The 144,179-nt window shown below is 34.6% G+C and overlaps 3 protein-coding genes across 17 annotated transcripts; 2 read left to right on the forward strand and 1 right to left on the reverse strand.

Moving 5' to 3' along the window:
* The first annotated feature begins 27,214 nt into the window (after positions 1–27,214).
* LOC126808748 (uncharacterized) lies at positions 27,215–51,913 on the forward strand. 6 transcript variants are annotated; one of them, XM_050533682.2, is made up of 10 exons: positions 27,215–27,350; positions 42,601–42,841; positions 43,192–43,269; positions 43,827–44,009; positions 44,272–44,672; positions 46,634–46,708; positions 46,974–47,015; positions 47,841–48,117; positions 48,603–48,677; positions 50,001–51,913. In XM_050533682.2, the coding sequence occupies exons 2-10, from the start codon at positions 42,613–42,615 to the stop codon at positions 50,150–50,152; spliced, it is 1,512 nt and encodes a 503-aa protein (XP_050389639.1). In that variant the 5' UTR covers positions 27,215–27,350; positions 42,601–42,612; the 3' UTR covers positions 50,153–51,913. The 6 variants fall into 6 exon arrangements, with proteins under 6 accessions (XP_050389639.1, XP_050389638.1, XP_050389641.1 ...); XM_050533681.2 differs by lacking the exon at positions 27,215–27,350 and adding an exon at positions 32,462–32,610; XM_050533684.2 differs by lacking the exon at positions 27,215–27,350 and adding an exon at positions 35,179–35,269.
* Positions 51,914–57,161: 5,248 nt separating this feature from the next.
* Positions 57,162–105,740, reverse strand: LOC126808750 (endophilin-B1). 9 transcript variants are annotated; one of them, XR_007674741.2, is made up of 12 exons: positions 105,588–105,740; positions 103,042–103,183; positions 98,489–98,617; positions 76,551–76,684; positions 75,620–75,712; positions 73,756–73,788; positions 70,702–70,719; positions 69,151–69,240; positions 68,503–68,603; positions 67,697–67,730; positions 65,153–65,210; positions 60,687–60,704 (listed from the first exon to the last, which is right to left on the reverse strand). XR_007674741.2 is itself a non-coding variant. In XM_050533686.1 (11 exons), the coding sequence occupies exons 1-11, from the start codon at positions 105,654–105,656 to the stop codon at positions 60,597–60,599; spliced, it is 1,128 nt and encodes a 375-aa protein (XP_050389643.1). In that variant the 5' UTR covers positions 105,657–105,740; the 3' UTR covers positions 57,162–60,596. The 9 variants fall into 9 exon arrangements, 8 of the variants coding, with proteins under 8 accessions (XP_050389643.1, XP_050389648.1, XP_050389645.1 ...); XM_050533686.1 differs by lacking the exons at positions 65,153–65,210; positions 67,697–67,730 and adding an exon at positions 64,086–64,296 and having other exon boundaries at positions 57,162–60,704; XM_050533691.1 differs by lacking the exon at positions 67,697–67,730 and having other exon boundaries at positions 57,162–60,704.
* A 186-nt stretch (positions 105,741–105,926) lies between these two features.
* Positions 105,927–118,976, forward strand: LOC126825266 (uncharacterized). 2 transcript variants are annotated; one of them, XM_050554854.2, is made up of 12 exons: positions 105,927–106,555; positions 106,702–106,858; positions 109,014–109,232; positions 110,320–110,425; positions 111,633–111,665; positions 112,593–112,690; positions 112,955–113,020; positions 113,920–114,239; positions 114,803–114,952; positions 115,694–115,812; positions 116,192–116,393; positions 117,548–118,976. In XM_050554854.2, the coding sequence occupies exons 1-12, from the start codon at positions 106,387–106,389 to the stop codon at positions 118,576–118,578; spliced, it is 2,670 nt and encodes an 889-aa protein (XP_050410811.1). In that variant the 5' UTR covers positions 105,927–106,386; the 3' UTR covers positions 118,579–118,976. The 2 variants fall into 2 exon arrangements, with proteins under 2 accessions (XP_050410811.1, XP_050410819.1); XM_050554862.2 differs by lacking the exon at positions 111,633–111,665 and having other exon boundaries at positions 117,548–118,975.
* Positions 118,977–144,179: the final 25,203 nt, after the last annotated feature.

Here is a 144,179-nt window from a genome sequence, read left to right on the forward strand (position 1 = left end):
TTCGTCGAATTCCACCTGCCAACTTGTACACGGGATTTTGATTTTACAGGAATATAATTTATATTTCTATCACGCCAATAATAGCAATCAACATCATATTCTACAAGATACTTCAACACATACTGATTGATCCACAAACATATTGATAGAAATATCAAAATAATTGCACATATTCGTATGGAGTCTATACACAATGTGCATGGTTGTTGTAACGCGTTCAACGATGAACGCAGACTATCTATGCGACTGAAAATGCAGAAGCAGAAGCTACTGGGACAAAGATAATATGTCGTCAATCCGGTATTTTAAATGGGGTCATTGAGAATAAAAGTTCTAATAAGGCACTCTACTGAGAAAAATATCAAAATATAGGTCAAAATATTTTAATTGAAAATTAATTGTCTCAATGGCCTATTACACGGGTGTTCGACTTCTTCATTAAATATTCAAATATTGGCAATTTTACCAGTGTTTCAAGTATCCCCACCTTCTTCAAATACGTTCAATTGTTTACACATGGTCTATAAAAATTAAAATTGTTTAATATTATAGATCATGCTTCACGTTGTGTTTACACAATAACTTTTTGTAGCATGTTTCTATTTTGCTTCATTCCTTACAAAATATTTACGAAGGTATAGGATATGAATTATTAATTATCTACCATAAATGACAAATGACATAGGGGAATATCATAGCATTTAAAGTACGAATATAAAATCATAAAAGAATGTAGAATGGTATATGTTTAATTAAATTCTAGTCGTTTCATTTACTCTTTTTAAACAACCCAAAATCTCACATTACATACATTTCCAGTAAACTGTAAGATATGGGTCAATTGCAAAATTACAACCCAAACCTATTTTGTGATCTTCTCAAATTAGAAGTGGTATATGTTCTAGGTATAATAGACATGTCTTGCATCGTTCACGAAACACATTAACTTGGGTGTCAGAAGCGCAAGCTACTGGCCAAAAGAACGGTCGTCAGTCCAGTGGATTAAATAAAATAAAAAAAACAACAAAATACATGAACTTATGAGACGTGTTCGAAAACAATTACGCACACCCTATCGTTTGCACGACATGTATTTGATCCGTGATATATACGTTCGGGTACATTAAATTATAAACTGTTTTTTGTTTTAATTTCTCTGGGAGATTATTAAATGTTGGGAATAGTTGCCTTGAATCGATGCGGTTTTGATTAAACATTCGAATAAAAATATAGCAAATTGTCACCCACTCGTTAAATGCCAAAAATGACACTAAATGTCATGACACAATTGCAATATTGGAAAACGAAAAACGGGAAGGCTAATTGGTTAAATTGATTATCAATACATGTAAATAATTGTGTTTTCTAAAAAACGATTTTTTGAACCCACCTTATTTATTTTACATTATGCATAGGTTTGCAAGCAAACCATTTAAGTATAGATCTCCATAAGTTATTTGCATATCCCCTTGAAATTGTCAATTCCAACTGTCGACATATTTTGTTTTGTGTGGGTAACAAAATTGTCAGACAATGAAAGGATATTTGATGATGGCCATTCACCAAACAAGAGATGTTTTCTCGCTGACATTTAGAATGTGTAACAATTTCATCCGATACACGTTTCAAACGGTATCCATATTGATTATAGATACCACAACTGATAAAATTCCCACCGCCAGAGCTAAAATGATAGACACTATTCTCAATGATTTAAATTACATTTTAAAATACAGCAGAGTGGTTTGGATGGATGTCATTCGATTGAATAGATCAACGTCCAAATTCTGAACACTCTTTGTCAATATTAACAGGTCCCAGATTTTTATAAGAAGATAATGAAAATTTTGATTTAAAAAAAAAGGAAAACGTAGAGTTTGGTCCGGTTAAACTTGGTGGTAATATACCGCTACTTTCTGTGTTCATTTCTAGTAAAAGTTCTTTCTGTACTTTTTTCTCTACAGGCGTGTTTTCTGTGTGTGCCTATATTTTTGTTTGAAGGTGATGGATGGGTACATGGCGAACTATATGTTGTGTTTGCAACTACCGTTTTATTCGTTTTACAAACATTTTCTTGCTCACTAATCAACCATTTAATAAGCACTATCTATTTCCTTTTACATTTTACACGTTTCTAATAAGGAAGTAACTAGATTTTGGTGACAGAAACTACGCACTGGTTGCTCTCATTTCTTCTGATTTTAAGAAAATCTGCGCGCCAATTTTGATGGTTGCCGTCAAGAGGTTACTAGAATGATTTTAAAATAAACTATTAGACGTCAAATAGCCGGCAGTGTTGTTTTGTTTAACTCATTTCAGCTCACCTGTGGCAGATGTCTTAACTTATTCGGTTAATGTGTTATAGTACTGGCTTAAATGTATTAGTAAGTGCAGGACAACGGCACCACACATAAAACACATTTATCACCAAATAATACATTCTACAGTAGATATCGCTTGTGTGATATATTTCATAATCTACTGCGATATCTCCTTAGGAACTACTTTTTTTATTTTCAAAGAACAGTTCATTTCTTATTAAAAATAATTTTTTTTTAAATTAAAAATAAACTATTGTTATTCAATTGATCTTGATGGGAACACTGGGTCAATATAAAGGACTTTGCAATGGTTGAATTGCTGTCAAAAAATGATGTATCACTACGCCGTAATGTTCAGTAAAAGTGAAATCTACAGTAAAGAATTATATTTATCTATTTGTGCATGTAAGAAGGGATTGGGTGATAAATAAAATCTCCTACTCATCTTTTTTGATATCATAAAAGACTGGTAGAGATTCTCTATATACAGACTTTGCAAGCAATAAACAACATTATAATATATCAGACCAAGCGAGTGGATTCAGGCGCCAGCAGCAAGCGTCCACTGCGTTGTATAGTCCCGGTCTTGGAATGGTACAAGCTTTACTCAACATGAAAACAAATGCATAATAAGGGGACACTAATTAGAAACTAATAAACAAGAACACGATGAATTTCAAAATCAAGTTACTGGATCTAAAGGCAAACGGCATTTTCACAACTTGAGCTGCTTGGCATCATTCGTGTTGTATCCATGATACCGTTGTTTTCTATCAGTAATTGCATATTTAGTATAACTATTTCTTTGCCTCCTTTAGAAACACCAATTCTTCTGCTCATTCATCTCACATAGCCAACTAATTTGGTATTAAAATGGATCTCTTCAACAGAGAAGTTAAGCGTGAGGGTATACCGAAATAAATTGAAAAATAAGTATGATTAATAGTAAAAAGTTAAATGTATTATCTTCAGAACACATCGTGTCAATCCTAATTATGAAAACAAAGTAGGACACGTCGATATTGCCGCTGTAATCGTAAACTAAATCTTGTAAATGGTGATCAGATCAGAATTATTTTGAACTATTGTTTTATAATTGGTCGGAGGTGCGTGTGGGGGTTTGTTTGATGTCTGTGGCGCTGAGACACGTACTGTGCCTAATCGTTTCCATGGGAAGATAAAATAAACCTTGAAAATTTCCCTCGGGACTTACTTACTTACTTAGTTGTATTTTACGTCCGCTTCCACCGAGGTGACATTTTCGTATTGGCTTTAGGCGACTCTCACAACACGAAAGTCGCCGATACACCAGTGACGTAAACAGGACAGGGACAGTCACCATACGAGTAAACGTGCCACGTAGTGTAGTGCAGTAACCGGTACTTCTTTCAGAAACAGCCATAGGGACAGTAAAAGACTTTCTATTATGTACAAGATGCATCTAGTCATTAAGCATCTCTGATGGATTCTTCAGACTGACACTGTTTATTAGGATATGGCAATCTATTGTGCTAAAATTATGGTGTCACGAAGTTCTTTGGTGTCACGTATATAAATAACACAGTGCACAATTACATCGGTAACTATGTAAAGCCGCTGGTCGTCATTTGCAAAGGCGCGGTCTTGTTTATAATGTCTGACACGTTGGGAAACTTTCAATTAAGGGTAGCTTTGTAAGTATTTTTGAACGGATGTTACTTTTCGAGATTCAACTTTCACAATCTGATGGAAGCAACACAGTTGCCTCTGCCGTCACAAATAGCATCATACACGTGGGAGGGGTTCACTGTCAAATTTGACACTTCAAGGAAGGGTTGATGAAAACTGCCACGTGCTGGTTTATCCTATCCATGTTTGCTTTCCTATCGGTTCTTGCATAAGATTTACTGTTTAACGTATCTTTGCTTTAGTGTGTTACGTTTAATTTGCAATGAGACGTCTTCAACATGATGAACGTCTACGTGCTATTGGCATGCTTCAAATGGGTTCTACACAGCGAGCAGTAGCCAACATGCTTAATGTGCAACAGTCTGTGATCAGCAGACTGGAACCGGTACCAACAAACACACAATGTTGATGATAGACCTCGTTCAGGTCGCCTTAGAGCCACTACACAAGCCCAGGATCGATACATTCGTACACAGGTCCTGCGAAATCATGTACAAACAGGTTACAGGAATTCGAGTTACACACCAAACGATTAGAAATCGGCTACATGCAGTCCACTTGCATGCGCAACGACCGCGTTTTGTGCCGCCATTAACTCGCCATCACATGGCAAACAGGCGGCAATGGTGTAGGCAGCGTAGAAATTGGGGTAACCGTCGATGGGCGCGTGTAATGTTCTCAGATGAGTCCAGATTTACTCTGGATTTCACCGACAGGGGTGCTCGCATTTGGAGGCGTGTAAATGAGCGTCATGCTGACGTTAAGGTCAGACAGCATGACAGATTCGGGCGTGGGGCCGTTATGGTGTGGGGAGGAATCTCCATGACTGGCAGAATCGACTTGCATATTGTTCAAGGAAGGATCACTGGTGTATACTACCGTGACCACATCCTGGCACCGATAGTTCTGCCTATGCTCGACGTGCAGGTCGACGTTTCATCTTTCAAGATGATAATGCCCGTGCCCACTGCGCTCGTGTCGTGAATGACTACCTCCAGCGTCACCATATTGTCAATATGCCTTGGTCAGCCATGAGTCCTGACTTTTCCCCTATAGACCATGTCTGGGACATGATCGGGAGACGTGTTCGTCGACGTCAACCGACAACACTGCAAGAATTGGCCGTGGCACTGCAAGAGGAGTGGGTCAGATTGCTGAAATTCTGAGGATTGATGGAGCAATTACTCATTATTAAGACAAAAATCAAAAACGTCCATTTTCACTTTTGACAGTGTATCTGTTCTCTTAGCGAGTGAAATGGGGCCGTGAATTGAGGCACAGCGTACTGTTCAATATGAGTGAATTTACGCGACGGCTTTGTGTACTAAACGTTAAAAAAACACACAAGTTCGCGTTTATAATATCCTAATAAACAGCCCACTTGATCAGATTTTTGGCCAAAGGACGACGCGTAAACACAACACGGCAGTAAACTTCTGCCAAATCTGTATGCTTACTATAGAGCCCAGTGAGCATGTTAACCAACTATGTCACTTCCGGTTTTAATAAAGACAGTTCCATACAGATCAGATTATAAGTTTTGCTGTTTGAGGGTTCTCAAGTTTCTACAAATTGAAACAAGGGTCTCAACTCTGGAAGTAATCTACAGAAATTGTTGAAATTTGACAGGCTTTTTCGTTTCACAAATTTAAATGATGCATATAAATTTCATACATATCGGATGATAACTTTCATCAATCGAGCATTAACAAGGTTGAACAAAGTCAAACAAGGGCATTAACTCCAGAAGTAATAAACGGAAATTGCTGAAATTCAATAGGATTCTTCTCTTTACTAATTTAAATGACGCACGTAAATTTCATACAGATCAGCATATAACTTTTGATGTTAGAGCATTCACAAAGTTCAATAAAGTGAAACAAGGGCCATAACTCTAGACGTAATACACAGAAATTGCTGAAATTCAATAAGCTTCTTCGTTTCACTTATTTAAATAATGCATATAAATTTCAGAAAGATCGGATGATAACTTTTGGCGTTAGAGCGTTCACAAGGATCAATAAAGTGAAATAAGGGCCATAACTCTAGACATAATACACAGAAATTGCTGAAATTCAATAGGCTTTTCGTTTCACACATTTAAAAAATGCATATAAATTTCAGAAAGATAGGATGATAACTTTTGGGGTTCGAGTGTTCACAAGGTTAAACAAAGTGAAACAAGGGCCATAACTCTAGAAGTAATGAACGAAATCTGCTGAAATTCAATAGGCTTCTTCGTTTCCCTAATTTAAATATTGCATATAAATTTCACAAAGATCGGATGTTAACGTTTGGCATTAGATTGTTCACAAGGTTCAACAAAGTGAAACAGGGGCCATAACTATAGACGTTAAAAACAGAAATTATTGAAATTAAATAGGCTTCTTCATCTCACTAATGTAAACAACATATATCAATTTTAAAACAATTGGATGATAAATTTTGGCGTTAGAGCGTTCACAAGGAATTGTGGACGACGGACGGACGGGCGAGGGCGACGGCAATATACGTCCACATTTCTATGTGGGCGTATAAAAATTAATTTCTCGCTTACAAAAACTATTTTGCTTGTGCTGCAGAATGGATTATTTTTATCAATATATATTTAAGATTTATGGAAACCTTGTTGAAATCGTTGGTCTTCCCTTTTAACTGTCTCCTGTTCGGCTCCACAACCCACGGTCTAGATGTAAACAATAATATTTCCAATCAAGTCCATAAGTTTATTGATATGTCAAACATATTTTAACCTCGATCAATTAGTATTTTATTTTCAGTATTATGTTTAACTTTGCGCATAACTTTGCGTATCGATGTTAGCGTATGTTTGATTGTAACCTATAATATACACTGTGCATTTTCATTAATTTTATTATATCGCGATTGGACTTGATGTGGTTAAATTATTTCCAGAGTTTACAACGTTAAATTGATTTTATATGCATGGTTTGCAATTAAATTGATGAATATGAGCCCCCTGTCCTTTTCCTTTTATGTTAGCGACTTTGAATATCGACTTTTGATCGTGAGTATATAGATTCGTATATAACACAACCATTGGAATAAGCCTTCTAACGGAATTCTCTTTATCTCATAGATGCTACTAATTTGCATATTGATGTAAAACCATCGAAAGTGTACGATAACCATAATTAACAACTATGTTAACAACAAACACACAAAAAACGGTCATGGAGATAAATCGCCCTAGATAGATATATACCTAGTGTCATAATGTGAGAACCAATTGTTTTCTTTTAAATTTTACGGAATGGATATGGTTTGACATATGTAATTTAGTGGTATCATATTTGATATACAGATTTCCTTTAAGGTCACGCCAGGTGGATTGCACAGACACATAAGTTATGGATTGATCGATATGAATAACTTGTCTACGATATCACCATTGGCGGAAGTGGACGTAAAACTCCAAGAACAAACGAACGAACGATATGAATCACGTTTTGGCCAAAACATATACCACTTCGTCTTTGATAGTGCTTATACTGTTGTATTTTTCAGGTGCTTAAGAGCTGGGTCAATAATCGGGAGATCCCGGTTATGACCCCGGTGTTGACCGAAACAGTTCCTCGGAATTTTCCGCAATTGCTCCCTTTTCTCTGTTCCAGGACTGGGGGCCTGGGAAGGACCGGCATCTGGTGGGCAGGAGGTCTTGTGTACACATTGGTGTGCAAGTAAAAGGAACCTTGAACGTTAGAATTGGAAATAAAGAGTAGGACGCTATCCGGGCCGCAAAATTTTCCTCACAATACACTGCATCTCGAACGCTCATCTTCATTAGCCAGGTGGCTCAGAAACGTAGGACGCTACCCCACTAATAATTTCTTAAATATATTGTGTGCTATACTATTAGATTTCTATCACAACAACAGTATTCCGGTAATATGCGTTTGTGTTTTGTTGACGGTTATTCAGTTCATTAAAACCGTATAGCCGGTAGGTATCTTTCGTTAGTAAATACCCAAACCATACTCGTATTCTTAGAAGTTAGTTCAACTTAAAGACCTGCGTAGATGTTAGTATTCCCTGTGGCTAAATCTAACAACACGAGTTCATAAACAATTTTTCCTTTGTTTTAGGTTGTTGAACCAAATGGTTATATCCTGGCTTTTTTTTGTTATTCAACACACTTTTCTCAACCAATCAAAGAATCAGTCATCAAATAAAGGTTTTTGCTTCGAATTTGTTGTCATGCCAAATGAGATGATCTGAAAATTCTTGTAAATTGGAAGAAAATAAATCAAAGCACGAAATTTTATGTTGGGTAAATGATAATAATTGAGGAATATTGGTTTTTTAGTATTGCTTGATTTCTAATTAGGTATTCCATAAGACTGACTGTAAACTGTATAGAATCTGGGAAAACGATGATTTCTTTTTATAAACTACTTTTTCTATCTTGAATATTTATGAATCTAGATTACAGGGATATCATGAAATTTGTTACGAGTGCATTGATGATATTTCTTTTGATGAAAAATCGAACTTTTGACTTGATTTCTATGCTCAACGAGTTTACCTTTTTTAAGGAGCGTGTAAAATCGTTTTCTTGATATCAGAGTGTAAGCAAACATTTTTGTATCCACAAGCCATAGTTCATAATATCAAGAAAGAGTTCACAAGAGAATTAATCAAACATGTAGATTTACCAATATCACAAACGTGCATTGAACAAATTGAATAAATACACCATAATCGCCTAAAGAAAATCTGCAAATGCAAAGAGATCGAGAAAGACAAGCATCAATACAATAAAACTTGGCATGCATTAAGCCGGGTATCCTTACCTTTTGTACAGTTTAACCTCTTTACATGCGTAATATCTCTAACCGACGTCTGAGGCATGTTAATATTGCCAAGAATCAAAACCTAGGTTATCTTTCTTGATTCATAAAGAAATTTATGGATCTGGAATTGCCGGATTTGATATCAGGGACGTCTGGTTTGCTTTATTGGTGACTATTGCACGAAGGTAAGAATAAATGCGTTCCGGGCTTGTAGCTTCCCCCCCCCCACCCCCTGTAAAAATATTGTAGACCATAAAAACAATAGATACACATTGTCCGTCAATTTTACAGCACCCCTGAGAATACTTCCCGCCCCCGCCCCCACTCGTTGCGCTTAGCTAGTTACGTCCCTGGCTGTGATGAAAGCCAAAAAGTTACTTATTTTACCATGCTTAGACAGAAAATCTAATGTCCTTTCAAACAATTTTCCAGAAATTGGTTTGATTGGTAGATTTATCTGGAGTCAATTAGGCAAAGGCGAACCGGAGAAAACAACCAAAAAGATGAAATTATTGTTCGGACATGTTAATTACATGTAATAGACTTTAAGGAACTCCAGACAAAATAATTATGTCTAGTCGCGTGATTTCTAGTTTGATGCAATTACCACATAGTGTAGCAGCCATAGTAAATTATCTAGGAATGCCCTAGGTTGAATTTATATTGACCCAAAAGATTTAAAAAAAAGTTTCATGTTTTACTCTTTCATTGTAATATAATACTACTTTTATACCGTACCTATCTATAATAATAATATTTGCTTCTGACACAAAAAATGCAAACATGTCTTCCGGTCCCGTGGTTTGCATCTGATGCCGGTAAGAATGTTCAACTAGAAAAGAAATGAACTGGTATTTAACAGCCTACTGTTGTGCGCCATACAGTCTGCTATGAGGGGGATTTCCTCTGGACAGTGGCACTAGAGTCCACTTTTATATTGAATTCCAGTGGTCAAGGGTTCTTTAACGTGCACGCCATCCCAATGAAATAATCAAATTATCGAAAAATCATCCATGACAGTGTGCTACTGAATTCCAACTATCTAAGGTTCTTTAACGTGCACGTCATCACAATGAAACTAGCCAAATTATCGAAACCATCCATGAAAGACATGATATATTTGTAAATGACCTTTTTATATTATAAAATCTCTGGGATTTAAAACCTGCAACTACAAAAAACGGCCAGAACTCATTGGTAACAACGTCACAGAACGGTTACCCATTACTCAGAGTTTTCTTTTTAAAGCCAAGAATACAAGAATCGATAATTGTTGGAAACAAATTAAAGCTACTGCCTTTTCTAGTAATTTATTTTCGTACAATGATCAAATAAACACAGCTTAACGTAATAACTTCATTTAGGTCGCTTACGTTAAACAGTTTAGTAAAAGGCAAAGTTGGATGGCCGTTGGTTGTGATTCAATTAACAGATTGGTGGTATTTCCCAGATAATTTCTAGTTGAACATGGGAACCAATAAAGACCAGTCAGGCCATAATACAAATAAAAAGAACATTTTACCTTTCCGCACCAACCGGGTTAAAGAAGATGGGCAGCGGCGCTACGACATACGCATATTTCGAATTCCAACTTTCAAGGGCTCCTTGACAGGCACGCCAATATGTACGCAGGACCTCGTGTTTTCGTACCATCCGGACGACTAGAAGCTTGTCATTACCAGGCCCTCCTGCACCATTGACAAGACGAAACGACGTCCGAAAATCTTGAAAAACTTTCTCAACCAATATTGGGGGTCGAACCCGATACCCCACCGAGTCATCGTAGCTCCGAGGTCATAATGCAAATACAATGAGATTTATCAGCTAAATGTACTCAGCTAGTGGTGTCTTTTACTTTCATAAACATTTGTCAGTCAAATGACCCCCTATATAATGTACATCAAAGTGGCATGTTCGTTCTAGCAAGTGTGAACATGCCTGTTCTCGTTACTACTATAAACTTTTGTCATCTAAATAGTAGGTATTCTAAAAAAGAATTGATTCCGTGCTATGCTCACAGCAGTCCAGACTTGGTGTTTAGAATTTAAAATAATTAGAGAAAAGGCAACAAAGGGTTTGGCTTGATTCATGTATCGCGACATACAAGTTGCACCACATATTATTTTAAACTACCCATGGATTTGAACTTTAACCCAACATATGCGTTTAGTGGTTCGCTAGAGCTCGACAGGAAGTAATCGATAACATAATGTCTTTAAATTGCCCAAGAGGAGTTGGCACATAGAAACAATTTGTTTTCCTATTCGGTCTGTCTGGGAATGTTATTACGTAAAACTAAAGCCAAAGAGAATTGAAATCACAGACAGCAGTCCGGGTATGAAACTGAAAGGTACCAGTGTGGATATGGCATGTCACTACATACAAAATTGGCTAATTTGCAGACGCAGATTGCCTTTCTGCGCTACATATTTAAAACACATATTATGCCAAATAAACTAGATATTAGATTTTGGCGTGGATATAGTGGAATAGAAGGAGGGATCTAATTTTTCCTTATTCAAGCCCAATTGCAATGTAATCTTTTAAGAACACTAAATACACAATTAATACGGTTGATAAATTTCAACACCCATTAAAACTGCGAGCAACAAAACACAGACACAAGTCAATCCAGGGCCGTTATATATACAGGACACGATCCGCCAACGAACGGAGATTTATATACTCTTCAAAAAAAAGTAGGGGATATTGAAATGCAAATACCCATGCAGGTTGCGATATGATAAATATTCATGGACATTTGACATGCTTTGAGAGTATGTTCACAGATGAAGAACTTATCGCCCCAACAGAACCACTGAGCTGCACATGCGACACGCAATAGCGCCATACACGTGTAAGGGGTTCATTGTCAAATTTGACAATTCAAGGAAGGGTTGATGAAAACTGCCGCGTGCTGGTTTATCTATCCATGTTTGCATAAGATGTACTGTGCTTTAGTGTGTTACGTTTAATTTGTTCGGGAGACGTGCTCGTCGACGACAACGTCAACCAAAAACAGTGCAAGAATTGGCCGTGGCACTGCAAGATTAGGAGCATGCCACGACCAGTTGCTGAATATCTGAGGATTGGTGGAGCAATTACTCATTATTAAGACAAATATAAAAAAAACCATTTTCACTTTTGACGGTGTATCTCTTTGCGAGTGAAATGGGGCGGTCAGATAAGCCGCACTAATTACCGAAAAAACAAACTAGGCCACACATAAAAATTAGGTGGTCATGGGTCAAGCTGTGCCACGCATTCACCGTAATACTACAAACGTTGGCTTCATTCCACATTTGCACATATTGAAGAGCTACTTTCAGTTTGGGTAAAGGCCTGTACGTTGTGCCTTTAGTGATGACTTTACTTTCAACTACGAGGGATCATTACTTAGGCGAGTAGATTACTACTGGTTTCATTTGAAACTTTAACTCTTGTAATCCCCGAGTGAAAGTGTCAGATATTAGCCATAAGATTTAACGGGATTAAGTCCATGTGACACCTGGCGAAGTATGCTCTCGAACAGGTCTGTGGATAAACTCACCGCCTGCTATTTAGGAACCATTTAGAGCCATGAAAGTGTAAAAACATATGGCCAGTTACATAGACTTTTAAAGTTACCCTACTCACCCTGTACGCAATATTCCGGCGAATTGATCAACATTCAAAATCAGCTTTGGTCTTAGTGCACTGGATTATATGCAATCAGCTTACACCTCATTTTTTTTATTTTCTAATTTTGCCTAGAAGCGATGACAATCGACAATCATTGGTGGATTTGGACACACAAACCATCAATGGTGTACTGGGCCTCAGACCATCTGTGGTGGACTATTGTAGCACTATGCGTGCTATTAGTCGCTGGTTAGATGTGGAAAGACAACAGCAAAACTCCCCAATTCCAACGTGTGACGCGTACTCTCTTCTGCTACATTTTTACTAGCTTTGTGGTCGTCTAGTATTTGTAATTTTCTTCTTTTGGCTAAGATTCGCGTTGTATATATTCTTCGTACCATCTCAGTTGTTAAGGCGTTTATCTACCAGGAATAACAATGCACCAGTTCGCTTCTACATGTTATATCAAGTTGGTAAGATTTGGAAAGACAACAGCAAAACTCCCCAATTCCAACGTGTGACGCGTACTCTCTTCTGCTACATTTTTACTAGCTTTGTGGTCGTCTAGTATTTGTAATTTCCTTCTTTTGGCTAAGATTCGCGTTGTATATATTCTTCGTGCCATCTCAGTAGGTAAGGCGTTTATCTACCAGGAATAACAATGCACCAGTTCGCTTCTACATGTTATATCAAGCTGGACACATATGGTTACAATGTTAAAATTAGCATGTCTCAATGGGGTCTCATCCATCCAGCTGTTGTCTCTTGAACCTCGGCGGTCTCTCCCGAAATGAGCGGCTGTCTAACACTAAGGAATCTTCATGATGTCTAAAATCTATATTTGTGTGAGTTAGTTGTATTTTACGTCCGCTTCCACCGAGGTGATATCGTTGAGTTAGTTGTATTTTACGTCCGCTTCCACCGAGGTGATATCGCAGACAATGACGTGTTATGTGTACAAGGTGCATTAATTTACAATGTGATTAATGAGAAATAATAGGATAATTAGGTTGTCATATATATATGTACATAGGACAATAAACAACAGTAGGATAACATGTGCAAAGGACGAAACAGGTGCCAGTAGACGTTCACAAGCATGCGATTTGACGGAACAGACATGGACAAAGACGGACATTTTCACAGATATAGACATATTATGTACATATATATATATATATTTTGGGTCGTTTGGGTTGGTCTGGTCGTTCTGTCCGGTAGAATGGCAGGGCGGTGCAACTCTACCTTGGGGCTTTGTTGGTGAGTATGAGTCCTGGTCCATTATTCCTTCCATTTGGGTATGTTGTCCGGTATGGTGGCGTTGTTACATCTTTATTTCTGTTATTCATTCCTTTTATTGTTGGTTCTCTGAAGGAAGAATCCAGCACCTGAAAAAGAAAGCTAGAGAAAAGAGAGTATCTGATCTTACTGTGGTTTTATGGTTATCTTTGTCTAGTAAGGCTTCGTGGGGGGGGGGGGGAATCATTATAAACTAAAAATAAAAAATAGTAAGTGAGAATAAAAGAAAATAGAATGTTAACTGAATTGCAGATAAATAATAAGAATAATAAATTACTCATGAATTATATTAATGGTAATAATGAGAATAATAAATTACTCATGAATTATACTATTCAAAAAAAGTAGGGGATATTTGATTTTTAAGTGTTATTAAAGTCACCTTATGAAACTGACGAAGAAACAAATGACAAAATGAAATGAAGTTCACATTCATCGATTTATTCCAAATGATCGTTAGACTAAGTAAGGCACAGACTGACCATTATAAAGGTAAAATGATACCCGGGGTCAAACAGCAAAGTTACCACAGCATCACAACCAAGTCAGTAACGGGTAAATCCTCCTCTGTTTGCCAAACAAGCATTGATCCGACGTGGCATACTCCTAATGAGACGTCTAAGGTCATTTTGGTCCAGATTGTCCCATTCCTGTTGCAACGCAGCAGCAAGTTCTTGGACATTGGCAGGACGTTGTTGACGTTGACGTAACCTCTGTCCAAGCATGTCCCAGACATGCTCGATGGGGGAGAGGTCGGGACTCAGTGCTGGCCAAACTAATGTGGTGATGTTCTGTTGTTGGAGGTAACCTGTAACGACCCTGGCCCTGTGACATCTTGCGTTGTCATCCTGGAAGATGAAACGGCGGCCATGACGTCGTGCGAACGGCACAACATGGACTGGTACGGATAAATCGATCCTGGGCTTGAGTTGTCGCTCTTGGTCGACCTGAGCGTGGTCTGTCCTGTACAGATTGTGTATCACAGTATCTGGACCATAGCCTGCTTATGACAGACTGAGAAACATTCATCGTCCGCGCCACAACCGCCTGTGTTGTGCCGATCTGTAGCATGCCAAGGGCACGTAACCTTTCATTTTGGGTAAGCCGACGCATATCAAAATTTGTTTTCTGGTCACTAAAACAATTAAACTGATGTTTCCATCCTGGAATTCAATGCCACAATGACTGTAACATTCAAAGTCAGAGTCGTGCAAATCTTGGGTTGGACCCCCATGATGATCCCAAGCATCACCTGCATTCCATGCGGTAGCTATTGGTGCGTTTGGGCGTCACATGTAACTGGAAATGTTTCTTCTGTTAGGTTCTATAGTGACTTTTTTCGTAGTCATTTGCATATTTTAGTATTATGCCCCCAAAATCAAATATCCCCTACTTTTTTTGAATAGTATATATTAATGGTAGATTAATGGTTCTATTATAAATGTAGGGAGGTTTACGCTTCCTTCTAGAGGACATTTTTGCGCTCCACCCTACTGTTAATTAATTGGTTTTATTAGTTGATTTATTAATTTTATCGGAGTTATATTAGTTGTGTAAGGCGGTTTACGCTTCCTTCTAGAGGACATTTTTTGCGCTCCATCCTACTGTTAATTGGTTGGTTTTATTAGTTGATTTATTAATTATATCGGAGTTATATCGCAATCTATAGGGTCTATATCACTCTTATAACATAGACACTGTCCTTGAGACAGCTCTGTCAATTAGTTAATTGGACAAATATTACGTAATTAATTATGATGATTGGTTACTAAGCCAAAAGATGCAATATGAATTTCCAACGCAAGTGATAAACATGATATTCTGGGTTCAACTAAAATCATCTCTGTTTTGGTTTTATAATAGAGGATAGAGGGCCTGGCAAGGGAAAACGTATAGTCGTTCGAATTGGACAAAAACCGACCTTCCTCTTTTGTTACTTTCAAACGTGGCATATCGACGGTCGATTGAATGCTGAAAACCAAACAATAAAAGATTAAAAGCCACCAAAAATTGCTTATAACCAGCATTGGGATGTTTTATAGATAGTTCATAACGAAAATACCGTGCTGAATGGTATGCCCCTGAATGATTATAAGTGGCCTAGCCTGACCCATGATCCACCTATAGTGTTCACTATTTCTATACGTGGCCTAGAGTTGGCCGCAATTTGTATGCGTGGCCTAGCCTGGCCCATGACTCACCTAACAATTTTTATGTGTTTCCTGGAGTTTTTTCGGTAAGTAGTGTTGTTTGTTCGGTATTTAGTATTTTTCGGGATTTATCGGATTTTTTATCGATTTTTCTCTGTATATAGTACAGTTGCTTCTTATACAGTCCATTTACCTGTATGGCAACCAATAGAACCTTTCTATCAGTTAATATGTAATTTGCTGATAGTGCGATAAGGCCAAGGGTGATGCGATTGTGACTGAACAATATAGAAGAAAAGCTAAAACGTCTTAATTTCATTTCAAAGTACATAATTTTATATGAAATTGTTATAAATCTGATGTCTACAAACGAAATCAACCTTTCAGATGAATGGTCTGAAAGATATGATTATTAAAGTTATCATCTGGTTAGGGCGTGATGCTTGAGGGTCACCAGACAAATAACTGGGATGGAACTAGAAGAAACATTGCTGGCTTTATGGAGTGTACAGCTTTGTGCTGAGTTGTTATATCACTAACAAATCATTAGATGCTTTTACGGGGATCTTCACACTAGCAATCTTTACAAATCAATACCACCCGAAAGCTAAACCTTATTCATTTCATCTGGTATATTATTTGTGTTTCTTTGGTTCACCTTTGCCATTTTCAAATGAAAAAGAAATTAAATTCCACGGTAACATTTTTACCCTTGCCATTGCTACCACTGGTGGCGCATCAGTAATTAAAGATGCATCCTTTTAATGATAAGTGAATTATTTCACTTACATATCTTTTTCTTAAGCTGAAATATCACGTTCCTTGTAAACAGAAAAAATATTTTTTCGGGCTTCAAATATTATTATCTAAATATTTACGATAACAAAATAAAAAGGAAAATCGAGGCTTCGTTTGGTATCGTAGAAATGGCAATCTAGACTACGATATTCTTGTGAAAACTTAAAGCATTTATAACTTCGCTCAAATATAACTTAAGTTTTCAGTATATTCATTGTTCACTATCTATTTTCGAACTATTATAGCGAGATATTGTAATTGAGAACAGACAGTAATTTATCTAAATTTCGCATAATGTATCTTTAATAGATAGGTACATAATTTTAATGATGGACCTCGGATGAATAGATGAATACAGCTTTAAAGTACACGAGAGAGAGAGAAGAGAGAGAGAGATGGGGTTTAACGTCCACTCGACACAAACTAGGTCATTTCGAGACTAACACATGATTCAATTTTATTTCAGCAATTCGCATGCGCGTAGGTGACTTTAGCAGTGAGGGGTTGGACAGGCGACCCTACTCCTTGTCACGTACAACCGGGGAATCGAAACCACGCCAGTTGACTCAATGACAGAGCTTATGATACAACGCGCACGTGCTAACCATTCGGCCATCAGAACTGGTATATACTCTTCAAAAAAAGTAGGGCATATTCACAAACAATACAAAACTGCTGAAATGCACTGCTGTTTTTATTAGAGGTAACCAGTGTAAGTTAATAGCAGGCGAATTGCCTACACATAAACAGTTCATATGGGCGGCTTATTTGACGGCCCTATTTCACTCGCAAAGAGATACACTGTCAAAAGTGAAAATGGACGTTTTTGATTTTTGTCTTAATAATGAGTAATTGTTCCACCAATCCTCAGACATTCAGCAGTTCGTCGTGGCATGCTCCTAATCAACCGTCCAATCACGATTTGGGACATTCTGACCTACTCCTCTCGCAGTCCCATGGCCAATTCTTGCAGTGTTGTCGGTTGACATTGACGTCGACCAACACGTCTCCCGATCAAATTAAACGTAACACACTAAAGAAAAGATACGCTCTACAGTAAATCTTATGCAAGAACCGATAGGAAAGCAAACATGGATAGGATGAACCAGTAAGCGTCAGTTTTCATCAACCCTTCCTTGAAGTGTCAAATTTGACAATGAAACCCTCCCACGTGTATGGCGCTATTGCGTGTCGCCCATGCAGCTCAGTGGTTCTGTTGGGGCGATACGTTCTTCATCTGTGAACATACTCTCAAAGCATGTCAAGTGTCCATGACTATTCATCATATCACAACCTGCATAGGTATTTACATCCGCATATCCCCTTTAAACATTATCAGAAACAAGGGTTAATTGTGATTTCCTACAAACAACAAACACTGTTTTCATTTTCACTTTTGTAATAATCTATTTGTGTACAATTTATATATTAATGAAAAGTTAATGAGGAAAGTTCGCAACATAACGTCTGCATATTATGTTATGTCAAATGAGGATGCTGATCAGACCGGTATGACGTCAAACCGAAATTGTTGCATAAGTTTGTTGATGCTATTAGGAATAACAACGAAACATGTCTATAGTTTCGCCGATGGTTATATTAGGGGGTATTTCTCAATTTAATTTTGATTACGTTCGTCGCGCTGCGTGGCGTGTCCTTAAAGAGCACATAAGATGAGAAAATTAAATTAGATGTACTTACAGCCAGTGGTTACAATATGCATTTTACGGCAAGTTAACATCAATCTGATTAAAATTAATTTAGTTATCTTCACTCAAAGTCGCAAATATAGACCTTCCGTAAAAACGAAAACATTAATCCCCCCAGACGCCAGCGACGTCACAGTGACCAAATACACATTAGGAATGTTTATTCCTTAATTATATATATACAGCCGGCGTTTGTATTTATTAACGCCCGACTGACTCTTTGATCCCCTGACTAAATAAAACAATTGACTGCGTAATAATTTGTTTCAATTTAGAATTTGTTTTATAATATCATAAAAAATACAGCCGTTGTAGCCATATCCCTGTGTCATTTTAATCAGAATAAGCCGACAGTAAGCCAACAATAATTGGCTTCCAATTAAAACAACAAGATTGGTGTGAAATTGCTATCGACAGCGTTGCGAAGATCTATGAAACTACTAGAAATAATTAAATGTGGGCTTTTAAGAGGTAAAATGATTTTAAGTAATGATCATGTAAATTTAGAGCATCGACATTTTGACAAAATGAGAAGATGACCCGCCCTCTCTTCTCACGACAGCGATTTTAAAACTGTGTTTTAAAGTGACTTTTTGATAGTTCCTCTACCATCATGTGCAGTCCAAACGATTCAAGATACATTTTCGTCAGAAAAGTGTTGTGATTCTAATTTCCCCGAGTAAAAGAGTTGTGTTCGTGCAAAATGTATCATAAAACTCAAACATGATTGAAACGCGATTTGTAAATGACGATACGTTATCAGAGTAGCCAAATGTATCTCGTTTTCCAGTTGTCATCGTACGACGCCCTTCGTTCTCCATATGGATTTGACTTCATTACTCTGAAATAGACCGTAAAACTGAAATACGAAAAAATATCTCAATATACGTTAGAATTAACAGTACAAATAAATTTAACCTAATTAAAGATACATTATGTAAAATTTAGATAAAGCGCTACCATTCTTGTTATAATACATGTAGTTCGAAAATAGATGATGTAAAATGAATAGTTTGAAAATTTCATTCCAATTACTCTATTGCAAGCGAAGATATTAGCCTTTGAAGGTTTGACAAGACCTGTGCAATAATTGCAACCACCGTACTGGTTGTTCGAAGCTATGTCTTGCTCCTCCATTTTTAAATTAAATTAAAATATAGTTAAACCGTTCTAATCTATTTAATATCGGAGAAATCCCGTGCCATCGAGGGTTTATTATGGCCTGGATCAGTTAATTAATCTCTAATTAATAATTTAGAAAACATTTCAGGCCTAAAGAAAGACCTGCAATAGACAGATTTAGCTCTTGCATAATGTATGTTTAATTTTGTTGGTAACCATCTAAATCAGATTGAGAAGGTGCATCTAACTATCTCTGTGTATTAATAATACCATGGCAAATGTAGTGTCGTTAATATCTGTCATTAATCAGTTCGACTAAGGTTGCACAGACATGGTGCCAAACATTAATTTACACCTCGATGTTAGGCGTGAGTACTTGTGGGGTTTTGAACGCTGATTATGTAATTATTCCGACCAGATCAAAGACATCACTCTAGGTGTAAGCGGGCGTAATACCCCACGAACGAACGAAAAAAGTTACCGGGGAACCTTTCTACAAACATTTCTCCAAACCACAACTAATCGCTGAATGGTATAGAAACATTAAGATTTATTTATCAGTTGTTTATAATAATTATTTACCCAGTAATCAATTAGCTTTGTTCATCGATGTTTTTGTAATAAAGTTACCTAGTTTTATTTGTTGATTGGTGTTTAGACAACATTTAATTTACTTGATATGAAATCTAAATATACATTATTCGATGGATAAACGTTTGTGACAAGATTAGGTTATAATGTCTAACATCGTTTAACCTCTTGATAAAAACAGATATTTTACAATTACATTGACAGTTTAATCACTCACCAAACGGCATCAGGAACTCCCCGTATGATCAGGCGTATTTGATATTCATGTCCATGAATCCTATGCAATTTTCGCGCCAAAATTCAGCCTTAGTTACTAAGCCTGTATTATGCATGGAACCGTACATGGTAATACGATTGCCAGCGTTGATTGACTTGTTATGCATAGTCATCGGGAAATATTCGCTGTGAATTTCAAATGGAGTTACGATAAAAGTTGTTCTTTGTGTATATAAATGGTTATTATTATTGATATATAGCTAATAATGAATATGACAGGTGAATGGAGCCATTTGTATTTCTCTAATTATAGTATTACAGGGTTATCCAAATTACCGGTAAATGCGCTATTTAAACAAAGGTAGTTTAATGGATCTACGGCATGATACGTCATTTTAAAATTCACTCTAAAGTATTCCTATCACAAATGTCTAATCTATAACAATGCAAGACGATAATTCGGAGATTATGATTGGACCAGACATATGTTAATTGGAACGTCAATAAACACTTGTCAACTGTTGGTGTGTATAGACAGTGATATATTGTATAAATAATGTATATAGCAATGTGTAGTCCCTGTGACGTCACTAGCCAATCAACCGAATTGATGTGAACTTGCCGTAATGTGTATATATTAACCACTGGCTATAAGTACATCAAATCTAGTTTTATCATCTTAGGTGGTTATTAACAAATTTCGTTTTTAATTCCCTTGACGCATAAAGACGTCTATGCAGGATATTTCTAATAGAACATTTACGTTTAGGAATGTATTAACCACATTTTATAAGTGCCCTTTAGTTGTCATCTCAATTTTAGGGAAGTAAAAAAGCGCGCATTATCGACTGTCTTAAAGTACCTTTTTAGAAATCCATTGAAAGGTAAAATGATGTGGACAAGTTAATAGATAGCACGCTATTCTTATAAACTCCTTCAGCTTTTTCTAGTAACAGTATTTAAATTTGCTAGACCAGGGAGCTAACTATTACTGGTAATAATGTCAAAGGTCATCTCCAGAAAAGATGGTAAACTGAGTAAAGAAAAAACTATTATTGCATCTAAATTTGGTCTTGATGTCGTTAACAGCGCCACCATTCATTGCCTGTCGGTGTCATTACCGCCAATAGACCAACAGTAAAAAGAAAGCCGAGAACGGTAATAGTCTTTTATAATGGCATCGTCGTCTGAAAGAGAACGTGGTTCTATGACCATTAAAAGATGTCATCTTTTCCCCATTTCCAAGAAACATTTAGAACGACTGTTTATTAAGAAAATATCACATCTCCAAGAGGCGTTACAATGAAGCTTTTAAGAAATCTAGTTCAATGATTGCTATTTGATATTATAGAAGAGGAAACTCAACTGGTTGACATTTAGTGGAAACGTTAGCAAAAACTCAAGACACCAACAATAAGAACGCACATCATGATTAATTTGTAATGTAATTTTAACCCATTTCGACCAGCCCCGAAGACACCACTGTCATGCTTACAATTTAGGGGTTCTTACTTCGCTCGAGATTTACATTTATTGGAAACTTTAGTAGAAACTCAAGACATCAACAATAATAAGAAGGTACAAGAGTCTTCACAACATAATTACGTTTTAATGTAATTTTAACTTATTTTGCCCAGCAGCTCCGAAGACCGCGATGTCATGCTCATTATTTCAATGTTCTTTCTCGTTAGAGAATTTAACTTTAGACACCAACAACAATAAGAAGGTACAAGAGTTTTCCCATCATGATTAAGTTTTAATATAATTTCAACCCATTTCAAAGACCTATATGTCATGCTTACAATTTCGGTGTGCTTACCTCGCTCTAGAATTCACATTTTAGTGTATAAATGTTTCATGTTACATAAACTGCCCTGGTACCCAATTACTGGTGTGTAAACAATATTACATGAATAATATAGCCTAGTCGTATATTTAACCTTACTGTCCATTGTACTATTTCACCCACGGATCTGCAAATATCTTAATATTCAATTAAACTGCATTACCAATCATTCTTTCTTTCATTTTTTCCTGTGCGTCCTTTAACGTAAACTTATGTAAACTATTTCATATTTCTGAAGCGTTTAGTTGAATAATCTAAATATTACATAAATAATATAGCCTAGTCGTATATTTAACCTTACTGGCCATTGTGGGGATCACGTGGCTAGCCTGGAGGTCGGGTGTTCGATCCCTGCATTGGCCGAGAAAGTTCATTCCGATTTTCCGGCGTGGTTTCCTCTTGTCAGTGATGCAGGACGGAGGGCCTGACAAGGACAGCTGTCTAGTCTTTCGGATGAGACGAAAAAACGAGGTTCCGTGTATACATTGGAATGCACGTAAAAGATCCCTTGGCAGTTGGAATTCGATATAAGAGTAGGCGATAGTGCCGCTACCCGGGCAAAATTTCCCTCATAGCACACTGTATGGCGTATGCCCGTCATCATTAGCCCAGTATAGGACGTTAAACCCCATTTCATTTCATTTCATTTACTGGCCATTGTACCATTTCACCCGCGGACCTGCGAATATCGTAATATTCAGTTAAACTGCATTACCAATCATTCTTTCTATCATTTTGTCCTGTGCGTCCTTTAACGTAAACTTATGTAAACTATTTCATATTTCTGAAGCATTTAGTTTAATAATCTAAAGCGATGGGGCGCGCATAATGGTCATGAGGATGACATCCTTGACTGGAATCTCTACTGAAAAAATGGTATGCCCGTAAGCGAATTGAAGAATAATATAAAGATACACACGTATTACTATGTTTGCATGGAAACGACACATGACCACGTGTGTTATCTATAATAGATTTTTTCATATCTATGTATTGGCCCTGTTCCGGATTGAAAAATTGAAACTACTACTAGTAATGCAGTGTCTGTGGCACGATTGGTCAGTTTTTTTTCTAAATATACGGACATGAGGTTGACCCCCATCACAAGATATATACCATTTTACAAGATACAATTGTCAATAATTTTTATCTGATAAAACAATAGATTAAATACAGAAATGGTCAATATCAGTACTAAGATAATTTAGCTGTCTAAATTCGCATTCATTTAAAGATACATTATGGGAGATGAGATAACGAGTTGGCAGTTCTCACAATAATAGTTAAAAACTACATAATGTAAAGGCAACTTGCTGAAAATTTCAGTCAAATTGATCCACTATGAGCCGAGAACCAAGCGGATGATAGTTCCGCTTAGCCTCGATCATCATTACTGAAGTCGATAAGACAAAACTAATAGTCTTGATTATCCATTTAATCGTTAATCACGAAGGATAGTTTTGCAGCAAATCGGACTGCAATCCAACAAATATCGCAGGCAATCCTTGACATCGAGAGCTGATTATGGTCTGGATAAGTTAATGTCTAATTAATAGTTTTTATAACATTTCAGACCTGCAATAGGCCGATTTTGCTCTTGCATAATGCATGTTTAACTCAACGCGTTTTTTTTTATCATTTCGTCATGTTTAATTACTGCTGTATAATGTCTTCTGGCTTATGTTTTGCTTTGTTCATTGCAAACGGCGCTCGATACGATTATGTTCATAGAGTACAAGACGTCGTGTACTGATTTTAGAACATTCATTGTGTCTTAAATATTCAATATTAGGATCCACTATTTCACAATATCAATACTGATTGAAATGGGCCAATATTAAATCATCATAATTCGTGTGTTTCATTTCGAATATTATGGATAATATTGAGTTGGATAATATGTCGATAAACCAGTCTGATCCTGGAGCTTTCACTCATTTTCCAATAAGGGTGCAAAATATAATCATTTATCGATTGACTTAAACGATATATTATATAATAAAAGTTATGTCATTTTTGTTGTAACATATATTATTCCCGTGTCATTTACACGGCTTTCTTAAAAGATTTTATATGAATATAGGTCTGGTAGATGTCTACGAAAGACTGTTACTCGATTAATTCCCATGACATCGCATTTATTCTATTAGACTATCTGCTTTATTTACACTTCGCCCATTTTGGTTCTGTTCATTATCACGTAACCCTTTAGAACCGTAAAGACTAACAGATGCGCAGAGGTGGGAATTACTGGTCAGATGTGAGCTAAATTATACATTTGACTGACTTTGTATTACTGACAAAAGGCATGCCTCGATTTCTATCTCAAGCCGTTAGTTAGGAAAATGGTCTTTTTGTCACTGGTCATTGAATCGACAGGTCATTGGGTGACTTACTGCGAGATGTTGATCATAAAGCCCCAAACCTTACCTGTTGATCATAAAGCCCCAAACCTTACCTGTGTTTACATTAACCCGACCAACTGTATTTCTTTGAGCCAAATTCGTAGGTAGACCCTAAACATTTTTTTCTCATTTTCCCAGGTCCTGTAAATTGGCCTTCCATGAACAGTTTTCTTCAGACAAAGTCAAGCACTGAAATTCCGGTTTTACAACAAGATTTTCCGACCTATCGAAATTATTTGGAGGGTCACGTACCCGTATGGCCTTACCATATTATTGATTTTCTGTTCTTATCCGGGATTTAGTGATATTAAAAAAAACTTAGACAAAAAGCTATTTTAATTTCACATGTATATAAGGTTTGTTTCTATACATTACATACATATGGGTGCACCATAAACTTGCCAGTGCTTACATCTACTGGATTTTAGCAATTTTCACAACATTTTACTAAATGGCTGGATAACACAAGTCGACAAGACAGTATTGGTGGGGGGGGGCAGAGAGATTGGGTGGAACGTTGGGAAAAAAAGATAATTTGTTTTCAAAATGAATAAAATTCATCTTCGCACCGACTGAAAAATATAATGACAAAAATCCGAGGAGAAAAATTATCTATGAGCTGGGTGTGGGGATCGTGATTAAAACTAGTTTCGGTTTCTCGTCATGCCTCGAATTCTTTAACGCGATAGGGGCCCAATGAAACCAGTTGGCCGGAGGACCCAGAGCTATTAGTCCGCCCTTGAACAGTATACAAAATAGAGTTTAGGTTAGCAACCAAGAGCAATAAGCCACTATACAAATTCATCATATTGGATAATGTCGCTAGAATCTTGACGATATAACCTAACTCTGATTGAATGTAACAGGTGGAATATTAACAAACGAAGATGGAAGTCGGGGTTACGAGACATCAAGAAATACACACTACAATCAATGCAATGCATTTTCGGAATCTTTGTCAATTACTTGTTCCTGGTTGATCTTAAATGTTGTCATTGAAGGAGAACATTCCTCTGAAAGTTTTTATTTACGTTCTAGAGGACGTCCACGGTTAAATACACCACTGAACAAATGGTGGGTACGAGCAATTATTGTTTTGTACAAATGTCAGCGACGCCAATAGAAGGGATGCAACTCGTTTATCATAAAATGGAGTCAGACAAGTATTTCTTTACATTGCACTTTATGTTCCATCATTACCTTATTCCAGTAGATTTTAATTTAGATCTCTGCCAAACGTATAAAATACTCATTTAATCTGATGTGACGTCCACGGTTAAATCCACCACTGAACGATCGGTGGGTACGACCAATTATTGTTTTGTACAATGTCAGCAACGCCAATAGAAGGGATGCATCTCGTTTATCATAAAATAGAGTCAGACAGGTATTTATTACATGACACTTTATGTTCCATCAATACCTTATTCCAGTAGATTTTAATTTAGATCTGTCAAACGTACCAAATACTTATTTAATTGGATGCAGTTCTTTTTTTCTTTTCTTTTTTTTTAGTTTGGATTAATGGTCGAGTGCGAGACATTAAACTAGCTAAAGCGCTAATATTTGAGACCTAGAAATTGACACAAATGCGTCGCAACGCATTTAATAATGTAATATGAATGTATATAAGCTGATTTACATACAGTCGTTTCCGTCTTTACTCTAAGCTCAAATCAGTTATGTTCGGAGAAATACGCCATAAGTCCTAATCGAATTGCAATCTCTAGCGTGTGGTTATTCTAGTCTACACCGATAGTATTTATTGCGCATGCTCTTTAGATAAGACTATGACGTTACATGACCTGCGGAATATGTCTAGCATCGTTCTTTGAGTCCCTTGTTACAAATGGCGCTGAAACGCATTATGGTTCACGATTCGTCTAACAATGGTAAAATGTTATTTTGTCTGAAATTTGAAATAACGGTACGCCAACATTAAAGGATGACGTCACATCTGTATTTTAAATATAATTAACTGTCCTATATATGCGTGGACGAACGGGATTTATTTTTGTGGGTATTCGTCATTTTTATAGTGGACTGTCATTTTGGTGTGTTTAAGAAATCCATGAACCATTTCAGCAATAATAGAAATGAATATGTTAAAATGGGGAAGGGAAACCCCAGAAACATCAAGGCAATATGACTGTTATTTATTTCCCTTCATTGCACGTACGACACAAGCAACCGATTGAAATTATGTAGAGGAAATAACTTATTTCATATTCACTTCTTTTCGTTGAGACAAATCCTAAAGCATATCTGGTGAATCCAAATCATTGAGTCACAATCCCCCCGCTCCCTTTTCATCATTTCGGCAACCGAAAGACACCTGTTTTTTTCTTACGCCAAAGATTTATGCTATAGATTGATTTGTCCGTTCATATCCACCCAAACACGCGATGTCTACCATTTTCCCCACTTTAACATTATTATGTTAATTAATTAGGCTACACGCCTTACGATGTTTTGTTCAATAAAATACTATTAAGTCTACCATCTTTCCCACTTTAACATTTTATGTTAATTAATTAGGGTACACGCACTTTAAATTACTTTATAACGATGTTTTGTTGAATAAAATACGATTAAGTATGTTTCGTCACGGAGAATGTGATCACGGTGATCCAGTTCAAGTACTTGAAGGTACAACAAGTGTGAGAAAACATAACATCAAAAAAGTAAGAACAATTAAATAACAGCAGTCGACAAGTTCCTGTTTTCATTACACTTCAAGCGCGTAAACAACATACAAAATCGTGTCGTGGGTAGCGTATGTAAGATAAGGTGAGTTTTCTTTACAAAATATGTTTGCCAATGCCGTACAAATATTTCCTTGTCAGTTACCGTTCATGTCTTCCTCCCAGGTCATTTAATGATTTTTTTTTTTTAAAAAGTGACCAAAAGTGATAGAAAATTGCAGAAACAGAGCAGATTTTTAAACTCATAAAATTAGGTAATTCTTAAAACGCTGTGCAACCAATTGTAATAATTTTGTATCCTATTTGACATAGAGTATTTGGCATTCTTGATACAATAATTTGGTATTCGAGATAGTAGAATATATGTAGGACTACTCATATTTCGATATTCTATGATATAGCACAGTTGTAATATTTTGCTATTCCCAGAGGCGGATTCAATGGGGGTGCGCCCCCCCCCCCCCCCCTAATTTTCGACAGTGCCCTTTTTTACTGCTGAAAGTGCCTTTTCTCAGACTCAAATATGTCCGTTCCCAACCCGTTGTAGGGATCCCAAATGACTCAAACCATTGACTCAAACACACCAGTCTGGGAAATAGCTCTTGGAATGGCTACAGATGCAAGGAAATGACGGATAATTTTCTTGGGGACCCCCCCCCCCCCACAGCGGCGTGCCCCGTCTCCGCGGTCAATGCCTTCATTTTGCAGCGCCCCCCCCCCTTTTCAAAATTCCTAGATCCGCCCCTGATTCCTGGTAGCGCGTCATTTGATATGTCATTTGATATTATAGCTCGACTACATATAGTCTTTCAATAATCTGTTATTTATTCATTTAATTAACCTTTTGTATTATTCTTGAGTTTCTATTAATCCTTCATTATTAATAGACGTTAAACTAGTAATCTAATGACAGGCATTTGACACATCCGGGTTTGATTACAATCTTATTGTTTTATTCTATTGTAATGTCTTTTATGTTTTGTAACGTTGTTAATTCCTAAATATCATTTTATTATAAATACCGATTTGTACATTCATAAAGCATTCTAGGTTTCATCTCGTTTCCAGGACAGTTACTCTGCTTATGGTATGGGCTGTTCTCCGTATATGACGTTTAATGTTTTCCTGTGATAAATAGTTTCAAGGATAAGTCTTTTAGTTATTACCGAAAACTGTCACTTCTACAATATTTTGGTTGCCGAAGTGGCACTTTTTCGGTGTGGTTACCCCATGATCAGAAACTGAAGTCAGAAACTGAAGTCAGTGCTACTAGCCTTACATTGAATAAATATTGCATTGTCAACATTGAGAATAATTGTTTCACTAAATCAAATTTTGATGAAATGATGGATTTTAGGTCAAGATAAACCTAAAATCAATGTTCTGCCCCCCCCCCCCCCACAAAAAGGAATAAAAACAAATACGCAAATTCACTCATTTGACTGATGTAGATTAGTAGTTGATTGTAGATTAATTATTGTAGATTAATTTTAATAATTTACAACAATATAAAATCATCTTGACAACATTGGATCAATGTTTTAGATTCAATCACACATGGAGCCCAAGATGAAAAGGAGAAATAATATAAATATGACATTGTTTCACTATAGAAACTTGATGATTGAAATGATAACATAAATATGACATTGTTTCACTATAGAAGCCTTATTATTGTCATTAATAACATTGAATCCATGTAGATATTTTGTCAAGTGTTTACTGGGTCACTACTAGCAATGAGAAACAAGACTGGAGTGTTCAAAGGAACTCATGAGACCCCCTGGTTATTCATCCAGCGCCAGTCTAACCAAGCCGCCATAGAAAGAGTATGCACGTCACCCGTCACTACATAGCTATTTCGTGAAATCATACCTACCGAATAACCTTAAATTGGCAATGATTACGTGTCCTGATTTCAATGTTTCCGGCGATGTGATACCCGGCAAACAAAGTCATTCTGTGTAGTGTATTGTCTCTCTTTACCAATTATCAAACCATAAAATCATATCTGGTTAATCCAAATCATTTCTTTCCCTTTCGGGATCGGAAATTGGCGCTATTGGGCGGAAGAAGGACACCGGATTTTCATATGCCATAAACCTATGCTATAAATTCATTTCTCAATTAAAATCGATAAACCATGTGAAATCTACCAACAGAAAAGCATTCTATGGAGTGTGTTTTCTCCCTTTAGTTGGTAGCATAAACTTGATATTATTGATTACTCAGTATGTTTACTAGTAACCAAGTTTATTGGATACTCGTGGTCAGAATTTATGGTTTTGTCAGGTTTAATAGTTAGTACGTTAATCAATCGCGAGATATATCACATAGTAGAGATACACAAATAGATTAATCAATAATATAAAGTTACTAATACATGAATTGCCACTAACTTCTCTTATACATTTTATAACATGTCTACTGTCAAGTGTACACCACAATTGGTCAGTTGCTGATAGTCCGGAAATAAAATTACTATGGTAAAGTATTGGATGTTATTATCACAATTGTGCACTTTTACATTAGTATATTTTTTTTTGTTTTTTGTATTTTGACATCTCGACCCTGATTTGACATATTTCTGTTCATTCAATTTCTTTGCGTCTTTCATATTCTGACAATTTGGTTATTGCAAGATAAGAGGAAACAACTTTTTTTTTTCGATGCTCAAAGGGAAGCATATAAACACCTGACAAAAGGGAGTTGAGAAGTAAAAAATGTACTTATTCCTTTTTGTCAGAGTTTTATATATTACATGCCACTTCATTTTTTCAATTTCTACTTTTCTTCATATTGGTTATTGATTATTTAGTGCATTTCTGCTTTCGAATTCGATTTCAGTATTTCCAAAAGGTGTAAAACTTTTATAAATAATTAAAAGCAGATTAAGTAATACATGGTGATATGAAAGGCGTTTTCTTCGGTAGATAAAGACAGATTTGCCTTTTTGTTCATTTCTCAAAATGTTGATTTAGTGACGCGCTTCCTTTTGTCTGATCATGGCAGTTCTGTATAGAATTGATATAATATTGTGGGTTTTTTTTAAATTATTAACACCTGTGAGTAAATATAATTTATATTTTTGGTTGATAAACCTGAATAGGGTGTTGAATATTGTAGCAATTTTTTATGTGATTCCCATCAACAATGTTTTGCAGTTTGGATAGAAGGTTAAAATTTAAAATAACATTTAGGTAACTGTAATTAGTAATTTTTGCCGACATTTTAAAGGAGCTAAACTTCTCCGATTTAAGTTTTAAAAAATAATAAAGTATTACACATTGTTCTTATGTGGTATTTCAAGTTTATGATAAAAAAAAATTGTTTTGAATATGTCCAAATAAAGTATTAATTTGGATTGAGTGCATCTGATTGTGATTAGTGATGTAGAAAGCTCTGTATGATTAGATTTTTGTTTGGAAAAATTAAAACGGAATGATGATTGTTTAGTTAATTCAAGAATTAATTAAATAGTTTACATCTGAAAACTATAGCTTTATCGATAGAGGTAAACTTTTTAATGAAGATAGATGGTTATCTCATAAAACGACAAATCAAAGACATCTATTCGTTATACTACTGGCTTTATGTCTCTAGTTTTCCTCGAAAATTGGAACACCGAGGGTCATTTCGAAAGAGGTCAAATAAAGTATTTGCATTTTCCTGTGTTGATCTCAATCTAGGATACACGTACGAAAGTGGGAATCCTTTCGTCTGACTATCCTTTTGATCATGTTGATATTCCATTGACAACTTATATAATCACGCATTCCAATAATTTTCCTTTTGGAATCGACCTGACTTGTAATACATGCCTACGGAAATTATCACTTGATAATAGATGCAACTCATTTGTGAGTCAAATAGAATTACATAATGGATTTAAGACACAATGTTAATCACCTTACATCTACTTTATTAAATTAAAAGCGATTTATTTAAAATGCACAGTCACGACTTCACTGAAACCAAAAAATTGTAAACAAAGAAGCCACACGATTGGGAAGAATTATTGCGACGTGACTTGGATTCTAAGCCAGAGCCTTGGATTAAAGTAGCTATGTCTCTAACTCAATATCACCCAAAGTTTTCGACATTGAAAACACGAATTATTTGTCAATTTAAATCAACAATGATGTTTTGATCTTACAGGGAAAAGACAATATTTAAGACAAATACACAATTTATTCGTGTACCATAATGCGTCTCAGCGCCATTTGTAACAAGGGACTCGAAGAAGGAGGCTAGACATATTCCACAAGTCATGTCAAACGGTGACGCCATATTCTTATCTGGAGAGCATGCGCAATAAATACTATCAGTGTAGTCTGGAATAACAGACGCTAGAGATTGCCATTCCATTGAGACTTCTGGCGTATTTCACCGAACATTTACTGATTAGAAATTACAGTAAAACAGAAACGATTAAATGTAAATCAGTTTACATTCATATTACATTATTATGTTGCGACCTATTTGTGTCAATTTCTAGGTCCGACATATTAGTTGTATAAATAAAGATGCATTCTATTTTAACCGTAATTAGCAAATTGAAAAGTTATATTAATTTATTTTGTGAACCACAAACCTTAATTTTAGATTATGTCAGAACCGGGCACACCCATCCTTGCAAATTCAATGCTTTGCAACCTCGGTAGAAATCATACATAATCTGTTCAGCGGCTGGATGTAATAATCTTTCGATATTGAAGTCAAGACTAGTAGGTCTTGTTTAAATATAAACCTTTCGATGAGACGTAAATTAAGCATACGTAATATTTGCGCCATCAGCAAATCGCAAGTGAGAAGGTATAATAAGGGAGTTGGGGTATCTACATGTATATAGTGATACTTTCTATTAAATAAATACCGAGTCAAAGAGCAATACACATTTTACTTATCTACATAAGTAAGGATCGAGAAGTGTTCTTGAGATAGTAATTAGAATGACAGAAATGAGTTATCGCCCATATAATTGGCAGATTGTAATATCTTTTGGGATCAATTTGCTATTTGCTAAGTCTACATTATATTGTTAGCCTACCAGTTTACATTTACCATTAATTACTGAATATTGGGCCTATAATGTCCCAACACATCTGTTGTTAAAAGATAGAAGTCAAATATTTTACACTTGTTACATTTTATCGACCATTTTGATATTCTATTCATGACTCATGAACAACACAAATAAAATAGTTAAAACTTGAATACATTTGTATTAACATGGAATAGCTGAAAACATCATTGATCTATATACATGTAGATGGGTGGTGTACTGCATCATAGATGACATTGTTTTTACATCATAAGTGACATTATCCTTTTCAGCTGTAGAGGTAAGTTCTCTGTGTTGACAATACATTTTCAAATTCTGAAATAATTGAATTGTGGGGCAGATCGATAATACATAGAAACACGTCCTATATAACTGCTGAACTGAAATTAAGTCATATATTTCATTATAATTTCAAACATATAATGCGATATTACAGTAATAGAAAAAGCAGCCCAACTGGGGTACAAAACATTAAACGATTCAAAAAGATAATCAAGCATCAAGCACTTACTCGTAGCTGCGCACACAGATGGGCCTCTGAGTAAGGCAGGTTCGGGTTCGGGGGTCATTAAAAAAGTTGATGTTCTTGCGTGGTCGTTTTTGATGAATTGGTAACATTGCGCTTAAACTAGAAACATAAAATGTACCCTGTCAATTATTTCTTAACATACTATCTGATTGATTGTTTGTAGTCGCAGGAGGTTTGGTACGCAGGCTATCTATATACTCTAGGCAACATTTACAGTCAGGTTTAAAAAATAAATATGCAAATAACGTGTTTATAATAGTTTTATATTTTCTTGTGCAAGTTATGTGACTGTTCTATTACGTACGGTAACTACTCTGTTTCATGTTACAGATTTATGTTCATATTAAACCGATACTAATAACAAAACAAAATCTAGTCGAGCGGTCATGGGTGTTAAAATTAACACTTTAATCATAATCAAAAGTCAACGTGACATTGCAATGTCAAAGCCATGTTAAATCAATATCCCCAATTATAAATCTCGTGGTTATATATATGACTGCCTTAAATACATCATGACAATATTAAGCATATAAAATGAATTATAAGTATGGATCCACACCTAGATAATAAATCGAAATTATGATTGTCACGATTTTATATTAGTTAGATTATCAAAACAACTGTTTGTACATAAGGTTAGTATATATAAATACTTTATATAAATTAATAATAATAGCTTGGCCTGCTAATAAGAAACTATCACATTTTTGGACTGAAAATGCATGATTTATGAATATTTACATCTGAATATTGCTAGCAGTAAGTTATATATTTCTTTCAAACTTACCATTTCAATTTCATTTGTTTTATAAATTCAATTTTTTAAAGTAATCAATTATTTATTATTTAACGAAGTGATTTAGATCAATCTACTTTCGATAACCTATACTGCATGAAGATCTGACCAGTTGTAGTGAGGGTCGTGTTTTGGGTTTATGCGAGCGGCTTTTGACCCAATGACGTCAGGCATTTGATTAACCAATCAGTGTTGATGTTTCTAGCTGGATACTCATGGTTCCGTGCATCGCAAACCAAGAACTCGCTGCAACAGACTGTTTCATTGGCTAATCCATCACAGCAGCCAGAACATGAGTTATTTAACAACTCTTCCAGATCCTAGTGTAGTAAAGACAAGTAAAACGAAATTTTGAACACCAGTTTGAAGTTGATCAATGATGAATATTTATACCTAAATTATTTATGTACCTTTATAAAATGTTATAACTTAACATGATTAATAATTATTTTATTTAAACCAATATTTTTATTCTCTTGCCAAAGACATCCTTCTGGTAAACTCATCTTAATGGTTTTGTTTCGGTTTACCCTTTCCATTGGCATGCTTGGCTTAACACATTAATAAAAACGGCCAGTATATACTTATTTTTATATAATTTTTCATTTGTTATATTTATCTCATTCTACATTTTGCGATAAAAAGAAATAAAATAAAAACATTCCCTAGAGAGTTTTAATTTAAATAAACTACACTGACACCAGTACAGAACCATGTATTATCCCAATGGCAAATGCTGTTCTGAAGACTTTGGTAGATGTATTTCTGTAATAAAAACTGGATATTTGTGGTGATATGTTGAGACTCTATAAGGTCCTTGTAGTCTAAGTTAATTAAACCCACATCCACATATTCTGAATAAAGAAATGAAGGGATTTAATATAATACAATATGTATAGAATCTCGATTGTCACGTCATAACTATAAAGCTATGATCGCAAGAAACTGAGTAGCAACGAAACTCGTTCTCGTTCAAGAACTGTTTGCGATGATTCGATAACATTGATTCAAAACGTTACGGCATACCTATCGGCAGGATTGAGGTCATCCGCGGAACTTATACATCTGTAATCGGTCCACAGGTAAGCACTGTAAGAATTCAATTTCATATTGAACGATTTTAAATATCTTACGTAAAATATAGTAAAATTTTAAAGTTTGCTTCGAGTCATGATCATAGATCAATTTATGAAAGTATGAAACACATATGAACGTTGTAAAAGGCAAAACACATAAAACAATTCGTTATTATCTTATGCTCCTTTTCTAAGCTACTCGTGGTAAATACGTAAATTCACCAGTCTCGTCACATTCATAAAACCAGGTGATACATTTTTTCCGAAAATAGTTATTATGTCAAATTAACATCACGTTGTTGAAACAATACGTGATAAAGAAGTCACAATAAATCATTTAATATATAACTGTCCACTCACGGTCACTTAACCTTTAACTGTATGATTGTTATATACTTGACCCACAGATCATATCAATAGAAACCGCTGGGGTTGTGGTCATTTATTCAAAGACCCGATAACATTATAATAGGATTTATTTGCTGATTTTGAAGATATTTACATATAAACATAGGACAAATATTTCCAGTAAAAGGTAACGTATGCTTATATGATATGTATTTTAAAGGCTGTTATGTGTGTTTCTATTTCTGGTTTAGTTTATGTTTATAGGTTAGGGGTGGGGTGGGTGTTTTTGTTTTGTTTTTGGTTCTTTTTTTGGCATTATTTCCACCAAATGTTGGTAAAAACATTACATAATTCTGAGGTTGTATATAAGATGTTTATATTATGTTATCTCGTATGGTCAAGGATTAGAATTGTTTATAAATACGCTTTAGAAGTTTAGAATTGAAAATACTTTGAAACAAAGCGATGAAATTACAGATATCCATAAGATACAAATATAACTTTTTTTGTGCCTCATAATAAGTTGCATAAAAGTGCTGAAAGCGGAGGTAGGGAGTGTTTAATGTCTTTGTTGAAAGACCACAAGGAATTCCTATGAGTATACTAAATCTATACACAATGCTTGCCCTCCCACCATCATGCGACAAACCACCATCCCTCTCTCTCTCTCTCTCTCTCTCTCTCTCTCTCTCGGTGTGGGCTTTTGTAAAACAACGTATGTTATCAACTTAGTAAGACGTGGAATTGATATATTTATGCCGGATCAACTGTTATATATCCGTATCTTAAGGAATATACTTATATATAATTTGGGCGTGTTCTGTAATTTAATGACTTTGTTTTAGGAATTATTTAATTAGCAAATTGTTATCTATATTACGATAAGTTTCGTGTTGTCTAGCATGATAATACAGGATGAGAAATTCCACACGTACATTTAGTATGTTAACATTCAGATATTTTTCTGTATATATATATAGCTGACAGATTCGGGTAAAATTCATTCATCAAAATGAACAATATTACATCTAAAACAGAACCTTGCCGAACCCCTACTTCAAAAAGAAAGCCAATAACGTCAAATTTTACTACCGTTTCCAGAACGTCTAATTCTCCGCGGATTTGGGATTGTGTATTAATAATTTGATTTATCGGGTTCTGTTTACTAAGTCTTTATTCAAGTAGTAAATGGTTTTATCCATTTATATATCCTTTTTCCAAAGGCGCCATTTACAGCTTTCATCTCTATTCAATGAGGTGAAATGAAGAAGCACCACAATGTATATATTTTGTATAAAGGTTTCATTACATTTAATACTTTTAATTGCTTGACACATCTTCACAGAATTTGACCGGTAAAGCTTTAAAATTCAATATACATACATATCTTCCCCGATATTATTTTATTTAATTTAGTTTCGGCCTTAATCATGTAATAGTTTTCTTACAAAACCATCGAGTGTTTGAAACAACATTGCAATAACTTGTAATAATATGTGAAAATTATATTATAAAGCAATGGAAGAGATAGTGCTTTATAATTTCTACAATTTGATATATTATTACACCATTTTTATTCCATTTAGTGTGGGCAAATAAATAGGGTATTCTTCTGAACCAATTCCAACTGCCAAAAATCCTTCTTCTTGAACGTTAACGTGTACACGGGATCTCGGGTTTTCGTTCACGTGAACGTACTTTATTCGTAATTTACTGTGTACCGCAGTATTTAATATATTATTACTGCATTTTATTGTACATTGTATGAAGTCGTCATGGGATGTTTTGATGCAATACATAAAATATGCCCCAACTAATATATAGTGTGCCTGGTGCATTGTACATAATATTTTAAAATATATATAATCAACCGAATTCTATTGTATTAGGTATCGTGTTCCATTTAGGCCTCTTTACGCGTCGACTTTGAAAAGGTAGTGCAAGGGTCAGCATAGCATCTATCTCATATACGGATGTGTGTTTGTTGTTTGTGATTTATACAATTGTATGCTGCTCCCTGTGGGCGGTTTTATGCAATGACATTTATCTTACCTTATCTTATTATGTTAGACCGTGTTTGACAGAGAAAACACGTATCTTTTTCTTTTCAGTCAAATATGAAATAAAAATGAAATGCAATGGGGTTTAACGTCCAACTTTTCTGTACCGACTGGGCTAATGAAAAAGGGCATATGCCATGTATGATGCAGTGTGCTATGGGGAAAATTTAGTCTGGACGGCGACGCTAGGGTCTACTCTTATATCGAATTCCAACTGCCAAGGGATCTTTTACGTGCACGCTAATGTGTACACGGGACATGGGTTTTCATTTCATCCGAACGACTAAACGTTGCCCTATGCAGACCCGTCCTACACCACTGACGAGGGTGAACCAACCGGAAAATAAAGATCCCGGGTCCGCCAGGTTAACGAGTCAACATCTTACTCGCTGAGTCATAGCGACTTCATGAAACTCAAACCCAGGTCCTACAAAATACATTAATGTAAATGTATCAACTTAACTTCAAGGTGACAAATTATACCCGATACTACGTGAAACGTCTTGAATGTTAAGAATGCCGGATTTCAATACTATCTATTTATAACGACCGAAAGTTATATGTTTATACTGTATTAAACACCACAAGAACGAAGAAATGTGGGTATCAGAAATTGTTGATTTTTCTTCTTAATTCACAGTAAAATGTCCATAATGCAAGTAAAACATAAGTTCTTTCAAATAGGTTTTACGTATGAAATTATTCGCGGGAAAATAAGGTCCTGCGTGTACCCCCTATCCCCTTTATTGAATGCACGGTAGCCATATATGCACATAAAGCAGAAAGAGTTTGCACACAATGGACCTGGTTGTAACAAGCAGAAGAGAAATATATATACAAATTAAGTCGTCACAATATAAACCAGTTTATAAACATATATTTAGACAAGAAGGGCAAGGCGGACTTTTATTCTCATTAAAGGACACGATGACAATGTATACAGGTTGTGTCGTGTATTTGTACCGTTCCCAATATAACAAGTTCAAATTGTTATTCACATTCAGTTAACCATATTATACGAGTTTAGCTTCAATGCACCATTCATGACGAGTATATACTGTTAGAATGGTCTATATATCGATCTTCTCTCGGCTTAAATATTAAGTCGATGAGATAGTTTCAACGCCACATGTGACACAAAATCTAAACAAATGTGGAAGTTGGTATTTTGAGTGTCTCGTTAAATCGGTCTTCAAAGATAATTGCGTGGATTATGGGAGTAAATTAGGCCAGATGACCTCTGACATGACATGCCGTTTTGCATCGTATGATATACAAAACAGGTTAATGTTTTATATGTGAACTTGTGTCGCTGGCTTTGGGGTTTTATAGAGAGGGACGTATATCTGTTAAAGTGGACCTAAAGGCCTGGACACGATGGTTGAAATTGGAATGCCGATGTTAGCTCTGGATCAGACATGGAGTCAAAGAAGAGCTTTCCATTCTCGGATACATACCCCGGTAAGTGTAATGTAATTGTACTGAATCGACCGCTTTGTGTATGTGTCAAAGTGGCGTGGATACGCCTTCGGCTGATGCTGATGACCTATATATGTGTATATAACAGGTTCATTATATCGCTGATGTTATCTATATAATAATATACGTATATGTATCTATATGCGGCTTTTGTTCTAGTGTATTTACATATCGATAAGGAATAGAAATACATATCGCTTGGTCTATTATTTATTCAGCAACATGCAAATCCTATAATTAATAAAGAAGATAAACAAAAGATTGTATGAATTATACACATTAGATTTCCGAGACTGCAACAAAATGACCCCTTACTGAAAGTACAACGGGTGGGTGGAAGAATCAACGGGAACAATGGAGACAAGCTTGAATCTCAGTGATACAGTTTTGGATGAAAAAGGAATAGATACCTGAAATAATGCAATCAATGGAAAGTCGGGGGGGGGGGGGTTATTATGCTCATAGGTTATGCAAATGTGACATTCATTCATACGTAGCGGTAGTAAAGAATACCCCCAAATTGTTTATGAATACCATTAATATGAATTCGTAGTTCGCTGAACGTATTGTCAAAAAAAAATAATGCAAGCAATGCCCATTTCGTCCACTGGATTCATTTAAAGGAAGTTTTATATTTGATTATTCGATAGTTGTACGTGAAACTAATTGACCCTAGTCTAGATCAAACATTGACACTTGCATTGGTCTAAATATATGTATTCATAAATTTGTATATTAAAATGCATTAACTATGTATGTTCAATATTGACTGGGTACGACAGAATCAAATATAGGATATAAGCGCTATATAAATAGATCAATAAAGAATTGTGATAGTAATTCAATTAAGTTACCTCATACATGGCTTTAATACAATCACAATAGTGTGTGTTTACTATATAATATTATATATCATTCATAATTACATTCTACGTTTAATAATTATATGTTATCAATATACTTAATCAAACAAGAAATATCTTAATCATAATGGGTATCGTTCATCTAATGTCATATGTTATAGTCTGATGACACAACAGATAATTCTAATGCAACTAAAAACTTCTGGGTTTTCTCAAAATCTGATTATGATCGGATACAATTATATTTTCTGGGCAGGTTCATTTGTTGTTCTTTGCAAGTTTAGGATTTTTCACCTTTGATAGAACTACGAAAATTAAGAACAGTATCGTTTTTCAGAAAGGCTCTTGGGAAAGCTAGTAAACATGATTTTGCCTATAAATAACTCCACCCCATCCCTATCGCCACTCCTGACTAGAATTAAGGCACTAACCAATAGTGTAAGAAAAGCAAGGTCTCATCAACGCTTATGGTTACCTGTACATGTCGATGTTTTGTCTGGCAGTGTCACATCGGCCTTGCTAATATGGATACGCTGGTTATTAGTAACTATATTCTAGCTTAAATGGTATGGTTCAGTGACAGTGTGTGGTCCCCCAGGCTAAACGACTAACACCTGTGAAGTAAGGTTTAAAGTCACCTTTACGGACTAATGGTATTTATTTAAAAAGATTTAGTAAAATAAATTTCACACTTTATTTTATTAGATACCATGGCGAGTTACACATAAACCATCTACTAATTGATGTTATTGTTAGAAAAAAAACACACTATAGCCGTGACATTTTTTGTGGGATGACGATCTGTCATCGGTCAAAATGGCATGTCCTGAGAGAAAGTCAAGGATGAGTTATATCGAAAGTGTGTTCTTTTCTCGAAAGAGAAGCTAACATTGAAACGACAATTATTAACAAACCAACTCCCACTTAATATTTAGAAACATAATTTTAATCTATTTTAAGTAAGGTTATTGAACACATTTATATGAAAAGTTAATGTTATTGTGCTAAAAGAGATCACTGATGGAAACAATACATCAATTTCGTGCTGTTTAAGACAGTGTATATTTGGATGCTCACGATACATTATCATTTCTATAGTCATAAATGACTATAAAGACCATTAAAATATGTTTGTTGTTAGATAAAAACTGGAGTCATGATAGATATAAAAACGGTACTGAAATACATTTTTGTCCTTTTTTTCGTTATTAGAGCAGAAAGTAAGCTCTACTGCGCACTATATCTATATACATCTAGATGACTTTAACAAATACCTCAACCATAGAAATATTTTATTAAAATTAGCGGCAGTAAAGTGTTGACGTGTATTTTATATTCCATAAAAAGGTAGGCTATGTAGTTAATTTCTGTTAAAAACTATAAGCGAAAACTAATGCTGTCATCTTCTTCTAGTTAATTTTTACAAAACGAACATTTAGAAATATCGGTTTGTAAAATGCAAAGCTGTATATAAATCATTGGAGTTTAATCATTAATAATTGCTCCATCAAAATTATATGGTTTGTATCCTGTGTATGGTATGTTTGTATCTGAGGACAGATATAATCTAATTTCAGTAAAAGGTTGAGATATTTAAATTTATGATATAGTTTAATACTGTAAGTGGGGGTTTCCTTGTCAAATGTATTGCGCGCGTTTGTTTCCTGCTTATGCCAGTATATGAAGTTGGGCTAAATCATTTCTATTTTAAGTATTGTCAAAAAATACTTTGTGAAAAATGTAGCACAATATTTAGAAATTTGTCAATGTCATCTAATGTGTTTGGGGTTTATTTTTAAAATGATGCAGGCCTACTTGTGTAATAAGAACAAGTTAGGAATGACACAAAAAATTATCAGGGCCCTTTGTGCGTGGTGTTTCTGACTAATTTCCTATTGTCACGTGCTTGTGAAAGATAATGACAATTTAGAAATTAGGAAGATTGGCGCTGGAAAGGTTGAATTAAATAATTCAATATGAATTTTATAAAGACTCGAATTAGTCAGCAGGTAAGAAAGCTTTAGTGTTAGCCACGATTTTATAGTCATGTTGACTCGTGGTTGTACTAGTAATAGTGAAAGGCATATTAAGAGTATAGGCCTAATAGATGGTTGCATTTTCATAATAGTTGATTGTTAAGCTACGAACATTCATTATTCTTTTAAGTTTGGGTAATATAATTTATATATAATGTTACATTCCAGTACACATAAATTAAATATAAAGTTTTTAATGACTCATTAACCAAGTAAGAAAATAATATAATTTGTTGTACTTTCAATTAGTACATACAGTACTAGTGCATCGTGTTTGTTTTTTAAAAAAAGGATTTATTCCATAGCGTTATATTTATTTTTAATTCAACCATTGTCGCATTATTATTTTTTTTCACAAACCTTATGGATGTCTTCCCTTGTATTTAGGCTATGAATTGCCCCATAAACCGATTAGATCTAAATCAATTTCTTCCTTATATTACCATTGAGATTTCATTTAAACACTCAAGTCATGACGAATCCTAGAATTATAAAATGTGTGGTAAATACAGGGGCGGATCCAGGAAGTTTTGCAGAAGGGGGGTTTGCCAGGTTCTTGTTAAGGAAATTTGACAGTTGACAATGCATGGTGCCATCTTCGTCTCCAAATTACGTAGACATACATACACACTGAGCTTTTTAAAGAGAGAAATCCAACACCCCGTTTGAAGTCAATTTTTATTATGAATTAATAGATCACATTGTGATTCAAATTCATTGATGCAAAGCATTATTTGTGATATACCGTTTCGAGCTTATCGTGTTGCGATTGTCTTCCTTCTTGGTCTTTTTCGTCAAAGCATACCCGAGCTAGTACAACACCGTAAACGCTTACTACCAGCCCTCGGACATGCTATAAAACCCAGAAGAATCCAAACTAGAACAGGATCCTCATTTGAGAATAAAGATATTTAAGCTATTACACGTCTAATGTAGATATAAAAAGATTTTTATTAAAGTAAGTTTTATCCTTGTATAACCACACACACTGTAGTACAAAATATTGAAAGTGGTTACTTCCGAAAATGTGACAATGCCAGGAAGAGATTTATCTAAATTATCATATCACATGTATTTCAGAAACCAACGGGCATGGACAGGAAGTTTGTAGATGAAGTCATAGCTGCGCATAATGCATATCGTTCTTGCCATCAGGCGGGACCGTTATCTCAGTCACGAGAGTTATCACTAACTGCACAGAAATGGGCGGATCAATTAGCGTCAACCAATTCCTTCCAACATAGCAACAGTAGTCATAGAGGACAACCGCTTGGTGAAAACATTGCCATGAAATGGTCTTCCAGGCCTGATGCCTATACCGGTAAATATAATGTTTAAAGGATATGTAACCTCAAACTATTATTACATATTATCCACTAGGCCCACAATAAAGTAAACTAGTTAATTATTACAGATCGTAAATCACAAAACCTGACGTTGCAACTACTATATTTCGTCAGCGTTCATCCATTCATCATCTTGTACGTGTATAATATAATGGCTGTTACTCTGAAATTTGTAGATTGCCAAAAACTTTTTGTTTGAAGAATCGCGATGGTTTTGGTAATAAATCTTTTTATTTGTGGTAGTTTGGATATGATTTCCAATCGATGGTTCTATATTTTTTAGTGTTTATTACACTTCATATTTTCTCAAATATTCATCTTCTAGGCCAGGAAGTAACAGATCAATGGTATGGAGAAGTAAAGATGTATACATTTGGCGGCGAACCAAGAACACTTAATGCAGGTAAAAATACCACTATAAAGATGTTTTGTCCATTGGACCACCGGTTTAAATGTTTATGTTGCTATATTCGTCATTTGGTACATGTGGTTATATTGCGTGGGTAGTGCTTGTTCATATTTGTTGGATGGGGTAATCATAGAGGGTCAAATTTAGACATTTGCTATAACCACTTCAACAACATTTTGTAGGTATATGAGCCTTTAGGATGGGGTAATCATAGAGGGTCAAATTTAGACATTTTCTATAACCACTTCAACAACATTTTGTAGGTATATGAGCCTTTAGGTACCCATGCAAGTGTAGAGTTTTTGCACATAATTATTATATTGATAACCTGACCCAACCAACCGATGGGCGAGTAAGTCCACTTGGACTCGTGTTCATCGAACACCCAATTATAATATATTTTAGAGACCTACCAGTTTTAGTTGAACCAGAAATCTTTAGAAATATACGTTTGAACGCTGATTGATTATTCCTAACCATGTAAAACTGTTCGACTGAGAATTGCAAAATGAACAAAAACATGGAAACATTTTGGACTAATTCAATTTCAGGCCATTTTACTCAGGTGGTGTGGAAAGGTAGTAAAGAGATAGGTGTTGGTAAAGCTCAGACTAGAGATGGTAAAATTATAGTGGTAGCTAATTATTTACCAGCTGGTAATATGATTGGAGAATATGCGTACAATGTGCTGCCACCAAAAGATGGCAAGATAACTTTACCACAACCAACAAGAGGTAAAAGCTTAAAATCATGTATATAAAAGTATTGATTGTTGCATCTGCTTGATATTTACGTAAATTTCTCCAAAATCAGGTACATGTATTTTGATATTTTGGTAGCTAAGAATACGGATAGAAAGCAGACTCGGTAGTATCTTAAACTGTATAAGGATATAATATGTAGATCTTTACAATGAATCCGCTCTTAGATCGGAATAGTAACAAAATATGTATGATCTAATTCTAATCAGATTATGGGGTGTATTGTTTCTTCTAGAAAAACTACATACAAAATTTGGTGGAGATGATTTTTCCTCAGTCAGTAGATTTAACAATAACACCGAATTCCCAAAAAGTGAAAAATACGGGAGTTCGAATAATTCTACCTCAACGACGCATTCCTTCGATGACTTTAATGATATGAAGAGAAGTTTGTTTGGTGGAAGCGGTTATCCCACAGAAAGTATTTCTACCCGAGGCTATCAATCCAGTGGAGAGAGTCGCAGTACCAGGACCTTTACTGTAACCGAGGGACATGGTGCCAACAAAGTTACCAAAATCATTGAAGAAGAGACCATTACCAAACCAGATGGCAGCAGAATTACCAACAGAAAAGAGACTGTAAAAAATGATAATGATGGTAACCAGCAAGGTTTCGGAAGTTTTGGCAATGAACCGGTACGTTGGATAAAATTTATGTTGCAAATCGTTGCCTTTAACTGGCTTGAACCGGCAAATCACGTCAGTGGGCGACTCGTTTGAACATTAATGTAAATTATTGTGGAAAATTCCGCCCAAGATTTCATTTCTGTTCCCTTGGTTCATGATATGAACAAAAGACAAACAAGGATCAAATCAGTATATTATCAAGTATTTTCATAGACTTGGGGAGAGTTAATAAGTCGCAAGTAATTAGTAGAAAGTGTGTGTCGTGTGTACAAACAAGTATTAACGTACAATGGACCATGATCGAAGTATGACGTCATCGCAGCCCTCTTGAAATTATGATAAACGTCATATCCAAAATCGAAGTCCGTCAATCGATGCAAAATTTTCCTAAAAACAAGTTTTATGTCGATCGTACATGAATTGGCCGAGTCTAAGGTTTTTTTTCTTTTCAAATAGCGTTGCCCCCAAAGAACAAGAAGATGAGTAGTAGTTAGGGCCCAGTTCCTGATCCAAAAAGTAGGCTACATATGCGGAAACAAACCACTATCCATGAAATCATGGGGGTTTATGTACCTGTGTCGTGATTGCATTGTCAACTATGTTCGAGGTAGTGACTTCTTGACCTTCATGATGAAATTTGAAATAAACTCTTTACAGAAGCTTGGTCCATAATAAGATTAGTGTGCACACCCACAATTTTAACCAAGCATTTGCTTTCAAAATCATCTATACAATCAATAGAAGTAAAATAAATGGACATGGTAAGACAACTCTGATTTATTAAGTCTCTCGCCATGTTAAATGCGATTAGAAGTCATGTTTGAATGAGCACCATGGTCAATTTAAGGTATTATATCAACCATAATGATTTCTCACACTATTCATAAAGGAGTTTTTGTATGTACTTGAACTTACTTATATCTTAATGTCTTACTGGATTATTTACAGACCAGAAAGCCCATTTTTATTTTATTTTTTAAAACCATCTTTTAGGATACTAATCTAAATGCAGTCAGTTTTACACTTTTTGGCACATTTACTTTGCAACCATTTCTTAAAGAAACAATCTTTGACATCTTATCTTAAATCAATATACATATTGTTATTTGTTTCATTGGGAAATGCCACAATTAATGCTTCATAGAGCAATATACAACACAATCACGATCTGTGTCCTACAGTACAACTTCTACTTAAAGATACACTATGCAAGAGCTAAATCTGCTATTGCAGGTCTTTCTTTAGGCCTGAAATGTTATCTAAACTATTAATTAGACATCACTTAACCTATCCAGACCATAATCAACTCTCGATGTCATCGGATACTCGAGATTTTAACTAGATTAAAACGGTTCGCCATTTAAAAATTTAATTTAAAAATAGGAAAGCGAGGTTAAGTTCCGATTATACCAGTGCCTTGGTTACCATTGTGCACACATCTTGGCATAACTATAAATAATGATACCTTGGCCGAGAATGAAGTAATTTGAATGAAATTTTCAAAATTTTCTTTTTTTATCATCTATTTTTGAATTATTATAGCAAGAATGACCAACTCTTTATTAAACTCTTAACTAATGTATCTTTAATGTTCAGTTTCCATGAGCAGCAGCCTTTCGGCGATTATACATATATATATCTACAACACGCATTTTACTGTACGCGATATGGTATATCTATATATTCTAAAGAGGACGGTTCATTTTTTTAAAATTGATCGCCGGATTTATTTTCCTATCTGGATTATGTTTGTTTGTGTTTCTCTTTTATTGGGAGAGCGCTTTGTCATCGCATATGATCATATAGATATATAGAAACTGACATTATAATCGCATCTATCATATGAAATATTTATGTTCCTCTTCATGAGTATGAATAACCAATTATTGTTAATGATTCTAATTTAAATAGATACACATTCAGCTCCATATCTATCTTACAGCAATAACTTATTGTAAATTGTTTTGCAGTTTGGTGACAGTGGTTCCCATAGATTTGGTGGGATGTTTGCAAGGAGTGAAACTAGTCGACCTGAACCATCCAGAGTAAATTAGCAACTGATTTTTATTTATGTTAAGCTACAACAAATTCCTCTAAATTAGATTTTAGATTCGAGATTTCATATTAAACATACATTATGTGAGAGCTAAATCTTAATTAGACATTTATTAACAAAACAAGACATCGGATACTCGGGATTTTAACTAGATTAGAACGGTTCGCCATTTAAAAATAGCAAGAATGGTCAGCTCCTTTGTCTGCCCTATTTTTAAATCCTATATTCATGTATGATAATTTTGTGTTTTATAGTTTGATACTAGAGGAAGATTTAACAGAAATGCTTCAGATAAGGTTAATATTAATAGTGTTTTTCTATATGGAATCCTTTGGAACCCTGAATCCGTAGGACCCACTTCTCTACTTATCGCGAATCGTCAAACAGTCAGACCAAAACATTCTTTTTCGTTCGTTCATTTCAAACAGCCTCCAAATATGGATATGGAAAGGAAACCTTGATATGGCGGGGGAAAGAATCTCCGTTTCTGCACAGTTCAGCATGGGACAGTCTAAATATATAATTCTTTACGTCTTGTGTTTGTCTCCCAAGCGACTTAATGAATCTTGTTAATATTAGACATGCCTCACTACACTCGAATAAATCAATAGATTAAATCCCAAAACAAAATAATATAATTAAGGTTATTAATATGTATCTACAATGTATATGAACACGGTTACCGTTTGTTTATTATAATAGTTAATCACCCGTCCCTTAGTTACTTCAACATAAGATATGACTGTTGATTTCTAAGCCAGCACTTTTAAAGGTTTAGAGAGGACGTTCATCGGAAGTCTGACACTGTCTTGCTCCCGGAAACGTATTGGAATATAAATATCCATGTAAGTGTAAGTGATGCTACTTTCCGTCACAGTGGTGTTAAAAGCTCTTGAAATGTGACACCATTGGAAATACATGTAAATCAGTTTAGATTTTGCTGGCTTTCAAGCAGATTATTCCTGACTTCATATCATAATTTATTTTCTACTTTTGTCATTTTTTCCCATACTTTCTGTTTTCATCATTCGTGTTTTTGTTATAAATATGTCTGTGTCTTGACTAGCTAGTAATTCAATACAACATAAATCTCATCTTTTGCATTTAAAATTACTTTTTAGCCTTCCACCACTACGGATTCTTTTTCTGGATCACGTCAAAACCCACAAACCATGACTGAATTTATAGATGGATGTGTCAAAGTTCACAATAGATTAAGGGCAAAGCACGGTGTACCGGAATTAAAACATAGCCCGGAATTGAGTGATTATGCGCAGAAATGGGCCGAACAACTTGCGACTACAGACAGCTTCCAGCACAGTCAGTGCAATTTAAAAGGCCAACGTTTGGGAGAGAATATCGCATGTAAATGGTCTTCAGGCGGAGGGGATTATACTAGTAAGTAAGCTTAGAACCTATTTTACAGTTTTATAGTCATACTAAATATAATTTCGCCCAGTGATCTAATACCCCTTCTAAATAAGTATTGCTCTTTACTTTTGAAATCCAAATAGTTATACCCTTACTCATACGAGTTATTTGAGATAACCGAAACCAATAATCAGAGACGTTTGCACTTTGCGGCACTTAGTATGGGTGTGTGTGTTGGGGAATTGCAGAAATAACGCCAACTTGAATACGGCTTTTTGTGCCAATCTCAAGTACCGTGTTTTTGATATGCGCAGTTGGCATTAATCTTATTTGGCTTTCAAAACTGAAGATCAATATTCAACAGTGTTAAATTACTTTAGATCTGATTGATATAACATACCTACAAGCTAATGAGTTCGAAATTATGTTTCCAACAATAGAAAAATCATTTCTTGGACTCGGACAGCAGTTGTAGACTTAATAAAATGTTTTCCCCGCTATTTTAATTACAGGTGAAGAAGCTGTTGAACAATGGTATAGTGAAATAAGTAAACATGATTATAGTTCACAGAGGTCATTAGGAACAGGTTAGTTGCATAATCAACATCGAGAAAAAAACTGGTTTACTTAACTTTCCATTTAATATTTATTGTTTGGCTGTGTGGATCAAGGCTACATATATTGAACCACCTAGTCCAATATACGCCACACATTATTCAAATTGGACCGTTTTGAAACTTCCTCTTTTGTTATTTAAAAACAAGGAATCATATTTGCTCGGTCTCATATTTGTTAAAAGTGGTTACCTTGATTATTTGACATGCATATTTCTTGGTTAACGTAAGTATGGATGGAAATAGAGAGGTTATAAGTTAGCTGGCCCAATATACCTGCCTGAAATATATACGTACCTATTCAGATAGTATTGCAGGAATTCTAAAGTGAGAGTAAAAGAATAGAGATTTACTCGCTCAGCATAAAGAATAGCTTACGTTGGAGATGGGTGTGTGCACGTGCAAGCAATTTGTAGGCAACGGGTGCGGGATTGCCACGGTTTTAGACCGGGTGAGGGTGGGTGGTGGGGCTGCCATTTTGTAAAATCACATGATTAACTTGATAACGTTGAGAGAATACTCTACGAAACGTCGCCTTAAATACACTAGTAGCTGTTTTCCATAAGTATGTGTTTTGTTGTTACTCTATCCAGTTACTAAATGCCATTTAAAGAACATGATAAAAAAAAGTGGTCCACGAGCGATTGATTGCTGTCGCATACACATAAATTGGTGGACGAGCAATTCTTTACCGCAAAATATCAAACTTGTGTTAGCGTATTTCATCGAACTTAATTGTTTATAAACTACGATAAAAAAACAAATAAAAATTGAATTCAAATAACTTTACATGTACATTGTATGTTCACTCATATTACATTGACATATACTTTTAGGTCCATTTTTTTTCTTCGGGAATCACGTGGCTTAGTGGGTAAGACGCTGGCTCGCTAGCCTGGAGGTCGGGTGTTTGATCCTTGCATTGGCCGTGGTTTCCCCTTGTCAGTGATGCAGGTCGGAGGGCCTGACAAGGACAGCTGTCTAGTCGTTCGAATGGAAGGAAAAACCGAGGTCCCGTGTACACATTGGGGTGCACATAAAAGATCCCTTGGCAGTTGGAATTCGATATAAGAGTAGGCCGTAGCGCCGCTGTCCGAGCAAAATTTCCCTCATAGCACACTGTATGGCATATGCCCGTCTTCATTAGCCCAGTTTAGGAGCAGAACAGTAGGACGTTAAACCCCATTTCATTTCATTTCATTTAGGTCCATTTTCGTCAATTGTAAGGTTTCATATAATAGACGCCCTTTAAATACGTTACATTTTTTATTTTTGATTGACGTAATTTTATTTCAGGCCATTTTACACAAGTGGTATGGAAGGATAGTAAAGAATTGGGAATAGGAAAAGCCAGAGCAGCCGGAGGAAAAATTGTGGTAGTAGCCAGTTACAAACCGGCTGGCAACGTAATCGGCAATTATAAAGAGAATGTTTTTCCCCCAAAATAACTACGCACAAAAACTTGCCTAAGATTTTACAAATTTAACCTATTATAATTATGCTATATTGAAGTGTCATCAAAACCATGTATAGATTTTGTAAGATTACACTAAAACAAGTTCATGTTTGGGAAAATGAATGCGATTTAAATCCGCTCCATTTCATCACGTCTTTTTGACTTTATTTGAAACCAGTAAGTTTATGATATTCATTTGCTAATAAAGCAAATTTGGAATAGTTTAATTGTGGTCTAAAAGCTAACTTGGTCTTTAAAAATTTAAAAACGAACTTAATCACTTCCATTACATCATAGAATATAAATCATGTTGGCCCAATAAGTAAGATTCGCCGAACTAATTATAAGCAATGTCAAGGTGGGGGTTAGATAGCAAATAATAAGGTGGTCAACTAGGCTAACTTCATATATATGTATCTCCCTCCGTACGTTGTTGATGCAAGGTTGTTCGGCGTGGATACTGATTACATAAATACACCAACAGAACATTTCGTTAATATATCTTTTTAAATTAAGTACATATCTATCGTCCGCTAACGTCTTATAAGGTATTATCTTTAATACGGGTATAGGTTTATATTTTACTCGGTGCTATGTAAAACATCATTCTTTAAACTATTTTATAATTAATAACGACATTGTAGTTATCTATTATAGATCATTTCTAGAAATTACGACTGTTATTTCCCACAATTTGTTTTTATTAATAACAGCTGTTAATATATATTGTAAAACACCATTTCCCACAAATTGTTATTATTAATAACGACTGTTAATATCTATTATAAAACACCATTCCACCAAAACTATTATTATTAATAACGATTGTTAATATTTATTGTAAAACATCATTCCATCAAAATTGTTTTATTATTAACGACTGCTACTATTAATTGTAAAACATTATTCCCTCAAAATAGTTATTGTTAATAACGACTGCTAATATTAATTATATAACATAATTCCGCACAATTGTTATTATTAATAACGACTATTAATATCTATTATAAAACATAATTCTCCCAAGCAAAATTATTATTAATAATGACTGTTAATAATTATACTAAAACGTCATTTCTCAAGATTGTTATTATTATTAATGGCTGCTAATATCTATTATGAAACATCATTCCACCAAAAATTGTTATTATTAATAACGACTTTTATTATAAAACATCATTCCCAAAAATATTGTTAATGTTAATAACTATGGCTAATATTTATTATAAGACATTATTCACCCTGTACAACGTACAACATTTAAACATCTATTATAAAACAACATCCCAAATATACTGTTATATAAATACTGTTATAATTGTGTACTCCGAATTATAATCAATAGCAAATGTTATAAGCCATCATTCCCTAAAATATTAACCACAAACATCTATTATAAAACAATTCGAAACTAGTGTTAATGTTATAATTATTTTCTTAGAATTATAATTAATAATGACTGTTATAAGCATTATCATTCCCCTAAATATTTGTGTAATAATTCATAACGACTTGCTACTATAAACAAAACATTTTGTGTAATAATTCAAAATGACTTTATAAAACTGATATTGTGTAACTTGAAGGCATATTATTATAATTATCTCGATACGAAAAAGAAGTAAGCATAATTTACTCGAAAATTCATTCTTTTCTAACCTTTATATACATTCCATTGTTGTTATTATTTATACTATTAATAATATATACGTATACTGTTGTTAATGATGCATAATAAATCAATTATTTACTACACTTTTGTTGAATTGTGATATTATTATAAGGATCGCTAATTAAACTTGTAAAAGTGTTACCGCCTCATTCCCTATTATGCATGGTTAATGTTAGCCTCGGACAATGAGCTCCAGAAAAATTGGATATTTAACATGCCCACTTTTGGAGAATTAATTTAAGATTTGTAAACAAAATGAATAATTTACGAACACATCGGAATCTCAAGATGCACTCGAAAGATTATGTGTTCAATTAGGAGATAAACACTTCCTGTTACGTATTTAGAGGGGGTTTATTGTCCATTTAACCATGCTTGAATCATTAGAACACGAGACGCGATAGCGTCGAGTTGTTCTAATGGATAATTCAAGCATGGTTAAATGGACAATAAACACCCGATAAATACGTAACAGGAATGTGTTTATCGATATTGTAGCACAAATATTTGGAGATTTTCTTCGGAACTATTTAGAAAACATTTTTACACCCATTTTAAAAAGTCGTTATTTGGTCACGCGCTTGCGTTCATTTTTCAAAATATTTTCAATAGACGGTCTCTTGCTTCTGCAAATCTAAAATTTTTGAGTCTCGAGTTGCTGGTAAATGAATTATGAAAGAAAATGTTATTCGGATATCGAAAACAACAAAATATTTTTAACGTTTGAAGATCTTTTAAAGAACGAGAAATTAGTATTTTTTATTGCGGTATTTCGAGACTAAAAGAGGAGTAACTCTTGGCAACAAAAATGACTTCGCTTCGGGAGTTTCATGTAAGTTTCCAGCATTTATTATTTTATTTTGCAGACTGTTATCACAATGTTGTAGCTAGTTCCTCTTTACACAATTGCAGTTCATACTTACACCCTCTAAAATACCGTATAAACCATGACAATGATGTCTAGTCTAAGATGCCAGTGGTTGCTATCATAGATAATACGGTATTATCTATGTTGCTATGAAGCTGTTCTGACGTGTTGTCAACAAATGACAATTTTGGCATAAATGATAATGATTAGGCCTATATTTCAGCTGCTGTATTCGACTCCCTCATTGTATTTTCAAGCGATTCCTTGTGACTAATGACTTATTATTAGGTAGATCATGCTAGTCAGATTTTGAAAGCAGGATTTTTTAAAAAAAAAATCCACCAGATTAATAAAAATTGGTGAGTGAAGCTAGCCTACCAAAAAAGAAAACATAGGCTACTGACACTGTCACTGCCTAGTTACGAATATATTTGGATACCTGAAAACGGTTTTAATTAATTTATGACTGATTTTCTACTGTTTTATGTATTTCAGAAATGTGATTTCATAAAAGATGATGTTTGAAACTGGTGTGATAGTCATGTGTGCAGAATTCCTTGAAGATATTTGCCAATAAAGATTTGAGTTGAGGAAGATCATTGGCACAAAAATGAAAAAAAGTACACTGTTATATTTATACGCAGTAATTCGCCTTGAAAATTTAGAGGGGGTTTATTGTCCATTCGACCACACTTTTCAACCAATCAGAATCGAGGAAATTTCTAATTTGTGCTACAATAGTGTTTGACTGCGAGGCGTGTTGATTTTCTTCTAAATTATGGTAACTACTGGTTCTTTATTGGCCCCCGCCTTTCGAAGAAATGAAATGGGGTTTAACGTCCTACTGTTCTGCTCCGAACTGGGCTAATGAAGACGGGCATACACCATACCAATCTGTTTCACAGATATCTTCTAATATCTCTGTAACAGATGACTGTTTCGACACGTGACGTCACATCACGCGGCGTCAATCATTGGCTCAATAGCTCGTGCATTGTTTACATAAGACGTTACTGATTCGGGCTAAATGGTGAATTTTACTTATTTTAATACCCATTTACACTAAATAGGAAATGATTTCAACCTACAAACAATTCAAACGTCTTTATTTATTTTTCCAATAAATGAAAAAAAAAATGTTTTAGAATTTAATTTGACGGAAGAAAAAAATTAATATTTGGGACTCATTAAGTCGCATCGATGTCATCCTTAACAGTGATTGTAGCAGCCTAGCGAAAATTCACTGCTGATCAGTGTGACACCAGTGTGCTATGAGGGAAATTTGCCCGGTCAGCGGCACTACGGCCTACTCTTGTATCGAATTCCAACTGTCAAGGGATTTTTTACGTGTACGCAAAATGTGTAGATGGAACCTTGGATTTTCGTCCCATCCGAACGACAAGACAACTGTCCTTGCCAGGTCATCCGTCCTGCATCACTGGCAAGGGGGAACGACGCCAGAAAATCTGGATGAACTTTCTCGGCCAATGCAGGTACCGAACACCCGACCTCCAGGCTAGCGAGCCAGCGTCTTACCCACTTAGCCACTGTCACACTTTCTGGGCACATTAACTCTGGTTCTAATTGAGCTAAAATGTTCAAACTTAGTGTAGGTATTAACTAGGAGAATGCCTTGAGTTCGATTCTAACTGAATGAGAATGGCTAAACTATGCGTATAGTTTCAATACATCAGTACCTTAACAAAGTTCAATAGATGGATCCATGAGTGCAGAATGCATAAATACCTTTACTAAGTCCTATGATGAGCAGTTTGATTGGTAGCGACTTTGGAGCTCAACAACTTTGATTCTAATTGAGCGAGAATGGCGAAACCTAGCGTATATATATATTATATCAATACCATGACTGAGTTCAATAATGCGCATTTCCTATAGTTTCATTACATCAATACCTTGACTAAGTTCAATAATGAACATTTTGACTCGATGTATAACTTTGCTTCTAATCTAAGTCAGAGTGATGAAACGGGAACTATTAAAATGCATCTATTCGTCTACCACCCTTCGGACCATATTTCTGCTTCAATTATGAGCATTTTCTGCGCGCATTAAGCACTGATAAGAAAAATGATCGATATTTTATATTTAAAAGATAAATATACAATTAGAAAATGTGTGTCATCTAATTACTTTTTCAATTTGGCGGGGGACTTCAGCCTCACTGTTGGCTTGTTTTTACAAATACTTTGTAACGGGAGATAATACTTCAAAATGGAAACATCATAATAATCATTCCTGTCGAGTCAAGTCAATAGGTGGTCAAATACCAAGAGACAAGAGAGATTTTATGTTTATATACTTACCATAATCTTTTTATAAGTAAGAAACACACACAAAAAAATTTAAAAAAAACATTTATGGTTTTATGTTGTGTAGCAATAGGTTAATTTTGATCTTTAATTTAAGAGTCTGTGTTCAAAACATTTCTTGGCCTAGCATATAACATTTTTATACGCCCACATTTTCATGTGGACTTATTATGCCGTCGCCCCTGTTTGTCCGTCCGTCCGGCATATATCGGACGATAACTTCATGGATTATGGCCCCTGATTGTGGACACTCAAGAGGTCACAATATCGGATCATAACTTCCGGAAATATAGCCCTTGATTGTACGAAGAATCGCGTTTTTAGCTTGTGGTCCCTTTATCCGATTTAATAAAAAAAACGTTTGAATATATCACCGTTATACCGCAATGATGCTTGAGTTTGAATTTCGTGAAAATCGGACCAAAACCGCCGGACAAAAATTGCCAGCCCTTGTACGGAAATAGTGTATATATCGTATATCAAGGTTGTGGTCCCTCTAGAGGCCACAATTTTGATCCGATTTTGAAGAAACTTGAAATATAAGTTTATAACCCAAAGATCTTGGTTCCTGTTGTTATTCGCGCATATCAGTTGCCACCCCTCTCACGCAAATAGTGTAAATATAAGTTAAATGAAGGTTGTGGACCCTCTAATAGTCACAATGTTGATCCGATTTTGATGAAACTTTAAATATATCTTTATAACCCAAGAATATTGGTTCCTGGCGGTATTCGTGCATATCGGATCGTAACTTCCTAAATTATGGCCCTTGATTTTACGAAAAATCGCTTTTTGTTTAGCTTGTTCTCTATCCATCTCTTGCAAAATGTGGGCGTATCCTGGTTTATAACATTCAGATGATCTTAAAGGTTATGACTACAAGGAGCTCAGTATTGTCACAATCACCTTATAAACACATTGAAGTGGGTTGATTTTTTCTTGGCTTAGTGTGTTAGTAAAAATGAAACTGACTGATCCACAGGCCCCCTAGTACGACTGACGCAGCCATGAGCCGAGCACTTTAAGTGCAAGCTTTCCAGCGGGATGCTAGAAGATTTTTCAGAAAACACTTACAAAAAGGGAAAACTGACTACTACGCATAGTATTTTATTATATTTGTTAAGAATTTTGCAAGAACTACAAGTACTGTGAATCTGTGACAAATTCTGAAAGTGATCATTACATCATTTACATGGACCTATATCTTCCACGATATACATAAATTAGCAAAGATATGACTATGTCATATTGTCATTAAGCGTCCACGTTTTATCAAGTTTGACCACCGAAGGGGATTTTGTCATGGTTGACCATGTCCATCAGTTAACGCTCAACCCAGTCCCCCCCCCCACCATATTTACGCCCCTTCCCCCGGTCAAAGGATTCTATAGGAATTGATATCATTATAATGGACGATTTCCTGAATTCATGTTTACTTCCCGATCTCTCTGCCTCAAATCCTGAATATTCAACAAAACCTGGGACAAAATGTAAAACCTATCACACAAATGGGGGGGGGGGGGGGGTGAAAGAGAGAATTGCTAGAAAAAGAGAAATCTGATTTCTGATATTGTTCTTCAATGTGACCAAAAACTCCATTATTTTAGAAAAAAAAATCCCAACAATATGGTGCTTAGTAGAATGTTCACAAGAGGGGCACTTAAGACCTGTGATGACAAAAATGAAATAAACAATCTTTAATATTCAAAGCAGTTATTTTACCCCGGATTCTAACTTGTCAGGGTTAGTGATGTCAAACAATGTAAACACTGATGTGGGGTATAATTTAAACGAACCCTTGACAGCAGGGATACTTCTGGGTAAAATCATTCTTCCTGAGATTGCACACACATGAGAGAAATGGGGGTATGGCATCCATTCAAAACAAACTAGGTTATTTTGGGACTAACATGATTTAATTTTTATTTTAATAAATCTTTTGCACGTTGGGGTCCTTAGCAGTGGGAGGAATTTGGAGGACCCAGAAAAGACCCACGAGAATGGACAGGGAATCCAAACCATGTTACTTGACTCAATGACGGACCTTTCGATCTAAAGTGCATGTATTAATCATTTGGCCACTTGACCACCCCCTCTGAAATATGTTTCTAAACAAAATAACAACAACAGGTTTTTAGATGTAGATGTTTCAATTATCTTATATTCTTAATAATTTTAATACACTAATAACAATATTATATAGCAGGGCATTAAAATGAATATATACACATGCTAAGTATATCTTTAAAATTATAATATGGAAAGTTAAAGTCTGATCCTTGGTAGGTTAGGAATATTTGGACTAGCAACAAATGTTACAGCACATTTATTTAATCATTTAACTACTTGTAACACAGATAGTGCTGAACACTAAGTTTGGAAGTGAAAAAGCCTTTTTGCCTTTTGTGTGGACATTCAGAAAAATAAAATTATGTAATGTGTAACTTCCTATAATAGCCAAGTCTGGAATTTATCTTTTTAATTTAGATTAATTAATTGCATGTATCAAGGCTCTGGTTTTGGTCCATATTTGTTGATCTTGACTGAATAAATTGACTTGTTAGAGAATCTACCTGTAAGTCAATATGCATGTCATAGAATTAGATATATTTAATCCAAAATCACTACAGTTAAATTTAGATGTCTAAAATTGTCATTCTTCAAAAAAAAACCCCAAAAAACTGAAATAAACAAATCACCAGAAAAATTGACCAGCTGGCAAAAGCCAGAAATGAAAGCCTCCTTTGGATTAAGTATATACATGTTAAAATATTTAATCATTAACATGTAACACTAACACTTCAATTTCTTCAGACATCTTTTTAAATTGAACTAACTCCAAAAAAAAAAAGTGAGAGCCTGTATGTGTTGGTAAAAGGACCTTTTACATTTCTACTAATATATATTGTAATGAAACACACTCCAATTCAGACAAAGTTATATAGAATGGTACCCTAAATTTAAACCATATAATATAATTATTATTAACACTAACATAAACCACAGAAAGCTAATCTATTTATTTTCATAATAATAACTGCAAGGAACCAAGCATTTTTACAAGTATTATGTATTTCTTTTATTTGAATATTCATAATAGATTTTGAAATTTAACAATTGAACATATCTGTCATTTACTACAAAAGAGGTTTCACGGTCTATTTATTGATCACATAATCAAAGTACAAGTAACCATTTAAAGCAACATTTAATAAAATAGATCACAAAAAGATAGAGCACTTGTAAGCACAAACAGTTTGTATGTTCATCCAAAAAAAAAACCACAAATAATAATAAAAAAAAACCTTGGCCAAACAATAACAACAACAAAAAATTTATAATAGTTTAATGATGTACAAGAATTAATATTTTTAATTACATGTTTCTCCATATCTCTAATTATTCTACATGTTAATTTACAACCTTTATCTTTTTCGTTGATTATTAGCATTTCTAGTCAATCAATCTGTCTATGTACATTTCCATTCTGAAATCATTAAATAATCATCATTCTATGTAACTTCCTTACTTCAAATGAGTCGTGGTTACGATTTATATAAGTACTGTCTAGAAAACATACATCTTAGATTTTTTGAGTACATAATCCAAATATGTGAAATGCAAGAAGTGTTAAAAATTCACTTGGACAATCATAATACTTCTACGACCAATTGAAGCTCTCAGATCATTACCAAATGAATATATAATTGGCTAAAGACGTGCATTTAAAAGCTACTGGCTCAAAAAGACATAAATTCAATTGGACAATCTTAATACTTCAACCAATTAAAACACTCTGATCATAACTAAATGAATAACAATTGGCTTATAAGAGATGTATTTAATATGTAAATCTTGTAAGTCAATCTTATATTGTTGACATATTGATGATGTTTGTTGGGAAGTAATAATATGACAATTGTACGATAATTAAAGATACTCATGATATTTGTTGGGAATTAACAACTGTGCGATGGTCAAAGATATACACTTTGTAGGTAACTTTTTTTTTGTGAAACTAATTTACAATTTATGTGCATTGTAATCCTGAACATATTTCTTCAAGCCAAAAAGATGTAGTTTTTAACTGTCAAGACTCCCTATTTATGGCAATACTAATGTTCTAATGTTAATGGTTACAGGATAGTGACTCAAGTAAGCAAAATCATTCATAATGTACATCATAATGTTCTAAAGATAAAAATTTGGAAATCTGTCACAGAAACATCAATCATTCACAAGAAATAAGAAATATTCATAGAATAATAACATTTTTAAGAATGACATTACACAGTATCTGTAATCCATACATATTTATATAAATATATGTAAGATTTTATTTTACATAAATACATACATAATGTCTCTTTATTAAAGAATTATTTATAAAATATTAAAATATTAAGCCACACCAAAATAGAAATAACGTTTGAGAAAATACAAACATTATATACCTTATACTGAAATGATCTGACCATGTCACCATAGACAACATTATTTGTGCATTTTTAGATGAATAAGAACACATAAGAGTTTTGCATTAAACAACTTTTTCTAAAAGTAAGTGGAGGCTCCAGGACCTTAATCACCCACCATTTGAACAATCCTTCTAATAAGATGTTTAGGACAGGGGTGTCAAACTCATTTTGATTCAGGGGCCAGAGATATATAAATATTTTAAAAACAAAGCCAAATGTCTTTGAACTTTACTGAATTCTAAAAACAAAGACAGTTAATTTTTTAGTCTGGTTTCCAATTGCCAAGCTATAATATTGAACACCACAATCGCTTGTATTACATACATCTTAGATATCTATGACATACAGTACAGAAGTCAGATTTTTACTGAAACCGGAAAACAATAATAAATGATTTCCACCACTAGTTTCTAAGAATTATCGACACGTCAGTTTGTTGAAATTTGTTCCACGGGCCACATTTAAACCCTTGTTGGGCCGGATCTGTCCCGTGGGCCGCATGTTTGACACCTCTGTTCTAACACCTTCATAACCCATCATTTGAACAAGCCTTCTAATAAGCGGTTAATCACCCATTATTTGAACACGCCTTCTAACAAGCAGTTAATCACCCATTATTTGAACAAGCGGTTAATCACCCATTATTTGAACAAGCCTTCTAACAAGCGGTTAAGCACCCATCATTTGAACAAGCCTTTTTAGAGTTTCTAATTAATCACCCATCACTTTGACAATCCTCCTAATAATTGTAATTTCCTTGAATAAATCTACAATAATCAATCATTTTCAAAATACTGTTATAAGGCAAATAATTACCCTTTCCTCTTTGCCCCTTTAAATGTTCCAATGTCCTAGTAGTTGTATAAAACATTTTTATTTATCAACAAATTCATTCCCTCTATATCACTCCAAGAAAAACTTCCATGTCAGAACATAAGCTTGATGGGCAAAAAAATCATTCTTGTTGTTTTTCCAAAAACTGTCAAACAAAATTCTATTCAGGTTTAGCCTAACAATAATATTCTTTTAAAACATATACATATAAACAAAACAGATAATATTTAATCAAACTTTCAAAAAAAAAAAACCTATTCCAAAATCTCTAAATATGTTAAAGGAACTACACCATGTGTATTTTTCTTTTCAGCCATTAACCAATCTGGATCCAAACCCGCCACAGAATATACCATTATTAACTGAAATAAAACAAAAAAATTATATGCTTTGGATATTAATTCACTACATCAGGTGGTGAAAAATGGATAATTTGATGTAGATGTTTACTAGGTTCAGGCTCAACAATTAATGCATGATTGAAAAGTTTGACCAGTAATTGATGGAAAAGAATCTGTCTTATCTCCAATACCCTTTGCCTGTTAATAACTCATTTCAAGACCCTCCAATCCACAAATGGAAGATAGGTTACCATGAAACTAAACATAAACCCACAGCAACTAAGTCAACTGACCAGTCCAAAAAGGTTATGTCACATTTCGAATTTTCATGTAAAGAAAAAGCAATATCTTTATAATGTACAATTTCATTGTTACGTTCACAATATTTATATGACATAATCAAGGACAATAACAAGTGGTATACAAATGATTCTTTCAGTCATTTGAAAGATGCATATAAATTTCACACAGATCATATGATAACTTTTGTTGTTAGAGCATTTTTAATACTCTACAAGGTGAAACAAGGGCCATAACTAATGTCTTACTAATGTCAACAATGGAGCATTCACAAGATTCTACAAAGTGAAACAAAATTCTTAACTATCTTACTTATGTGAAACATCATAAATTTTTAAAAATATCAGAAAACAAATGTCTGCTAGGTTGATACAAGAAATTGTGAACGACGGATGTATAGATGGCCAGAAGGGGATGACAGCAATATAGTATACAACTACATTTGGGGGTATAAAAATGAACCCATTTGTTTTATTTTCTAGTGAACTGGTAACTATTGAAATCAAACAACTTCTCAATGAAGGCATTCTCCTAAGCCTCTTCTATTCAAGATCTTGAAAGGAGCAAATCAAACCAGCTAATAATGTGTACTGTCCAGTGTCTATAGATATTTGAGGCAAATGCATGTCATAGTTGAAATCTATCAAAATCCTGTTTATTTTATTACAAATTATCACGCTTTCAAATTTAGACAAAATTTATATGGTTCATTTTTGGACATTTGTAATACAATTTTAAGTTGAAGTTCAAGTCATGAAAGCATTTATATACAGAATTAATTAAAAAAACTTAAAAGTAGAACACAGAGAAATAATAATTAATGTAATGTACTAAAAATAATGAAATTTAACAACACTATATTAGATAATTACAGATACACACATGTATACAACATCTGTAAGTTTATAAAAATAAAACAACCCAAAACAACAATAAGTGAAAAAAAAGTTGGAATATAGTTCCAATAATTAGTCCAAGGGGACAGAATATAGTTTTTTTTTTAGTACTTTCACCATTTCGAAGTTTTTCATGCATATTAATGAAATAAATACAAATGAAACTAAACATTTTTTTTTATAATGCCTGGGACTACACCAATTTGATTAAATTCAGTTGATTTTCAATTACTATTTTTCTTTCATTACTTAATTGTTTAATATTAACTATTTTGCCAGACTTTAATGAAAGTTTTAGTGTGTCGCTAGGATAATAATTTATTTAAATAAATAAATGTCTAATCAATAGTTTATATAACATTTCAAGCCTAAAGAAAGACCTGCAATAGGCAGATTTAGCTCTTGTATAATGTATGTTTAATAGATTGTCAATTCAATATTATTATTATACAATCATAGGAATTATTCTTATAAAAATTTGAAATAGTATCATTTTTCCCTGGAAAACTAAGTCTACATAATGGAAGTGAGCAGTTGTCGTGATTGCCCCTTTGACACTTTCAAAAACTCAACGCTTTTGTTTCAACAAGAAATTGCTAAATTATTTGTCAATTTCTTAACTGACACTGGTGAATTACAGGATTAATCTTTAACTTGGTAGGACTGTTTATATTCTAAGGCTTTACATATGACTTTAAACATAAAGCAATTATCTCTTTAAGTATTCTCCCAAACAACAAGTGCTTTATACAAAGATAAAAATAGCAGCATCTATATACTAAAAGGTTTGTTGGTTATATATGTCTTTAAATAGTGCACATATAGAAGACAAAAGATCAGATGATAACTTACCACTGATCAAGTATAAATGTCACATGATCATTTTTGTAAGAATCATTTTCACTGTGCCAGAAATTAGGTGATAACTAATTTTATAAAAGCTAATTGTGAATAACAAATGGTTTTCCTAATAGATATGCATGTGCATGTGGGTATTTAAAATTGTCCATATATAAATAAATCTACTCAATTACCAGAATGTACAGAAAAAAATAGAAGCTGTTTGGATTAATACCCCAAAGTACAGCACTCGAAAATATGACAGACAAATAAACAAATTTGTTAAATTCTAGATTCATCTAGACATTTAGCGAAGAAAGAGCTCAAAATAAACTGTGCTTAAGTTAAAAAAGATAGATTAAGTTATGGAACCCGATTACTGTCTAATAAAAATAATAAAAAGCTCAATCAGCACTAAACTAAAACAAATCACTTGAAGCATTCATGTATCTTAAACAAACTTAACTTAAACAGATGAGAGCGTATGTTTATCTTAGGTAAAATTCTCAAGTTAAAGATACATTATCCAAGAGCTAAATCTGCTTATTGCAGGCCTTTATTTTGGCCTTAAATGTTATATAAATTATCAATTAGACATTTATTAACTTGCCAAGACCATAATCAACTGTCAATGCCATCAGATGCTCAAGATTTTCAACGAATTGAAACACGATTGATAGTTAATGATTTAAGTAAAAATTTGATATCAAGCCTTTGTTTACTATCGTAACAATGGTAGCAATGACAATTGAGACTCAGCTATTTTCCAAACAGTCCTAACATCGCTTAGAGTGAAGTAATTTGTCGGAAATTTTCAAGGTATTCCCTTTTCATTATCTAGTTTTTAAGTATTAGAGTGAGAACTGTCAGCTCTTTATCTAAATCTTACATAATGCATATTTAACATCTGGCTCGTAAATCAACCTGTTATGCAATCGGCAAGCCAGAAAATTAAAGTTATTGAAAACTCTATGTATTAAATATGTGTTACAGTAAGATGAAAATGAATGGCTTATTATAAAATGTTAGTAACTCTGCTAACCTATTATTAGTAGTTGATGCTAGTTTATGAGAAAACCTGAATGTTTTAATATGGTTTATCACCTAAATCTGGTTCATCAACTAACTTTTCAAGAAACTTATAAACCTCCAGATTGGTGCACGCTATGTAGTTTTTCATAGAACATATTTATAACATACAATACAAAAGCTGCAAAGTGTGCTGAACATTAGTTTGCAAACATTTTGAATGTCTGTCAATTTGACAAATGCATTGAACACCTAAACTTCAAATAATGGAACTGTATTTGAGGTTTATCTCATAAACTAGACTGGAAGAATGTTGCAATGTGTTCAACATAGTTACCTCATCAGCTAACAGTGAAAGTTCTGAGGAATTGGCCGCTTCATAATCATATAAAACACGAGCTTGTTTTTTCTCTGTGGGCGTGGCAGCTGTGACTTGTATTGCAGGGGGTGCTGAGGGTTCAAGGGGGTTGATATTATTTGTGAACGCGGATGAGGACTGGTGCATGTTGGGTAAATTACCGCCACCTACATTAGAGCCAACGGAATAACTGAAATGACACAAAATAAAGAAAGAAAAGAGAATAAGACTGAGAGACATTCATAACCATGCAACCATTGGAGGAGTCTTCACACAAAATCAAAATTAAAAAAAAAAAGAAAAGAAAAAATAGTTTGTAATAAATTCTCTTTGTATGAAGTCAGTTCCATACTCTCTGCAAATTTTTTTTCTTTTATCGCAACTTCCATTTTACCAGAATTTACAAAAATCCAACTCTTCACAAAATTTTATTCAAAATTTGAAAACTTCAGTCAACCATTCATTATCCACTTCCAATGTTCGCTATTGAAATTGAGAAACCCAAGTATATTTGGTGTGTGTATTGCTTCTTTCGATTGGCTGAATGATTAGGATCACAAGGCAAGCTTCACTGAATGAATATCAAGATTGAACTTTCAACATGCTGAAAACATGCACAATCCAACACAAAAAGCATGTCACAATGGAGGTAGAAATATTTGGGGGGATAACTCACATTTAAAGCCATGAAGCAAGCACATTCAAGGGATTAGTTTAGCAGAATTAGTTAACATCACTACATCTGATTCAAAAAGATATATGTAAAAGCTACTTCCATTATAAAACAACAAATCTTCTGTTTCTTTATGGTAAATAAATACATATTTCTTGATAACCCAGTAATCAATGTCTGGATGATCAAGAATAATAAACAACCTCATGTAAACTGATGTTAATCAAATTCTGTTAAACTAAAACACTATGAAAAAAATAAATATACGTTTAGTAACTGTAAGAGTGTAAGTGCAACTATATTGAACAAAAAACACTAAATTAACTAATATGGCTATAACATGTATAGTATATAAACTATATTATATTCCTACCCAATATAAAATGGTGATAAATGTGGAGTTATCAGTTTATTCAGCTGTTCCAGGACTACTGCAATAAGATTTATAGATATATCTACTAATTAATCACAAAGTTTACATACTAAGATATCATTTTTGCTGACAAACTAATGTTCACTGGACATGTCTACATTACTTATTGCATAAATTCTAACATAAATAGGAATATGTGTCCACGATTTGACTCAGTAAACAATACCTGAAAAAAATTGTAAAAAAGTCTCTGATTTGCAGAGTGGATGCTGGACGAGTTAATAGTTAAATGTGAGCATACAAAATTAAAGATTGAGAAAATTATTAAATAGGTATCCAAAATTTGTTGCTAAATTTAAGGTTATATGTAGAAATTGAAATAATGTAGTAAGGTATTGAAGCATAAAGGAGACATAAAGGAGTATTTCTAACCCAATGGAAACAAGACAAGTCAGTCATCAACTGGACATGTTTTGGAAGGAACATGGATAGACAATCTCTGTGTTCTTGGTTATCAACAATCATACTAGTTGTTTATATTATGTTATAAGATGTAGTATATGCCATCTCAATTATGATCAGAGTCCATTTCAATATTCCTTCCTAACTTGTAGAGTGCAGGATAAAAATGATATATATTCAACTAATGGTCCTGGTACTGCGTGAGAGAGAGGGAGAGAGATTATCGTGCATACCAGGTCATTTCGGCGGGACCAAGACACGGTTCAATTTTGTTCAATAATTCGCTTGCGCGTAGGGGTCATTAGTAGTGGGAGGAAACCAGAGCACCCAGAGAAAACCCACAAGGTTGGAAGGCGACCCTACTTCTTGTCACGTACAACCGGGGAATCAAAACCATGCCAGTTGACTCAATGGCAGACCTTATGATACAGCACGCACATGCTAACTATTTGGACATCCCCCCCCCCCCCCTGCCCCAACTCACCTGGTATTGTACTTTAGTGAATGAGTTAAACATTTGTCAGAACAGTATGGATGATTTTATTTTTAACATTTCTCAAAAAAATAGGGATTGTTATGTTTTTAACATTTGTCAGAACAATATGGATGTTTTATTTTTATTTTTTTTCTGGAAAAATAGGGATGTCAGAACACTATGGATTTTTTATTTTTCAACCTGCCATAACTCTACAATTCTATACGACAGCTAGTTTAAATTTCAGAATATGTTCATTGACAGGTGACAGTAGTTTTGTTCTGTTTGGTAAAAGAAAGACAGAAAAGACATCATTTCATGACAACTTTAAGGTTCTACTTTATTCTCCTTATGATATTGTACAGACATATTTTTAATTTTGTGCATTTTTGCTAAGCAAATTAGACAATGAATTGCTTGAATGTGCAGAAAGTAGAATATACAGTGCCATCATACATCACAAAATTAAGAGATTTTAAGTGTGATAAAAGCCACATGAAAGGTGTAAGACAAATAAAAACATTCAATTGTGAATTTGCAATGAACAGTAAAATAAGTTACAGATACTCTCAAAAATATTTTTATAACAAACTTAGTGCTATGCTTGACCCACACAAGGTATATGTAGCCTAACATGATTTTGAACATTTCAAGACGAATGTTAGCTAAATAAAATAAGCTTAAGTATGGATTTTAAAAAATTTAGATCTGAAGATATTAGTTACACATGTGCCTATGTAGAATGCCGGTTTCATTACGGCTAAGAAAGTATAGCGTATAATAGTACACAAATGTAACAAAAGATCATAGCTATTAAACTTCATATAAGGTACAGAAATGAAAATGAAACATAGCAGTATTAAGCATCACCAACCCTATTCAGCTAACATACTTTTAAAATTCTATAGGCTACTTATTTGGACATTGACCAAACAATTGACCGGTTGCTTTTGGCTGCCCAAAAACCAAGGCAAATGTGTTTCATGAATGATCGATACCAGACCAAGCCCTCAAAAGGGCAATATGAAACAGTTTTCAAAGGACTTTAACTCTGAATATTGTGATTTAAATGTGATGAAAGTCAATAATTCACAATAACAACCCATTAAATCGCCCTGCTGACTGTGCTCATCAAAATCAAAAGAGACCAATGGGTTTTGCATTGAATATAAAAGACTAAATAGTTTTGGGAAATACATAAAAAAAAATGTAGAACATAATTATTATATATATCTGCCTGCATTATAACTGTTCAAATTTGCCATTACATATGTGTATACCTAATGGGAACTGTCACACACATGTATTAGATGTAAGGTAGCACTAAAAGCATAATAATAATATAATAAATTGTAACATATCAGTTGTAACATAATGTTCGTGTGAGTGTGATGCAAGCTGTTAGTAGAATACATTTTGTAATCTGAGTAAATGGATAATTATTTGTTAACAGTGTGCTAAACTAAATAGAAGAAATATTTCAGATAGATGTATATAATTCTTAATGGCTGAAGCTTGCTAGGGTTTGCAGATAATATTGTCTGTATTTATTTAATAAAATTTTTTAGGGTAATTTACTGATATTAGGTAGTCGTATGATAGCTGACCTAAGTTTTCAAATTCTGAAATTGTTCTTCAAAACTGGAAAAAGAAAGCAAGAAAAACAAACTATTTTAAAGCAGAAAAGCTAATATGTTTTGCCTTTTTAAAAACATTTATGTATACATATTAGTATACATAAAAGTATTATAGGTACATAAACATCTTTTTCAAAATTACTTGCATTCAATAAGATTTAATTTGTGAGTTATTTGAACATAAATATTTTAATAATCTGTAGTAACTATTTACCAAAACCTGCTGATTCTTATAATAATGAATTCAGCTACATGTATCAAATCTTATGTCACATGTGTATAAATGATAATTATTAGAACATAATCAATTATTTAAAGAATTGTACACTAGAATTTCACTGTAGGACTGGAGTCAGGGTCCAGTAATTACAATTACTGGATGCTGATTCTAGTATTTGAATAATCTATGTCATTATTCAAATTCTATTCCAGTGTTCAATTCAATAAGTATGATAAAATGATAAAAAAAAATGTGGGTTTTTTTTTGCGTTTTTTTTTTTAAGATTCGTAGATACTGTAAATCTTTCAAATCAATATATTCTTTTATTTGTTTATTTTCAAAGTAGTAAATTTTAAAGAATTAAAGTCATTTGCATTTTTTGGAAAATATCAAAATTTTCATGGCTTAATCCACGTTAATTCTATTGTAGTGAGATCTAAGTGTACATGTGAAGTAAGAAATATTTCAAACCAAGCAATGATAAAGCACAATAATCAAGTCAATACAGATGGAAATAAGAGGTTTTTTTCATTAGAAAACAGTTATTTTTAGTTACCTTCCCAACTGTCTCTGAAGATCTACCATATGCTGTTGACACTGGGCATAATAGGTCATCTGGGCTTCTATAAAATCATTCAAACAGCGGAGATGGTGGGCCTAGAAATATATAATTAAATTATATCTGTTAAATATAATTCACTTTAATCTATGCAAAATATGATTCATGTCATTTTAGCTTTAACATCTGACATGGACCTTAAATATGGTTGTGCAGATTTCATTTAATTATACAATAATTACTGGTATAAATAAAGACAGTTTTATTTTAATAGCAAATAATAATTGTCACGTATTTGGATGATAAAGTGTTTGTACAAGATAAAGCTTATATAAAGTTATAGTACAAGTTAAAGACACTTTAAATGACATCTAGAAGTATGGTTAACTATTCACAACAAAACACAAGGTATATGATGGATTTAACTACTTTTCTATTAAAATAGAGAAGTAGCTTTATATATCGATAGATATACCTTGTGTGTGTTTTATACTGAAAAATTAAAGATGATATAAAGTGAATGAATGAATCAACCGAGCTAATGAAGATGGTCATATAATAGTGCAAGTTAAAGATGATAAAGGGATAGTACAAGCTCAGTAATTTGTTGTATATTTTGGTCAATGTTTAGGTTTTTTAACTTACATGTGTACTGTTAATTCCTTCTAACAGTATTTTGGTTATTTCAGCTTGTCTGTCAAATTCTGTCTGGGCAGCACGAAGATCAGCTTCAGCCTGAAAAATATCATATAACATGCACCATAATTTAAAACAGCCTAATGAAGATGGTTCAAAATAGTAAACAAATAATGGTTAAAGCATTTTAAATTTTATTCACGATTTTACAATTAAGTTTTTTGTTGCAGGAGGATGTATGGTACTACATCAAGCTGAAATCAAACCTTTCTATTGAAATGAAACGAAACGAAATGAAATGGGGTATAAAATCCTAATTTTCTGCACCAACCCGAGATAATGAAGATATGTAGGCTATACGCCATGCAGTGTGCTATGATGAGGGAAATTTTGCGCCAACACCAGCACTATGGCTTACTCTTTTAATTCAATTTCAAAACTAGCGGGGCCTCCTGTCAATGGGATACATGGGACCTCAGCTTTTGAGATCATCTAAATGATTAGATGCTTTTCCTTAACAGGTCCTGCATCCTGCACCACTGACAAGTGAAAACCAGACTGAAAAATCCCAAGGAACTTTCTCGGTTAGATAGTCAGCATCATACCCCCTGAGCCACTGTGGTTCCACTTATCATATATGATTTGATTATTGTTGTAAAGCCATAATAATCATCCTGTCCCGTTGCTTCAAATGATAAATGTAAAGCAAAAATAATAACTAGCTCATATAATGCCTGTAGCTACAAGCTGAATACTCGCACAAAGTTTCTAAAATAATTATGAGTGAAAAATACATAGGTAAAAGTACAATTTAGCAGAACATCCAAAAGTAATCAACTCAAATGATAGGAAAAATAATAATTGTGCTGAAGCATAGAATAATCTACATGTAATATAACATAAAACCCCTTTATAAAATATAACCACTACAATAGTATTTAATTTTCTAATAATGTTACTATTGATTAACTCTTCTCTAGAAGTAGAACTAAAAGCATGTGTCCAATGTGATAGTCTTTATACATAACTTCTAACACTGCTGAACACATGAATTTGCGATTTTGATATCTAAATGACCTCTTAATGCACACAGCTCAAGATCCAACCAGTCACAATGGTTGCACATGACTCAGATGCAGCCAGTCAGAATTGGTGAACATGGCTCAGATGCAGACAGTCACATGATTCATATGCAGCCAGTCAGAATAGGTACCCATAGCTCATTGCAGCCAGTCAGAATAGGTGCACATAGCTAAGATGTGCTGCACATGGCTTAGATGTAGCTAATCACAATGGGTACACATTTTGCTAGATAGGAGAAAGACGTTGAGATTGATGGGGACAATTATGTATCACAAAAAATTCATGCATACAGGCTATCTCAATTGTTGACAGTCACTTAATTTTAAACATTTTACGCCATAAACTGTGAAATGCTGCTAATAGAAGCTATCAATTAAACCTATCATATGGGACACACATTTAGCTCCACCTCTTCTCAGCACCAACCAACCGAAAGAGGTTGTAGATCTAATTGACAATTATAATGTCAATACTAACCTTTGCTACAGCATCATCCTAGTAGCATGAAAGGAAAGTGAAAAAAAATAATTATAATTTAATCAGCATAAGAAGAAGATTCTTAATAGGTTTTGGTAAAACTAGAATTTGTAAAATGTAGAGTAAATAATATACATAAAGAGTGTGCAGCATGCCAGACTACATTTACCATTCTTAATTATTTGTATACCAATATTCCTTTTAGTAAATAAGTTTAAATTTGAGATTTACTAACTAATTTTACTGCAATGTTTAATTCCAAATTAAGATTAAGAATCAGTCAGATCTTGGTCTGCATCCTGAATGTTTTAATAAAATGATTATAGGTAACTTGTACTGTTCTGTTTGGATATTATAAAAATATTCCTTATTATTGATTTGTATACAATAACATCTTAAATAACTCTTGCAAATCATGCACATTACTTGCAATAACCAAGAAATTTATCTTAGAACAATAAAATCTGATGCCATTAAGAAGGAAATCTAACAAATTGTGAACAAATAAATAAATGATGCTAAAAATTGGAAAATAAAAACAAGACATGACGCAAAACTAAATCTGAAATAAAATAATTATTTGCCTAGGGTAATAAAGAAGAATATTCTGGTTCTCATCGTGTGGCTAAATGATTTATCACAAATATCACAATTCCAGGTTGAACATTTATTTAATCATCGTTTACTCATTGTTGAGTTACATATCGTAACCTATTTTTACAGTACATTACGTTACGCTGAATTCAAGTTTATTTACATGCAGTAACTAGATGTCTTGGTCTATGGACGCAAGCTCAGGTCATCTGGTTCTTTCATTACCAGATTATTTTTTTATGGTTTTACATTAAACGAACGATGTGCATGCAGCACATGCAATCTCAGGCCACTGTTCTGATTCTCTCTGAATCAAGATTGTGTATATATAGATGTTAATTTAACTCAAATACACCAGAAAAGGTTCCATCACTGTGAAGGAGCATCACTTTATTCTGTTCACTCATGTTATATAGCATCATATGCATATTTTAATACACAATTTTTTCCAAACAATGTCTTCAAATCATGCATTCTACTTTAGCACCTGCTACACATCTCTAGAGAAAACATCTATGAAGTCTTCTTAAGCAAGAAGCCCTCTAGGTCTCTGGAACAACTCTACAATCGAAAAATGACTTCTACTTTCACTGGCTTGTCTAAAATCATTGTAGTCAAAGAATGCAATTAGATGATTATGAACAAACATATTTGAATTTGTTTATCGTGTAATACAAATAACGTCACCACTGTAGGCTTAGGCTTACTCGTAATTTACAATCATGACATGGAAATTTACTAGAATGAATGGGTAAAAATTAGTATCATTCAACCTGCTTCAATTTTTATAACAAAGTTTGCCTAAGGTTATTTTGAATATAATAATATGAAATTAACACAGATGTTCTACACTTCCTTAATCAAGGGACAATAAACCAGATAGTCAACAAGTATGTTTTTAAAAATATGTAAGTTTACTACATATATTTTACTTAGCAGATCGTTATAACAAAATCTAATCTGACTTATAATGGAAAATATTTCAGAATTACTCTTTTTTTTACTTTTAATGAACTAGACAAACAAAGGAAGGGAATGAAATAATTTTTGAACTAATAAGCTCTTAGTTAGTATACTGTGATTAAGTATGGTCTTTATTCTATATTTGACCTTCATTCTGGTAAGTTTACCTTTTAAACATGACACAATACGGACAGAACAAAACAGGATAACATTACAAATAAAGATACAACCTATATGTATTGATCAGTGTGAAATCTATACTTGTACTTTGTGATTACAACCTACAGACTGAATCAATGACTAAAGTTGTGTACAATAACATGCAACTCAACAACATGAAATATATATCATATATCTACCTTACACTATAGATTAATCAATAGCTTTTAATCAAAATACTTAAGTCACTAGAGTATACACGTACAATGTTAATTTTCTTATTGAGCTGTGCCAGGAATTCTGGTCCAATAGTCTAAACTTGTCTATACACACTTTGCTATTTGGGTCTATTGAGTATTGTACATGTTTACACCATTTGATGTTCATCATCAGTATGTTCATTGCATGTATTAAATTAATTGGGTTCATTCAAGTTATTTCACAAGGATGTCACTTAACACCAACAATCATTAAATGATTTATTACATACATAAATAAATTTCTAATGAATCAACAAAAGGACAGGTATAGATATTTTAATCTCTTCACCTAGAAATCATTTTAACATGGTCTGCTTAATAATTGTAGACTTTTAAATATGGAAGGACATATCTAAACGTTTTGTAAGGTAGATACATGTATATAATATGTATTGGCTACACAAGTTTGTATATAAAACACTCCATTTTCTTAACTGATTTCCAAGAAAGAACAACATAACCAATAACAATGCTATTATTTTAACAAGATCTGCAGCTATTACCAATTTAAACAGATATGTAACATTTGTTATCATTGTAACTAAATCTGTAGCATCTGTCACCACTTTAACAAAATCTGTAGCATTTGTCATCATTTTAACAAAGCTGTGGCATTTGTCATCATTTTAACAAAATCTGTAGTATTTGTTATCATTTTAATAAGATCTCTTATTTAGCAATTCACCACAATTTGTAGATTTTTTTATAATTTAAAAAAGATCTATAAAGCAATTGTTGTAAATTTAAACAAGATCTGTGTAGCATTTGTTGTAAATTTAACAAACTATGTAGTTACTAGTATGTGTTATCAATTAAATAAGATTGGTAGTATTTGTTATCATTTTAACAAAATTTGTACAATTCATTATTACTTTATGATAATCATTTTAACAAAATCTGTTGCCTTCTCTATCATTTTAACAACATCAGTAGTGTTTGTTGCCAGATCTGTTACCACTTAAACAAGGTCCATAGGATGTTAACAAGATCTGTAACATTTTCTTTAAAATCCTCCTAACAAGATTTGTAGCCAATACAGTATAACATGACAACAACAAGCAGTAATGAAGGGACTGACCTCCATATAATATAGATCATGAGGTATATCAGTCTGAATAGCCGCAGATAAAAAACAAACAAAACATAAATAAAATATATGAAAATATCCAAACACCAGTTATAAAGGGTAAGAATAAAAATATACATGGTATAGCTTTTCATATAGAAAATGAAAATGACCCAATTAGAAAACACCATTGACATCAAAAGAGATACATTAGTTCAAAGTTCAAAAGAGTTTGTTGAATAATGTAAGAATTTCTTACACAAAGAAAGAAATATAAATATGTATAATTGAAGATTAATTCAGACACATTAGTTTATATTTCTACCTGTACAAGTATTAAGTCTGCTTAAAGATACAATCCCACAAAAGTATTTACTGGGTAGTTATTTCAATAAGAGTGTGTCAATTTTCGTATATATGAAAGTATAGACACTCAATATTACTAGAAAAATACTGGATTCCCTGAAAAACACCTGTAGACGAAGGTGTGAGGGTAGCCCTAAAAGGCAACCTGTATCCTTGAGTGACGCAAGGAACACTTTTTATGTGTTGATCTAATGGCTAACCGTTATGAGAACATTGAGAGAATTAAACGTTCAGTAATGAAGTTGGAAGAGGATAATCTAGGAATTTATTTAGGCTTTAAAAATGGACAAATACAAGCTGGGAAATAGATTCTCGTGGGATGACCTGAATAATATGAGTTTGAGAAAGATTTGAAGCAAACTTTTGATAGTTAAATTAGTTTTAATTTGTTTTAATTTGTTTTTAGTCCAAATATATCATCAAATCACACAGTTTGTACGCGAGAAGATATCTTTAATAAGATCAGCTTAAACCCATCCCATATGATTCTACAAGAAATACCATCACTAAGGAATGTTTAATACAAATTAGTCAGTTTAGGAATATTTCTTCATTCAAGCCACTGCTAAGGGGTTCAAAATTAAACATAAACAATGTTTTAAACTAGAGGTGTCACTGTTGTAAACTTACATTCCATTTCAAACCTGGCTGGTGACCCTTAATAAAGTACAAAGTACAGTAGCATAGTTCTTATATTAATCAAGTCGTCTTCAATAATCTTTCATATAGTTAAGAATGCTTCATTGTCTACAGTTCTAACCCTAATAATATAGGTAATAAAAGTAGAAATCATGCAGAATCTTGCATTGATACGCACTTTTGTTTATACCGAAGAAGGTAGCAGAAGGTGGGGGTGACAGAAAAAAAACAAAGCAGCCATTTTTTACTGCAACTTAAGAATAATGTTCTTATAATCTAAAATTAAAAAGTCTGAACTGACACCATGAAATTTTAATGCATAAAATCAATGATGGTCACCTCTTCAGGAGAACGTTTGCTTTCTTCACCCTACATGGAATTAATTACATAGTTATTAAAACTACTTTTAACTTTATAAATTACCCATGTAAATAGATTTTATGAATAGGGTACATTATTTTTTAAAATGAGCCTTCTAACATTTGTTTTATGAAAAAAAAATACAACATTCTCTACAAATAATAAATAAGGATCATACATATTATTTTGTTAGTAATAAAACTTTCTTTGGTTTACAAACTAACAAGTAAAAAAGTTAATATATAAAACTGAGCTGAAACATACAATGTATTAGGCAATTATAAAAAAAGACTTCTTGAAGACTAACTGAAGGGAGAAATATTTAATCAAGCATACAATTCATAATATTTTCATGATAGCTCTCATATTGTAAATACTGGTAATATAATCTAGGATAATAAGTACTCTAAAGAATAATTGACAGCATTATAAACTTTGAAATTATAATTTTTTTTATTTTATTTTTTTTTGGGGGGTTAAAACTGTTAAGCAATTCTGTCAAAGTACAAACCTGTTGCTGAGCATTTGGTGATTTAGCTTTTCTTAGTCGACTTTTAGCAGCATCTAGATCTAACCTTTTGACCTCCAATAATCTCTTCTCTTTCTGTAATGTAATAATATGTAATAGTTAATAGTACCAAAAACATTATGTACAATCAAGAATTCTTGAAAGACTGAACATTCTTGAGATGGAGACCTACGATTTGTTACACACATGTAGATACATGTATTTATATGGAGACTTTAAAAAGAGAGACCTTCAAAATTTGCCTCTGCCGCCCCTTTATAATTTTATTACCACTTTAGTTTAACACTTTCACTGCTGAGCTTAGACATACATGCTGGGTTATGTCCCTTTGTGGCCATTCTATTTAATGTGTATGTTTCTTTAATGTTATGATCAATGATGCTCTTGAATTCGTCTATCACTGGTATTATTTACATTTCTCATAAATTAGTGTAAATATCCCAAGCTCTGTCATATTCCATAACGGAATGACTGTCCAAGCTACATTTACTAAATTTATCAGGTTCTGAGCCTATCAGCACATCAATCATTTCATTGAAAACATTGTCTCTTGACCAGGGAATATTTCTCCTCACAGAAGCTGCTATTTAGGTATATAATCTAAAGAATATTACCTCTAGTAGATATTAAACTTAGATAATATGACGTCATAGTGTCACAGTAACGCAGTAGTACAAAGAAGCGACATAGCTTGAATATCAAATCAGACAATAATAACTAGGCCTATATTCAATTTTGCATCTATAAAGCTGGCTGATATGTCCACAAAGTGGGATCATCCTATATTGTGGATTGAGTATATGTTGCCGATGGAGGTTCATCCTTGTTTTTAGCATACTTATAGTTTTTCCAATGTACTGTCTATTAGTATTACAGCCATATATGTATAAATATGTATTAATTAACAAGTTACCATTATTGTTTTCATATCTCCTTCCAGGAAGTTCCTTAGTGGCTGTAAGAAGTTATTTACAGACTGTGTTACAAATTCTCTTTCTGCAGTTCCTATCTTTATTTCTGCTTGACCACATTTTATCAGAGCGTTACCTGAAAATATATATATAATATTTTTTTAATTAATGTATCAATTATTTGGGGTACTCAAGGAACTTTTAATATGCATCCAAAGTAAATGACGTTACAGTCTACTCTTATTTTGATTTCCAACTGTAAAGATATCTTAGAATGAACCTAGGATCTCCTTGTTAATTAACCAGTGCCATGCGCACACCACTGTTTATGTACGACGTCATAATGGGAACATACAAGGTCTAAATGGCCATGACTGATAATTGCTAGAAAGATAGGTAGCCGGACAACGAAACATACACCCACAGCAGCTAAGTTGTCCGTTCAGTCAACAAGTGTTATCACATATTTTTTCTTTTGTCAGTAATGAGAACATTTACAACACATGAAAATCTGATTACCAGTAATAACCCATGATGTAATTATCAGAAAACATTAGAATTTGTTTCGATTGATTGTCTCATGACCTTAAACAATTTATATTAACTTTAGCCTCTAGAGCGCCACAAGACTTTTCAGAGTGATAATTAACCATAACTCTGGCAGTAATTATCGGAAATCGTTGAAATGAATAGGATTTATTGTCTCATGACGTTAAACACTGTGTATAAGTTTAAAGTCAATCAGATATCACAGCAATAAAATCTTTGGCTTTGGGCAACAAATGTTTTCAGTTTTTAACATGAACACACAATTTTCACCCAAAGACATTTAGTATTTGTGTTAGGTTGACCCTTATGCATTAATCTCAGAGCCGATCTTCTATGAAACTAATGCATGTTAAGCTTTAGGATCCCTAATCCAGCAGGATCCCCAATGTGACTCAATGTCAAATCAATTAAAATGTTTAACTGTACTGGCACAACCTTTACTACATAGAATAGAGTTGTTCATGGACCAACAGTTACTGTACTGGGTGTCCTGGTAATACATGTATGCCCGGGAGAATTGGACGTATTGGAGGGTTTTTGTATTAGTTTTGGTTTTCTTCCATACGTACATGTATGTTAAGAAAATATCAAACAGTTCAATAAACCAGCGGCTGCCAGGCAGGATACACCCACATTTTACAAGAGATGGATAGAGAACAGCTAAAAACAAACATGATTTTTTGTACAATCAGGGGCAGTAATCCAGAAAGTTATGGTCTGAAATGCGCAAATATCAAAAGGGACTGAGATCTTTAGAATGACATGTTTTAAGTTTCATCAAAATTGGCTAAAAATTGTGACCTCTAGAGGGCCCACAACCTTAGTATTACATACTTTTACACAATTTGAGTACAAAAAGCGGCCATTTTGTTGAGCAGTTTCATTTCAATTTTCCCGAAATTCGAATTCAACCTTCATTACGTTGTAATGGTGATATATTTAAACAGTTTTTAAAATCGGAAAAAAAATTGTGACCTCTAGACAATGTGCAAGCTAAAAATGCGATTTTTTGAAAAATCAGGGGCCATAATCCAGGAAGTTACGTTTGGATATGCGAGATTATCAAAAGGAACCAAGATCTTAGTGTGTAATGGTGATATATATTCAAATGTTTTTTTTTTATATCGGATAAAAATTGTGACCTCTAAAGGGACCACAAGCTAAAAACGTGATTTTTTGTACAATCAAGGGCCATAATTCAGAAAGTTACAATCCGATATGTGCGAAAGGAACCATGATCTGTGGGTCATAAACATGTATTTCAAGTTTCATCAAAATCGGATCAAAACTGTGACCTTTAGAGGGTCCACAACCTTGATATACCATTCAGGAAATTACGGTCCAATATGCATAAATATCGATAGGAACCAAGATCTTTGGGTTATAAACATGCATTTCTAGTTTCAACATCTGATGATAATTATCACCTCTATAGGGTCCACAAGCTAAAAACGCGATTTTTCATAAAATCAGGGACCATAATCCATGAAGTTACGGTTCGATACACGCCAATATCGAAAGGAACCGAGATCTGTGGGAGATAAACCTATATTTGAAGTTTTGTTGAAATCGGATAAAAATTGTGACCTGTAGAGTGTCCACAAACAGGGGCAACGACAATATACGTCCACATGAAAATGTGGGTGTATAAAAAGTAAATTTGTGAAGGGGCCCCAATAAGATATTGAGCTTCAGGACCCCAAATATACTATTCAAAAAAAGTAGGGGATATTTGATTTTTAAGTGTTATTCAAGTCACCTAATGAAACTGACGAAGAAACAAATGACAAAATGAAATGAAGTTCACATTCATCGATTTATTCCAAATGATCGTTAGACTAAGTAAGGCACAGACTGACCATTATAAGGGTAAAATGATACCCGGGGTCAAACAGCAAAGTTACCACAGCATCACAACCAAGTCAGTAACGGGTAAATCCTCCTCTGTTTGCCAAACAAGCATTGATCCGACGTGGCATACTCCTAATGAGACGTCTAAGGTCATTTTGGTCCAGATTGTCCCATTCCTGTTGCAACGCAGCAGCAAGTTCTTGGGCATTGGCAGAACGTTGTTGACGTTGACGTAACCTCTGTCCAAGCATGTCCCAGACATGCTCGATGGGGGAGAGGTTGGGACTCAGTGCTGGCCAAGGTAATGTGGTGATGTTCTGTTGTTGGAGGTAACCTGTAACGATCCTGGCCCTGTGACATCTTGCGTTGCCATCCTGGAAGATGAAACGGCGGCCATGACGTCGTGCGAACGGCACAACATGGACTGCCAAGATGTTGTCCCGGTAGTACTGGCCTGTAACACGCCCTGCAACAACATGTAAAGCCGTTCTTCCAGCAACAGTTATGCCTCCCCACACCATAACAGAACCACCCCCAAATCGATCATGTCTGATGACGTTAACGTCTTGGAAGCGCTCGTTTTGACGACGCCACCCCCTCCTACGTCTGTCCAAAAAATCAACAGTGAACCTTGACTCATCTAAAAACATCACATTGCTCCAGCGTCGATTATCCCAGTGTTGACGATCCCTACACCAACGACGTCTTGCCTGAATGTGATGATCTCTCAAACAAGGGATCACGCGAGGACGTCGGGCGCGAAGGTGACCCCTATGCAGTCGATTCCGAATCGTCTGGCCACTCACTCTCACACCAGTGTCTGTTTGAAGACGAGCGCTGATCTGATTTGCTGTGATGACACGATTTCTCAAGGCCAAGGTACGGATAAATCGATCCTGGGCTTGAGTTGTCGCCCTTGGTCGACCTGAGCGTGGTCTGTCCTGTACAGATTGTGTATCACGGTATCTGGACCATAGCCTGCTTATAACAGACTGAGAAACATTCATCGTCCGCGTCACAACCGCCTGTGTTGTGCCGATCTGTAGCATGCCAAGGGCACGTAACCTTTCATTTTGGGTAAGCCGACACATATCAAAAATTGTTTTCTGGTCACTAAAACAATTAAACTGATGTTTCCACCCTGGAATTCAATGCCACAATGACTGTAACATTCAAAGTCAGAGTCGTGCAAATCTTGGGTTGGACCCCCATGATGATCCCAAGCATCACCTGCATTCCATGCGGTAGCTATTGGTGCGTTTGGGCGTCACATGTAACTGGAAATGTTTCTTCTATTAGGTTCTATAGGGACTTTTTTCGTAGTCATTTGCATATTTTAGTATTATGCCCCCAAAATCAAATATCCCCTACTTTTTTTGAATAGTATATGTAGGTCCGCTAGTGGTTTGGCATTTGCTCAAAGTTATTTTTACTCTTTTTCACATATGGTTGCATATATATATGATTTGCTGCAATCATCTGACTAATTCCTAATCACAAGTGTCTTTACTAACGAGAGAGAGAGAGAGAGAGAGAAATGGGGTTAACGTCTACTCGACACAAACTAGATCATTTAGGGACTACCATACGGTTCAATTTTATTTCAATAATTTGCTTGAGTGTAGGGGTCTTCAGAAGTGGGAGGAAATCGGAAGATCCGGAGAAAACTCACGTTGTCCTGTACAGCCGGGGAATCAACACCACGCCAGTTGACTCTGGCCATCCCCCCCCCCCCCCCCGGCCATCCTTTTACTAACAACAATTTGCAGAAAGTGTACTGATATACAATGAATTAATGTCATACTTTCTTGGACAGGCATCTAAGATTTACTTCATGTATAACAACCATTATTTTATATCTTCCAAAAGTTAAATGCCGTGAGGGACTCTAGATGTATAGATAATCGATAATATGACCATAAGAAAACTTTCCAAATATGTAATACCAATAATTATCATGACTCAGGATTATCCAGCTGTTCCAACAAGAACACTGCACTGAATAACATTTCTTCACATTGAATTACCAGTCTATACACAAAAAACTAGCTGATCAAGGCTACTTGAATCCAATAGATGGACACAGAAACAGCATCTGGATAATCAGTAGTAAAGTATCAATCGTGTAAACTGGTTGTTTACACTACACAAAGGGGAGATAATCAATAAATTGATTTCTATCAACTGGTAACCAGCTGGTTACAAGAGGCTATTGACTTGAAGATAAATTATACCAGACCTACATAAATACCTATAGACCCTAATCACTTGTCACCATGTTCATAAACTGTAACTCCTAACGAACACCAAATACACAAAATCTACTAAAGGGCAGTCAATCCCCATGTTTTGTTTGGTGATTGCAGATACATAAATAAATATAATTTACTTCTACATTTAACTTTATAAAATTGTACATGTATATCAAAGTTTTATAATATTTAAAATATAACAATACTATAATCTACCATATTCAGTGTAGCAATGGCTAATGAGCTGATTTTATTATTCAGGAAAATGACTTATTAATTGAATAATAAAGTTAGATTATATTACGATCTTCTACAAATTGTGACTTCCAATCTTACTATTTTCCTCAGAAAACAATAAGCTGACATGTACATGTGACCAGTCTGTTGAAGATATGTTGCCCTCGAAGTGTCTAGGTGACTTCTGAAATAAATACTATCTGGTCATTATTTCTGAGGCAAGCATAATATGAAATACTTATCTACCAATATTTCCTACTACAACCTGGGTGCTAAATTCCCATCTGTTGTAGGCTGTCACATTTTTATTTTTTTGTAGGCTACAGAAACACTTACACAACACTAAATATAGACCAGTCAGGCACACCATACACCTACCAGCAGCAAAGTCATATGTAATAAATCTAAAATCATTGCCAAAAAATCCCACAGATTATGTTATGCCCCTATGAACAATAATTTCAAATGATTTTCTTTCTGTATTTCATTCACAGGCTTTAACAGAGAACTCTGTTGTATTCATCATATTCACAAGACTTTGTACATTCTTGTTTTAGTTGCCAGGAAATGAAACATAGACCGTCAGCAGCTACATGTAACATTTTGTAAGTCGCCATGGCCGTCCATAAAAGGGTGTTGTATTGTGATTGATTCTGTAGCAAAACCTTTCTAATAAAAGATTCTGCAACAGACATGTACAAGTAATTAAGCAAGAACAATAACACTGTAGCAAGCAATTATATCAGAAATGATTGTAATCACTATCTATTAATTGAAACAAACATCCTAAATTCAATGGTACTTCAAATGATGACCTTTGCTGGGTAATAACTCTACAAGTAACTAGAACTGCAAGCAGCACTGAACTGGCTTTCAGGAAGCAGACAGAGTGTGATACGATACCCCATTCATCAAGCTATCCAGCGATACCTTAGTTGTTTTAATCCGGTGACATTCGACTGAGAAATCAAGTTTTTTGCAAAAGTACCCAGTTTTTACACTTTTTTTTAAATACTGGATATTTTTCGACTACTTTCATTTTACAGATCATTGTTGGGATACTTAACTTCCTGTACCAGAAGTTTCAGAAACATCCATTGAGCTGTTTTTTTTTTAAAAAAAGATAAAAAATAGAGCAGCATTTTCGCTAATTTAACGATTTTTCAATTTTCAAAAGATTGAGGTCCATTTAAACCACTTATATTATTTCAATGCTTTTATTTTTGGATACACACCCTCGACTACCGATAGGACTCAGTGTAAGAAAAGTTTAAGAAAAATTGTAGGTGTCGTTTTCGAAAAAAACAAAAAAAAGCTGTTTAAAAAGGCTCCAATGTATTTCTTAACCATCAAATTTGTATTATTTGGATGTCATATTTATATGATAATCCATGAATGGGATTATCCAACGACACTTTAGTTGTTTTGATCCCTGACATCCGACGTAGAAATGAAGTTTTTCATAAGAGCACTAACTTTTTTACCTATTTTTTTCATTTTTTGGACTACTTCTGGAAAACGAATCATTTTTGGGATAGTATTAACAACAGGTTTGGGCACTTGAATTATAGCAGGACTCTATAATGATATACATGTACTACATTATCTGATGCGATGAAATCACACTGAGAAATAATATTTTCAAAAGTGCCATAAATGCAAAAATGTCAAAATATCGAAAATTAAATTTCAACTTTTTTCTTTTCAATTTTCACTTCAGTCCTTTTTTTTTTTATCCTATTCCAGTTATTTGAAAGTGATATTGGATGTCTTCATGCACAATACTACCTAAGGGACTCTTGATAGGGAAAGTTTAAGAAAAATTGCTGGAGTAGTTTTCAAGATACAGGTGTTCAAAAAACGCTTTAAGGGCGTTGCCATGTCTAAGATTTGCACTAACTTTTCAAACTATTTCTCAGTGATACTTTAGTACCTGTCTCCTTTTCCCCTAAAAACACAAATCGTCAACAGAAAGAAACGTTCACTTCGCCGGATGGGTTAGGATTGTTGGTCAAAGGGAGGGAATCCCTGACCTTGGTTGAGCTAAAAATAGTATCCGTATTTGTTCTGAACGTTTCGATAAGTATAGTAGCTCGCCTTTCTTTGTTTCTACATAGAAATATGCTTCTGTAGCCTGGTTTTGGTCATTTCTGATACACAGAAACTAGACTAGGGGGAATTCATTCGATCTCAAATAACCAGTCTTTTTGACAGGTGCCAATAACGAAAAAATGGCTCCATTCGTTTTCTTTGTTTTGTGGGACAAAGATCTCATATTATTTTTCATAAACTACACAGACAGGAGCGGCAAAGTATACTCATTGCTAATTCATGATTTTTTTTCCAAATTTTTACAATGGTATTATTTATTACACGAATACGTCATGATTCGAAAGGACCTTTTTTTGTAACCAATGAAAACAATGAAAAAAATATAAGTTCTTCTACTCAACCGATTTTAACAAACTTGGCGTCAAATTGAAGCTTACAATCAGAGGAACATTTCTATGGGACCAATTGAGATTATATGAAATAGATTTTATTTCAGACCAGTTTACATAACAACCTATGAAATAGTTTGATTTTCTGGAATTTTGGCATTATTGGCACCATGAAAAATCACTCCCGTAATTTTATTAAACACTAGCTTAGCTATTTGCATGCCAAAAATTATTTAATTCGGATCAGGCAAGACTGAGAACTTTTTAGATTTATGACGAAAATTGGGTATTTTTAAGCCAATTTCAAAATTTAATTATCTCTAAATCCAGAAAAGATATGTGCCCAAGCTATGACTTAAATCACAGCTTCAGATGTCTATTTAACGATCATACTAAATTTATGTGGAACAGAGTTTGAAAAATAATATAAAATTAATTGTAAAGTTACCATAGGTTAGACATGGCAACGCCCTTAAATCAGGAAATAATTGATTTTCAGCATGCCATATTTTGCTTCCTTATAATCATATCTCTATGAATTGGATATCATACAGCAGTGCATCCCTCGTGCTAGCCAACGATATCTTAATTTATTTAATCCATTGAAAGCGGATGAAGAAATAACGTTTTTCCCAAAAGCATCCATTTTTTTGCGTTTTTTTTTTCTTTAAATTATCAGACATTATTTTGATTACTTCCAGTTTATGGATATATGGCTTTATGTTCCAGGAGTTTCAGAAACATCGATCAATGAAACTTAAGTTGCTGGAATCAGATGGACTTCAGGTATCCAAATACGACAGAAGTCAACGACAAATTTTCGGAATTTCGAAATATTCAACTGCTGTCTTTTAGACCCTGTTACAAGCTATCCAAAAATGTAATTATTTTTAGAATAGTTAAAGAACTTTAGAAACCATGGCCGACTTCCTGTTTTCGAAGATTCTGTCACTTCTGTTCTAGGTAGAACTTTAAAAATTGATTATCTGAGTAACAGTCACATGGTTTTCCATTAATAATTGAAACCCCTTATCGATATCTCTTATAGTCTTCAAGATATAGGCCTTAAGGATAAAGAATGATAATAAATAATAATAATCTTTGTTATCAAAATAGGCTTTCAGACGAAGCATAATTACCACAAATTGTTAAAATTCAATACGATTTTTGGTTCACTAAAGCCTAATGTCACTAAGGCTGAGAGAGAAAGAGAGAGGGGGTTTAATGTCCACTCAACTCAACACAAACCTGGTCATTTCAGGACTAACATATATAGTTCAATTTTATTTCAAGAAATCGCTTTGGCATAGCTGTCTTTAGCAGTGGGAAGAAACAGGAGGACTCCACTCCTTGGCAAGTTCAAGCTGGGAATTAAAACCACGCCGCTTGACTCAATGACAGTCCTTGCGATTTCACACACACGTTAAACCACTAGACCATCCAACCCCGCTAGGTCGACAGAGAAATGAAATGGAGTTTAACGTCCTACTGTTCTGCTCCTAACCTGGGCTAATGAAGACGGGCATACGCCATACAGTGTGCTATGAGGAAATTTTGCCCGGACAGCGGCACTACGGCTTACTCTTATATCGAATTCCAACTGCCAAGGGATCTTTTACGTGCACGCCAATGTGTACACGGGACCTCGGTTTTTCGTCCAATCCGAACGACTAGACAGCTTTCCTTGTCAGCCCCTCCGTCCTGCATCACTGACAAGGGAGAACCACGCCGGAAAAACTGGAAGAACTTTCTCGGCCAATGCAGGGATCGAACCCCCGACCTTCAGGCTAGCGAGGTAGCGTCTTACCCACTTAGCCACGTGATCCCCTAGGCCGACAGAGAGGTGTGATGATAATTTGCAACCATCTTCAATGTGGGCATATAAAAATGTTAGCTCTTATTCATTGAAGATGATTTTTTGAAAACAGTATTAGTTTTTGTTGGTCCAAGATGTAAAACGCATTATGTATATTGGTTATATGGTTCATTTAATTGGATATGAATTTTGCTAATCCTGCTGAGATATAATGCAACAATATGCTGACCTGTGTATTAAACTGAGACCTGCCTTATAGCAAACCACTAATATCTCTAAACTAAATATTCAAGACAGTGTTATTCAGTCATCTATATTTATACAAAATCTTTATTATTCTGATTTGCTTGGTTTTTTTTTCTTTTCAATCAACTGAATATGTCCTCTATGCACCCAAGTACACTTAGGATGTACATTGTATATGTGTAGACCTACATATACTCCAGAAAATTGTTTGCTATCAAACTCAGAATTTAATGAAATGGAACTACCGGTAGGTTTAATGTGTCATCACTATACTCTGGTGATATTGCAACAAATATATGGTAGTTTTTATTTACATAGTTCTGTGTGCAATGCAAGGTGAGAGAATTTTGCCAGGGCAGTCAATACTGTATTTTCTTCAAATTCATACTTTACGTCAACACTAATGTGTAAACTTGTGGACCTCAATAATTTTATCCCATCCAAACAAATAGGCACATAAAACCACCCTATGGTGCCACCCTGGCAAGTGAGAACCAGACTTGAAAACTCCAAAAGGTTCTTAGACTCCCACCCCAGGATTGAAACCTAGGACATTCTAATCAATGACATTACAAGTAAATAGATTTATTTAGCAGATTCAATCTGTTTCAGCCACCATTAGCGCTTTATATAGCCATGCTCATGCAATATGTATCACATGTACATGTACATACATTTAAATACAATAGCCTAGCTCACACATGTTGCATTCTACACCGTCACATTCCTTTAGTAACCACATAGAAAATCAATACCTAAATAGCATTAGAAGTATTGTTCAGTTTTAAACATATCCTGGAACAGTTTGATTTGGGTATCTAGGCATACTATCCATATCTCAATAGATCATGCTATTCAATCAATTTATTTCAATTAATTTGATTAAAGCAATCTATTTCTGTATACATACATGTAGACCTTTTTTTCAAATTTAGCATGGTCAATGTATAACTGTAGAAAAAGCTGAGATGGATCAATCATATAGCAAGTTTGAACAATGTGCTCCTCCTCCTACACCCCCATGCCTTTATCTACTCGTTTGAGATTTAAAGAAAATCATTGATCTTCTGATAAAATTTTCACTGTGCAATTTCCACTATTTGATGATGCTAATAATGCGCTGTCAGTGGAAATGTATTATTGTATTAGCATTGAGCAGATCTATATGTACCAGAAAAATGAGAGAAACTATTATGTACTGCATTGCAACCTTGTGACTAAGTAAAGCTGTGATAAGTTCTTTCTGGGATCCAGCATTCTAGCAGTCCAATGACTAATCTGTCCTTTCCTAAAAGGAAGAAAGAAATATCCCCCTTCAAAATGTATGCATGCCCAAAACCCTTCAAGATATAGGAACCACACACAAGATAGCAAAGACCTATATATAACCACGATCTGGATTATATACAGGCTGATTGTGTAGGTGGACAGTTGTGCTGGAGAAAATATATCTTGTCGTTATTTTCTTCTAGAACAGACATCCTATAAAATCACTGATTACAGTAACCTCTTCAATTAACTCTCAAAATAGATCAATATCATCTCTAGCATCCACTGATCTCAAAGACTTCCCTTTCGTGTTGAAAGCTATATCCCAATAATACAGTACGTTTACATGATTATTAAATACACCTGTACATCAGGTACACTGTACACTATTGAAATAATTGTCTTTCATCAATAAAAGATGGAGACTGGTAGCTTGAAAAGTATTGCGTTGGCTCATCCCAGGTTTGATCCTCGCAATTCTCCAGCCAGGTAAATTAACAAACTGGCTAAGCTATCAATTGCAACAATATGTACATTTCAATGAGTATTTATAATTATATGCATTTGTTCAATACATGACGTCTATATTGAAATTAATTTTGAGGTTAATATTAGTAACAAATTACTTCCTTCATAAAGGAAGGAAAACTTCTGCTAATGATTTAGATCTCAAACACAGTCAATCCTGAAGCAGAGTGACAAACCTGTTACTGACAGATGTGTACATGTTCCAAAAGCCTAAAAGATGCGTTCTCTCAAGGTTGATTACAGGTCTCTGCAGGTCAATCATTTGGCCATCAACACAGAAAATATGCTTTCTACTAACCATCAAAATATCTGCATAATAGGGATATTTATCAAATCTGTAATAAAAGCAGACTAACCCTGTCAAATTATATATTCAACAGCGACAGGAATAAATTTAGTGAGAACAGATTGAGAAAGCACATTCCTGTATGGCACAGTATACTAAAAATAAAAGACTGAGCATGAAATAATAGGGCAATGAACAAGAGAATCGCTAATGCTGCAATATACGTCCACATTTCTGCTTTGATTAATATGGTACTTTTTAAAATGAAGAGATTGAAATATGAAATGGCTGTAATGACTGTAATATGACAAGAGGCACTGAAGGCGTTGGGTTTGTTTTGCCAAATTTACAAACGTAATATTGAGAAAAAAGTGAGTGTGATACCGCCCCAGGGGGTTGGGACATGCACCGAGATACATAGTTGCTATCCTTATCGTATAAGGAATAAATATGCCAAGTTCCAAGATGATCCATTTAGAATTCCAGTATGTAGACAAAAAACACAAAAATTGGCGAGGGTCTGTCCCAGGAAGTTGAACATGCATTCTTAGGATATAAGGAATAAGTATGAAAAGTTTTCAAGACGATTGATTATGAATTGCAGCCTGTAGGCGACACACAGACACACAAAAATAAAATTGGCGTGGCTCTGCCCCTGGATGTTGGGCATACACCATAAACAATAGGATTGTTCTTTATGGTATAAGGAATAAGTATGAAAAGTTTCAAGATGATACGGTGAGAAATGCAGCTTGTAGACGACAAACAATCAAATACAAGAAATGGGCGTGGCTCTGCCCCTGAGCTCCGGCATACACCAACAACAATGGGGATCATCCTTAGGGTATAAGGAATAAATATGTAAAATTTCAAGACGATCGAAGTTAAGAATTGTGGCCTGTAGGCGACACACAGACACACGCACAAACAGGGGCGTCGGCAATATATGTCCACATTATAATGTGGAGTATAAAAATGGTGGAGAGTTTAACCACAGTTAAATATTTTAGATGTCTTCTTATCCCTGTTACCTAAAAGCTATTAATTTATGACATTTATAGTTTATGCCTTCAAAAAATCTGATATGTATTGTGTTAACAAGCATTTCTGGGCATATAATATACATGTACATGTATCTTTGGAACATTAAATTCTAATATGCTGTATCCATTAAATGTTGAGAGACAGATGGATGGACAGGGGCGACAACATATGCCCACACTGAAATATGGTCATATAAAAATTATATTTTTTGTGCTTAAGAACAGTCGGCCCCAATTTTCAAAGTAATATCTTTAATGAAATGAAATGAAATGAAATGGGGTTTAACGTCCTACTGTTATGCTCCTATACTGGGCTAATGAAGACGGGCATACGCCCTACAGTGTGCTATGAGGGAAATTTTGTCCGGGCAGCGGCACTATCGCCTACTCTTATATCGAATTCCAACTGTCAAGGGATTTTTTACGTGCATTCCAATGTTTACACGGGACCACGGTTTTTCGTTTCATCCGAAGGACTAGACAGCTGTCCTTGTCAGGCCCCCCGTCCTAATATCTTTAATACATGTACTGATGGTAGCTTAATGGATTAAATGACACATATTGTTATGCAAACAGGACAAAACATGTGACTGAGAAGCGTAACCTTATTCTGAACACTATTCATATGCATGGTGACAATTCAAAGATATGAATCATTTGCCGGAAAGTGGATCTGTATCTATTTTGCAGGCAATTCATTATCCATATAGCTTTTGGTAATTTTCCCAATAGACAGAAATGACATGCAGTGTCTGCAGAAAATGAATTACTAATCTGACAATAATGTTTGAAATGTTAGGGTGTACTAAGGTTAAATGAATAGAAAGTAATTCTAGTAATAATAATAAGTACTAATTGTGTACTAACATGTATGCTATTATTAAGACTATATTTCAATGAGTCATATATGAAAGTTTTTAAATGTAAATGTTTAAATACAGGCTTCTAAGTCAATGGCAACACAAATCTAAGATGTTTTATTTCTATGATACCGTATATAAACCTTTCTGAATTAAACAAGCTTAAATAATAGTGAGGCAGTGAGCACTTATTTTCTAAGAAGTCGAATCTGTCTCTGGAATGGTATGCAATGTTTCATTCACTTCATTGATGAACATACAGTTATTTCATTTCTACATGCATCGTATGAGAGCTTGCAAACTCTTGTCAAGGCAGAAATGATTTCACTTATTCTTCTACATATTCCAAGAGATTATTTATTTTCCCTATCATCATATACATGTATATGAGGCCTTGTTTTATGCCATCTGCGCAACCACAACTACCAGGTTCAAATTGGGAAAAGATAAACAATCAGACGTCTTTTTCAAACACATGCTCACACCAATTAAAAAGAACCAAGACTATATTGCATTGTATTTGCTATCAACAAAACAAATAATTCCTTGATCAAATCAGCTAAAAATATCTCCGCAAGGCACAAATTGATTTGTACCATACTTGGAAGCTATGGTGATCATTATCTTAAAATACAAAACAAAATTCTTTTATCCTAATTACATTTTGAAGTGATGTTTAATATCCTGAACAATCTTTTTCTAAATACAGATGACTTTTTATATCTTTATTGATTTAAGATTTGTCTGTTATTTTTAATTTGTATCATACATGGACTAATGATCGCAACACAACAAAACCTACTTATTCACAGATCGCCTAAAGCGATAGATCAAAATTCTATAGTTTTCTAATTTGTAAAAACATTAAGACTTTCAGGCCTACCAACAGAAGTTATCCTGTATCACATTCTCATGCTTTAGCATTTCACTTTTCAAATCCAGGCATAGGAAAATAGAGTAGACTAGTACAGCTCAACAAATACTTGTTTTCATGTGATCTTGTACATGTAAAATGGTAACAGGGGGCTCTAAAAATTGTGGTGGACGAACATTTCGGCCAAAATATCAGTAGCCAAAATGACCCACAATCAAAAACAGTATCTTTATCCTGGCTTCTGAACTGCAGCCACGTTGGGTCAGTGAGTAAGGTCGCTGAGTTTTTCAGCCTGGTTTCAGTGGTGCAGGAAGGAGGGTCTGACAAGGAATAGCCTCTAGTCATTTGGATAGGATGTAAAGCGGAGGTTCCAAGTAAAGATTGACATGCACATATATCATAGACATGTAAAAGAAATTTGAAAATCAATAGGTTGAAAAGGTACTGTTGTATTAGGGCTGTACCATATTGCAAAAATGGACGATATCGATATTGGCATTTTTTTCAACGATAAAGTTAAATATCGCGATATTTAATAATAATGTCACTTTGCTATTTAATAAATTAAATATAAATGCATTAAAGCTGATAACAGTGTGAGTACGAATTGTGGGTAAGAATTGCTTTATTCATACACTTTAAACTTTGCTTTTTTTATAATATAGATTTATTAAAATGAACAAGACAACATCCGTTTTGGATAAAAACGTTTCAATGCTTTTTAATAAAAAAAAGAGGAGACATTACTTATGCCTGTACATATAATTAAATTAAATAAAACCGCTGATGTTTAAAAAGCGTCTGCTTGTGACCTTGAGTAAGACAATCCTCAAATATCACATGCAGCGGTAGTAAGTAGTTGCGGTCTTCAAGTCTGTATTGTAAGTTCAAACAGTTTAACAAATACTAAATGATCCGGACTATCTTCCATTCAGGCATTCGATTGGCTGCGGTATTCCTGGCCTAACGTCAATGGTGACAGTAATCTATTTATAGATCATTTTATTCTTGCTTTCAGAAATTAAGTTCCGTAGAGTTTTCTAAAAATATTTGTTTTTTAAAAATATGACAACCTATTTATAGCCTGGTAATTAGCCGGGGTAGTGGGAAATTTCAGGCGTTTAGTAGGCCTAAGCTTTACATGTAGTAACAACTGACAATTTATTGTCGACCAAAAACAAAAGTAACGCATACACAGCTGCGTGAAAAATGGCTGCGGACACTGCGCAAGTGTTTTCAACATTTAACGATTCTCAAAACATTAGTTTTATTATAGTTTATTGCTGTCGGCTAATTTCCACTGCTGTATAGTGTATTTATTATCTATTTTTATGATAATTTTTTTCGATATTTGAAGTTTTTGGCGATATTCGATAAACCACTATATCAACGATTTTTGGCCACACGATATCGTAGTTGGGTCTGAAAATACCATATCGCGATAAATGACTATATCGAGAATATCGTACAGCCCTATGTTGTACCTCATTTAATTTCATTTTATATCATCAATAGCATTTTATATCATCAATAGCATTTTATTCCATATTGCTGTCATATCATATCGAAACTTGTTATAACATACTGGAGAGATGACTCTTGAATTTAGATAACAAAAAAAGGGCAGAAATGAAATGAAATGAAATGGGGTTTAACGTCCTACTGTTCTGCTCCTATACTGGGCTAATGAAGACGGGCATACGCCATACAGTGTGCTATGAGGGAAATTTTGCCCAGGCAGCGGCACTATCGCCTACTCTTATATCGAATTCCAACTGCCAAGGGATCTTTTACGTGCATTCTAATGTATACACGGGACCTCGGTTTTTCGTTTCATCCGAAGGACTAGACAGCTGTCCTTGTCAGGCCCTTCGTTCTGCACCACTGACAAGCGGAAACCGCGTCAGAAAATCCAGATGAACTTTCTCGACAGGGATCGAACACCCGACCCCCAGGCTGCAAATAAAATCGGTGTTTCTTTATATGTAGGAGTATCAACTAAATTATATAGGAAACAGAACCTAACTTGGAAGTACCGGTACATGTGTAATATATGTCCTTGAAACATATAATATTTTAACCATCAAGATATGACTTTGCTATGATGGTCGATAAAATGCTATTCAAATTACAATTTATCTATACAACATCTGTGTGAAATTGTCATTAAAATCTTCAAGCTTTATAAATTATACTATAGTCAATTCATTTAATATCTGACAAACTACCATTTAACCTGAAAATAATGGATCTGTCTCATTCACTGAAAATAAGCTTAGATAAACTAATTAATAAATAGCCACCATTAATCATTATTTCTACTGAAAGAAAAATTCCTTTCAGTTTAAGTTCAATGTGCTAAACTTCTTTCATTTCGGTTAAAATAAAGCATAGAACTGGGTTGATATGTGTTATTTCAAGTGATAGCACAAAATCAATACTATTATGACTAAATCTTTGTTTTGAAATATTAAGCCAAAGTCAGTTCTTTAACTAATTTTAGTTCTATTATTGGTTTCAACTGTTGACAGTGGAAAACAAAATCAATTATATCTCAACATTGGCTTTTCAAGTCTCTGTGGACCTAAAATTTTAAATGTAGAGCGAAACCCATTTTCTAAAGCCAATCAACACATTAGATTTAATTATATCGACAGTTTTATTTTTTACCCAAAGAGATCTTATCTGGTATATATTTACACTACAATTTGTAGTGTAAATAATACTCTGGAATTAGTGTAAACATTATTAATATGCTTTTATTACACAGCATAAAATACACCACTGGGTCATAAAGGAAGCATAAGGTAGTGTGCTTTGTCATTTAAAACAACTCATAGGAAATAATTTCTATCACACTTCTGTGTCTAAATATTTTACTTAAAATTTCTATTGCACTTCTGTGTCTAAGTATTTTACTTTTTTTTTAAGCATTCAATATTATGAACACAACATAACACTGTCGCCATCGATCCTACACTGTAAAGGTCACAAAAATTGTCAATAAATACAAAGTGACAAAGTTGGGTAACTCAAGTGAGCGAACTTTTCCAGGAAAACACTATTACAAATAACAGTGATCTATTATTAAGAAATCAAGTAAAGTAAATATCAGCCTTAAATATAGCTGTCAAAGTTGATTTATTCTGTAACCGTAAGATTATGTATGATAGAAGATAACTTCATTAATACATGTATGACCTGCCATTAACCATAACTGCCTGTATGGTACTGATGTTTATTAGGAAGAAATTAATATTATACTTATACATATAAATCAAATTAATATTAAACATGTAAATTATCAGTGTTTTAATTAAACTGTAATTAAAATGCTGTCAAGCTCCAATGTGAGATGTCATCAAGTTTGAACTAAACTTATATCTTAATTTAATTTGATTAAATTAATATTAACAGTAATTAAAACGCTGTCCAACTCCAATGTGTGGGTTCATCAAGTTTGAACTAAAGTAATATCTGAATTAAATTCTACTGCATTTCTATACATATAAAGTGTGATTAATTCATTTTATATTTCATGTAAGTTTATTCAATCTATGTGTAATGCAAGACCCTGTTCTTATGTCAAACTGATCTTAACGGCAAACAGGGGAAACTTCGTCCTATATAGAAAGAATAAACTAATGTATAGTCAAAAACATTCACAATGACACATAATTAATATATGCAATCAGAGTGGACAAAATAACACTCTAGACTAATTAAGCTACATTAGGCCAAGTGCCAAGTTGAGTCATAATAATATGTTGACATTCAGCAACTCCCATTAGACTTCAATTCTATCAATAATATTTATTAAATTTACATAATAAATGAAACAATACTACATTAATAATTGCACTTTATGTGACTGAATACTTGTTGAGAATTTAAAATGAGAGATAAGAGACACCAAAGCAAACTTGATCGAGATCTGATAATGAAATTTTTAAGACTAATACAATCTAAATTTGAGCAAGGAAGTGTTTGTGCAGAGGGTAATATTTTCAATACTTTGAAATTTGACATAATGATTAATGTAAAAATAATCTGAACAACAGATTTAACATTTGACAAAATGACTAATGTACATCACCGGATTTAAAATACTTCCAAGAGAGATACATCATGTATTACATGTACATCTGCAACACAAAATCTGCCAGTTTCAATTTAATGGAAAATCTACAAGCTTATTCAACAAAAGAGAAGCCTAGTTGAGTCGTCGCTCAATAATAAAACAGTAATTGCTTTCCAAAGAATTTTGTTCTGTGTATTACTGTTACTAAATACCATTGAAATAATTCAACAAAATATCAAGGAAACTTTAGTAAATTGAATAAAGGTCCAACTCCAAGCTAACTAAATTGCTCATGGTGCATCATGTCTAAGAAATATATCCAGACCAAAATATCTGACATCTCTGAGCCTCATCTTTAAATTGATCAAAGTCAACCAGATCAACTTTCTTTCTAATTTAAAGGGAATTTTACTGAATGGATGAGAAGGTATTTTGAGCTTTTCTATCAATCATCCACGGCAAGAAGAAGAAATCAGCTTTATAAATTCACTTAGTAGAAAAATTGGGATCTTACGATAGCAAGCAGACAAATCTAATCGTGGAGAAAGTAATAAAATCAATTGTTGTGCGATATCACCTCGCATAAAGATGGAGGACGAGAGGGAGTATAGATATCTGATTATATCAATCGTCCATTTCATGACAGAAAATAAAACAGGCAGCATGGTTCATTAAACCAATCATTATTGGTGTATGAAATGATGAATAAATCTGTAGTAAAACACTTACATTATGACAACAGAAAACCAACATATTCAGATAAAATAAATGACTGTCGCTAAGTGATTGATATACAATTGCAACCATCATATTATTAGTTTAATCAAAATCTCTCTGGATTACATAGAATTATTGATTGTGAACTGCATAATGACATATTTTGCCAACATTTTTCTCAAAACATGCAAATGATGAAAATTCAAAGATCATTTATCTTGAAAAAAAGTTTTGTAATGATGATGTAAAAAAGGGTGGATCCATGGTTGGGACCAAGATTCAAGGCACCCAACCCTACAAAAAAAATCCAAGCGACGCAAATTATACATGTATCAACAATAAAAATCTATCTATAAGAAAACTTGTCAATGGAAAGGGCAATAAAAAGCCCTTAATTTTCAGGTCAGGTTTTGATGGTCTAAAAAGAATTACAAATCGATCTCCCCTCCCTATAAAAAAATATGAATCCACATCACAATTGACCAGAATGTGCTATCTTCAATGTCTGCTGATGTTTTCACTGAAGTAACCCTAGCAATTGAGTGTTAAAGGCTTTGAACTGAACTCCCGGGTAGAATGTAGTTTGAATCCTGACCTGGGCTCAAAAGAACCTCATGATTTTATTTGTGGGAATAAGGCAGACTTTTTCAGATAGAGTGCCTGCAGGGATCACAAGTAAAGAGTTGCCTAATCATATGGATGTTTGAAAGAAGAAAAAAAAACGGAAATCCAGCCAAGTATGCATTGGCGTGCAGTCGTGCATATAAAAGAAACCTTGACAGTTGGAATTCGATGAAGAGAAGGCTGAAATGCTTCTCTCCAGGCAAAATAACCATTTGTTCTTTCAAAATGACAGAAGTATTGTGCTAATGTGATGTTAAACTCTATTCTGTTCCATTTTAACTGACAGTGGTTGACACCCCCTGTATCTAATTTATATCATTACATGATTTGTTATTGATTTCTTGTTCATTTACTTAAACATACATTATGCAAGAGCTAAATCTGCCTATTGCAGGTCTTTCTTTAGGCCTGAAATGTTTTCTAAATTATTATTTAGACATTAATTAACTGATCCAGGCCATAACTCTTGATGACATCTGATTTCTCCAACATTAAATAGATTAGAACGGTTCAGCTATCTTTTGATTTAATTTAAAAATGGAGGAGCGACACTTAGCTTCGAACAACCAGTATGGTGGTTGCAATTATTGCACACATCTTGTCAAACCTTCAAAGGCTAATATCTTCACTTGCAATAGAGCAATTTGAATGAAGTTTTCAAATTATTTATTTTACTTTATCTATTTTCGAACTATAAAAGCAAGAATGACTAGCTCTTTATCTAAATCTTACATAATGTATCTTAAAGTGCAGGAAGAAACCCATAAATATCAACAAACTAATATATGTCAGTCCTTACAGCCATATCAAGTCTTCAGTCGTCTTCAGTCAATGTTTACTGAACAAAACCAAATTGTGATGCTGATCAGTGATGTAATAATTTAGATTATCCAGGCATTTGTTATCGAATAACACTAATATCAAGATCATTTCATTAATTATTCTGTCATGCAATTGATTCTTCAAATGCTTATTGTTACATGGAATTCATTGTACAGAAATTTTAGACTGGATTTTATAATCCTCTTGCGTTACATGTACACTGTAGTGTTACTTGAAACTAGAGAATTATACTATATGGTTCTTGTATAAAACCTGAATCAAATCTTTACACTTATTACACTTATATAATAAGCAATCAAACCATTGATGTCTGTATAACATCCCAGGAATATGGATAAATGTTACATGTATATTATTATATTATTTAGTGTATGTTCCCCAAAATGAATTTGTTACCAATGGTGATACATGTCTGAACAACATAAAACATCTTGTTGATAAGGTTTTATTTGAACAATACAGAATGTGCAATACAGACAGAATGAGCAATAGAGAACGTGCAATACAGAAGGAACTATCTAATTAAACTAAAACTTTACACTATTGATTCTTTTTTATATTGTTAATATTTACTAAACTAACAGACTTTGTTTATTTGACCTGATTTAAAGCGGGTAAAAAGAAGCATACAGGTAGTCACAGGAAATGTTAATTTTAAATTGAATACTTTCACAGAGATCTACCAAATAGTAAAGCACATGCTACATGTACATCAATCAACACCCCCCCCCCCCCCGGCCTACCTTCCGCAGTTACACAGTATACATATACTATACACACACCATTATTTATTACTACCAACCATGCCCTCTACATTACAAAATGTATTCTTTGATTCATGAATATTTCATGTGTGTATAATTTTTTTAAGGAGTATAGATACTATTACATGTAGGTCATTGTTCAGATGTGTTGGGTATGCTCAAAGCAGCTAAACCTGAATGATTTAGGTCAAAATAAATTATTTAATTGATTTAATTCGAAATTTCATTTCAATATTTGCACCATGATCGATACAATAAACAATTGTCATTTTGAAATATTAAGCGGATGTTGGTCTGTTTGCCAAGTTTAATTTCATTCTTGGCTTAAACTGTTGAACACAAAACCAGTTATATTTCAAAACTGGTTCTATCTGCATAGCCTAGAAAGTTACGAATTTGTGTCTTTTGACACTATCATGTTATAATATCAAAAGATCTATATTATGGCTGTGGACCCAATATTTTATATCTAGAAAATGGATACATACATGTACATGTATCTACTTAACAAAACAAATCAACAATTCAAATTTAATTAGTCTGACATTTTTACAGGTCAAAGAGGTCTAGCCATTTTAACATTCTAATTTAATGATTTTTTTTAAACTAGAATTAAAATAATGGTACTCTATAAACATAGGATAAAACTAATTACTCACCATATGATGTTCCAGGACCAAAATCGTTGCCCGAATCCACCATATAAAGTCCTAATTGTTCTGCATTTGTAACTCTGTCCTTTTTCTTTTTTTCTAGTTTTTCATACAATAAATCTTCCATGCGTTGATCTAAAGAAAAGTTTGATAAATTAGATCATGTTATTGTCATCCTACTGAAAGAGTAGGGCATCACACACCAAATCAAATTTAGAAATGACAGTCTGTCTGTGTAAATTTATGTCTTTTCTATTTCATTTATAAATTTTAAGGAATCCTGATACAGTATATCAAATTATACAAGCTTAACAACTTCAAACCTGAATTTGTTTTAAGTCGTCTATGGTTTCGATGCTATGCTACCAACTACATGTACATATATCTAGCTACATGCATATATCATATGGCAATGAAATGAAATGAAATGGGGTTTAACGTCCTACTGTTCTGCTCCTACACTGGGCTAATGAAGACGGGCATACGCCATACAGTGTGCTATGAGGGAAATTTTGCCCGGGCAGCGGCACTATCGCCTACTCTTACATGTATATCGAATTCCAACTGCCAAAGGATCTTTTACATGCATTCTAATGTATACACGGGACCTCGGTTTTTCATCTCATCCGAAGGACTAGACAGCTGTCCTTGTCAGGCCCTCCGTTCTGCACCACTGACAAGGGGAAACCACGTCGGACAAATCATATGACAAACCAAATTAATTTTCTGGGTCCTGATAAATAAATACTCACTTTCAAAACTTAAAAAAAGTGGAACTAAACGTTTTTCAGAAGCGCAAACAGGTAGAGAACTTTTATTTTTAAATTGTTTTTTCTTCCTCTCAAATTAAGCACAATTTTAATAAATTGAAATTGGTATGGCTTTACATGTACTGTATCAATCAGTTTTATGCAAGTTAACCATCACAAAAACTTTAAACAAATATCTACGGTAGACAGATTTGCTTTTATTTTTAAATTGTTTTTTCTTCCCCTCAAATTAAGCAAAATTTTAATAAGTTGAAATTGGTATGGCTTTGCATGTAACAATCAGTTTTATGCATGTTAACCATCACAAAAACTTTAAACAAATATGTATGGTAGACAAATTTGCATGGGAGTCTGGGTTATTTAAAATGAAATGGGGATACACAATACAGTATAAAAAGATCGAAATTTTGCTTGGACAGTCACAGTGGCATTTTTGCCTGCTCTTTGTCAAATTACAGCAGTCAAGGTTTTCTTTTATGTGTACACCAACACGTACAAGGGACTTTTGGTTTTCAGTGCATCTGAATGACCAGACGTCATTCCTATATTTATCAAACACTGTAACCCAGGTATCGGTTAATCTTGTGTATCTAGCACTAATTTCTTTCACATTCGTTTAATATCAAATCTTTGTTTAAAAATTTGTAAAAACTGTTTAAAATCACCATAAATCGTTTAATTTGTACTTCTGTCCAGTTTAAAGATGACCATTCAATTTTGATAATGAGTGTCCAATTTACAAGTGTTTAATTTCTCAATCATTGTTAAAAAAATAAACAACCCAATTGATTAATGATGTATAATGATTAATTTTTGAACAGTGATCAGGAACTTAAATACTTGTAAATTGGACACTCATTATCAAAATTAATCAGTCGGCTTTAAACTGGACACATGTACAAATTAGATGATTTTTGGTGATTTTAAACAATTTTTACGAATTTTTAAACAAAGATTTGATATTAAACGAATGTGAAAGAAATTAGTGCTAGATACACAAGATTAAACGATACCTGGGTTACAGTGAAATATAGGCCTACTAACTAAAAATGATTTAAAATATTTTCAAATTAGCCCGGATGGTCCAGAAAAGTAGGAAATTAAACTTACTGTCTGAAGCATCGTAAATTTTAAATGGATTTCTTTGATTATGGACAAACTACTTAATTATGGTTTATCAAAAACTTGCCTATTATATGTGTTTGAAGGGGTTGAAAACCGCTCTGGTTAAATAAAATCCATTGTACAATTAAATATCTCAACAAAACTGAACTCCTCGCAAATTTTGACATTGATTAATACAAAAACGGAAGCTAATGACAGCAATGACATCACTTATCGGAATATATCATTTCGTACAAGGGGGTGGTAGCATGACGTGTCTACCGTAACGGTGTATGGCTCTCTTACGACAATTCAAATTTTGTGTACGAATAAGCAATTAGTCTCGGACCCAGTAATGAGTTTGGGCATTTACACACACAAATATGACTGTAGTCTGTCATTTTGTTCCCGCCTTGGTTTAATTATATGATTAGAGAGTTGGGGGGGGGGGGCTTTTCAACACAATTGCAGGACAAAAAGAATGACAATCGCTTTACGGGCCTTGAATTTCACCCTTGAATATCTTTAATTTTTCTTGATGAACTTAAGCAGCCCTGTCAATTACGATTGTACTCAAAATTATTAACTATAAATAATGAGTATGACTTCATTTTGAAATCCATGGAGAATGGAATTTTCTGATGGCATTTCGTAGATCGTGATCATGCCTCAACTATTCAACGCTTTGAATTCTATTACTGTAAAAGGTCACATGTCATATGAGGTATTGTACACTACACAGATCTGTAGTAAAAAAGGTTAAATTTGAAGCAAAGTTTTTACCATGGTCTGAATAATTAACAAGCAAGACTAATAGTAATACACAAAGTCTGCAATGCCTCTTTTGACAAGTGATTTTTTTTTATTAAAATATACATTTTTAGAAAGCTGATAAACAATGTTTAGACATCCTAAACTATTCTTATCAGGAATATTCCGATTTGAGTAGTATTTGTCAAATAAACAAAGATAGGTTGCCAGGCAATGAAATATACGCCCACAGCAGCTAAATCGTCCGGGCAGTCAACAAGTGTTGTCGCATATTTTTACTTTTTTCGGTAATGAAACATTTATAATACACTAAAATCTGATTAAGAGTAACAACTCATGAAATAATTATCAGAAAACCATTAGAATTTGTTTTTTATAAAGTTCTGCCCCATGCTAACGTTTAGTATACAAAACTTTTAATATCATGGATTTAGCTGTTCAAGTCATAAAAATTCATTGATTACAATATACTTGTTCGTCTCAAGACCTTAAACTCTGTGTATCATTCTGTAGTCAATCGGATGATAACTTTAGCCTCTAGAGCGTCACAAGATTTTTCAAAGTGATCAAGGGCCATAACTCTGTCAGTAATTATCGGAAATGACCTTAAACACTGTGTATAAATTTAAAGTCAATCGGATATTAACTTTAGAGTATCCACAAGATTTTTCAAAGTGATCAAGGGCCATAATTCTGGCAGTAATTATCGGAAAATACTGAAAATTAATAGGATTCTTCGTCTCATGGCCTTAAACACTGTATATAAATTTAAAGTCAATCGGATATTAACTTTAGCCTTTAGAGTATCCACAAGATTTTTCAAAGTGATCAAGGGCCATAATTCTGGCAGTAATTATCGGAAATCACTGAAAATTAATAGGCTTCTTCGTCTCATGGCCTTAAACACTGTATATAAATTTAAAGTCAATTGTGGACGCCGGACCGCCGGACCGGAGACCTGGATCTGACAAAAATCGAGGTGTCCCTAACCCGACGAAAAGATTATTTCATATCTTTTTGAATGGCATGCATGCGTAACACACAATTAAATGGTCTGTAATACAAGAATAATTACATAATATCTCATCACATACGAAATCTATTTAGTTCCGAATGGCATACAATGCGCGGAAATAACATATAACGGGGGGGGACTCATACTTGAGTCCTCAATTTCGTTTCCTGGGTTCACTCATACTGTCCTGACTGCAGTGAGTGTCTATGAGAAAGCTGCTAAAAAATCGTCTACGTCAGAGGTTTCGACCAATCACAGAGAAGGTTGGAGGATTGCAGACTCACCCAATCTCCGCCCATCGCGCCGCTAGAAGCCACCTAGACCAATCACCGAGTGGAACTTCACAGAGAAGGTTATACCATGCCTAAGCTGGGCTTTGAATGGGGTCGATACTTTTTTGACAAGGATTCAATAGGACGGTTCCTGAATGTACAGGGCGAGTGTAATGAGACCTACTTTCAGATCTTATTCATTGCGATATTTGATTGTACATGGGAGTCTATTATAACCATAGATAAGTAGTTTGTTCACAATCAAAGAAATCTGTTTAAAATTTACACCGGTTCAGCGGGGGGTTTAATGGCTTAATGGTTAGCACGCGTGTGTGCGCTATATCATAAGACATGTCATTGAGTCAACTGGCTTGGTTTCGAATCCCCGGTTGTAGGGTCGCCTGTCCAACCTCGTGGGTTTTCTCCGGGTCCTCCGGTTTCCTCCCACTGCTAAAGACCCCTACGCGCAAGCAAATTATTGAAATAAAATTAAAACCATGTTAGTCCCAAAATGACCTAGTTTGTGTCGAGTGGATGTTAAACCCCATTTCTCTCTCTCTCTCTCTACAACGGTTCAGACAGTCATTTAATTTCATTTCAGTAGAATTTAGTTTGACAAAAACTTACTTGGATTTGGTTGTAATACTGCTTCTGTCTGTTTTAAAACTCGTTCTGTCCATATTCTTGTTTTCTCAGCTCTTTGTAATAAATTTTCAAAATGTGCATCTAATTCGGTCTTTTCTGCAGAACCTAGTTTTTCTTCTGTGAACTACACAGTACATTCAAACAAAATATGAAAACAATTATAAATCACGGAACTACTTAACTGCACATGTAGCTTAACAGTTTTCAAATAAAGTACATGTAGGCTCTAGAAGGTAAGACTTGGAGTAAGAATACATTGTTTGTAAATGTATATGTTATTTGTCATATTGTTATTTATCTACATAAAATCTTATCTTTTCTGTGCTCTGGAATGCAATCAATGCCAATCTGTAAACCATATTTTTAAATCTTCTTTTAGAGCCATTTAGTAACTGGATAGAGCAATACACAAAAACACATACTTATGGAAAAACAGCTACTTATTTATTTGGGCGACGTTTCGAAGAGTATTCTCTCAACTTGATAACATTGAGAGAATACTCTTCGGAACGTTGCCCAAATAAATAAGTAGCTGTTTTTCCATAAGTATGTGTTTTTGTGTATTAATATTTTTTAGTTCTTACAGTTATGATCATGATTTAACTATGAATTGAGAGAATATTGTGAGATAATAAATTCACTAAATTATTTATCCAATTCCATCTTGACTGATCCATTACATTACTGAGATACTGATGTTTCCAACTTAAAAATAGTAGTGACTTGTAGGGCTGCAGCGATACGCCAGGCCACAACACGATTCATAGCCTACGATACAATATCGTGGTATAGGAAATAAATTTAAAAAATGCTGTTAAGTTTTGACAGTCTTTCATTGTGAAAATTGAAGGCCTACTTTTATGATTTACTTTAAATGTGGTGTTTTCTTGGTCAACTAAACAGATTTTATTGCTGTCATGCTTAGCGGGAAATCCTAAAAACTGCCATACTTGTGACTTGTATTTGGTATATAGGGGATTTCGATCTCAAAATTGCTTTTGTCAATCGTGCAACTTGAATTTGGTGAATTCATTATGAAAAATTTCAGCTGGCTGGCTGGCTTGTATTGCCACAACAATTTCAGCCAATGAAAAGCTTTCCTGTTGTCAGGTCAGTCATAGATTACAGAACAGCAAAGGAAATAATGTTACGAATATTTTAATATCAAATATTAATGTACCGGTACATGTACATTGAAAATACGTACTGATCAGTGTATGCAGAATGTACAAATCACCATTCTTATACAGTAATATTATCACAAATCGAATATTACTGACGTATATATATATATTAATATGTTGTATGTTTTTTTCCGCATATCATTCAAGTGTGTAATTTGAACGCAACTTAATTTCTAGCACGCCTTGCTTAACCGGACTGATATTTTAATCTTGATGAAATAGCTATAATAAGCACTTCATGTGTCGAAAATGCCTTAACACTTGCTGAAAGTAAAAAAAGTTATTTTGCTCATGGACTTATTTACACATTTAAAGGAATATCAGTCTATTTTTGTGAAATTATTATTTGGATAACGAATCACAACTGATTGTATCGTACATTGTGGATGATATTTAAAACATTGCAGTCCATCAATTCAACGATGAATCTTTGCAGCCCTAGTGACTTTCTTTTTTATTAGGAAAATCTGTAATTCAGTATTTACATGTATCACTACATGCACATGTATGTGCTTGCATCATCATCTGAATTCTCTACATGATGTACATGTATGCTATAATATACGATTAAGAAATTTATTTTTCTTGAAAAGTGCTGGGATAAAACTGTGAAACCTGTTTTCAATTTCACCAGACAGAGTTGACATATTCTTAAGACTGATTAAATCTAGCAGTTGTTAATTGTGGACTTTAGACTCATTGTATTGTAGTTTGTAATGTATTGCCAATGAGAATTTAGTATAGGTTGGTAACAAAAAAATGGGTCGCAAAGAAGAAAAATGAACTGTTTGATCATGGGTATCACAAGCTAGATTTCTGAATGAGATTATTATCGTGGCATTGATTGGGAAATAGTTGGATCATTAACTAAAACTAGGGGAACCCAAATTAGGTATACAAGTGGATCAATCAATGCACCAAAAATAGATTAATGACAAGTATTATGCTGTATGGTTTGGAGCATAATTATCATGTGTCCTATGCCAAATGGAAAATGGTGTTTACATTAATCCCAAGAAAGACACTAAAATAAATCAAAACTAAAAATGGTAAAATGGCTAAAAAAAAGATTATTTCCTTTACGCTGACAATTTGCAGACGAATCTAGTCACAAGCCTATCAGTCATAAGAAGACATATCTTAGTCATGTTAATTCATTACACTGTCTAATGGATACAACGTGAGAAAATAGCCACGCAGATTGAATAAAAGAAGGCGGGTCTTAAATCGTTTCCTTACACACTGACGTTTCGCTTGTCCCACTTTACTGACAGTCTATTACGATGTCGAGCGATGCTGTTTACACAAATAAGAAAAAAAATAATGGCATTTAAATAAACATACCTGTACAGCTCTGTTAAATAAAGTGCCAGCCCCACCAGCAAATTTATTCAGCTTCGATTTCATATCCATGTTGACAGCTTTATGTTCAATTGATGCTGTCTATAAAATTCCCGACATTTATTCAGTATTGACCAATAATGAACCCCACTTCCGGTTGCACCGCAGTGAGGAATTAAAAGATCTAATTTGTAAATATCAATATAAATTATACATTTGTATCTAGATTGTTTAAGAAAAATAATCATAATAAATGGACATGCAATCTATCTAGATTTTGAGATATATTATTTTTCTATGGCATGAATATTTAGCTGCTGGACTAGGTTGTCATGAATTTGTTTCAAAATGGCCGAAAAATATCGACCAAAAAATAACAATCTGCGAAAATGAAGGAAAACTGATATTTTGCTTGAGTTTCATTAATGTAAACGTCTTTTGTTTAATGAAACATAATGTAACATTTCGCCTACATTGTTGCCAAATGATTTTAAGCCCGTGTGAATATATTGCACCGAACTATTTCCATAATTGAAATTGGATCCACCAATAATTATAGAATAATAATATTATTATTTAATTATTAAAACAAAATAGGACAACATTGAAATAACAAATGATAATGCAAAGCTTTTTTGGGTTTACAATAATTGATTATGGCTGACTGACATTGAAATGTGGTTTATATATAGGCCTACGACTTACAGTAATTGATTTTAAAATCTAGGCCTATTATTACCGGTACTATAACTTTATTTGATAATTTGGAAGTGGAAGTAAAAACTGGAAGGCTAGCTTCAAAATGCAGGCTACACATGAAAATCAAACAGAAAAGTTGATAGATGAAACATCTTGTGGTGCATTTTGTCAACATCCAGCATGCTGGCAATCCAATCAACGCAGAGAAAAGGGATTTCCTCTTAAAACTGATGAGGAATTTACACAAAGAAAACCAGTCACAGCAGGGACATGTTAGTGTGATTAATTTGTTTTATTGTTTAGATGTTTTGATAAGTTTAAGAAATTTGTGATTAATTAGTAAGATTATTTGTAGATTGTAACCCATGAGTGGAGTGCACAAGTGGCTGTATTTTTATTTTATTTTTTAAATTTTCAGCCTTACCCGAATTGGTAGTTTATAATTTAATAGAAGATTATGGGGAAGATTCAAGAGATAGATTTCCTGCTAAACACAGTGGTCATTCATCGGAACAAAGACCGGAACAAAGACATGAACCATTCCCAGCATTAACCTTTCCAACCAAAGCTTTAGGGTAACTTTTTTGCATTTTTAAGGAATTAATAAACTAATTAATAATGATCTATTATGTTATTTCTACCCATCGTAGAAACTTTAGATAAAATCAATCAAAAATTTAATGCTAAATCAATAGAAACGTCAATCTGATTAAAATACCGATCTATTATTCGTTTCGTTTCTTTATACTTTTGATTGCCTACATTACATCAAGATTACCCACAGTTCCGTGAAAAACATGTCTAAAGCTCGCCATAACAGACCGTTTCATTGGCTTATCCCTGACACCATTCAGAACACGAGTTAAATAACAACTCTTCCAGATCCAAGTATAGTAAAGACAAGTAAAACAAAATTTTGAACTATAAAAACGAAACGAAATAGGATCTGTGTTTTAACCAGATTGATAGAACCGTTTGACCTTTCTACTTTGTATACTATGCTTCAACATTCAGATCTTACTTAAAGGTAATTTGGATTGGTTTGTGGATAAAGCTTTTAATGGAGATCGGAAAAGGCAGAAACTTGATGGCCATTTACTCAGAAGATGCTAGATGAATTATAAAACGTTGCAATGCCGACACTGGTTTTTGTTAAAGAAAAATTTCCAAATGTTATACATTTTCTCATTGACAATGCCATATTTGAAGTTGGAGATCAGATAATACAGCAAACAATTGGTTTACGAATGGGAACTGACCCTGTCCCATTTATGGCAAATGCACATTTGTATAAGTATGAATTCTGTTTTCAGGATCATAAACGAAAAACTGATTACAAAGTAGCTAAAAGTCTAAACTATACCTTCCGATACATTGATGACATAACACCTATCAATGATAACGGAACTTTCAACAAATATAAAAGTGAAATATATCCCCCAGAACTAATATTAAATAAAGAAATTTCTGTTCTTGACCTGGATATTAATATAATTAACAGTAATTTAATTCGTTATTTTCGACAAAACAGACAAATTTGGGTTTGAAGTGATAAAATACCTGTCAATTTATAGTAACATACCAGATATCACAACGCTATGTAGTGTTTTCTATTCACAGGCATTACAATTTTTGACAATATGTAACGATAAAGAACTATTTCTTTCTAGAATAAATCTCTTTATTGTAAGTGCACTGCCAAAGGCGGTACACAATTTACGCATTTTAAAAATTTTTTCGAAACTTCCATTACCTCAACATACCAAGTTTGACATTTCTTATAAGTATATAACTGACTATCTAATTTAATATTTATTTCAAATTTTCTGGAGTTCCGTAATCCTATCTGGATTATCACCCTTATTTTATGCCTTTATAATAAATACACTTTCAAAAAATATAGTACGATTTCTTCAACATATCTTTTTTGCATTTCTTATAGGTGTTTTACGTATTATATTTTGTGCAGTTATAAAGCTGAATAAGTCCGATTAGTTCCTAAATCGATGTTTATTAACCTTTTGGCATTATCTTGTCGGGATTATCAAACTTTTGTATTGTGGTTTTTATTACATTTCAACCTTTGACGTCATTTGGCAACCTATCGCCTTTTACATCATGTCATTCAGTCAGCAGACGGCTGTCTTTCCAGACAGTTTACATTTTCTCAATTTGCTTCTTTGTATTCAGTATTGTTTTGTTTTTTCCTCTGTGTTTGTGGTAAATGGAACATATGCCTAACTTTATAGTAAATATATATACCTCAATTCTATTGAATATTTAAAAAATTTCACACTTAACATAGACCATTTAGTTTTAGTCTACCTGTTTTTTTTATACATTTCACTAATATGGTTATTTATCTGTTGGGAGTGTTGAATCACAAAAATTATCTGAATACCCCACTTAAACATAGCCACAATAATGAAGCAGTTACGTCATTATTTCACATCATATAAAATAATCAAAAAAGGTAATTGATTAAAAAACCTGTTCATGGCAGTTATTTTTCATTTCAGTCTATAAATCTGTGGTATGTAATATAGATTTTTGGATTTCAGACAACACAATTATTGGCCGACCCTGATGTTGTTACCGATAATCCTTGCATCTCTAATTTCCAACATTGTCTGTGAGAAAACAAAGACTATGATAACACTACCGATACATGATTGCCATGGATGAAATTTAGAAAATTTAGATTATAAATATTTGTATATATTTTTTCAGGCATTTAGCATCATCCCCGCTTCCTACACCCGAATCAGTAGTAAAACCAGCTAAGAAGAAGTCTCCACCTAAAATGAAAGTTGTTGAAGTTCAAGAATTGTTTGATGTTGAAGATTTAGAGAGTCGCTGGGACGAAACATTTATAACTAAGCAGTGTTATGTTTGGGTTCCCAGTCCTAACAGAAAACCTCCACCTGAACCAGACACAGAATTAAAAATGTAATTATTATGGTCATTGGTAATATTTTATATAGATTACGATCATGTGTATCTGGCTTTCAACTAAATAGTAAAGCCATCTTCTTTTTTTTCAGCAGTTCAACAGATAGTATATATATTTTAATAATGATCAACATATAAACATTCAAAGTTATTCAATAACTAGTTAATTATTGGAAATACCGGATGATTAACCAATTTGTTGTGCAGTCCCTGAAGACTGAGCTAATTTTAAATCATAATTTAGTCAACATATTGTAGTAGTTATCAAATGGTTAATAAACCAAAATAAATCCATGCAATACATAGGCTACTACATGTCACTCCACATGACCAGAGATATGTGTGGTTTATTGGTCCAGAGAGAGACATTAAGTAATACATTGATACTGCACGAGGACATGAGTCTGATTGTTGTTTCAATATATTATGCAATCTGTTGCTTGAGACCATTAAACAACTTAAAATACAGACACACTCCCACATGTACATTTACAAGAAAATCATCACTGATTCCAATATTTCATCTAGTATAAGATAATGTATGGTTGACACGTTACTCGTACCATTATTTGAAATAATGGTACACAGAAGGTGACGTCAGATCTCTATTTTAAGACCAATTATAATCTTCCAAACATTTTGATTGCTATGCTTTTGGAGTTTTATCACTAGTGTTTCAAAATGGAACTATACCCTCTGTCAACCAATCTATTTCTACTATGTAATACTGATGCCCTAACATGAAAAATCTTTAATATAGATAAAGGAGGCCAGTTTTGTACAGGGAATATAAAATAGGTCTTAGAATCACTGTCAGTTACATATTGTATTTATTATGTGTTTACGACACTGCAAGAGGGAAGAAAACATATTTCTCCTAAACCTCTGATCAGTAGGCCTAATTGGTAATTAGTCTTCATAATGCACTGCAATATGTCTAGATTAGAATGAAGATAAAGCATAAGTACCTGCTCATTCCCTAGGTAGGGGAGTGAGGGGAAGGATAAGACAATAAATGATAAGGTGTTGAATAAAAATTTCTTAGATAAAGTAAGTGATTACCATTTGTATATTATCTTTCCAGGATAACAGATGGAACAAAATCAGGAAGTCAACTAATACGAACTAAAGATGTCACAGAACAGTGTGTTCCAGAGGAATTAGAGCGGGAAAGAGAGGAATTGAGAATGGTGAGTAAAAATATTTTCATTGCTTATAGATCATAGATTATGTTTCGTACAGTGTTCTGTTGTTTTTTTTACTGAGCAACAGTGACTCAGTGAGAAAGGTGCTTGCCCAATAACCAGGAAATCCTGGGTTCAATCCCAGCGTTGCCTGAGAAAGTTTCCAGGATTTTCCAGCCTGATTCCCCCTTGTCAGTGGTACAGGACAAGCTAGTCATTCTGAGGTGATGAGAAACAAAAATCCACCATCATAGATATCCATGTAAAAGACCCCATTCACAGTTATAATCCTACTGTTCTGCACCAATTTAAAATTTGATGAAGAGTAAGCAGAAATGCCACTGTCCAGGCAAAATTGCCCTGATGTTAAACTCCATGTCATTTGATCTTATTTTGTTAACTTTTATTAAAAACCCACATGGATCCATTATAATTTTAACAATAATATAAATGATTATGTCAAGTCGACTCAAGTATTGATTTAAACCATGAGAAACACTCACAAACAGTAATTATGATTAGAAATTTATATTGTATTTACGTAAATGAGGGCACGCAATGAACCACAGTACCGTTATCAACTCCCTTGGACATTGATTTCAAAGGGGTTGATAATGTAATTGAATTCAAATCTGATTTTATAATTTTAACCCGACCTTACTGAGATATAACTTCTACCCTACTGGTGACAGGAAACATGTTTATAACAATGTTTAAGCCCAGGCCATATTTTGCAGAACCCATGGTTAGCAGTCAAGGTCCAATCTGATTAAAATACAAATCTATATTTCATTTGTTTTTTTATACTTTCAAAGGCCTACACTACATGAAGGTCTGACCAGTTGTATTGGGAGGTCACGTCAGAGGTCATACGAGCGGTTTGTTGGTTCCATTCGATATTGGAATGTATTGGATCAAAACTTCATGGATTATGGCCCCTGAAAATAGGGATTTTAGATTGTGGACACTCTAGGGGTCACAATTTTTATTCGATTTAGATGAAACTTGAAATGTATGTTTTTAACCCAAAGATTTTGGTTCGTTTCGATATTCATGCACATCGGATCGTAACTTCCTGGATTATGACCCCTGATTGTACAAAAACATCACTTCTTTTTTTTACCTTTATATGTCCATTTTTAGCAAAATGTGGGTGTATCTTGCATGGCAATCATGGTTCTGTTGTATATTTAATTGAATATTGATTTTTCAGCCTTTTTATACTTTTCCTGTAATTAAATATAAGGTAGAAAAGAAATAATACATTAACATAAATTATCCTTAGATTAGATAGTGATTGTCTTTTCTTAAAAATAAATCTTCATAAAACAGATAGAAAAAGCTATCCAGTTCTCTTACTCTGTCTGTGCTATTACTATACATCACTATACTGTTATTCAGTTGGGCTACATTCTTAGTAGACTAATTAGATAATTATATTCAAATAAAACCATATATTTATATCTTTCTAATGCTTCCAGTTTATTAATGTGCTTTATATTATTCAGCTTTTATATTATATGTCAAATTTATGGTGCTTTTATCTCTTCAATTGTAGCATATTCTTTTATTAGTTAATCTGCTTTTAATATTTAGTATAACCGTGAACTTTTTTCTAATATTGGTCAATGTGAAAGTTGGTCACTCGTAATAATGTCATTTTTCTTGCGTGATCTGCTGGAGACATGCAGATACTGTTCTGTTCTATTAGTGTTTAACATCCACTTCCACCAAGGGTGATACTGCAGAAAAGTTGTCTTATTTTTATTATCTTAGCGCGCACGCAGGGGTTTGTGGTAGTGACAACTTTGGCCGTTTTATAGTTTCACCATGGACCTTTTGATTATAAGTACCATGATCGTATCATATATTTTAACAAGTCTATATTTCTGATATAATTAAATAGATGTTTTTTTCACATGTAGTTAACATAGAAATTAGAATAAAAGTATTTCAGTATGATAATTAATAACCAGTAGACCTACTTGCTGATTAGTTTTTTGAATACATTTTCTTTTATAGTATGCATAGATATAAGTTTATTTATTACCAGTGTGAAATTAGTAATTAATAAATTTGAAATAGTTCAAAACTTTTTTTTTTCATTGGTTTTTAATTGACAATAACATATAGTATATCAGCTAATAAATTGATGGATATTTTTATTTTGCAGAAACGACAGTCAACAAGATGTCGATCACCGATCAGTCGAGGTAGAAATACAGGAAAATCATCATCATATCCACACAGATCAGCTTTTGATTCAGATGGGTATAGTAAAATTTCTAAATATATAATGTTCTTGGTTTCTTTTCTTTAAAGAATTGTTATTTGCATTTTAGTGACTGCAATAGGTTGGTTTATCCATGATAACTCAAATTTCAATAGTAGGGCCAAAATTAGGTTGGCATTAAAATTAATGTTTTGGCTACATTTTCTTTTAACAGCAGCTCCACTTACATCTGTAGATATCATTTGACCAGAGTTACCGATTGTATTTTAACATTTCAAAGTTTTATTTTATATATATTTTAGAATAAACGATCTGCTGAGTTTACCAAGAGATCTATTGATGCAGGTTTTAGATCATCTTAAAGATAGGTGGGTTCAAATATTTAATATTTTGTTCAAAAACTAATACGAAAAGTGTATGGAATGAGACAACTGCAGTGCGTACATCTGGGTTAATCTAAGTACCGAATAGACACATGCACATTACAGACATTACCATTATATAAAATAATATTAATATTAGCATTATAAGCACTGAATTTGAGCTTGCTGATGTTGCCATCATATGTAAAGTCATATAACAAATCATGATCATATACTTCATTATGTATTAGTTTGTACAAAAGGGTGCCATGTTTGTGTCCACCATCTTGAATTTCCGCCATATTGGATGGTCAAAAGTATTTTTTAAGTTCATATGCAGACTGTGCAACATGGAAAACCTATAAAAAGACACATAGACATGCCATATATACGAAAAGCATAGCTTTTAAAAAAAAATGGGGGCCTGGGCACCATTTTGGATTTCTCCCATATGGGATCATCAAAAATGACTTTGATGTCAATAATCATACTCAGCATCATTAAAAACCTATCAAAAGACACTATACAAGGCACCTTTGGTGTATTTCTATTGAAGTTTACGCCAAAAAAACAGCAGTCTAGGGCAAAAATAGGGGTAGGAACTTTCAGGGGGTAGGGGTCTCTGATCCCAATTTTTTTCTTTTTTAAATTTTTAGGCCTCATTTTTCCAGGGGACCCTAGTTCGAAAGTAAAATTATCTCCCACCGCCCCCTAGGCTCTACACATAATTGGAATAATCATGATAGGAATATCATGGATGCTATGTTTGTTGTATCGTTTCACAATGAGACTTAATATTTATGTTATATACAGTAAAAATTACCAAATGGTAATGCTGTGTATGTCAGCTTTATGAGACTTATGTTATTTAATGTAATAATTACTTTTATGTTCTGTGATTTCAGTGATTTAATGTCTCAAGACAGAATCAATAATGTTATACAAGATTTTCAACCTCCCTTAGTACGAGATCTAACTGGCATTTCCATAGGAACAGCAGAGGCATTGCAGCAGAAGAAAATGGCACTATTAAGAGATAAAAAACGCAACATTAGAGAGTCTCACTTAATGGAATCACGTCCAATCTTCCAGCTTGATGACGGTTTACTGATTGATCATATGAGTCGAGTAAATACGCCTGGTAACGAGAGTGATATACAGTCTAGAGAAATATCATTATCCATTCAAGGCTTCTCTAGACATAAGAAACCTCTTCCTGCTATACGTAAGCAAAATATTAGAACTAATTTTACCGGTAATCTCTGTGAGTATCTATATTTTATAGTTATAGAACTTTTGATTGATTTGGACACCTCAATAGTCAGTTTAAGCAACGGTACTTTTTCTTAATTAAGTTTTAGATGAAAAATCTGTAAATGTTGTTTCATATTCCAAGTAGCATATGAATAAATTTAAATGGAATTTGTTGTGACTTTTAGTTTTTTAAGCATTTACAATGCTTGAAGTGATAAGAAAGTAAATAAATGAGATATCTGAGTGCCCCACAGTTTGAGTAATTCTAGAAATTTGGCCAATTAATGCACTTACGTCTCTTCCACTGAACATTTTTTTAACAATAGGGGGTCAAATTCAGACAAGGATCTTAAAGACAAATATTTCAATCTGTGTATCAAAAATCTCACTAACATTATTGATACAGATATCCTTAGAAAAAAAAATGTTTATAGAGATTTGAGCCTCTGAAGCTGTTCCCCTGCAAACTTAAATAGTCCTGTACATCTACGTATGTGTGTAATAACAAGTTTATGATGATTATATATTTTACAGGTAGATTAAAGGCTGTTGGTAGTGGTAAAAAGACTAGTAGTAAAAGTAAAGTGGCATCTATATCACTTGGTCTACCTGAATTACCCACGGGTATCAAACATACCAGACCTTTTACTTATAAAAAATCAGATACAATGGATCTTAGTATAGGTAAGTTGATTGTGTTGATCCATTTACTTATCAGTTAAAGATAAGTTCACAGGAGGATTTTGGCAAACTTGTTAAAACCTTCTCCTTCTAGTAAAAACTTTGGTTGATAGCAAACAAAAGATTGCAATGGGATTGTTCATTTGTGTATGAAAAGAAGAATCCTACTGAATTTCAAAATTTACTGATCGATAAAATGTTACTGTGTTTTGCAGAGTTATTTTGCAAATTAATTTAAAAGAGATATCTTTCGATGATATTTGTTTATTAGGGCATAAGCTGAAACCTTGTTAAAATTAAGAATATTTTGATCGTAAATCATAGAGTTATTTCCCCCCATACGTTTTGAAAGCATTTCACAGAGTTAAAATCCTGTTCACATTTTTGCTTTGAAAGCTTGTGAATAGGACAGAGTTATCTATAAACTTAGTTGAATTCTTTAGAACTTACACAACAGAGTTTGTTGACATTGACTATAGATCTATCTTGGACAACTTTGCTGCTGGTAGATGTTTTATGGGACCTAACTAGCCCTAGTCTATGTTTAAATCAAAGTACCTTAATATTGTAAGGTCTTCACATGCACGTTTTGTTGTAGGATTTGTTTAGCTTTTTAATTTGAAATAGAGTAGCTATTCGTAGTCCCTTTGCTTTCTTAGAGTTAAAAGTCCTGATAAACACCTTGAGATCATGCACCATATTTTATCCTACCTTTATCATTAATATATTTATTTTTTTATACAGGACCAATGCCAACACCACCAACTAGTGTACGTAGTTCTGTAACAGCAGGATCAGATCATGGTACAACAATGAATGTTAATCTCACTTCACCAACTGATAGTTATAGACAACAAGAACTAGTAAGTATTGTATTAGAAGTCTACAAATGTAAACTGTACAGTTCTAGATATGACAAAATACTCTACTACTGGCAGCAGATCATAAACATTAAAGGGATAATTGAATGTTTTCGATAAAAGTCAGTTACACAATGTTACTCTTTGTCAAGACAGCTCAAAACGTGCAAAACCAATATGTTATGTTATTGAATGGCTGAGAAGAAAATTGGTCGTTTCGATTTTTTTAATATGCATACTGATAACATCAGGAAAAAACTCTGATCAGGAACCCCTTTCATTGTTTAAATGTATCCCTTTATATAACATCAAAAGATACCCATTGTAAACTCCAGTTTATTCAATTCACATACTGAGAAATAATTGAAAAAATTATTTTTAGGATGTGCGAATACCTGCTACACCAGGGTCACCTTATAATCTACCCAAAGCTCCTGTGTGCACTCCCGCTACCAATAAAGATAGATCATTCATCCGAGATAAAACAGAATCATCATTAAAGAACCTGGACTCCAGAGATCATGTTTTGGTTCCAGTTAATTCTCCCAGCAACTCAGAGTGTGAAAATCCAAATGATCAGAGTGGTAAGTTTTGTTAATATAGAGGTAATCACCATACCAGATTTTGTGGGGAAAAATGCAGTTTTTATACACCTGTTTTACAAATGGCCCTTGTTTGGTATGGTGTTGTCAGTCCGTCCATCCATTAACTTTTAAGGTTTTTACGAGGGCTTGGTGAAAAGTTCTAAGCCTGAAAAGAAAAGATCAATTGCATTGAAACAAACTTTTGCCACCAAAAGATACATTCATTGAATGAATCATAGACACAAGAACTGCAATGATAGTGTTACTATTATCTTCCTACCAGACCATCTTGTGAACCTACCCATTGAAATCACAAGGAATGGACAAAACTGGCTAAAGGGCGATCATCAAGTAAGTACCAACACAGATACATGCCGACATGGTCTCCACTTTAGTGGATGTTGCCCCTTCTTCTTCCACAGTAAAGAAGTGGACTATAGAATTTAAGTGTGACAGAGAGAGCCTTGACAATGACCCTTGTCCTGGAAGGCCATCAACAGCAACCCTTCAAGAAAACATTACCTGGGTGCATGACATGGTGATGCCTGATCGACGATTGACCACTTGACATATTGCAAGTGTTGTGGGCATAACAGCAACCATTCAAGAAAACATTACCCAGGTGCATGACATGGTGATGGCTGATCAATGATTGACCACTCAACATATTGCAAGTATTGTGGGCATCTATATTATTGCCAATGAGTTAGGAATGACAAAAGTCATTAACAAAAGTGTATACACCTCGAAGGGAACTATATAGAAAAATTAATGGAAACCATCAACTTTATACGAGTCTTTCACAGATAGGCTTAGAACTTTTCAGTCATCACATTTTAGAGGAATGAATTTGTGAAATCAGATGCCTTACGTTTTTGATAGATTGTGTTGAAACTTTGCAGAGTTGTTACCAACATATTTTGAGAGCAAGCCCGGTATGATTCAAATGAACTGGATATGAATGCAGGTTTTGCACCAGTTTACCATTTCTGGTTATATTTGTTTGTTGGCAATGTTTTCTGACAGCTGATTAACATCTTTTCTAGCTGCTTTACTCTTTTCAGTGTTTTGCTCATCATTGTTCATACCCATGCCCAGCATGAAAATGTGCATTTCTTTGTGATGGAAATTTCCGTTTTATTTTATATTTACAGGTCTTAAGACAATACCAGAGATGTCAGCCAGAGAAACATTAGAGTCTTTAGTTAATACAGAAAGACAGCAATATCGTGAAGTGACTGATGTTCCTCCAGTACCAACCCCTCCTCCTTCCACTATTGAATATCAACAGGAAGATGGAACACTAACAAAAATAATACAGAAGCCTACTGAATCAGTTGAAGATACTGAATCCCAAGCTAAAACTTACCTGGAACCATGCATAGAAAGTCCAGCAGTTGAAGGATTTATCAATAATGTTTCAACATACTCCAGTCCAGATCCATGGCCTCAGGTCAATGAAGCTTCTTATGCCAATAGTGAAGAAACTGATCCTAAAGATGAAATTGTAAACTCAAGATCTGACCTGCACAGTAGAGAATCAGAACAAGACCTTTTGGTAAGAAAGCTTATGGATGAAAGGATTAAAGGAACTTCCCCTGCTCCCCCTCCACCTTCACCAGAGGGCAAAGAGTTCGACAGAATATTGTCCTTAAAAGTAATCTCCAGAGAATCAGCTGCCATGGATCCTTTGATGGAGGAAGAAAATGAAGAAACTCCTCGGGGAGAGGAAAATGAATCAGAAAAGGATACATCTGAAGCACGGGTTGTCACAGTTTCTGAAGTTGGTCCCAATCCACATAGTTTAATAAAGGAAAAATCCTTCCATAGTTTTGTTAATGTGGACATCCCTGCAGAATCTGTTAGAGATCAGGTGCAGTCTGATGATCCTGAACGCCCCAAGCTTGAAAGAACCGTGCAGTCTTTTGTTAGTATTGATATACCAGCTGCCAATAAGTTAGATGTTAGTATACTAGATCCAGGTAGTCAAGATGAACCAAAACTACCCCAAGTATCTGGACCACCAACACCCGATGAACAAACAGAGCAAGAAAAACAACCGGAGAAACAGCCAAAGAATAAGGAAGCTTCAGCACAAGATACTGGTGCCTCAGAAATGAAAGATGAAGATGAAGAAGAAGATAATCAGCGTGGTACTGAAGACCCAGATGGTACAAGTAATTGATAACTGATGAGCTCTTGGGTTAATATATAAGCTTATAATACTACCTGGGGCTTTGAAAAGACTTTAAATTACAGATCCCTCTCAAATGCCAGAATTAACATATTGAGACAAAGCTTAGGAAGATGTATTGGAACAATAAGTCAGGAATTTATGGTTCTGGTGGAATTCATGGCTAACCTATGGTTTTCATTTTGCATAACTTGATCATAGATTGTAGTTAAGTTGTAAAGCAATAATGATTGGTATTAATTTAGTGATTTAGTTAAATATTTGTATTTAAAATATTACATGTATAGATATGTGAAATTAAGAATGATATTTTTTTTAAAGATGAAAGCTATGCTGTGATATTATTTTTATAAACCAAAGTATTTATAAATATTTCTGTGTAAAATATTAAAAATAACAAAAATAAATCCTTGAAAATCTTTATCCTTAAAACTTCAATAAATTTTGGGATGACTTTGAACCAATAATTGTATTGCCTCAACCTGGAGACTACTGTTTTCTGGGATCTTTAATGAAGCATGTTTAGATTCGGACTTAGAGAGACCAGCATTAGTGGTCAAGCTGTATGGAACATATTGCATTAAATTCCAAGGAGTAATCAATGATAAAAATACTTCAAAACCGTATTGATGGTATAAAAAATGCGGACTTCATATGGGGAATTGTCAAAATAAGAATATCCAATAGCAAAATAGTTTTGGTGCCCCAGCAAGAGTAAGCATACCCTGCCACTTAAACAGCGAGACTCGATAGGACTTCCCAAAAAGTAGTGTCAGATTCGGACGAGTAAGTACGAACGTCCGGAGTGCGGACGGACAGGGACGAAGACATAATACCTCCACATGAAAACGTGGGCGTATAAAAAACATGTATGGTATTCAGTGGCGCACAACAGGATGTGGATTTTTTTGCCGAGTGGGTCGGTTTGCCAAAGTCTCTTACACATCCAATCAAACCTAAAGTTCATATTGTCAACTATTGAGTCAAATTACTCCGTGCTAACGAGGAAAGTCGTGCACATGGTAGCTACACTGCCCAGTACATATAAGTAGAAATTGAACATGTAAATGGTGATGATCACTGTCTTTTTGTACTTCATTTTGGAAACACGAATTTTGAGATTATGCGGGCGAATTTTCCTTTGTTGTGTCGAATTTCGCTTCACGAGGGGGCGGTGTTTTATTGATATTATTATGGTGGCCCAATTTCATTTTCTAATTCTGAGTGGGCCAATTTTTTGATGGCGCACCCCTCCTGGGAAAATATGTTTATGCGCCCCTGATGGTATTCTTCTAACGTTATTGGAAGTTCGAGAGCTCAATGCGTATTCCTACACACAGACGTAAATAAAAGTTTTAAACTTTAATAATACATCAACACAATCCTCACACCGAATTTGCCAGCGTCGACGAATTTCAGAAACCTCTTTCATATGTGTGATCAAAATAACTGTCCATCCGTCCACAAATTGTTTGTGGACACACAGGTCACAATTTTTATCCAATTTTGACGAAACGTGAAATATAAGTTTATCTCCCAGAGATCTTGGTTCCTTCCGATAATGGCATGTATCGGACCATAACTTCATGGATTATGGCCCTGATTGTACGAAAAATCACGTTTTTAGCTCGTGGACACTCGAGGGGTCACAATTTTCATCTGATTTGAATGAAACTTGATATGCATGTTTATAACTCGGTTGAGTTCGAATTTTGTGAAAATCGGACCAAAACTGCAGGACAAAATGGCCGCCCCATGTACGGAAATGGTGTAAATATATGGTATATCAAAGTTGTGGACCCTCTAGAGGTCACAATTTTGATCCGATTTTTCTGAAACTAGAAATACATGGCTATAACCCAAAGATCTTGGTCACTTTCGATATTCGTGCATATCGGATCGTAACGTCCTTAATTATGACTCTTGAACGAAAAATCGTGTTTTTAGCTTGTGGTCCCTCTAGGGGTCACAATGTTTATCTGATTTAAAAAATCGTTGGAATATATCACCATTACACCCTAATGGTGGTTGAAATCGAATTTCATGAAAATCGGACCAAAACTGCCGAATAAAATTGCCGCCCCCCGTACGCAAATATTGTTAAAATGTTGTGGACACTCTAGATGCCACAATTTTGATCCGATTTTTGATGAAACTAACCAAAAAATCGTGTTTTTAAGCGTGTGGATTTTCTAGAGGGCACTTTGTGTCGAATGGACATTAAACTCTCTTCCCCTCTCTCTCTCTCTCTCTCTCTCTCTCTCGAGGTCACGATTTTTAATTGATTTTAAAAACTGTTTAAATATATCACCATTCCACCATAATGAAGGTTGAATTTGAATTTCGGGAAAATCGAAACAAAACTGCCCATCAAAATGGCCGCTCTTTGTACGCAAATTATGTAAAGGTATGCAATACGAAGGTTGTGGACCCTCTAGAGGTCACAATTTTTATCCGATTTTGATGAAACTATTGAAACTTGAAATATATCTTTATATCTCAAAGATTCGGTTCCTTTCGATATTTGCGCGTTTCAGACCTTACCTTTCTGGATTATGGCTCCTGATTGTACGAAAAACGCTTTTGTGTTTAGCTTGGGCGTATCTTGCCTGGCAACCGCTGATTTTATTTGAAGTAACGATAGCTTTAGTGAGCACGGTTTAATTCCTGACAGAAACGCAAACTGTCTTCATTATCCCGATTCGTGCAAAACAGTAGGTTATTAAACCCATTTTCAAATTCATTGCTTTAGTATTCGATGATGACACAACAACAAACGTTCCTGACTTGATACCCAAAGTCTATTCAGGTATTTTGAAATTTCTGAAAACCCGAGACTATCGTTAAGTGATTAAATATGTACGAGTACTTATGGTGGGTGTTTAAGTGTTGTACTTGAAACTCATTGAAATTCGGAAATTTGAATTTCTGAAGAAAGTTTTTAATCCTCCCGATATTTGTGATCGGAGCGACTATAAAAGTTAATTAATCGTTCTTACTACTTCAGTTGCTCGAGGGTAATAGCATTTCTCATTTTTAACATGTTTTTCTTATAACTGCAAATTCTCCCCCGAGTGTATTTAAAATCATATAAAAAAATTAGCTTTGTAGTTAAATTAGCCTAATTGCTCACACTTATACAAAATTGAATTACCATACTGTTAGAATTGTCCCAGGGGTAATTTTGATGTGCCATAAAAAATACTTTCATTTTATTAATTAGAACATTAGTATGTCTGATAGACTGGAGGTATAAAATGGCTCTGTTTACATAAATTTATTAATCAGTTGCCCTAGTATCCCTTATCAGGGCCGTCTTAACAGCATTGGGTCCCACGGGCAAAGCAGTGAACTGGCACCCCTACCCACACAGCAATTTACAGAAATAAAAATGTAAATGGTCGATAAAATTAAACATGTGTTCCAACATAATCAGTATGGTGTTAGATTAGTATGGTTAACCGCCCAGCGCGCCGATGCGATAAAACAGCCACGCCCCCACCCCCTTCCCTTTTTCGGCTAGTTAAATTGCCATATTTCGATCCCTTATCTCACTAAAGCTGCGTTCACACTGCATGCACATTCAATGCGAATACCGTAGACCGGCTTCCGGAATTCGGATTGGTTTGTCTCGGATTAAACGCGGTGCATCACATTTCAGCTTATTCGGATTGAATTCAAATTGAAACGCGCCACACTGAGTGCGCATAACTAGCGGAAGTGCAAGTCATTCATATTCAAGATGGATGTGCCCGTCATTCGTACTCGATGTTCTGTTGCTAATGCTTAATTTCTTGAGCCGAGCAAGGCTAAATCAGCGACGCCGGGTCTTGCATCTTTGGCATTTTGCCATTGCGCGTCGGGCACGTTTTTGTCTGCACCAGAATCAAAGGCAACTGAGGATGAATACTCTTCTGGTCGCGTTTGCTGTGCACCAACAAAGTATGTACATGCACTTCACTCTTGACTGCACTTGGGAAGATACATTTCATAATAAAAATTCTTTCAGCGCTGAACATGCATAATGATTGCAAAGTAATAAATTTTGTTGTCATTTTCATCCAACTACATACAATACATGCTAGAGACTAGACTCAAGATGTCTGGAGCTGACCTAGCTGCCCTACCCCTAAGGTTAAGACCTTAAATGATCAGCCGTGATGTATGGTGATCTGAACACACCATATTTTTGTATTTGGATTTTTAACTGGTTATGTTAACGCAGTATATGTTTCGATGTAGTAGGGCTACGGCTATGTGGGCTATACCCCAACTGATTGTGACACCTAAATCCGGAATAAGACTTGATTCTGAATTCAATTCAGATTAAACCCCAGTGTGACCGCACCTTAAGCTATGGAGGGTACAGTTCGGTGAAATGTCTTTTATTTTCTTTACATTAGTATTGGACTTACTACTGACGGAAAACGGGCACTATATACATTTAATGGTCCCAGCATAATCTATCCTAATTCAATTTTATGCAGATAGAATAAAATAACTAGAACTCCGAAGGAGTACTGATGTGTTTCGGTACGTAAGGTCACGCCTTGTCACGTCAACAATCAAGTTACACCATGCATTATTGAGTATAGTAAGATTCAATACCTATAAAAGTGGATAAACCTGTCATTTTGAACTCTTAATAAAACCGGAAGTTGTACTTCAAGACCGAACTTTTTGATATTAATTGTTAGTAGAAATGAGGGGCATCCATCATATATACAAATGTCAAGATAGAAGTTGACAAGTCGAACAAAATTCAAAGTGAAACCGGAAGTAAACGAAATCGAAATTCAAAAATCGGCTCCCAAAGAATTATTGCCATTTGTTTCCGAAAATTGGAATCAAAATGGCGGCTGAATATCGATTTGGTGTTTTTTTGTAAAATCAAATATGGCGGCCAAACGGTTGAAAATGTTATGGAACAAGCTAGGTCTCTGAAAATGAAAGATAATATCTGGCGCTAACACTAAATGAAATGAAATGAAATGAAATGGGGTTTAACGTCCTACTGTTCTGCTCCTAACCTGGGCTAATGAAGACGAGCATACGCCATAGGGCTAACACTACCATATGTCATTTTTCGTTTATTTGAAAAGGAGAGAACTATTCATGTTCGGGAAAAATCCGAAGGCCTCGGTAATTTCCGGAAGCCGTCACAAAACTTTTTAATATGCCATTTTGAAGGAATGGATGTGTTCCTTATTCCTACCATCTTGAATCTCGAACAAAATGATGCTAAAACTAAAACTAATCGAACGAACTTACGAATTTCTAAAAAAAAAAAAAAAAAAAAAAAACGTCAGTAAGAGCCCGTATGGGATTCGTCCAAAGAATCCAAAAATGAAAACTCAAAGAAGATCCGTTGAGAAATAACAGAGAGGTAAACAATTTATATCTAATAAGTAGTTCCAGGGAGGTAAACATTATCTACGTTGGCAGAAAGTTTGCACCATGTAGAGTTTGGGATGCAAACTCTGATACTCCCCCCCCCCCCCCGACCTCCACCCGCCAAAAAAATAATAATACAGAAACAATACGTATTTTGACCGAAAACTATACGTGTTTCGACCCGAGTTAGAAGCATTTAACCCGGATACTGTATAGACTTGGTCTTTGGAAAAAGATGAATTAATTTTTGCTCTTGTTGTAGTTAGCTCCCCTGAATTGAATAAAACAGAATGGTAATCTGTGTTCCTTCGTATGCTTCCTTTGAAATTACACGCTTGATACTTGGATTCTTGTGTGAATATAGTTTAGTAGGAGGACAAACGGGCAGAAACCTACCTACAAGGACGCCAGAAGCATTTCTATTTCGTCCGCCCATTTCAACTCTTCGCTCGACCTGCTTCTCAAACACGACTGGTTCTTGCGGGAACGTTAGTCTGGGCTATCACCTTTGAGGGAAAATGACATTAACCCCACTAAAGTATGAGCAACTGCAGGACCGGATTAAGTTTACATGTCACAGGAGCCATTGCATCAAGAGTGAAAAGGGGGCATATTCTGGTCATTGTCCATCACACTCACGCAGGTGCAATTTGTATGTCAGTATAGTAGATAGATGGGTTTATATACAACATAATAAAACAACTAGTTCGGGGATCCTTTTAATATTGGGGCCCCCTGGACTGGATAAAACCCAGTCAGTCCCCCTCGCCTTTAATCCGACCCGGTGAGTTAGCGAACGGGACCGTAGACATTTATAGTTGGTTGGAATGGTGGCACAGATTTCCGAATGGGATATGGCCCAGTTAGCCACATACCGTGCGGCGTGAAAATATGACGCTGCTTGGGGTAAACCCTAGTGGAGGTTTACGGGACTAATCACCCGAAAGTTTTTGATTTTTGGACGATTTAAATGCTAGAGACGCTTATTATTGGAAGTACGAGTACCTCCACTCCGGAGTCTCGGGGCAAAAATCATACATCGCTAGCAAATCAGCTTTGGGTCTTAGGGGTGCTGTGAACCCCCTGGCGGAGTACGGAGCCACCCAATAAACACTGTTATTAGAGATGCTTACAATTGTATACATTTTTGTAATCTAGTCGAATCTCTGGATATGATAGAAACATAAGCACATGGAGCCAAGTCAAGGGTGAATAGCAATACAGTAGTGCTTCTAAAGTTATCATTCCTCCTTTTGAAGATTGTTAGCTGGTTATTTTTTGCTTGGTATAGACACCAAATACCTACAATCCATTTTCCTTCCAGATGAAATCCATTTGCGAATTGGAGTAGGCAGCATTATTTTTCCACATGCTACATATAGGTATAACGCTAAATATAGTGTTGTCAACAAAATGTTAAACTCTCAATAATTTTAACTCCATTTATTGAGGGACATTTCTCAGTCACTTTCAAATTAACTAACGGTTATGTCCCTGGATCGACCCCGGTGTTGGCCGAGCAAGTTCCTTGGGATTGTCCAGTCTTCACTCCCCCCCCCCCTCTTTGTTAGAGGGAATGGCAAAGAAGTAAGATGGTAACCCGATTTCGTGTCAATCCCCGATTGATTTTCGGGTATATTTGTAATCGGAAACACAGACCGGTAGATATTTTAATTTGTTCTCCCATTCCATTTAAAATTTATGTCTCGTTTACTCCCATTGTAGGCTGCTATTGGAATTGTATTTCCAACGTTGCTGGTTGGGTTCAATTATTAAGACGCGTTTGAGCACTTCGTAATTCCTAGAAGAGAAAACTGTAATATTAAACCATTGTAAACAGTGTAAGTTGATTTACTTTTATCTGTAGCAGAGCATCTAGTACCACTTCTGATCTGTTTACATAACTAACGCACTTTTGTTGTGTTTTTATCTAAATTACTGGGCTGGTGACGTCTGGTAGCCTATAACCCCGAGGTTATCTTAACACGGTAGCTCGGGGTTCTGAAGACCAGCTTTAAACTGACCTTCGTTTTAGTTACATAATATATGCTTTGGCACCCATTAACAATCCTCATTAAATTAAGAAATTAACGATGTTTTGCTGTTAACATATCAGTATCATGGTGATAAAATGACACAAACGAAAACATTTAAGAAGCAGATTTATTAATGGAACAATCATGACAATGGAGACAGTATTTAATCAAAAGTAAAGCAAACATACACACGAACGTCAAAATCACCAGAAAAGACTGTTCAATAAAAGATTGGTTCTAAAAATTATCATTTATTCTGTAAGGAATCACTAGGACAATCAAGAACGGTGCCCTCTTCCTTTCTCTATACGTACTATGATATGTTGGTAGAACATAATCCATCTTCATTAGTCCAGTCGGGGAAGAACAGTAGGATGTTAAACCCCATTTCATTTCATAGAACATAAATTAAACATAGTTTAAAATGTATTATAGAAATACCTATATTGATACTAAACTTCATGTTTGAGCAATGTCATAAATAATGTTCTTCTTGGAAGAAACTGAGAAATAAAAGCACATTGAATTAATTAAAGGCGTTTTTAAATGATAATATATATAAAATGAAGAAGAATGATGTATTTTTAGTACAGCATTATACAAAAAAATATATTAGTAGCCTATTTCAAATAACGTAACATAATATTTTTGATAAATGTTTTCAGTCCATACCAATTACAATACACCTGGCACGACATCATAGTGCAGCGTTTCTTCGAACAGAGAGGTAGAATGGAGGAGAAGAAGCTCCTTCATAATCCTTCAATTTATGACGTTCTCTTCCGGGAACAGTAGAATAAAATCAAGCCTATCGATTTTGCCATTGTCCAGTAAGAACTAAAATGACGTCATGGTGATTCTTGCATTAAGTATCATAGGACCGTGTCAAGAAAATCCCCAAATATCCTGCAATTTTCGCCTTTCACAGCTATTACTATTAACAAATTACCCTACAAACCAATGCCGGGGCAAGCATTTCCAATCAGGATTTCATTTCTATCCCTTAAATGCCGTTTCGTCGAACTTAAGCTTTATCTACCGGATATCGGTGAGTCTATAAAATGTATCGCAAAATCTCATTCAAATGATCTTCAGCAAATCATCAATCTTGAACGAGAGTTATCTAAATGATACTTTAAGTACTATATTTATGTTGAAAATGTAGGGACTAATGTGAAAACTTGAATGTTCCATATAAGGCCGCAATGTTTCAACAAACCTGAAGATTTAAAAAAAAAATAGATAGTTCCAAAATCTGAAATAGGCTACTGGTATCTCCACGAGGCAGTGATCAGTCGGTACACATACCGGAACTACACTTGGGAAATCTTAAACAACAATCTGAGCTCTTGGAGCAAGGGTGTCCATACCAACAATCATAACATATTTTAGCTACAGGCTCACAGAGACTATAGCGTTTACAACAGTTATATTTGGAGCGACAACTTTTACGGAAGCAGTATTTGTCAGGAAGATAATCCCAAGGATTTCTGAAAATAAATGATCAAATAAATTTAGTTCATACATATATCAATATATCCTGGTCAGTGCAACTTGAATTCATACAACAATTTAAAAGTAACTATATTGTGTGGTTATCACCATGGATTATAGGAAGTTCTGGTTTCAAATCCAGAAGATGTCCGATTCTTTGGAATTTATCAAGATCGAACGTATGGCATTGACAACAAAAGTATGTGGATTGGATGAAAATTGATTAAAAATGGCAATCAAAAGGGTGAAAACGAAAAACTAAGATAAAGATTACAAACGAAGGGAACTATGTATATCCGTGGTTAACAAATTGGGAGGAAACTTTGGTGGTCTGTCTCTTTAATATAATCAAATGTGGCGACTACAATATTAATTCCCTCGGGGCCCGGCATAAGACATAATAATTATGAACATATTTCATTTGCAAGTTACAAAGAATGGGCTATCCTTACTTTCTCATTTTCTCATTATTCGATTATGAACAATAATTACAATGGGCGGTGACAGCTCAAGGGATTGTTCTATTCTTTAGTTCTATATAATTTAAAATCGATTACAAATCTACTTAAGGCAAGCAGTTCTTTCAGTGTTATGGGAGAAAGTTTATTTAAAGGAGCTTACAAAGTTTTTGTATTGCTTTTGTACTCAATACATTTGATTATGAGATGTTATACTGATTTAGAATCCATTGGGGAAAGCTGGCCATACCGACATAAAACCATTGTATTGAGTACTAATGACATATTAATGTAACATTACTAGAAGTGGCAAAGCCTTGGCATCTTTTAAAATTTTAATACAAATGTCCAGTATTCTCTTTGCGACATTAATTTTTCTATTTCAATTAAAATGACCATCTGGACAGCGTGCAGCTAAACGCATTAGTAAACTACTGAGAAGGTAATGAAGATCTATAAACATCGATTGATGGACTCAAATTCCAAAGTTGAATATTACCTCAATTTAATTGCCTGGGGGCTGCCGTTAAATTTCCATCGGGGTTCATTATGAGTACATTATCTAGGTATATCAAGAATTTATTTGGCGAAAGCACAGTGTCAGGAAGATTGAGCTAGATTCCCAAACGATAGGGCCAGATAATAGATTAAAATTACACTACGAACCCTTTTGTAGGATTTAATCCGATTAAAGTGGGTGTAGTTAACTTAGTTTTATATACAACTGGCGATAATCGAAATAAAATATTTGTTTTCCGCGTTTAGACAGTGTAAAGCAACGGTTTCTATAAAGTTATACTGAGTAAAGTGAAACGAAACCCTTCTTTCTCGATTCTTTATGTCTTTAAACAATTACTTCATCACCAACAGCCAAGACCAAATCATTTGCTTATTTTTTGTCTACTTATAGTTAAAGGTCCTCAGTTTGTCAGTGAACCGTGCAAAATTTGATCAAACAGTCCCATTGGTTATAAAAGTATAATTACCCCGAGTGTGAATATCTGGAACGTCTGTAACCCCATCTATATCGAGATCGAGATTTAGGTTGACGGAAATAAGATAATCTGGCATATCTGAAACATATGTAGAAGAAAAATGAATGTAGAGAGCATTGATGTTATTTTTACTAAAACCTTTCAAATCGCATGCAATCACCATTACCGTCAACATCGGTTCACTGGTTCTGTTATTCCTTCAATTGAAAACACGTCGTCGTAGAGTTTAAGAAAATACGCAACCAAAACTAGTCCAAAGCATCTAAACATTTGGCCCGAAGTCATTATTCAAAGAGAACAATCCTAATGTTACGTTGGTTTCTACTGATTGATTTTACACCGCCATCTTTATGTGTCTGACGTAATATTCCCTTCACATATACACCACGACCTCGCTACGACTTAAAAGAGTGTGGTGGAGGTCATGGTAGGAGCGTGGAGATCGGGATTGGCCACGACCTCACTACGCAGTGGTGGTAGAGAAAGCGTGGCGACGGCATAGTCAGTGCTGGGATAGAACGCCCATTGTCACGCTGAAAACGACCTCTGTGCGACCAATCAGATCGTGATAAGCTCTAAAAAAACGCTTCTAAGGTTTTCGTAAAGTCCCTTTTAAACATAACGGAGTCCTGTTGTAACACGGTAGCAAGGACGTGGTAGGAGCGTCGTGTCAGCGTGGTCAGGTCTTCAACAACGAGGCAGCAACGTCTTTGTGGACGTGACGTGGCTGGGCGTCGTGCCGATTTGAGAGCGTTGTTGCATTCACACGTGAGTCGGTTTTCCGCATTTCACAGACGCCCCAAAACGATCTATAGAATTCTTGCGCGTAGTAAGCACAAACTCTTGTTTATGTATGAAAGGGACATAAACAACGGGTACTAAAAATAATGATGTTATTTCCGTACAAGCCAGTCCATTATATATTATAATTGTGTATTCGTATGTGCTTTAGTTCATATATATTTTTATATCTGGGATATGCGTGAAGCATCCCGCAATTTCCCAGTTTAAACGAGCATCGACTGAAAATTTATCTAATTAACCCAAATACAGATATGGCTATACTGACTAAGAATTTTATTTAATCTCCAATAAATGGATATTATATTCAATTAGTTCACAGTCCAAAGTAATATTTGACTGACGCTAGCTTCTGTCTATTAGTTACTCTACTGAACCACATCTATCAAAGAGTGAGTGTTACTGTCATTCTATTCGTCCTGATTCCCCCGAGAATAGGGTTGATAACTAAATGTCACCCAACTAATGTAAAATTTCAATTAGAAGCAACCAAGAAAGTGAATGAATCTAGCACGTTTAAAAGAAATTTTGCTTGCACTGGGGTGGTTGAGTGTCAAAACCGAAGCGAACGTCATTAATTGTTGATCGTTATTTAAAGTATCTGACTAAAATTATCTGGGACCATTCATCTTTCCTCGATAGATTTCCGGCGAAAGAGATTAAGATTTGAGACTGGCAAAATCACTGTACACTGTGGAATAGTGTAATGGGGGATACAATTCTTGCATTTTATCATTTGCCTCTTTATTAATCAATTCATTCATCTAATGTCCAATGTGTTGTTTAATGTGTCTATCAAGTTGCATGCTCCTGTGACAGCACAAACATTGGCGAAACTAGAGAGCCTCTTGATAAAAGAATCAACCAACACAAGTCCAAGTCCCCCACTCTTAACTCAACCGTAGCACAACACCTCCAGTCTAACCCTGGGCGTAGAATCCAGTCTAGGGGTGTTAATTCATTAACAGTTTTCTACTTTTCCTTATCACTGGATATTTGTGCTGTGTTTTAACTTATTGATTCGTTATTATTATTTTCTATCCGGTTTTAACCATGTTTATTAGTCTTTCATTAAATCCAGCTAATGACAATGAGTTAATGACAAAATAATATCGTCATCAGTTAATGGCTGAAACTTAAGAGAAACAAAGATCCATACTTGGAAAATATTATATTCAAAAATCTAACCAAAAGTTTGTGGGCTTTCCCCAGGTCAGATCCCTTTAAAGTCTGCTTGACCACGTCCTAAGAATGGGGCTAATAATATGAGCATCTGTTACATGGCCGAAACTTAACAGAAACAAAGATCCATACTTGGAAAGTATAATATTCTAAAATCTAACCAAAATTTGGGGGCTTTCCCCAAGTCAGATCGCTCTAAAGTCATCTTACAACATAGTGTAAAACATAAATATTTCCAAAAGAATTATTGAAATGCTGTCATATTTGGAGCTTTGATTTGATTTATATGGTTTTTTGGTTTTCTGAAGCTTTGATAATGAATAACCTCCCAATGTTAGTGACAGTTGAATTATTGAATTTATGAAAACTATTCACTTACATAGTTTTAATACACCATATAATTTGAGTTATCCTTCCGTCTTATTGCTAAATGTTTGTCCACATAAACCCCAAATTATTATTCGAACTGGAAATACTGATTGCCAAAATTAACCAATTATTTGTTTGCCTTCTAATGCAAGCCAAACTATGAGGCAAATTTTTAATATTTTGCCCAAAATGCGAATTCCTTTCTTCCCACAGCGGCAGCCTTTGTTGCGGATCCAATGTAGAAAATAAATTAATGATTTGTTTCATGTGGAGAGAATGGATTCATAAGCTGTTCACTCGTTAGGTTTATGGTTTGTAAATCGTGCATTTCTTTGCATTTGGCTTGGTTTTAAATCCCTCGAAATACCATCTTTTGTATATACATCAAGTTTTTTTTAAATAAGTTGGAAAGAATACTGACTCACATTGAATAACTATTTGCCCATTTTTGTCGAGGCAAAATCGAATTATTGAATGGGTTGATCCCTTTGGCTATAGCAGCACCCAGTTCTCTTCAGTCCAAAATGCTCTTTCCGGAATTGTACAGTGTATTAAAACTATGTAAATAAATAGTTTTCATAAATGCAATAATTAATCTGTCAGTAACATTTTTTTAGAATTCATTATCAAAAATTCAGAAAAGCAACAACCAATGAAGCAAACCTCCACATTACACTATTCCAATAAAAAATTGAAATATTTATGGCTTTTTTTCACTATGTTGTAAAATATTGAATAACATTCTGAATAATTGTTGAATTCAGAAAAGCAACAACCAATGAAGCAAAGCTCCACATTACACTATTCCAATAAAAAATTGAAATATTTATGGCTTTTTTTCACTATGTTGTAAAATATTGAATAACATTCTGAATAATTGTTGAATGGAGGTTGCGGTGTGTCAGATAGGGAAAACAGTAGATTTGAAGACATAAATTCAATACTAGTCCTAACTATCTATTCATTTAGCTATAATTAGTTCTATTAACCGTGAATTGGACATGGCATACTTACTCCTTTTACATAGCATTTGTTCTATTTTTGAGCTAGTAATTTGAATTCTGCTGCGGTTCAAAAGGGTATCATCGATATTACATTATTATAAGCTTTATGTAGAGGGGTGGGGTGGGGCTAAGTTATAAAGGTTATTCTGACTTGAGGAAAGCCCTGGTTAGATTTTCGAAAAGCACCCAAACGGTTGTTACATTTTTGAAAATTATACTTTCAAAGTATGGATCTTTGTTTCTGTTAAGTTTCGGCCATGTAACTGATGGCCATATTATTAGCCCCATTTTTAGGGTGGGGTCGGGCAGACTTCAGAGCGATCTGAACCCTATGATGGATCATACTGAATTGGATCCAAATATGTTAATTGCAACCTGTAGACTATTTACAGACACAATATTAACACAATGTGGGTGTGGCACCTCCCAAGGGGGGCGGACCACGTACAAAAATCAATAGTTGATCCATTCAGAATTGTGGCCTTCAGACTCTAAACACAAAAAATGGGCACGCATCAAAAACAACAAGGATCATCTCTTTATGATATAAGGAATAAGTATACAAAGTTTCAAGACAATCCATTAAGAATTGTTCCCTGTAGCCGACCCCCACACTCACACACACACGCATGGGCGACGGCATAAAGGATGTGAACGTATAAAAATAGGATCTTTATAGCAAAGTCCTACATTTTCCACCAAAATGTCCAATTGCAAAATCCAATGTACACCACGGGAAAGGTTTTCAAAAAAGTGCAGATAAAAATGATTGATTTTTGTGAAGACCAAAACCTATAATAAGTTAATTGTAATATACTAAACAGCCAAAAAAAAACCGTCAGTACGATTTCAAAATCAGAGAGGCACTTTAATCAATAAAATAAAACCAAGTACGAACAATCCAAACCATTAGACAAAATTCGAAGTCCTAAAAAAAAAACGGTATAGGCAAAACAGTGTAATAAGGCAAAATAGTGTAATCAGCATATGGACTGTTCACCGTGTACAAAATACACGACAAACAGTGGTAACAGGTGTCCGGAAGAGTAAGCTTACCCGCCATCATTCTAGAAAACTACTTACTAAATGGATCAAAGCAATTTTTGGGAACAGTATGTTGACACATTAGTGATTAATTCATCACAATTTCAAGACATTGCGAAATAGTTTAGAGTCTGTGCATAGTCTATACATCAGTATCTGGTGTGTCCACCGCGTGTGTCAATAACAACAGCGCAGCTTCTGTACAAGGAGTGGGTACGGGCCAAGATTTTGGAACACCACAGGACCCACTCTCTTCTTCAGGCCGATTCCACCTCCAAAGCATTATTTTATGGACCTTACCATGAGTCTCGTTCTATGACACATTGGTCAGAATAACGCTTGCCACGTCAGTATCTGGTGTGTCTGTACATGGAGTGGGGACGGGCGTTGTCATGCTGGGAAACGTTGTTTCAATGACGTGCGAAATGTGGTATGACGTAGGGTCTGAGAGCTTGATCGATGTTAGACACTGCTTTGATACCGTCTTCTCTCCCTGGACCAAGTTTTTACAATACCACAGGACCCACTCTCTGGTTCAGGCCGATTCCATCCCAAACCATTATGCTTGGACTTCCCCATGACACATTGGTCAGAATAACGTTTGTCAGAAGTCAAGTTGCGTTTTTGAGAACATTTCCTGGGTTCAATTCTGTATTTGGGAAGGAGCCTTATTGCTCAGGTAAAGTTGGAAATGTGGTCACAAATATACAATAAAAACATTTGGCAAGTTTTATGCAATGCCTCTATTCAGAGTAACATACCAACCTGACGTTTCTTTTGCTGCTTAGTATAGTTACCCAAGGGAATTCTTAGTTTATTTTTTTATTTAGTTAAGAAGAACTGGAATTGATAATGAAAAGTCTTTTCTGCATCATTATATCAACACCTACGGTAATGAAACACTCCACTGATATCCTTTCTGAAAATTGGTGATTATTCACAATTGTGGAATACGTTGTTCAGTTGTCGGTTACTGATTCACACCCATTCTTACTCTTGTGTGACATTTAATGCATAAACGTCAGCAGATTTGGGAAAAATGTGACCCCAAGGAATAAGACTGATAAATCTTTATTCGCCTTTTAACAAAAATGACACACGCTTACAGACTTACTGTCTTGGTGGAAGTTACTACTTAAGGATAAAAAGCTAATTCCCGCGGATGCAATTCTTATTCCAACAACATTTACAAATAGTTTCTAACAGGGTAATCTCGAAAAAATGTTACAACCCGTAAAACAATAAAAGGGACAAGCATTTAATTATACAGCTTTTAGACCCGTTCCTCTGGATTTCTCACGTGATTTGTTGACAGCGAAGCAGTTCGGAAGGTTTAGCAAATAACAGTGTCTAGTTATGTATTCGGAATGGTGCATTTGCGTAAACACGTTAGCGTACACGTGAGAAACACTTGACAGTTGAAATTCGAAATAAGAGTAGGCCAATGCGCAGCTGTCCGTGAAAAATCCCCCCATAAAACACAACATGCCAGTCCTCATTAGCCTGGAGCAGGAAAGTAGGACGTTAAACCCAGTTTCATTTCATTTCACCCCAACTCACAGCCAAGGTTATATTCATGGTAACGCGAATTTAAGTGCATAAAACAACTGGTACAAACGCAATGAAACATAGTCTGTCTCTATCGATTAGTCTTGGTATACAAATATTTATAAATAAGAAAAATCGTGTCTCATTAATGACCCTTTTACCCATCGAATGTCAAAATCAAACATCAAATGCCACAGGCCACGACATAATCAGGAAGTCAAGTCCCCATCTGAGCTAATCTCAACAGCCCAAGACATGATCTCTAGTTCTATCTCTTTCACAGACGAACTGATCAGATCAATCCAATCACACAATATCTTGTGTCTTTTTTAATCATAGGTTAATATATCAAGTACGGTTAAAGATACTTGATGACGGACTACATTTTGCTAGGTCAAAAAAACACCCCAAAACAGATTTATTATTTAAGTATTCAGATAGATATAGAGTTGTTCTAGATTTTAACATAAAATGCATCTTTAATAAGAAGTGAAGAATTCTTTCGAGTATTGCTTCGTGTTCAAAACCGGTTGCTAATTCTCAGCATAGCTTCCCTTTCAGTATTGTCAGTGCCGGACTGGCGGGCCAAAGGACCACCTGTCAGGTCATTGACCAAGGCCCACACAAGTTATTTTTTTCCTATCTTTTCTTTCTCCTGTCCTGTGTCCTGTCCTCTCCTTCCTTCTTTCTCCCCTCCCCTTTCCTTTCTTTCTCTTTTCTTTTTTTCTTTTTTCTTTTTTCTTTCTCTTTTTTCTTTATATGCTAAGGCCCACATTTTAGTAATGCATGGAGGACAGGTGGGCCCAGTCCGGCACTAAGTATTGTATATACTAATATACTCTTCGAAAAAAGTAGGGGATATTGAAATGCAAATACCTATGTAGGTTGTGATATGATAAATAGTCATGGACACTTGACATGCTTTGAAAGTATGTTCACATGAAGAACTTATCACCCCAACAGAACCACTGAGCTGCACTTACGACACGCAATAGCGCCATACACGTGGGAGTGGTTCATTGTCAAATTTGTCACGTCAAGGAAGGGTTGATGAAAACTGCCGCGTGTTGGTTTATCCTATCCATGTTTCCTTTCCTATCGGTTCTTGCATAAGATTTACTGTTTAGCGTATCTTTGCTTTAGTGTGTTACGTTTAATTTGCAATGAGACGTCTTCAACATGATGAACGTCTACGTGCTTTTGGTATGCTTCAACATGCTTAATGTGTCATAGTCTGTGATCAGCAGACTGTGGAACCGGTACCAACAAACACACGATGTTGATGATAGACCCCGTTCAGGTCGTCCTAGAGCCACCACACAAGCCCAGGGTCGATACATTCGTACACAGGTCCTGCGAAATTGTGGACAAGCGGCTAATCAGCTTTCTGTAAACTTGTATCAAGTTACAGGAATTCGAGTTACACCCCAAACGATTAGAAATCGGTCACATGCAGACCATTTGCATGCGCAGCGACCGCGTGTTGTGCCTCCATTAACTCGCCAGCACATGGCAAACAGGCGTCAATGGCGCAGGCAGCGTAGTAATTGGGGTAATCGTCGATGGGCGCGTGTAATGTTCTCATATGAGTCCAGATGAGTGTAAATGAGCGTCATGCGAACGTTAACGTCAGACAGCATGACATATTCGGCCGTGGGTCTGTTATGGTGCCCTGTTCAATTGGTATTTCGTGTCAACCTTTTAATTAATGTCCTACCTACACTGGCCAATATACATTGTACGTATATTTAGCGATGTTACAATCAGAATAACCAATCAAGGGTCTACAGATCACGTGTATGGTATATACAGTACACGCATTTCCTTGTACTAGACAATGCTAAAGGGAGCTACTTTAAAGGAGCCAAACCTCTAACTCAATGTTTCCATAATATTCGAAATTAAAAACACGAATTAGAATTCAATATTGCCCAATTTCAATCAATATTGATGTTGTTATCTTGCCCTGAAAATATAGGATCCTAATATCCAATATTGAAAACACAATATATTTTAATGCTACGATAGTATACAATTTATGCTATATTTTCTCAAAATTTCAAACACTCATAACTTCGCAATGGAAAAGGTATATCCATTTGTCATTATCTTTGTTTAAACCATTTATAGTAATAACGGCCAGTTCTGTATAATGCATCCTTAATAAAAGCGTTCTCAATGCATTTTGGTATTTCATAATTTTTCGTATAAATTACTGTCAACATTGCCAGTTGTGCTACTTCTATCGTTGTCACTTCTCATTCGAGACTTGCTCTTAATCTATCTTTGTTATAAATATTGTTTAATTGTATTTTGAAAGGTAAAGATATTCAATCGCTTACAAAAGGTGTCACCCATGATAAATCAAGCTAATTCAATATGGACATTTTCTGCTAAACTAAACTCAATGTCGATGTGGTGCAACACGGCATGCCAGAATACCAAACGAATAAAAATATATATTTCCTTGAGAATCGGGACTATAATTAAACCAGTGTATGTTGAGTTATATATCTAAACTACTAAAATAGAAAAATTTATGAATTTATTGTCTCGTCAATATAATACCTTTTGACATTTTGAGGCAAATAATTGAGAAGCAAACTCGAAAATATTTAGTGGTTCTTTTTGACTAGGTAGCTATAATGGTTCCGAGTTAGATCTCAGTGTAGGCCACGCAAATTTTCCCGGATTTCCAGTGCTTTTCCCCTGATGTGCACGTAAAAGAACCATTCTCAGTTGGAATTCAGGGATGACTAGGCCGAAATGTCGCCATCCATGCCAGGTGTCTCTCATTATGCTTGACTATTGACGATGCATAGTTAAGTATCAAATATAACAGTTTGAAATCTCCCGTGTGTCAAATGTAATGAACTTTTTGCTATTTATTGAGCTTTCATAAATGGAAAGGTTGAAGGTATCTAGTTGACGGTTATCAAATACAGTCTACATCGTAATGTAAAATAACAAAGGGGTTATGGCAATGTAAATAGACAATCAAACTTCTTTAACATTTTTCATCCGCTGTGTATAAGGTTGTTGTTTCTTCGTTTCTATTATGTGACGTATTATGAAAACGAACCTGAACGTTGCGAAAGTTATGTCGTCTGCTAATTCCCGCGAGATTTTCACGCCATATCAATACCACCTCGCTTTTAACTAACTTGTCAAGTATATCTCACAAATCCGAATTAAGATAGTTGTAGTTTAGCAAGCGGTAATATTATTAAGTTTAAAAATCTCGAACACTCGACGCTTCTGTTACAATACGACAATATAACAGCCTGTCAGGAATATTTATAGGATTCTTTGAAACATACCGACAATTTGCCATACGATGTTTTGATATCCCAAGAAATGCCATTCGTTGCATTATCCAAAAATTTTCAACATTTGCATAGGACATTGTAGTAAGTGAAGAAGAAATAACAAAAGACCGCTAAGTTGCCATTATTCACGAAAATAGCAAAATGAAAATGTATACAAATCCTTGTAATTGTTGGAAGGTCTTCATTTTGTTTATAATTCTGGACAAAAATCAACCAATAAAATAAATAAATACTAAGCTGAATACACGGTCCTATCTGGGCCTTCCATTTCTATAATTCCCCCACCCAACAAAAAAAATAAAAAAATAAAAAAAAAATAAAATAAAATGGAAAAGAAACCCTTTACATTTTTGTTCATTTGGAGGCTATAGTCTTTTTGAAGATATTGCAGTGTATTAATGATTGGTAAGCAAAACATATGAGCCGCGTTGAATCAGTGAGTAAGGTACTGGTCATTATAAAAAGGAGGTCCTGGGTTCAATCCCGGTGTTGGCAGTAGGAGTTGCCCGGGATTTTCCAGCGTGGTTTCCCATTATCAGTGGTTAGGACCAACGCCATTCAATGAACAAGGCAAAGAGGTTCCGTGTAACGATGGCGTGCACGTAAAAGAACCCTTGCCAGTTGGAATGTGATTGCTGCCCGGGCACTGTACGTGCAAAATTTCTCTCATATCACAAAGTGGAACGTTAAACTCAATTTAATCAATTTATCCATTTACGCACATGGTTTTATTACGTCATTGGGGATGAATAAATGAAGAGAAAATATTTTAAGATATCTTCTTAGATTTTTCTTCTATTTTAGTATTGTCAAGATTCTTATCAAATACATGAACATATTTTATTATTCAAGACTTGAAATATACTCTCTTATCCACCGTAAAATCAGGTGATATAATAATCATGTATAATTAGACGATTGAAATTCCAGACAGCATTATCAGATATCTCATTGGATTATTTTTATAATAAGATTAAATATACATTATTGTATCAAATTAATCTACTCGAATCAACAAAACTCAAGAGGCTTTTATTTCTACCTTAACAATAAATAGCAATTTGATAATCTAAAAATCAGCAGACTAATTTCGTTACAAGATATTTTTTATTCTATTAAGAAAATCGAGTATTTGTATTCTATACTTGTGATTATTGTTAAAAATATTTTATCATTCTGTCGATAGGGTTCGTCAACTCATGAACACAATACTTCAAACCACATTTAATCCGTTAAAAAACTGTAGCCCTTTCTGTTAATATGTCAATTGTTGACGGACTAACGGACTTGGGTGAGGATTTACACTGACATGTACAAATAGAAATGTACAAGTAACCAGTATTATCCCAATTTCCAAGAAGCGCAAATGTTTTGCTCGAACAAAACACCTGGCGGGAAAGATCTTCATGGTGCTAATGTTAAGTGGACTGACAATTCATAGCCCTAGAACCTTAAACATACAAAACAAAAGGTTTGATTTCATCCAATCGGGAAATCGAACCGGCATTTTCTCTGATAATAACTTGCTATTTAAAATCAGCGATTCGCACGCGATAGATTATTTTGTTGTATGACAAATTGAATACTAATTAATGGAGATTTCAGGTTGAATGAATATCAATAATATCAAATCAGCAACCACTTTATCTACCTACGACGATGCCATATAAAAGACTAATTGATGAACTGATTATCAGTATATATATATCTAAAGGTTACAGTTATCCTGGGGATCACGTGGCTAAGTGGGTAAGACGCTGGCTCACTAGCCTGGAGGTCGGGTGTTCGATCCCTGCATTGGCCGAGAAAGTTCATCCAGATTTTCCGGCGTGGTTTCCCCTTGTCAGTGATGCAGGACGAAAAACCGAGGTCCCGTGTACATATTGGCGCGCACGTAAAAGATCACTTGGCAGTTGGAATTCGATATAAGAGTAGGCCATCATAGCACACTGTATGCTGTATGCCCGTCTTCATTAGCCCAGTTTAGGAGCAGAACAGTAGGACGTTAAACCCCATTTCATTTCATTTCATTTACTACAGTTATCCTTTGAGTCTCTGATCGTCATTACAATATTGTAAAAGATAAATCCCTAAAAGTTAGAGAGAAATGGGGTTTAATGCCACTCAACACAAACTAGGCCATTTCGGGACTACCACAAGATAAACCTCTATTTCACCTCTTTAGCAGTTGGGGAGTAACCGGGAGAAAAGCCACAGCGTTGGGCAAGCGATTCAAATCCTTGTCACATACAAGTGTGTGATCGACACCACCCTATTTAACTCGATGACAGATATTATGACCTAAAGCTTATACGTCAGAGCATTCTGTCACCCAATTCCCAATCTCTAAAAAGCCATATCAATCTCAAATCAGTTTAATTTCGTCCAGTAATTACATAGATATGATAAATTCAAGATTTCGCAGCCTTCCACATCCCCAGGAGACCCTATAAACAGGAATCTATAAAAACGGAAAAAATCAAAACGGAAAATATACACTGTGTTCGAAACGGCCAAGGTCACAATTAACGCAAATATCTTTGGATCCGTATTAAAAAGCAAATACTTAATTAATCCCTTGGAGTTTTTTTTATGGCTGCCATGGCCGTTTTGACCCAATTTTATTATTCTGGTATTTCATAAATGTGGGACAAAACCGACCATATCCCGATCGTAACCGCTTGAATAAGTCACAATATAATAAAGTCGATAGATTTAGTAAATAGTTATTCGGTGTATCAAGTAATATGAAAGAAAAAAACGACATTTATAACATATGATCTATAGCAATTGAATCAAGGAGAAAGATGTCCAACAATTTTAGGCTAATTGAACCATAAAACTGTACAGATTCAATTTTAAGCCAGACCGATTCCACTGTAACATAACATAAAGGCCTTGAGATACTGGATTCTCCCAATAAAAACATTTAATGCCCTTAATAATACTCTAGTGCAACTTTCGCGGCTTATTCCCATTTGACTGTAATTCATGAAGAAATTTAATTCCGTAATCGTTAATACCCCATCAAAAAATGGTTTCAGAGCGCGTCGAGATCGCCATAAGCGCAGTAAAAGCGTGATGGAAACGCCAGATATCGTGCTGTGGTCTCAATGGTCGCAAACGATCGCCGAGCCACGGATTTTGTTTTGAGCATGTTCAAGACAAACGCCAAGGTGCTGCAAATTGATCATGAAAGCTGTGAGAAGCGGCTTTTTTTTTCACGTTTATAATGTTTAGGGACATTTTCTCGCGTTGTGTTCACGTTTGCCGGCGACCTTGTGCATTTTCTGGTCGCCGTACGTGGGGCTGTGGGTGGGGGAGTACGAGAAACGTCATGCGGTTAGACAGGCGACACTACTTCTTGGAACATACAAGCAATTAATGACATGTTTGTTAGTACTGTGCATGCATTCGACCACTCTATCACCCACACCATAAAACTTTCCGCGCTGCACTAATCCTGTTATTCTTTGTGTCAAAGAAATTACCATCAACAGGAGTACTGCTTTGAAACAGTAATTTACATTGTGAAACTGAAATGATTGTGTATCGTTGAAATAAAAGACACGATTTCTTCTATAGAAATACTGGGATGATGAGCACAGCATACTCCATGGGAGTGCATCAAACTGAATTAACTGGAATTCGCTAAGCAAAGGTTTTTGTATAGTATCCTATTTCCGCTAGGAAATACGAGTATGGATACTTGTGATCATTAGGTAATTGTGTTCTGTGATTTTTAGCAAGACGTTCTGGTATATTTAAAAAGTGGGAAATGAGTTTGGTAATTAGGAAGTGTAATCGGTTATCTTACTGGGTTAGATATATTTGATACGGCCAATATGTATCTGGATGATAGAGACTATAGTTTGGGTACGTATTATTTTCGTTCGAAACGTTAAAGAACTAGCCGGGACGTCGGCTTGAACATTCTTATGAACTTTCTTGGTCAGCACTGATATCCTGACAACCTGGTTATTGAGCTAGCACCATACTCATCGAACCGCCTAGACCCCCTAGACGTAACCGTATATAGTACACATTTCGATTGGTCTTGTAGAGATATGGGATACAATTAGAATTGTTTAAACGAAGAATAAAATGTATTACCTTTTATCTACCGGTAATAAATCCTGTGGGGATTCTTCATTTTCGTCTTTCAGTAATGTCTCATATCCGAAATCTAAAGCTGAAATTATAAAATATAACAGTACGATATATTGCATATATTATTATTACACAAGAAGTCGGTTGAACTTTGTCCGTATCCAAAAAACTACTTATCCACTGGCTCTCTATGTCTCCGATTCGCCCGAGAAAGTACCTCGGTATTTTCCGGTGTGGTTTCTCATTGTCAGTGGTGCAGGAATCTCTAGAGGCCTTACAAGGAACAGCGTCTAGTAGTTGGGATAGTACGAAAACCCAAGGTACCGTGTATACATTTTGGCGTGTACGTAAAATAACCCTTGGCAGTTAGAATTAGAGTATGCCTTGTGTCACTATCCCGGTAAAATTTCCCACAAAGCAGACTGCATGGCGTATAAACGTTTTCATTGACCAGATTGGTGCAGAAAGTAGTACGTTAAAGTCCATCGCATTTCATTTCGGCTTGACTGTACAATATAATGTTTGTCTTTAATTTCATGCACCGCAATGCTCCATACAAATTCTTAGTATGTTGTTAAGGAAACACCCGTCAAATAATACGTCTTCTTTTTCTAGAAGCCCCAAAATATTTCGAGCGGTTTATACGGGCGTTTTAAAAATACATTTTATGTGAGATTATAATTAATTCGACCATGACACACTCTACATACAAAGAAAGGATTTGCGAAAATCCCAATGCTCTCAAGTCTAATAATTAGGTTTGAAAAGTGTAACAACACAACGTCATCATCCCTTTTTCAGACAAGCACCAAAAAAGAAAGATTTGCGAGAATGTTCTTCAGTCCAATAATTAGGTTTAAAAGTGTAGCAACACAATTTCACCCTTTTTTTCACACCAGAACCAAAAACAGAAAGGATTTACAAAATCACAATACTCTTAGGTATCAGAAAAAACGCCTAAAAGTTAGTGTGTGCGTGTTTTCTAATATTAGTCGGAGTCAGATGATAATTTAAGGTTTAAGCACATCGACTTCCGGTTTGTACAAATACTGATTTGTCTTAACCCTTTACACATAACCCGGTTATCTTGAATGTATTTCCGATTTATTAATGATTAATTTTCCAAAATAAACTAAAACAAAAATAATTTTGATGTAAACCATTGGCTTTACTATTAAAATAATTTCACGTTGTTTCAATCTTATAAAAAGAATATCACTCAAAATCAGCTCCAGTTCATTTGCTGATATTCAGATTAGGATTTAGCCGAACTGGCGGGGTTATGTAAGTCCATTTCATAGTATTCACGAGACCTTGGTTTTTTGTTCCCATCCTAACGACTAACTAATATTCTTTGTCCGGGGGAAACCACTCTGGAAAATCCAGGGGAACATTCTTGGTCAATATCGGGATCGACCGCCTGATCTCCTGGTTAGTGAGTCAGCTCCTTACTCACTGAGCCACTTAAAGAAATAAAGCTAGCATTCGAACGCTTTGTAATAAACCAGTTACAGTATCATTTTGAGAATGCATCATAATTTCCATGAACAATTTGAGCGAAAGTATTACTCCATGGTATTCTCAAATTTAATTAATGAAATCTGTTTCCTGTCTCACTGACTCCTACTGATCTTAGAAGATGGTATCGCCTGATTTACACGTAGTTAATCAAATTTGATAACTATTGATCAAAGCAAGGAATCTTGTTTGACCTTTGGTCAGCATGGGGTAGGAATGGGCATTATGGATGGGTATATTGATCTGTTGTTTAAAAGTTGACCATTAGGCTTGGTTAAACGGTACTCAGAAATTCACATACAAGATCACA

Source organism: Patella vulgata, chromosome 1 (assembly GCF_932274485.2).
Source record: "Patella vulgata chromosome 1, xgPatVulg1.2, whole genome shotgun sequence".
Classification (NCBI taxonomy): domain Eukaryota; kingdom Metazoa; phylum Mollusca; class Gastropoda; family Patellidae; genus Patella; species Patella vulgata.

Bases quoted from the DNA above. Each gene is read 5' to 3' on its own strand.
- LOC126808750 (XM_050533686.1), bottom strand. From the start codon at position 105,656: ATGGATATGAAATCGAAGCTGAATAAATTTGCTGGTGGGGCTGGCACT. The intron at 98,618-103,041 runs GTAAGTTTTTGT...ACTTTTCTTTAG, and splicing joins AGTATTACAACCAAATCCAA to ATCAACGCATGGAAGATTTA. The intron at 73,789-75,619 runs GTTTGTACTTTG...GCGGCTATTCAG, and splicing joins CACCAAATGCTCAGCAACAG to ACTGATATACCTCATGATCT.
- LOC126825266 (XM_050554854.2), top strand. From the start codon at position 106,387: ATGCAGGCTACACATGAAAATCAAACAGAAAAGTTGATAGATGAAACA. The intron at 106,556-106,701 runs GTTAGTGTGATT...TTAAATTTTCAG, and splicing joins ACCAGTCACAGCAGGGACAT to CCTTACCCGAATTGGTAGTT. The intron at 116,394-117,547 runs GTAAGTTTTGTT...TTATATTTACAG, and splicing joins AAATCCAAATGATCAGAGTG to GTCTTAAGACAATACCAGAG.
- LOC126808748 (XM_050533679.2), top strand. From the start codon at position 38,520: ATGGTTGAAATTGGAATGCCGATGTTAGCTCTGGATCAGACATGGAGT. The intron at 43,270-43,826 runs GTAAAAATACCA...ATTCAATTTCAG, and splicing joins ACCAAGAACACTTAATGCAG to GCCATTTTACTCAGGTGGTG. The intron at 44,673-46,633 runs GTACGTTGGATA...ATTGTTTTGCAG, and splicing joins GAAGTTTTGGCAATGAACCG to TTTGGTGACAGTGGTTCCCA.